The following is a 144,179-nucleotide window of genomic DNA, read 5'->3' on the forward strand; positions in this document are numbered from 1 at the left end:
GGATTCAGTGAGAGTAGTGGTGAAATGTATGTGGCATGACTGAGTGTGGGTAAGTAAGAGTCAAGTATTTTAACTGGACACTAGTTCTAGGTGGGATAAAGTGGTATAGCGGATGGATGAGTAGTTTGGTTCGTTTTAGAGGTTTGTAGAGAAAGTATATAGTGATCATGATTTTTAGCGATATCCAATATTTTTAAGGTGGTCTCAAACAAACATAAAATGCTATATAAAATTTGTGGGAATATCGAATAGTCATGTACAGTAAATCAGAGAGGGCTCAGAATATCGAACCATCGATCGGTAACCTGGATGAAGTAGGGGCTCTGCTTTATTAAATACGCGGTAATATGCTTTTAATGGGATAGGACGTTAGGAAAGGTGTGTGATTGGGATAAGTGGTTGTGGCTGTATTTACCTTATTCTGGGACCGACCTGGCTCCTAAGCTTGAGCCGCGCGTGGCTGGATCACTCCTGCCTCCACACAAGCTCGAGTCACGAGCTCGCTCTTAAAGGGGCAGTGGGAGCCAAAAGTTGATTCAGGCTCCCATTGGCCCACGTCATTCCAGCACCCCCACACACGAATGTTTTGCAAATGGGGAGTTTGCGGTTATGCAAATGGACTGTTTGCGGTTGTTTGCGGTGCGTTAAACGTTGGTCTGTCACTGTGAAGCGGGCGTAACCATTACACTACCTGATCGATACAACATCATACCTGATGTTTTAAAGCACGTTATTCTAAACAATTTAGGAATGTTTGGTGATTTATGCCCTTTATGGATTAAAACCAGACTCTGCATCAACTATGTAATTTTCCATGAGAGTTTTGCCATGGATCCCCCTCCGGCATGCCACAGTCCAGGTGTTAGTCCCCTTGAAACAACTTTTCCATCACTATTGTGGCCAGAAAGAGTCCCTGTGGGTTTTAAAATTCGCCTGCCTATTGAAGTCTATAGCAGTTCGCCCGGTTCGCCCGTTTGCGAACATTTGCGGAAGTTCGCATTCGCCGTTTGCGAACGGAAAATTTTATGTTCGCGACATCACTACTTACAATGTTTTTCAATTTTGCATTGTAGCAATATGTAAATATGTACAAAAAGGTTTCTGCACATTTTACACCACAGCAGCCTGTGTGAATAAAGCTATAGAATTCAGTTGTTTGCCCTTCCCATTGGGTCAATTTGTACGCAGTAAATTTCCTTGTGCTCGGCAGATGCAAGTGAACATGTAAAATAGTGGTCCTGCAGCATTTGGCGTCCCGTCTGATACAGAGTAGTTGCAATGAACTCCTGATGAGGATGTGATCTGGCTCGGTACAGTAAGATCAAACACCGTCTTTTTCTCAGTTTATTTGAAACTAAATTCCCAAATGGGTTTGGCTGTGCAATTGGCTTTCTCAGTGGTATTCAATTTCTTTGGTATTCTCCTGCGAATTTAAAGCTGCCAAAATTGTTTGGTGGGCGGTCTTTCAGAAAGTGTTAGTGCTTTTAATGATTATTATTTAAAATCCAGCAGTGACTAACTAATACACTTTATCACACAAAATCCCTAATGATTAGGTTTCTTTGGCAAACTATGTTCACATTAACAACACTTGTTTATCCAAGCTCCTAAAGTAATTATATGGGCAATATAAATAAACAGACAATATAAAAGGTTGTAAAAATCAATATGCCTATGCTTAGGTTAAAAAGGTTAAAACATATACGTATTTAAAACCGGATCTGCATGGCAAACCATGAATGCTACTGGTTAAGACACCAGCTCGGTTGTTTTTTCAAACCATTATAAAAACAATTTAAAAAAACCAAAGTATCTCTGGTGACATAGATCCTGGCATCTAAATAGACTTAGGAGAGTTGGAATATTAACGGGTCTTGGAACGGGTTTCCATGGCAACCCACTCCACTATTTCTTAAAGCATGGGCAGTACTAATCGCTCCACCTTTCTAAAATAATAAAATTAGTTAAAATTAAGTTATAGAAAATACTGACTTTCAATAATAATCTTCCCCTCCCGATTACATTAACTTGGGAGGATTAAGAAATGTCTCAGATTGGGTCTCCATGGCAACCCATGAGTCTATCCATTCAAATACCAGTGTTACTGAATTTGGAAAAAGATCATACAAGGTACAAGACTGGTTACTAGGTAAAAGAGAGATCTACTCAATATTATTTCAAAATATTAAAACAATTTAATCAAATGAAACAAAAACAAGTTCCAAATAATCAGTTTTCACAGCAACTGGTGTGACAAACGCTCCTTTCCACGTACGTTTGCCACAGACTCCTGGAGGAGTGTGGAAGCCGGCCTCCTGCCCGCCGACTATGGTCCAGGTCTGGGACACCGTTTGGGAGTTACCCTGTCCAGCCGCCATTAGCAGCTTTCCCTGGGGGAACGCTGGCTCTCTGGGGGCCTTTCACATGAACTAAACCCACGAATAGTCCCAGCAGTAATTAGCCGTAACTGCTATGGAACTAAATTCGTAACTAAATTCTAACTAAATGAGGACTTTTGGGGTTTCCTGGCCACCTCAGCGGGACTTAGCCGCAAATGTTATGGAACTGTTTTCTGCATGAGGTGACCGTGTGGTTCATGGACAACTTGGTTCGCGGTTTTGAACCACTTTGAAATCCACCAGGAGAATGCTTTTTGGAGAGAAGGTGTCTGAGACTAAGGTAAACAAACGCTACCTAAGAGCCAGGCAGAGCACCCTGTATTACGGCTGCAGGAGCTCCTGAAAGTTGACTGGCAAAAGCACAAAATGCCCTGGAATTATTTTGGGCATAGGACCACGTGTGCGGTCGGTCAGAATTTTAACACGGTGGCGTTTCCCGTACACTGCATGAATCTGAGAGCTATTTGGAGAACTTGGGCACTCAGATCAGGGCTCTTTAACAATGTATTATTTGTGGGGTTATTTTATGTTTTTATTATGTTTTGGGGTACTTTTAAGTTTTTATATTTTTGTGTTTGGCTCTCTGCTCCTCTGAGATAATTAGCTTACCGGTCTTTAACGGAATTATCTCCCATCCCCAGAGATTCCTGGGAGGGGCTTGTGCTGAATACAATGGAGACCCCCTCCTGGGGTCTGTGCATAAAAGGCAGAGTTTGGCTCATTAAAATAAATTGTACTCCAGAACTATGTGTTCTCTAGTTACTGGGAGGGAAAGGGCTTTAATCACTGTTTAGCACCTTGTTCCAGCTCATGGATGATTTGACGAGGAGAGTCCTTATTAGGACTAGAGCCCCCAGGACTGTGTGTTGTCCAGTCCCTGGGAGGGAATAAAGCTCGAGGACGAAGAGGCTCCAGAAGGAACACAGTCAAGCCGTGGGACTGTGGCAGAGGCGCTGAGGTTTTTCCCTGTTTCAGCTAGGAAGTGGTCCTTGGCGAAGGTACCCAGCCGGGGTACAGGAAGCTCCGCTACAACTGGTATTACAAGTTTCTTCATAATGCAGTTCAAGTCTGGTTATAGATGAAGAAAGTCATAACACCCAGTGATAGTTGGACATTGCTTAAAAAAGTTTAAAATGTTGTTAAAATGTCAAGATAGTTACTATGTAATAACTCAAGTGGGCAAACACAAAATTCTATTGGGACTTGAGACACATAAAAAGCATCTTATGGACTATATATATGGACTGTACATATACTATGGAATAAATAGATTGCATTAATTTAAAAAAAAACACTTTAAAAAAATAATGCTAAAAATGTTATACTTTGGATATATTACAGAACTATAAAATATAATTCTAAAAAGAATTTCCCACGTAAGTGTAATAATCTCCAGCTTTGACACTTAAAAGACTATTATGTTAAACTGTATAATTTGAACTTGACAGATGGCTGAAAACTGTATTAGGCTAGTATCTGCATTACGGATTGCTGCAAAATGGGCTAACACGATATGCTGTAAAAATCTGCTGGACATGTTTCACATGTGTTTTCTTACTCGGATGGATAGTTTTCCTTTTGTTCTTCCAACGTTTTGCAACCCACAAAGGCATTGTAATAAGTATATAGTATTAGTGCTATTGCAAGTTAGGAAATCACTTATCTTCAATGATTTATTTGAGTGGCTCGATATAATTTCGTGAACCCCTTTTGAAAGATTTATTTCTACAATTCCGACATGGAATTCACTGATTACAGGCAAAGAAGCCCTACATCTGATTTGTCTATAGGCAGGTGTTAGTTGTTGGGTCTCTGTGGCTTCTAAAAAATATTTTCTTAATGTTCGGGGACCCTCTTAAAACAACTCTATGCTTTTTAGGTAATAAATCATTGAGTACTTCATCTTTCTTCAGTAGGTGACATTTTTTTCTAATAGTTTATAAAAATGGGGTAGATTCTCTTTCCTGTAATCCAAGACCAAGGGGGATATATTGATCTTCCTGTCACTGGGTAGTCTTGCTTTTGTCTCTCAGTAACATGGACTTATTTAGTCTCTGCCTCTTGTTGAGCTGTAAGCAATTCATTTTCATTGTAATCTTTCTGCATGAATTTCCTTTGGAAGATTTCCACTTGTTCATTGTATGTGGTTATGTCAGAGCAATTACGTCTTATCCTTCTAAATTCATAAGTAGGGAAGTTGTTCAATAATGCAGAGTAGTGACAGCACCTCCTTAAAATAAAACTATTGATGTCAACTTCCTGTTATGCTATTGGTTAGATCTGTCTTCATTGGCAATCTGTAATTCTTGCACGCCCTGAGTAAGTACGTCCACTCTATGATTTAATGAAGACATCTGTGAATTGATTTCTGCTGGTTCCATTTTACATAGGGCTCGGTTATTCTGTTATGCTATTGGTTAGATCTGAAGTGGAACGCAACTGCAGAATGATTTAAACAATGAAGGAACAAAATATATATTTGGATAATTTTAGATTTAAAAGATGAAGGAACAAAATATATATTTGGATAATTTTAGAACAAGTCCTGTAGCTTTAACCCCTTAAGGACCAAACTTCTGGAATAAAAGGGAATCATGGCATGTCACACATGTCATGTGTTCTTAAGGGGTTAAAGGGAATTCCAGTCAGAGGAAAAATAGCTAGAAGAGTTTCAAGCAGAGTAATAGTTGCAGCAGATAATTAAAGTGGTTAAGGAAAAAGCAATTCAATATGTTAGTAAACTCCAAATAGTTATTAAGTTGCTGGAAGCAGAGTGAGTAGCAGAAATGTAGCAACAATGTATTGGAATTACAAAGAAGGTTGACACAATCCAATTAATAAATGCTGAATGAGAAGCAACTTAATAATTAAGGTTTCTGGGGAATGAGTTCCAATTCCGTTTGCAGCTTCTTTAAATACAAAATCACTGGGAAATCAATTCCTGATCGCTGTTTAGCAGAAAGAGAAGAACTTTAAACAATCGAGGGTCAGGGTAAGGAGAAAGGAGATCCGCGGTAAAATGGTCCAGGTTCGGTACACGTAGAAGGCAGTCAAATAGCAAGTGCTGTAGCCGGTCTGAAGTTCTATGTGGAAGCCTCAATAATTACCTAGCGATTTTAAACTGGCGCGGCTTCCCTATAAGGCGTGAGGGAGCCGCGTCATAGAAGGGGGCATGGTGTTTGTCCGTTTACCCTGAAGTGACAGAATCGGAATTGCGGAGGAGCCGACAAGTAAGTTCTGACAGTATCCCCCTCAAGGAGAAAACCCAGGGTGCTATTATCTCGATTTGGCAGGTTAACGTCTATGGAAACCATTACCAATCTGTCAGCATGAACAACAGAAGAGTTTTCCCAGGAATCAATCAATTCCATAGCCTTTCCACCTGATAAGATATTGCAAGGAGCCACAATGAATTCTTGAATCTAGAATCTTTTGGATCTCATATTCTTCCTCACCCTGTACGATTATAGGATCAGGATTTTTTACTACATCTCTATGGAATGGATCGGGGAGATGAGGTTTTAACAACGAAACATGAAAAACGGGATGAAGTTTGATAGTAGTTTCAATTTAACAACATTGTTGTTGATGATTGATTCAATTTGAAAGGGACCAAGGAAGAGAGAACTGAGTTTCTTTGAAGGCTGATTGATCGTGATATTCTTAGAGGAAAGCCATACAAGATCACTGATTGGGTAGAGGATGTCTTTTAGCATCGGATAATTCCTAGATTTTACTAGTAACATGACGTAAAGTCATGATTTTATTAATGACACGGAGGCGAGTATTATGCTTCTCTTTCTTTTATTTTCCCTCAGCAGCGAAGAGAGAAATGAGTAAAAAGAGAAAAAACATATCATTAACATATATACATATTCAACATATTCAACAGTGCTACATAAGGGAACCTCCCCCTTCCAGTATATAAGGTGTAGCACTCTCTTCCTCTTCCTCTTTCCGTAGCGATCCGAAGACCAGTCAACCGAACAATAACTTTGAACTTGAAACTGTAATCTTGGGAAATTGAACATCTCTTCCTATGGAAATGCTGAGTCAACCTTGAAGCTCTTGTCAGTCCAATTGGCTTGTGGAATCATGCTAAAAAGGAGAGAAGAAATATGGTAAAATCTCAACTGACAACTGGTTGCAACATGTTCCAGTATTTCTTGTAACCTTCACTTCCGAAGGAATATAAACGTCCTATTATACTGACATAATATTAGATATGTAACAGTTATAACCAAATTAAAACAATGTCAACTATGTCTTGAAAGAAAAAGGTGTCACAGTGTCTACAGAAAAACAACGTCAACTAGGTTAAGCGTAACGTAATAAACCTGGGCCAGGAAGACCCGTCCTGAAAGTATGGGGAAAGTCATGAGTCAGTTTAGACTAATAGGCTGTGAAAGAAAAACGAACCACCACTTCCAACCCAGGGAGGGAGGGAGGGAATAATACTCGCCTCCGTGTCATTAATAAAATCATGACTTTACGTCATGTTACTAGTAAAATCTAGGAATTTTATTAAAGACACGGAGGCTCCTATTATGCTTTTTTAAAGCTGAGCTATAATCTTATCCGAAAAATATTGTATCGGCCTAAAGTAAAAAATTTCGGAAGGTGGATTCCATAGACCAATCTGCAGCCTTCAGAATGTCTTCCAGGCGGCATCCGGCTGCTGGTGCTTTTGAGGCCATGGCGCCTCTAACAGAATGTGATGAGAAAACTGAGACATCTATCCCGGCCGTAGCTAGCAGCCATTTGATCCATCGTGCCAGTGTCGGTGTGGATACCGGTAGATGAGGTTTCTTCAGGGAGATGAACAGGGGGCCGTCATTGGACGGGCGTAGTGTAGAGGTGCGAGACTCGTACTCCTTTAGGCATGCTATAGGGCATAAGTTTGGCAAGCACGATATTCGTGGATAGAAAACCTGTTTGGTAGCCGACTTCGTTCTCCGTGAGATATCGAACGACACCCCCTCCGGGGTGAATGTGCGGGCTCGCCAGTCCAAGGCTCTTACGTCCGATACCCGCTTACAGGATAGTAGGCAGAGCAGCATAAGTAGTTTTGCCGATATTTGTTTAAGCGATAGATCCACGTTCGTGGGCCAGCCATCTAGGAGTCTGAACACACAGTTGACGTCCCAGAAGGATCCATATCTGGATGTGGGGGGACGTGAGAAACGGACTCCCTTGAGCAGGCGACAAATTAGAGGATTTTGCCCCAGTGGGAGGCCGTCCACCTGGTCATGTCCGGCCGATATGGCCGAGCGGAATACATTGACCGTGCGGAATGCTTTGCCCGACTCGAACAGGTGTGTAAGGAAGTCTAGTACCGACTTCACAGGGGCCGATACCGGATCCAACGACCGTTCCAGGCACCAAGTGGCCCACTGTCTCCATGCCGCAGTGTATGCTTGCCGTGTACCAGGTGCCCATGCGTTTGCCAGGAGTTGCATAGTTGTGCTCGAAACCTCTGCGATTTCCCAGGGTCCCCGGAAAGGAGCCATGCCATGAGGCGGAAAAGGCCCTGTTCCACTAGGGAGTGGTTCTCCCCGTCTGGGTTGGTCAGCAGAGATGGATGGTCCGGTAGTAGCCTTGGGTGGTCTATCGCCATCTCCAGTAGATGTGGGAACCAAGGTTGAGATCTCCAGCATGGGGTTATCAGGACCAACGAGCTCTTGAAGCGTCGGAGGTGTGCTAGACAACGAGCTATTAGATTGAAAGGTGGGAAGGCGTAAGCCCTGCCCTCGGACCAATCTTGGAGGAAAGCGTCTGTCGCTATGGCCTCCGGGTCCGGTTGCCAGCTGCAGAACCTCGGTAGTTGTGTGTTGAGCCTGGATGCGAACAGGTCCGTGCTCAAAGGTCCCCATAGGGATGAGATCCTGTGGAATACGCTCGGTAGCAGTCTCCAATCTCCTGAGTCCCTCAAGTAGCAGGAGCTCCAGTCCGCGGTGTAGTTGTCCAGGCCTGGGATGTGTTCCGCGGTAACGGACACGCTGTTCTGTAAGCAGTAATTCCAGAAGTCTCTGGCCAAAACCGCTAGGATGCGGGACCTGGTTCCCCCTAGATGGTTTATGTATCGCACTGCTGAGACATTGTCCAGTTTGAGCAGGATCGAGCATGAAATGCCTCTGGGTGAGAGACTGCGAATGGCGAACGAGGCCGCCAGCAGTTCCAGAGAGCTTATGTGTAAGAAGGACTCTTCCGTGGACCATCTGCCTCCTGTGGATATATTGCCGCAGCGTGCGCCCCAACCATGTAAGCTGGCGTCCGATTCTATCACCAGATCCGGAGTGGACCCGAAGATCACCCGGCCATTCCATGCTTCCATGTGGGTTAGCCACCAGGTCAGTTCCTCCCTCGATTCCATGTCTAGGGTAATGTGAGATTCGTACAAGTGGCCACTTCGCAGGCACGCCGCTTTCAGACGCTGTAGCGCTCTGTAGTGTAGCGGGCCTGGGAAAATCGCCTGGATAGAGGCTGCCAACAGGCCGATGACCCGTGCCAGTTGGCGAAGGGATATGTCTGGCCGTTGCATAAGTTTCCTTATTTCCTTTTTGATGTTGGACATCTTGTCCGCCGGGAGGCAGAGAACTTGTAGGACTGAGTCGATTCGGAATCCGAGGAATTCCATTTGTTGAGAGGGAATCAGAACCGATTTCTTCCAGTTTATAAGGAAGCCCAGGTTCTGTATGAGGTGTAGGGCCCACCCTAAGTGCTCTAGTAAGAGGGATCGAGTCCCGGAGAGTATGAGAATATCGTCCAGGTAGATGATGAGGCGGACCCCGTGTAGTCTGAGGAAGGCCACCACCGGTTTCAAAACTTTTGTGAAACACCATGGGGCGGAGGACAGGCCGAAGGGCAGGCACGTGAAGTGCCACTTCTTGCCTTCCCAGCAGAACTGGAGTAGGTTCCTGTGTATTGAGGCTACTGGGATCGTCAGGTAAGCATCTTGCAAATCTAATTTGACCATCCAGTCTCTGGGTAGGAGCAGGACTCTGAGGCAATGAATGCCTTCCATCTCGAAATGCCTGTATTGTAGGAAGAGGTTCCTTACGAAACCTGGTGTGTCTAGGGGGACCTCCTCTATGGCCCTCTTTGTCTGTAATTCTCTGATCTCTGCAGAGATGAGGTCTATGTGTGCGGTCGGCATGTGAATCGCCCGTGGGGGAGAGAACTGAATGGGGGAAGCAGTCAACTCTAGGTGGTAACCCCCTATCGTCTGTAACACCCAACTGTCTGACGTGATCAGAGTCCAGGCCTGAGCGAACAGGGCCAGTCTGCCCCCTACCCGTATATGGGAAGAAAGGGGAAACATGGTACTCACCATAAGGGCGTTTTCCCGTGGGTGTTCCTCGACTGCCGCGGGTATGCCAAGCCCGTCCTCGTGAGGGAAAGAACGGGGTTAAGGACCGTTCCTGGGTCGGTCTCTGCTGGTTGATGGAGCCTCTGCCCGGTCTGGAGAAACCCCGGGGGTTGCGGCCGGGTAGACGGCTCCTACCTCTACCGGCCCCGCCAAAAACCTTCGGGTTAAATACCCGCTTGATGGAGGATTGGGCTTTGTCCAAAGCCGTGAAGGTCTTGACGTAAGACCCTAAGTCCTTTACGAAGGACTCTCCAAATAGAAGGCCTTTTGCGGAGGCGCCGGGCTCATTGGAGGCCATGCTCGCGAGCTTGGGCTCAATTTTAAGCAGGATGGCCTTCCTGCGTTCAGTCGACATAGCCGTATTGGCGTTGCCTATCATGCATATTAGGCGTTGAAGCCATCCGAACGCTACATCAAAGTCTATTGGAGCCCCACTAGACTGAGCCGTTTCTAGCAGCTCATACAGCTTGGTGACTGGGCCCAGGGTGTCAAGGAATTTGTCCTGACAATTGCGCATGGAGTAGTCCAGGCCCTTTTTGGGTTTCCAACCCGTCTTGCCCAGGAACTGCACAATCTGGGGGTCTACCTCAGGGGTCTTAGCCACAGCATCGGGTATGATCGGGCGGGGGCATTCTGCCCTAGTTTGTTGCGACCCTCTTGTGAGAGGGGTTTACGGACTCTAAGGGCCAGGTATCTGGTTATGTGGTCCGAAGGCTCCCATTCAGCGGAGCGGGGGTGCCTGAGGTTGTCTGGGTCAAACGCCAGGGCATCTTTAGCGTCAGAGGTTAGCTCTGCATCATGGGCCCCTGAAGGGGCTATGGTCTGGGTCGGCTTGGAAGGGAATTGGGTTCCCGGGAGGTCATCGTCCCCTGAAATCTCGTCCCCGTAGGGATCTGAGAACTGGTCATCTGACCCATCATCCCCATCCTCGTCCGAATCGGACAATAAATCATGGGCACGCGCCCGTTTCCATTCTCTGGCCGCCGTAGCCCGGCCAGTAGCTCTACTGCGCGGTTGTTGCGCGCCATCATCGACAGCCTGAGGCGTGTCATTCAAACCAGGCTTCACCTGGGTATGGGGGTGGTCAGCAGTGTGTTTGCGCTTACCAGGTGCCTTGCGCCCTGGGGTAGCCCCTTCAGGGGAGATGGGAGAGAGTCCTAGCCCAGACTGGGCAGGGAGGGCCTGTCTAAGGGCCTGGGAGATGGACAGGGAGATGCTAGAGGACATAGCTCCCATGGCCGAGGAGATGGCCTTGTTAATGGAGGTGGACATAGTGGTGTCCAGGAGGCTTTGGAACTCCTCAGAGCCTATAAGATTAGAGTCAGCCTGGGAGTCAGAACCTGTGGTACCCCTAGGGGGGACAGGGTGAGGAATTAAATCACCGCAGGCAGACTGCATAATTAATAATAACAGATAATATAGTGCAAATAAGAGTGTAGAACAGGAATAGGTGCTGGATTGCTTAACCCACGCACAAAGGACAGAGCAGGAGAGATACCCGGTATAGGAGCAGGAGCAGAGAGCATGCAGCCTCCACGGAGCAAAACAGCAAAAACCGCCGAGAAAAAGGGGCTTAAAATGGCCGCCGGCACAACCGGCGACAAGAAACCAACAAAATGGCCGCCGCGCGTCTTCCGCGCATGCGCAGAACGTGCGCGCAGCGGAACCGGAGAAGAGAGAAAACCGCTGGGGTAAGCCCGGCGGGGGTCTAAGGGTGCCGAAAATGGTTATGGGGGGGTGGGGAGAATGTCAGGGGCACTCGAAGAGCCCAGGGGCCCGGGCGAAAACAGGCCGGGTCAAAACAGCCCAGAGAAAAAAGAGGGACCTGAGCCCACCCCAAAGAATAGAAGAAACACAGTAGTGAAAATATATAATAAGAATAAATAAATTAGAAACAAGCCCTGCAGAAAACAGGGACAGTCAATGAAGACACAAAAGACAATATTAATAAATAGTCAATGAAGGTACTTAGCTGGTCTGAGGGAGCAGCGAAGAAAGAGAGGAAGAGGAAGAGAGTGCTACACCTTATATACTGGAAGGGGGATGTTCCCTTATGTAGCACTGTTGAATATGTTGAATATGTATATATGTTAATGATATGTTTTTTCTCTTTTTACTCATTTCTCTCTTCGCTGCTGAGGGAAAATAAAAGAAAGAGAAGCATAATAGGAGCCTCCGTGTCTTTAATAAAATCTATTATGGTTATGTAGTAAAGTTTCAAGATTCTTCCGTAATTTTACAAATAAAGAAGACGTAGTAATGTTTTGATTGGAAACGGTAGGATTAGATGTAGGTCTGGTTTTGTTGGGGAATGATGAGGGGTGGAACCCATTATTGGAAAAGAAAGGAGTCATTTTGCTACTGGTGTGAATGGAATTATTGTAAGCAAATTCGCCCATAGGCCACCATGTAACCCAGTCATCCTGTAAATATGTACAATAACAACATAGATATTGTTCTAGACACTGATTGACCCTTTCCCTTTGACCATTAGTTTGGGGATGATATGCAGAGGAGAGTTTACATTGGATTTGAAGAGAAGAACACATCTCTTTCCAGAATTTGGAGGTGAATGTTGTCAATAAAGGCCTTTGAAAGCTCAGATGATGAGGGTAATTTCTTTAACGGAATAAAATGGGACATTTTAGTGAAGCGATCTACCACAACAAGAATGGTGGTATGATTCTGAGAGTAAGGGAGTTCCACCATGAAATCCATAGTGATGGATTGTCAAGGTCTTTCCGGAATAGGTAGGTTCATCAATAACCCGAATGGGTGATGTATTTCGGGTTTGGTTTTCTGACAAATCGAATAAGATTTAACATAAGATTCAATGGTTTTATCTTGACAAGGCTACCAGTATTGTCTGGTAGATAGTTCAAGAGTCTTCTTAATACCAGGGTGCCCTGCTAGAGGAGAGTCATGAATCAACTTCAGCAATTTGTTCCTAGGTAATGGGGGAATGTAAATCCTGTTTTTGAAAAAAAAGATACTATCTTAATGGGTAATTTAAGGGTGGAAGGTAGTTCGAGATCTTCTTTTTTAGATTTTTTATTTCATCATATAGGGATGATACAATTCCAATGAAATTATTGGTAGTGCATTTTAACATAGTATGGTCTCCTAGAGAAGGGTTGTGAGGGATCCTAGAAAGAGCATCAGCTTTCTTGTTTCTAGACCCAGGCCTGTAAACTATTTGAAAATTAAAGCGATTAAAACAAAGATTCAATCTTACTTGTCTAGCTGATAATGTCTTGTTAGTAAGGTATTCGAGGTTCTTATGATCAGTGTAAACTACTATGGGGTTTTTGTTTCCTTCAAGAAGATGACGCCAAGTCTCAAAAGCTGCTTTTATACCAAGTAATTATTTTTCTCCGATAGGATAAAAATTTTCAGCGGAGGTCAGTGATCGTGAAAAGCAAGCAACTGTATAGAGTGGATCTTGAGGTGTCTTCTGTTGGGAAAGGACTGCTCCAATGGCTGAGTCTGACGCGTCTACTTCTAAGACGTAAAGGAAGGCAGGGTGGGGTAGATGAAGAACAGGAGCAGTAGTAAATTTCCTTTTTAGATCATCGAAGGCTGATTGAGCTTTTTCGTTCCAACTAAAAGTGCATTTGTTGCTATTGAGAAGATTAAGAAGATGAGCTATGTCGGAGAAGTTCTTAATAAACTTCCTGTAAAAGTTGGCGAACCCAAGAAATCGTTGCACATCTTTGGTGGAATTAGGGATAGGCCAGTTAAGAATGCAATTTATTTTGGATTCATCCATCTTTACAGGGAGTGCAGAATTATTAGGCAAATGAGTATTTTGACCACATCATCCTCTTTATGCATGTTGTCTTACTCCAAGCTGTATAGGCTCGAAAGCCTACTACCAATTAAGCATATTAGGTGATGTGCATCTCTGTAATGAGAAGGGGTGTGGTCTAATGACATCAACACCCTATATCAGGTGTGCATAATTATTAGGCAACTTCCTTTCCTTTGGCAAAATGGGTCAAAAGAAGGACTTGACAGGCTCAGAAAAGTCAAAAATAGTGAGATATCTTGCAGAGGGATGCAGCACTCTTAAAATTGCAAAGCTTCTGAAGCATGATCATCGAACAATCAAGCGTTTCATTCAAAATAGTCAACAGGGTCGCAAGAAGCGTGTGGAGAAACCAAGGCGCAAAATAACTGCCCATGAACTGAGAAAAGTCAAGCGTGCAGCTGCCAAGATGCCACTTGCCACCAGTTTGGCCATATTTCAGAGCTGCAACATCACTGGAGTGCCCAAAAGCACAAGGTGTGCAATACTCAGAGACATGGCCAAGGTAAGAAAGGCTGAAAGACGACCACCACTGAACAAGACACACAAGCTGAAACGTCAAGACTGGGCCAAGAAATATCTCAAGACTGATTTTTCTAAGGTTTTATGGACTGATGAAATGAGAGTGAGTCTTGATGGGCCAGATGGATGGGCCCGTGGCTGGATTGGTAAAGGGCAGAGAGCTCCAGTCCGACTCAGACGCCAGCAAGGTGGAGGTGGAGTACTGGTTTGGGCTGGTATCATCAAAGATGAGCTTGTGGGGCCTTTTCGGGTTGAGGATGGAGTCAAGCTCAACTCCCAGTCCTACTGCCAGTTTCTGGAAGACACCTTCTTCAAGCAGTGGTACAGGAAGAAGTCTGCATCCTTCAAGAAAAACATGATTTTCATGCAGGACAATGCTCCATCACACGCGTCCAAGTGCTCCACAGCGTGGCTGGCAAGAAAGGGTATAAAAGAAGAAAATCTAATGACATGGCCTCCTTGTTCACCTGATCTGAACCCCATTGAGAACCTGTGGTCCATCATCAAATGTGAGATTTACAAGGAGGGAAAACAGTACACCTCTCTGAACAGTGTCTGGGAGGCTGTGGTTGCTGCTGCACGCAATGTTGATGGTGAACAGATCAAAACACTGACAGAATCCATGAATGGTAGGCTTTTGAGTGTCCTTGCAAAGAAAGGTGGCTATATTGGTCACTGATTTGTTTTTGTTATGTTTTTGAATGTCTATGTATATTTGTGAATGTTGAGATGTTATATTGGTTTCACTGGTAAAAATAAATAATTGAAATGGGTATATATTTGTTTTTTGTTAAGTTGCCTAATAATTATGCACAGTAATAGTCACCTGCACACACAGATATCCCCCTAAAATAGCTATAACTAAAAACAAACTAAAAACTACTCCCAAAAATATTCAGCTTTGATATTAATGAGTTTTTTGGGTTCATTGAGAACATGGTTGTTGTTCAATAATAAAATTAATCCTCAAAAATACAACTTGCCTAATAATTCTGCACTCCCTGTATAGAATGTGGTGAAATAACATATCCGAGAAAAGTTAGTTCACTAACATCAAAAAGACATTTTTCAGGTTTGGCATATAGTTTGTGAGTCCTCAATCTAGATAACACCCAGCGTACATGTTTTCTGTGATCGTTAATGTTGTAAGAGTAGATCGGAATGTCATCCAAGTAGATGATAACACATACATCCAAAAGATCCCTGAATATATCATTAATGAACTGCTGGAAGGTTGCAGGGGCGATACAGAGCTCAAAGGGCATGACTAGATATTCAAAGAAGCCGTATCGAGTACGGAACGCTGCTTTCCATTCATCGTCCTTTTTTTATTCCAATTAGGTTGTAGGCCCCATGGAGGTCAAGCTTAGTGAATACAGTAGCGGTTCTTAATCTTTCAATTAACTCAGGTATCAGTGGGAGAGGATAACGATTTTTAACAGTTATTTTGTTCAATGCTCTATAGTCGATAACGGGGCGTATAGTTTGATCTTTGTTCCTTACAAAGAACATGCCAGAAGCAGCTGGCGAAGTCAAGGTTCTAATGAAACCTTTACGTAGGTTTTCGTTGAGATATTCTTTCAGAGTTTTTAATTCTGTTTTTCGGAAAGAGGGTATACATGTCCGTATGGGATCGAAGCACCAGGTAGGAGGTCTATTGGACAGTCGTATATTCTGTGGGGTGGAAGAGTATCAGCCTCTGTTTTACTGAAAACATCAGAGAAGTCCAAATAGTAATCAGGTATAACCTTTTCTTTAGTGAGTTGAAGGATAGGGATATTTGGTAGACATATCTCATTACAATACTTAGAGGTAAAAGTGAGGGAAAAAGGAGACCACATAATTAGGGGATCATGCGTCTTTAACCAATTAATCCCTAGAATAACTGGATAGAGAGGAGATTTAACAACATCAAAAACAAGGAATTCGGTATGATGATGGTTGATAGTCATCCTTAAGGGAATGGTCTAATTTTTTATAGGACCAGAGGGTATGAAGGAACCATCAATAACTCTCACAGAGACAAAAGTGCTTTTTCTAACACAAGGAATTTTATTGTTTTCTACAAATGATGAATCAAGGAAAACCCCAGTAGTGCCTGAATCAATAAGGGCCTCCGTCTTGATTCTTTCTTTGTCCCACTGTAAAATGAGAGATATAGGAAAATGAGTGGTTAGAATCAGAGGGAGTATGTTTAATACAGAAGCGAGAGAAACATGCTTACCACCCTTGGAGCGTTTCAGTAGTGGGCACTCTTGTATAAGATGTTCCTGTGAGGCGCAAATAGATACAGAGTTTTTGATTCCTTCTTCTCATCCTTTCTTCTGGAGTAAGGGGACTTCTCATAACAACTATGTCCATAGGTTCTACTTGAGAAGAGGTTTTCTCAGGTACTCTTGCAAGAGCATTGGGTTTCTTTCCACAATGAACTGGAGAGGGCTTTTTCAGCCTCTGTTTCTCTGATTCTTCTATCGATACTTATAGAAAGTTGTATCAGGGTGTTGAGAGTAGGAGGAAGTTTGGTTCTGGAAAATTCATCCTTTACAGTTTCGGATAAACCCAGACGGAACTGATTACACAAAGTGATGTCGTTCCACTGGGTTTCAGTTGCACATCTCTTGAATTCTGCAATATAATCTTCAACGGGTCTATTTCTTTGTTGCAGTGTTCTGATAGTGAGATCAACTGTAGCTTGTTTATTAGGGTCCTCATATAGGAGGAACATGTCCCCAAAAAAGTCATCTAATGAATCTAGTATGGGATCATCATTTTTTAGGAAGGAGTGAACCCAGGACATAGGTTCACCCCGTAGGAATGAAATCACAGAACAGACTTTAGATCTTTCTGTGCTATAAGATCTGGGTTTAAGGGGGATTAGCAATTTGCAGAAGTTCAGGAATTCCCTGTATTAGAACGATCCCCATAGAATTTTTCAGGGTTGCAGATAGCAGGATCGCTAGCGGAATGAGGAAATGCTTGAGGAGCCTGATTTTGGATGTCTCTTACATAGGATAGGATTCTTTCATTGGCAATCTGTAATTCTTGCATGCCCTGAGTAAGTACGTCCACTCTATGATTTAATGAAGACATCTGTGAATTGATTTCTGCTGGTTCCATTTTACATAGGGCTCGGTTATTCTGTTATGCTATTGGTGAGATCTGAAGTGGAACGCAACTGTAGAATGATTTAAACAATGGATTACCTTAGATGAAGGAACAAAATATATATTTTGCAGAGTGAGTAGCAGAAATGTAGCAACAATGTATTGGAATTACAAAGAAGGTTGACACAATCCAATTAATAAATGCTGAATGAAAAGCAACTTAATAATTAAGGTTTCTGGGGAATGAGTTCCAATTCCGTTTGCAGCTTCTTTAAATACAAAATCACTGGGAAATCAATTCCTGATCGCTGTTCAGCAGAAAGAGAAGAACTTTAAACAATCGAGGGTCAGGGTAAGGAGAAAGGAGATCCGCGGTAAAACGGTCCAGGTTCGGTACACGTAGAAGGCAGTCAAATAATGTTTGTCCGTCTACCCGGAAGTGACTACCCGGAAGTCCTGACACTTCCTTAAAGAATGTTTTGTTTTTTGTTGCTCCACACTTCTATGTATATCTTCCTAAAATGTATACTAATTCTGTGCTGTACGTGGTGTTCAGGGACAACCCCGAGGGTTTTTTTTTAGGAATCCCCAAAAACCCTTTAAGTAATTTTGTTCTCCTTCCCATATAAAAAAGGTACCGTCGATGTAACGTCTGTATAGGCAATTTTCGTGCTTCATTCCATGCTTTCATCTTAATGAAGCAAGATGAATTGTTAGTGTAGGACTTACCTAAGAGGTTTTGCCTTGACGTAGCAAGTGATGGTCATACCCTTTAATGGTTAGTGGAGTGATACTAACCTAACCTAATAACCTCCCATTATTTAAATGTGCATAGGGATTTGGAATAGTGCGCAAGTAATAATTTTTTTTTTAAATACGTATATGTTTTAACCTTTTTATCCTAAGTATAGGCACGTTGATGTTTAGGATCTTTTATATTGTCTATTTATCTATATTTGTCACAACTTACCTCTACAACCTCCGCTCCCTCGCTGCTCCAACGGAGATACACAGATTGCGGCCACCTGCGCATGCGCCAAAGCAGAAGGCGGACCGCGACCCATGAACTCCGATTGCGTCCTCTTGTTGTGGTAGTTTCTCTTCTTTTAATTATAATCTCCTCCTTTACTGTGTTGATTCCCTTTATGTATTTAAATGTTTCTATCATATCCCCCCTGTCTCGTCTTTCCTCCAAGCTATACATGTTAAGATCCTTTAACCTTTCCTGGTAAGTTTTATCCTGCAATCCATGAACCAGTTTAGTAGCCCTTCTCTGAACTCTCTCTAAAGTATCAATATCCTTCTGAAGATACGGTCTCCAGTACTGCGTACAATCCTCCAATTGAGGTCTCACCAGTGTTCTGTACAATGGCATGAGCACTTCCCTCGTTCTACTGCTAATAACTCCCCCTATACAACCAAGCATTCTGCTAGCATTTCCTGCTGCTCTACATTGTCTGCCTACCTTTAAGTCATAAAAATAATTACCCCTAAATCCCTTTCCTCAGATGTTGAGGTTAGGACTCTATCAAATATTCTGTACTCTGCCCTTGGTTTTTAACATCCAAGATGCATTCTCTTGCACTTATCCAAATTAGATGTCAGTTGGGACAACTCTGACCATTTGTCTAGTTTACCTAAATCAGTTGCCATTTGGCTTATCCCTCCTGGAACATCAGCCCTGTTACATATCTTAGTATCATCAGCAAAAAGACATACCTTGCCATCAAGACCCTCTGCAATATCACTAATAAAATATTAAAGAGAATGGGTCCAACTACAGATCCCTGAGATACCCCACTGGTGACAAGCCCATGCTTTGAATATACTCCATTGACTACAACCCTCTGTTGCCTGTCACTGAGCCACTGCCTTACCCATTCTACAATATTGGAATCCAAACTTAAAGATTGCAGTTTATTGATAAGCCTTCTATGTGCAACAGTGTCAAAAATCTTGAAATCTGAAATCTGAAATCTAGGTAAGCAATGTCTACTGCACCACCCTGATCTATTATTTTAGTTACCCAATAAAAAAGATTAGTTTGGAATGATCTCCCTGAAGTAAACCCATGTTGTTTCTGATCTTGAAATCCATGTGATTTTAGATGTTCAACAATCCTATTCTTTAACATGGTGTCCATTACTTTCCCCACTACTGAATTAAGGCTTACTGGTCTATAGTTGCCTAACTCCTCCCAACTACCTTTGTTGTGAATAGGCACAACATTCGCTAACTTCCAATCTTCTGGGACTACTCCTGTTAACAATGATTGGTTAAATAAATCTGTTAATGGTGTTGCTAGTACACCACCAAACTCTTTTAATAACTTTGTGTGTGTTCCATCAGGTCCTATTGACTTATTTGTCTTTACTTTTGACAGTTGAAATAGAACCTCTTCCTCTGTAAACTCACATGTAACAATGACTAATTTGTCATTTTTCCTAACTGAGGCCCCTTTCCTTCATTTTCATCTGTAAATACTGAACAAAAAAAATCTTCTGGCAGTCAGCTAGACCTTTATCCTCGTGAACATACCTTCCTTATTTTGTTTTTAATCTAACTAATCCTTGTTTTACTTTCCTTTTCTCATTTATGTATCTAAACAATATTTTGTCCCCATTTTTTTTAACTGACTGTGCTATTTACTCTTCTGTGATTTGGAAGCTCTTATAACTTGCTTAGCCTCTTTCTGCCTAACCTTATAGATCATTCTGTTTTCCTCAATCTGTTTTTTTGTTTTGTTTTTTATAATTACTAAATGCTAACTTTTTTTTTTTACTATTTTGGCCACATCTGCGGAGTACCACAGTGGTTTCTTCCATTTTTTTTTTGCTTTTATTGACAAGCCTAATGCAATTTTCTGTTCCCTTCAGCAGTGCAACTTTTAAATAATCCCATTTCTTTTGGACTCCATTTAAATTGCTCCAGTCTGATAATGACTCCTTTACACATATTCTAATTTTAGAAAAGTCTGTTTTTCTAAAGTCTAAAACTTTAGTTTTTGTATGGTGTAACTGTTCTTATATTTACCCACACTGACTGATGATCACTGGATCCTAAACTTTTACCTACAGTAATATCTGATACCAAATCTTCATTTGTTAACACTAGATCTAGTATGGCCTCTTTACGAGTTGGCTCCTCAATGACTTGTTTTGGAGACAATACCAGTTGGGAGTTTAGAATATGTGTGCTCCTGGCGCAAGCAGCTATTTTGGTTTTCCAGTTCAAATAAGGAAGATTAAAGTCACCCATGATGATAACTTCCCCCTTCATTAGTGATGTCGCGAACATAAAATTTTCCGTTCACGAACGGTGAACGCAAACTTCCGCAAATGTTCGTGAACGGGCGAACCGCCATAGACTTCAATAGGCAGGCGAATTTTAAAACCCACAGGGACTCTTTCTGGCCACAATAGGGATGGAAAAGATGTTTCAAGGGGACTAACACCTGGTCTGTGGCATGCCGGAGGGGGATCCATGGCAAAACTCCCTTGGAAAATGACATAGTTGATGCAGAGTCTGGTTTTAATCCATAAAGGGCATAAATCACCTAACATTCCTAAATTGTTTGGAATAACGTGCTTTAAAACATCAGGTATGATGTTGTATCGATCAGGTAGTGTAAGGGTTACGCCCGCTTCACAGTGAGAGACCAAACTCCCCGTTTAACACACCGCAAACAACCGCAAACAACTGCAAACAGTCCATTTGCACAACTGCAAACTCCCCATTTGCACAAGGTTGCATACCAAGCTAGCCATGTCCCGTTCCTTGTCCTCACTGATGTCATTGAAGGTCTCTTCCTCCACCCAGCCACGTACAACACCAAGGGTCCCCGAAAGGTGACAACAAGCCCCCTGTATTTTTTTTAAATGTACATTAGTGTTACACCAGATATGAGTTGCACTGGTGTGACACTGTGCCCTAGCAGGCCCTGAAACGCACACGTGTGAAGGAAACTGACTGCTATTATTTCACAGTCAAATTTCTAGTTTTTTTTTTAATGTACACTACTGTTACACCAGATATGAGTTGCACTGGTGTGACACTGTGCCCTGGCAGGCCCTGAAATGCACACGTGTGAAGGAAACTGACTGCTATTATATTACAGTCAAAAAAGTTTTTTTTTTTTAAATGCAAGCTATTGTGACACCACATATGAGTGGTGGCACTGGGCAAGTGGGTACAGTATACGCTGTGAGCCTGACACACACTCTGGCAGGCAGGCAACTGCAATTAGATTACACAGAAAAAAAAAAAGCAGACTGATGTTCTAGCCCTAAAAAGGGCTTTTTGGGGTGCTGTCCTTACAGCAGAGATCAGATGAGTCCTTCAGGACTGTAGTGGACACTGAATACACTAGCCTAGCTATCGATTTCCCTATTAAATCAGCAGCAGCTATACTGTCCCTCCTCTCACTAAGAATGCAGCTTCCAGGGGGCGGGGCCTAGCTGTCATGGAGGAAAGACGCACTTTGTGTGAGCTCCCTCAATATCTCACTTTAAGCAGCTATCAACAAGCGAATTTCACCCCAGAAGGGGATGACCCAGCAATGTTGCTCCTACCTGACCGACCCGACATGCTTAATAGCGGTCAGCAACTCGACAGAGTCTTACTTACCTCCAAGTGTGGCCTGGTGCTCACCGGGCGGGAGAGGTGGGCGATCTCCCGATCCTGGGATGCCCAGGAGCAGCTACTTCCTGGCAGGAGCTCCCTTACCCCCCCTCGGACCGGTGGGGGTTATCCCGGTCCACCCCTGAGAGGCTGTCTGGAGCTAATGGAAGCATGGCAGGATATTGAGTCTAAGCTGGACAGACTTTAATCAATTTTGGAAGCAAATAACAAGCAGGAAGCCCCAACAAGCTCCACCACAGCCCCAACAAGCTCCACCACAGCTAAGCGAAGAAGTCCCCATTAAAATCCACCAACGCAAAAGGCGTCGAAGACGGGACCGGAGGCACAAACAGAAATGCAGAGCCTGCCCCACGTCAAGCACTCGCCTCCACCTTAAGCCACCACAATCCCGCACCGGACGTGAAGCACCACCGGGACAGATCCGACCACCCGACAAAACAAGCTTCCACCAACTCAAGCCGCGAACCCGGCACTCAGCCAGAGACTTGCCTTTGTTGTTCCAGGTATCAGGGACTCCCAGGGTCTGCACCTGGCGCCCAGAAGGGAACAGCAGCCTGCCAAGCATGTCCCACTATAGCCAATCCTCCACACCATGCCTTTGATCACATGAACTGCTCTCTGCACATTAACTAATCGTAAAGTAACAAGCATTTAAACATGTCATTATTTCACCTCCTAAAGAGTTTATGGTCGTAGTTCCTTACATGCCTTTACCTTAACCGTTCATGTATTATGTTATTCACTAGTCTTATCTCATGGGGCGACTCACACTTGATTTATAACTAGTGGTGAAGCTGCTGATATAAATACACAGTTGATAACGTGCAACAGAGGCGGCTCTAGACTTTATGAGGCCATAGGCGAAACTCAAACATGAGGCCCCACTAACAAAAAAGTGTCACATATACACATTGATGCACAGTTTACCTGTGTATGTGCCTGAGAGTGTGTCTGACAGAGAGTATCATTGTGTGTGAGAATGTATGTCTCTGTGAGCATGTTTGCGTTTTTGTCTGAGACTGAAGTGTGTTGTGTGTATGGCGGGTGATGGTGTGAGGGGTGATGGTGAGAGGGAAAGGGGGGTGATGGTGAGAGGGAGAGCGGGGTGATGGTGAGAGTGAGCGGGGGTGATGTGAGAAGGAGGGGGTGATGTGAGAAGGAGGGGGGTTGATGTGACAGTGAGGGGGAGTTGATGTGAGAGTGAGGGGGGTTGATGTGAGAGTGAGGGGGGTGATGTGAGAGTGAGGGGGGTGATGTGAGAGTGAGGGGGGGTGATGTGATGTGAGAAGGAGGTGGGTGATGTGAGAAGGAGGGGGTTGATGGTGAGGGTAGTGAGGGGGTGAGGCTGAGGGGGGTGAGGCTGAGGTGGGTGAGGCTGAGGGGGGTGGGGGGTGATGCTGAGGATGGTGAGGGGGTGATGCTGCAGGTGGTTGGTGTGGGGGGGTGATGCTGAGGGTGGTGAGGATGGTGAGGGGGGATATGCTGAGGGTGGTGAGGGTGGTGATGCTGAGGGTGGTGAGGGAGGGTGATGCTGAGGGTGGTGAGGGAGGGTGATGCTGAGGGTGGTGGGGGGTGGTGAGGCTGAGGGTGGTGGTGAGGCTGAGGGTGCTGAGGTTTAGGGTGGTGGGGGGTGCTGAGGCTGAGGGTGGTGGGGGGTGCTGAGGCTGGTGGGGTGGTGAGGCTGAGAGTGGTGGGGAGGGTGGTGAGGCTGAGGGTATTGGGGAGGGTGGGGAGGCTGAGGGTGGTGGGGGTGGTGAGGCTGAGGGTGGTGGGGGGTGTTGAGGCTGAGGGTGGTGGGGGGTGCTGAGGCTGAGGGTGGTGGGGGTGCTGAGGTTGAGGGTTGTGGGGTGCTGAGGGTGGTGGGGGTGGTGGGGAGGGTGGGGAGGCTGAGGGTGGTGGGGAGGGTGGTGGGGCTGAAGGTGGTAGGGAGGCTGATGGTGGTGAGGCTGAGGGTGGTGGGGAGGGTGGTGAGACTGAGGGTGGTAGGGAAGCTGAGGGTGGTGGGGAGGGTGGTGAGGCTGAGGGTGGTAGGGAGGGTGAGGAGGCTGAGGGTGGAAGAGAGGGTTATGAGGCTGAGGGTGGTGGGGAGGGTGGTGAGGCTGGCTGAGGGTGGTAGGGAGAGTGATGAGGCTGAGGGTGGTGGGGAGGGTGGTAGGGAGGCTGAGTGTGGTGGGGGGTGAGAGAGCCTACCTTTAGTCCCTGGTGGTCTAGTGGGCTCCCTGGTGGTCCGGTGGCCACTGCTCCCGGTCTGCAGCTCCGACCATGTCATCCTGCGAGACCATCAGAGCGTTGCCGTGGTAACCCACGGAAACGCTCTGATTGCCAGGTTTTCGCGAGACAAATGGTCTGCAGCTCTGCTCACTGCGGACCGGTGTCTGCCGTGGCTGGCCCGGGCAGACAGGAGGGGCCTCACACCCGGCGGCATACCGGGCAAGCCGCCGGGCCCCCTCCTGGTGTCAGGTGGTTTAGGCGGCCGCGAGGCCCCAGCCAGCGCGAGGCCTTAGGCGGCCGCCTAAACCGCCTAATTAGAGAGCCGCCTCTGACGTGTAAGCTACACCCTAAACATGACTGCCATCTTTCAAAACAATGTACTGCTATATACTCATACCCTCAATGCAACTAGCCATGATATACGCACGTTCAGCCTAGCATGCTCAAATATAACACACTTCTGTCTAAAAAAAAGAAAAAAAAAAAAGAATGCAGCTTCAGAATGAATCTAAATTGTATGCTGTCTAGGAGGTGAGAGGGTCTGGGAGGGAGGGTCTGCTGCTGATTGGCTGGAATGTGTCTGCTGACTGTGAGGTACAGGGTCAAAGTTTACTCAATGATGACGAATAGGGGGCGGACCGAACATCGCATATGTTCGCCGTCCGTGGTGAACGCGAACACGCTATGTTCGCCGGGAACTATTTGCCGGCGAACCATTCGGGACATCATTACCCTTCATTGTAATTTTAGCTATTTGCTTAATTAGTAGATTATCTAACTCTTCTAGTGGGGGCCTGGGGGCCTATAAATCACACCTACACAAGTTACTGTGTGATTACTAAATTCTAATGTAACCCAAACGGACTCTATGTTCGCCTCACTTTTATTAGGCTAGATTTTATGCTATCCTTCACATACAGGGCCACCCCTCACCCTTTTTTGCCTTCCCTGTCTTTTCTATATATAGAGTACCCTGGTATTGCTATGTCCCAGTCATTTTTCTCATTATACCCTGTCTCAGTAACAGCGACTAACTCTACATTATCAGTTGCCATTATTGCCACAAGTTCATGGATCTTATTCCCTAAAGTGCGAGCATTTGTAGACATGACTCTAAGCTTATCATTATTTTTTTTAACACACTTGCTACAGGCACCTTCTGTCCTTGTTTTGGGGGGCAATTGGATTGATGTTTTATCACCCTTTTGCCCCCCCCCCCTAGTTTAAATACATCCTAGCATAAAACTCTGAACTGCTCACTGAGAACATTTGTTCCCTTTTGAGAAAGAAGCAAATCATATTTTATGTACAATTTATTTCCATTCCAAACAGAACTACCATGAGAAAAAAAAGCCAAACCCTTGCTCCCGACACCATTCACCAAAGCGACAAGTTAAAGTCCCTAATACGCATCGTCCTGTCATTCTAAGTGTTATGCACAGGCAGAACTTCAGAGAATGACAGTGTGGAAGCAACCTCCGTATATCATAGGCAAAAACACTAAAAACTTCCTTTACCTTTGAAACCTCATTGCAAGCCAAGTCACTTGTCCCTAGATGGACAAGTACATCCAATTCCCCTTGATGCTTTGCTTGCTTAACAATATTACAAATACGCCTCCTGTCTCTGTGTGCAGTAGCTCCGGGAAAACATCTCACAAAACCACTATTGTCATGCTCCACACCTCTTATGATAGAATCCCCCAACAACAACTGCTTTCTCTTAGGCCTCACCATAGTCTCTAAGCCTGTCTCCATACTACCACTACACTCGGTGCCTGAGAATGTCTCCACAACACCACTACAATCGGTGCCTGAGCCTGTCTCCACAACACCACTACACATGGTGCTTGAGACACTCTCCACAACACCACTACCCTCAGTGCCTACATCTACCAGATCCTACAGTATCGAAGGGTCTTATGGAGGCTTGTTAAGTAGGCGTGCCTATTGTATGGCACCCTATTTAAACCTGGAACAGCTGAGCTTTCATTGCTCAGTTGTTCTGTGCTACCTCTTTGATATTACCTGCGTTCCTGAATAAGTGTTTTACCTGGCCTTGGACTGCCTATTTGTTATTGCACCTATGCTGCCTGGATTTTGACCTTTTGGATTGTCTGACCTTGTTTCTGCCTTGCCCCTATTGGATTATTCTCATCGGACTTTGTTTTATTAATTTTTCTGCAAGTACAAGTATTGCATTCTGAGTTTCATACAAGTTATACCTGACAATATTACCCATATAATTAATTTATGAGCATGGTGATACGAGTGTTCTTAATGTGAGCACAGATTGCCATAGAAACCCACACCTATTAATTAGGAATTTTGTGCAATAAAGCTTATTATGATATGAAAATATACATGACAATGCAATTCCACTATGGGGAACAGTTAGTCACTATTGGGTTTTAAATAATAATCATTAGAAGCACTAACACTTTCTGAATGACTGCCCACCGAACAAATTTGCCGGCTTTAAATTTGTAGGAGTATTTAAAATATCACTGAAAAAGCCAATTGCGTGGCGAAACGCGTTTGGGAATTTAGTTTCAAATAAAGTCAGGAAAAGACAGCGTACCGAGCCAGATCACATCCTCATCAGATGGAGTTTCTTGCAACTACTCTGTATCAGATGGGACACCAAATGCTGCAGGACCACTATAGATGTGTTGTGCTAGTAAAGTGTTCAACAAATGTGAGCACTACTTGCTAACTTTTCTTTTTTAGCATAATAATAAAATTCTATGTGATCGATTTTAGCTCATGAGCCTTTTTTATTTGTTTCTTCCCAACCTCTTCTTTTTACATGCTCACTTGCAGCTGGCTCAGCACGATGAAATTTACTGCACACAAATTGCCCCAATGTGAAGGGCAAAATACTGTTTAACTTTATTCGCACAAGCTGAACATAGGCTGTAAATTGTGCAGAAACCTTTTTGTATATCTTTAAGTAAGTTTCAATGCAAAATGTAAAAAAACTGGAAGCACACATCAGCCTCAATACATACATTAAAAACTAAAGAAAAAAAGTTACTTGCACACTATTCCAAATCTCTATGCATGTTTATATAAATGGATGTTTTTAGTTCCACTCTAATGGCCATTAGATGCAAGCCCACCTGCCATGTCAAGGCAAACCTCTAAGGTGGGTCCGGCACTAACATTTCACCTTGCTTGCTTCAGCTTAAGGCAAAATAAAATCTCTAATGAGACAGAGAGGGGTATTTTTTTAACCTCCTACATTCTTATTAATCCTTAATAGGGAACAAATTCTATAATTGCCAGTTACGATTTTAACAAACTAATTTATTGTGTGAGTGTCACATTTGAGACAAATTAGCAGCCATCAAATGCACTATACCTTCACCTCCATCATACCATTTACAAAAGAAGGCAACAAGACAATTTAGCATTTTGAGTATTTACACGATTCTGTTTAATCACCAAAAAAGAAATGTATATACTTGTTGAATCTTAATGATAAATTCCACACACCCCCTTGTGTTTTATTAGCTCAAAGATCCCATGTTTGTAAGTATTTTGCTTTATCTCCCAAGTACTGTAATGCCCCATATGTATATCTTGCGAGGATTTTGGGAACCTACAAGGTCAAATTTGACATCTATTTGTTCCCACAGATGCTATTTGGTGATATTATACTAGTTTTCTCATTATACTGACTGTTGTCACTAGAGTTGAGCGGACACCTGGATGTTCGGGTTCGCCGGGTTCGGCCGAACTTTGGCAAAAAGTTTGAGTTCGGGACCCGAACTTGATCCGAACTTGACCCCGAACCCAAACCTCATTGAAATCAATGGGGACCCGAACTTTTGGGCACTAAAATGGCTCTAAAAAAGTCCTGGAAAGGGCTAAGAGTAGGACAAGTGCCCTGCAAACAAATGTGGATAGGAAAATAACTTAAAATAACATAAATTACATACAAATTAAAAATACTAATCTTGAACTAGGAGGAGGAGGAGGTGGATGTGGAGTAGGAGGTTGAGGAGGCAGTGACCGTGGCGGTGTAGGTGGAAGCGGCGGTGGAGGAGGAGGAGGTAGCCAACAATGTTTTTTTTTTGTTTGTTTTTTAATTGGGGGATCCCCCAAAATATTGGGACATGTAAAAAAAGAAAACAAAGAATAAGTGCACTTGAGTATAACATTAGTAGGCATGGCTGTGATGGCTTCTAAGGGCACAAGAGCAGGGCCGTTTGAAGGAAATTGGGGTCCCCAAGCAAAATGGACATGGAGGCCCCCGGGCGGCCCCCACCCCTGAGCGGCGAGTGGGGGCCCTAAATAACAATGAAGGGGTTGGGACCTACTGTCCTCCCCCTTGACCCCCACCCCTGCGCGGTGGGTGGGGGCCCTACATAACAATGAGGGGGGGACCTACTGTCCTCCGTCCCTGGACCCACCCCTGAGCGGTGGATGGGGGCCCGAAATAAGAATGAGGGGGGCCTACTGTCCTCCCCCCCGGCCCCCACCCCTGCGTGGCAGGTGGGGGCCCTATATGAAAATCCTCCCCCCCTTCCAAGGTGACTAAGGGTCCCCTTATCATTTGATGTCTTCTTTCTACTAAAATCTTCATTTTTTTCAGCCCTAAAAAAGGGCAAATAAAAAAACATAATACCCGTCGAACGTAAAAACAAAAAAAAAAATCCAAGCGCAAAAAAAAAAAAACCCGACGAAAATGACACAGAGCACTCTGATTGGATGGATTTCAAGCCCACCAATCAGAGTGTTATGAGTCAAATTACACAGCGTGGGAACACTCCAAAGAACTTTCCTAATTCCTACCTGTGTAAAATGACACAGAGCACTCTGATTTGCTTAAACCAACCAATCAGAGTGTTCTTAGTCTAACTGCAGGGCGGGGCAAGGCTTTATAAGCCTTGCCCCGCCCTGCAGAGCTCAGTCTGCGCGGACTGAGGGCCCCCACCTGCCGCACAGGGGTGGAGGCCGGGGGGAGGACAGTAGGTTCCCTTGTCATTTTTATTTAGGGCCCCCACCCACCGCTCAGGGGAGGGGGCTGTTAGGGAGGACAGTAGGTCCCACCCCCTCATTGTTATTTAGGGCCCCCACCCGCCGCTCAGGCGCCCCCAACTTATTTTACTTTAGGGCCCCCACCTGCCGTTCAGGGGTGGGGACCAATAGGTTTTTATTTATTTAAAAAACATTTTTACAGAGAGCAGCTCACTGTTTACTAGACATGCCCCTACTCGCGGTATAGTGAGTAGGGGCTAAATTTACTAATACTAATTAATCTTTACTTAGTATTAGTAAATGTGTCTGAAAGACCAATTTAGGTCTTTAAGCCTTTTGGTAGATAGCTCCCTAATACCATGGGAATTAGGGAGTTATCTACTAAGTGGCTGCAAGATGCAGCCGCCGCAATTAATAGGATCAGAGTTTCATTCATTCGAATGAAATTGCGATACGAACAAAGTCCCAAATTACGTTCTAACATGAATGATTTAACTGTTCTCATTCTGTTAGGACGCAATTAGGCAGTTTTCCTGGCGTTCTGTCTAAGTGACAGGACATTCGGCAATACTGACAGCAGGCATCGTGGGAACAGGGAGGAAAGCTATTTGCACTTTGCTGCATTGACTATCGAAGGGGCGCTCACACAGTTTGTTGTTGCATTTTATTCTTAACCAGTCGTTGTCTTGGGGCCCTAGGCTAGCTCGGGGCCCCGAGCAATTGCTTGGTTCGCTTGCCCTGTCGCGACGGGCCTGCACACGAGTCAAACGCTTGTTGATTGGCTGCCCTGCAGCTTTTCAAAATGCGCCATTTAATCGTCAAACACCGAACTCGAACCCGAATTGTTACTGAAATGTCTGGGTTCGGGTTCGGGGTCAAAAAATCGTAATATTCGGTACGAACCTGAACTTTACAGTTAGGGTTCGCTCAACTCTAGTTATCACATTTTGTATCCATTTCTAACCATAGATGAACCTATTCCTAGCTAACTCTTGCTAACTCTAACCCTGTCACGTATTCATCCGCTTATAGAAATGTGGTTAATGACATTTACTGTCCACACAGGAAAAGTTGTGCCGAGCAGCAACCTAATCCACAGAAAGGGTTAATGCTGAGCAGCAATTATGCAAATGAAACCTGGTAACTGACTTTGGGGTCAAAGGCCGGTTATAGCCTATCAGAACTAAAGGAGGGGTATTTAGGCCCAGTTCTCATCCTGCTCAGTGCCCTGTGGTGGTTTCCCTTATAGTTTTCTACTTGGTTTTTGACTTTGGCTTTGTTTATTGACTTCTCTATATTCTGGTATCCTGACTCCTGGCTTTCCTCATCGCTGCGTCCCTTTCTGTGTTCCCTGACCTCGGCTAGTATTTTTGACTATTCTATGTACGTTAAATCCGGCCATTCTAAGGACCGGTAATACGTTACTTATTTGTCATCTGTGCTATACAGTTCTACGTGCTGGATCAAACAGTAATCCTGACAAACCCTATGTAATCCTAACCTTATTTAAGCCTCACACTTTTTAATTCTAACCCTAACTGTATACAAAAATGACTCTATGCAACCATTACCTTGTATAGTCCAACACTATCTAATCATAATACTAACCCTAACTCTATCTAACCATTTCGAAACATAGCCCTACCTATCCCTATCTAAAACTAATTCTGACTCTATGTAAGCCCATTTAACCGTAACCCTATCTAACCCTGAACTTTCTAAGTCTTACCTGTTACTGTTTATCAATGTGGCTTCTTTGTATCCATGTGTGGTTATTTTTATAGTGACAGTTCGCCGGTCTTTCTGTCCACTTTTCTCTTTTGTTTAGATCTTATCTGCGTGCACATGTTTTATTAACATGCGCACGCTTTATTAGAAGTGTAGACGTCTGTGCTTGGAACTTTCATCTACATCACAGACGCGTCAGCAACAACCTGTGACGCACAGGAAGTACGTCACAGCGTTCCAACGGTGGAACGCACACCACAGAATCCAATTAAGAAGAATCCCCTCCACTATAAGAAGCACCCCATATGATGAATTAATCCAGATCCCTGAAGAAGTCCTTTTTCTCTGGACGAAACGCATCGGATTGGATGGACTTTTGATTTATTTTATCTCTTTGTATTTCCATTGTTTTTATTTATTTATTTTTTTATGTTCTGCGGCAGGAGTTGACTTATACTCAGATCCACGACGCTGCGATCGTATTCCACTCTTAGTGGAGATATGCCTGTACCTTCCACTTGTTTGTAAGTGCAATCTAATAAAGTGTTTTTTTTTTTTAGTTTTCTACATACTTCACCATGTATGGCTTACTTCCTTTATTCCTCTGAAGATTCTTAATTCCCAAGATCTACTATCAATTCCAGCTACTATTTAACCCAGGGTGGGGTGAAAAGCCTGTTTTCTACTTACGTTTGTGAGTTTGCTACCAGCATCACATTCTCTATATATTTTTAACCCCTTAAGGACCAAACTTCTGGAATAAAAGGGAATCATGACATGTAACACATGGCATGTGTCCTTAAGGGGTTAAACTGTGTTACGCTATGTTTTGTTTATTATTATTTTAGATTTGCTATAGATCCTACACAGGATTCACTCCTACTGGATTTAATTTTCCAGGTTGTACTATTATCTAATTTGTACGTTTGTACATTTGTACCCAATGTGTTTTTCCCACTTTTTTGTTTGTTATTTACTATATTAGGTGTCAGTGAGGTACACCTGGGAACACTTTAATTATACGTATATCTATTTGTTTTTTTAGTGTGTATACTTTTCTCTTATCACTATCTAAGTCTTGCCTTAGTTGAGGCAATCCAGTAATATGTCAATAATGACTGATCCCAGCATACACTGGTACCCTATCAACAAAACAAAGTGGGGATATGTCTTAATTCTAAAATAAGAAATAATATAACAATAGTATTAGCGCTCCACGGCAAAATTTCTCACAGAAATATGCATTTAAACTACAATAAATGTGTTTAAAAATCAGTCTATATGACTAAGATACATTGTTCTTGTTCTAACTTACATTTTATTTGCATAAATTGTTATTAGTAAATCAATAAAAAATTCTCAGTTTAGCCCCAACCCTATCCCTACCCCCACGCACGCCCCTAAATTTAAAGTGTCCTCTTTTCTCATTTGAAATGTTGTGAAGTATATGATCTTATTAGATTTATAATGAATAATACAAACACAGAATATTTAACACAAATCATCACAAAATGAAACAGATTTTTTTTTTGCAGGTGAAAAATAAAGCCAAGTTAAACAAATAAAAACATATGATTCCCAACAGATTCCACAGGGCTCTAGGCAGGTTACTGCCCCCCTGCCGCCTTTCATAGAAATGGTGAATGGAGCAAACAAAATAATGGCCCTTATCCACCTTAGGTTTATGGTTAGTCCTGCTCTGATTTCCAATCATGCAACCAAGGAGAGAATTGATTTGATATAAGCCAGACTACTATGATAATTAGAATTCATAATGTTTATTTAGATCTCAGAAGGTTTAACATTGGAAATGTTATGGTTTGGATATATTAAGATTTCCTTTTGTAAATTTTGGTTTTATTAGCCAAGCATAACAAATATGATCATATTTCCTGTTTTGCTAGTAACCTCAGTTCCATGGTAAACATACATTTCCTATATATTCTGCAGAATGTTTCTCATTTCCTGTTAAGTCATAGCTCTATTTTAACTTACTAAGGTCATGCAAATATTATACCATGTATATCCGTTTATACATTAATCTCCATGATCTGGGCAAAACAATATCCCCGCTGTATTAAACCATGCATATATACTTAGGAGTTGCTACTGTGTAGAATGTGTAGAATATAATAACTATAATGGTATTTATAACTAAATACTAAACAGAACACCTTGTATATTTCTGCAAGTTAAATATGCTTATACATTATACACATGTAGCACAGGTGCACTTAAAATGCTTATACGGGAATGCATGCATGGGTGATTGGTGAGTTGTCAACAACAAACCCCCAGAAAGAGAAAAAAAGTGTGGTGAACCAGGATGAGTCATTATCGAAAGAAGTGACTCATTCTGCATTTCAATTACAAAAAATAAATCCAGAGATTAAACCCCTACTTAACATCCCAACCAGTCCTGCATCCGCTTGTTAGAACTCCAGTCTTAGCCAGTGAGTGATGGAAGGGTACATTGGAGCACACCACAAAATACGAGTAACAATGTCCCCATATTTCTCACATGATCTGTGGTGGAATCTCGGTAAAAATAAATTTAGTAGGCCGAGATTACCACGTGGCATGTGTACGTGCATATGCTGACGTATCGATCAGTTGGTTGCACGAGGCAAGATACGATCAGTAGTGTACGGAGCATGTGCAAGAATACAGGATGTAGTATTCCCCTCCTCCATTGTGCTGGACAAGCCATGCGGTCAAGCAGGAAGTTCATTCTTATTTGTATTGATTGGTCAAGAGAATGTGCGGGTGGAGCTTAATATGGGAGGAGTTATGTGCCTATATAAGGAGCCTGCACTATTGTCCGGGGCCCAGAACTTGCTGTATTTTGGTGACATTAGTCCCTCTGAGTCCCGATCGGTGATCCAATAAAGAATCTCTTCCTTCCTGAAGAAACCTGTGTCCATCTCTCTGTGCTTGGCTTCCGTCAGTTTCTCCGGTATCATTTGGTGCATTGGCCGGGAAGCTCATCATTCAACAGTAGCTGAGAGGCAGAGGCGTGAGACGGTCTATCTTTGCCCACGTTCTCTACGGCTGCACCCCTGAACTTCTGCGTGGACCTCCCTTCGTCTCGGCGCCACTGGTCTGTTGTCCAGGAGATCATCGGCCTCTACGTAAGAAGTGCTGGGGTGTCCCCGTCGATGAGTGTGAACTCAGGTTCAGGAACGAGGAGGTAAGACAACTGCTGTTTTAGACGGCAGACCCACTAGGGGTATACCGATTGTGCGGTAGGCCCATAAGGGGTTTGAATTGTGTATGGAATCTGCCCCCTCTGTCGGAGGGAAGGAGCGAAGGCGCACCGCTCAATCGAACGCTCTTTAGTAAGACCGTTTGATTTGGTTAGTCAGGCGGGGTTCTGGTGTAAATAGCCCTAGCCGGACACCGGTGTCTTGTCTAGACTAGCGTTCTAGGGTGTATATTTTGTTCGCTAGGTCGGAGGGACCGGGAGACTAAGCGGCGTCTGTGTAAATTCGGTTCGCTAGCTCTCAACCTATCTTGGCTAAGTGGGAAGGCGTGTAAATTTGGAACCCACTAGATTTTTGATAGTAATCGACTAAGAGGCGTCTGTGTAAATTCGGTCCTCTAGCTCGCTATATGTGGTGCTTGGGCAGTGTGGCTAACCAAAACGGATGTAGATAGTTTTAGGTAGTCCATTCAAGGTACTGGCCAATAGTTTAGTTGGGAATTGTAAATGTGTGAAAGATTGTTAGTAAAGTGTATATCTTGTTAGATAGCGCGAGCTCAGCCGTCTAGCGAGAGTGTTAATAGTGTGTTGCTGTATCATAGTGCACGGTACCATAACCCTGTATATTTACTGACACTGTATATAAGTACTAATCACTGTCGTCCATTGCATGTTTAACACCATAACCACTAATAATTGTATTGTGACCTTAAATTGTGCTTTGACCTATGCTTACCGTACTGTAACCGCTATTTGTAAAAGACGATGTTACTGGGGTGTGTTATAGACAGGTAATTCATATATAGAGAATTATAGCGTGGGTGACTGTATAGTTTCGCCAAAGGGCATAATATTGATTATCTAGTGACTGGTGTAACAGCTGTGTGTGTACGGGAATTCCCTGAGTGTTTATTGTGTTATTGTGTACGTTTCACTTGGTAACCGTACCACGTGGTGCTGTTGCCAGAGGAAACGGGTGTGACTGTTGAATAGTACGTGTGCATAGTATTCGTTGTCAACGACGTTCCATTGATAAGTATGGGCGCGTCGGAGTCAACGATTCCGGATCCATTAGGTTGTATGGTAAAGAATTTTAAAAAGGGATTCAAAACATGTGATTTTGGGGTTAAAATGTCTCCTGTACGTTTGGTTACTTTGTGCACTAGGGAGTGGCCTACTTTGGTTGCGGCATGGCCGCCACGTGGTAGTTTGGATCCAACCCTGATACAGCGTGTACACGTGGCTGTGTCAGGTAGGCCTGAACTTTACGGACAGTTTCCATATATTGATTGTTTGGAGACAGGCCGTAAACGACTCGCCAAAATGGATTCAGATATGCCACGAGGAGCAATGTCGCCTCATGGTGGCCAGGACTTGTTTGTCCACTAGGACTATGGTTAGGCCCATTTTGGACACGCCCCCTGAGTCCGAGATCCCTTTGCCGCCCCCTTACTTCCCTACAGGAAGAGGTAACGCGAATGCAGGAAGTTCTATACCCCTCCCCTCATTGCCCTCATCCACTTCCGCTTCCTCCTCTAGTACAGAATCCACGCCCCCTCGTATTAAACCTCCCCTTCCGGAACCAGAACCAACCCCCGTTAGATCTAAATATCCTGATTTGGCGCCACTTCAAACTTCCGGTCAAGCTTCTTCTAGCTCGGCTGGGAGTATTCTATTTACTAACTTTTCCCAAAATCAAGCTCCCACATCCTCATGCCCTATTTCTCCCCGACTGGAACCCATAACTGACGCCCCTCCACGTAGCCCCATACTAACCCGACAACTGACCGGTACCCAACAATTAAAACATTATCAGATGCCTCTTTGTCTGAATCCCGGGTCAGCCTATATCGATGCCGCAGGTCAAATGGCACATGCTGACCCAGTCTTCGTATATGTCCCGTTCACGACTACCGATCTCTTGAATTGGAAGACCCACAATTCCTCGTACACTGAGAAACCACAAGCTATGACCAATCTGTTCACCTCGATAGTTCAGACACATAACCTGACATGGGCTGATTGCCAGCAGTTATTAATGACTTTGTTTAATAATGAGGAAAGGACAAGGATTAATCAAGCGACGCACGATCTACTACACATTCTCTGGAAGGCAGGATACAAGGTGTCTAGAAAGAAGGCTCAGTTGTGTTTGCCAACTGTCAAATATCTGGGATTCCATATCTCTGAAGGTCAAAGAATTATGGGGCCAGAGAGAAAAGAAGCTGTGTGCCAAATACCGATACCCAAGAATAGAAGACAAGTGCGAGAATTCTTGGGGGCAGCAGGCTTCTGTAGGATATGGATTCCCAGCTACGCGATACTGGCAAAACCTCTGTATGCAGCTATCAAAGGTACAGAGCACGACCCCTTCTTATGGACTCAAGAACAGCAAACGGCATTTGAAGATGTGAAGAAGGCTTTGATGAGTGCCCCAGCATTAGGTCTACCTGATCACACATGACCATTCTACCTGTATGTACATGAGCAAAGAAGAATGGCTGTGGGAGTATTGACACAGTACTTGGGATCATGGCAAAGACCTGTCGCCTACATGTCTAAGCAACTGGACGCAGTGGCCAGCGGACTTCCACCTTGTCTAAGAGCCGTAGCTGCAGCCGCCCTGCTAGTAGCTGAAGCCGATAAACTCACTCTGGGTCAAGAACTTTATGTACGAGTCCCACATGCAGTACAGACGTTGTTGGATTACAAAGGAAATCATTGGTTTAGTAACAGCCGTATGACCAAGTATCAAGCAATGTTGTGTGAAAACCCAAGAGTGCATTTAGAGACTGTAAACACCTTAAATCCAGCTACCCTTTTGCCACAACCTACTGAAAGTCAACATGATTGTTTGGAAGTAATGGATGAAGTATTTTCAAGTAGACCAGATCTTCGTGATTTTCCCATCCAGAACCTCGATGTTCAATATTACACCGACGGCAGTAGTTATGTGAAAGAAGGGATCCGCTATGCAGGATATGCAGTAACAACAATAGACAAGGTGATAGAAGCTCGGCCACTGGCAAAAGGAACATCAGCACTAAAGGCAGAATTGATAGCACTGACACGAGCGTTACAATTGGCTGAAGGTTTAAGAGTGAACATCTACACGGACTCCAAGTATGCGTTTTTAACCACTCATGCCCACGGAGCTTTGTATAAAGAAAGAGGACTATTGAATTCAGAAGGCAAAGAAATCAAGTATGCAGCTGAAATCCTACAACTATTGGAAGCAGTGTGGGAGCCGAGAGAAGTCGGTATTATACATTGTCGAGCGCATCTGAGAGGAGATGGTGATGTAACCAAAGGAAATCGGATGGCAGACAGTACAGCTAAGCGTGCCGCTGAATCGGGAAGACAGGAGTATGTGGGGCATATAGCTGCTCTTATACCAACTCCACTGTCTCAATGGACTCCAGTTTATACAGCTCAAGAAGAGGAGTGGTTAAAGACTGAACCTGGAAAGTATTTGGAGAACAAATGGTATCAGTTAGAAGATGGAAGAATAGTCATTCCAGCATCACTATCGGTAGAAATTGTCCAAAACTATCACAACGGGACACATTCTGGGAGAGACAGCACAGAAGAATCTCTCAGAAAACATTTCTACATACCAAGATTGTCCAACTTGACTCAGGCCATTGTACGAAGATGTGTAACGTGTGCTAAAAATAATGCAAGGCAAGGACCAGTAAAGCCACCAGGAGTCCAGTTTATGGGGGGACTCCCCATGTCCGATTTACAAATTGACTATACAGTGATGCCTAAATCGGGTGGACATCGCTACCTGCTGGTGGTTGTGTGTACCTATTCAGGCTGGGTAGAAGCATGTCCTACTCGTACAGAGAAAGCAGGAGAAGTTGTGAGATTCCTGCTACGAGAAATAATACCCCGATATGGACTACCCTGCTCTATAGGATCGGACAATGGTCCAGCTTTTGTTCATCAGTGCCTACAACAACTGACTCATATGCTTGGTATAAAGTGGAGGCTTCATACGGCATATAGACCCCAGAGTTCTGGTAAGGTAGAGAGAATGAATAGAACTATTAAAAATCAGTTGGCTAAAATGTGTCAGGAAACCCAACTTAAGTGGAACGTTCTCTTGCCCATAGCTCTATTGCGAATCCGCAGTACACCTACCAGAAGGATGGGCCTCTCTCCTTTTGAAATCATGTATGGGCGACCACCTCCCGTACTTGGTAACTTAAGGGGGGATTTGAGTCAGTTGGGAGAAGGAATTACCCGGCAGCAGGTTGTAGAGTTGGGTAAGACTATGGAGGAGGTACAGAAATGGGTACAAGATAGATTACCTGTGAATATTTATCCCCCAGTTCATAGTTACCACCCAGGAGACCAAGTGTGGATTAAAGAGTGGAATAATGTACCGTTAGGGCCCAAGTGGAGAGGTCCTTATGTTGTTCTTTTGTCTACCCCTACAGCGATAAAAGTAGCCGAAGTGACTCCGTGGATACATCACTCCAGGGTTAAACCAGCAGCAGTCGATTCTTGGCAAGTTACAGCAGATCCAGAGAATCCCTGCAAGATCCGGTTAAAGCGCACGACTCAGTCGGAGTGACGAGGAACCTTGTGGATTACAAATTTTATTGTTTCAGAGATTTGGTAAGTGAGTGAGAAGGCCATATTAAAGCCTGTCCGCTCACCGACGTATAGTATATAAGCGAGGAAAAGTCTCGAAGGGACCCCTGTGAAGACGAGCAGAACTCCATTCCCTGCAGCCCTTACATCCTGGAAGCTGAGGTGCCTTTGCACGGACGAAGACTGAGGATGACGACGAAAGATGTGTTCTTAATAATGTTTTTATATGTGTATTTTTATATTCAGGAAGGTAGAGGTACCGACACTCCTAGCTGTGAGGTATGCATTAAGACTACAAGAACAGGTAACCATATTTCCCAAACCCTAATTTGGCATTCACAATACGAGTGTAAAGGAGATGTATCAAGATGTAGATACCTAAATATAGAATATAGTGTGTGCCATTTAGGAGTAGGAGAACCTAAGTGCTTCAGTCCGGAGTACCAACCTCGTACAATTTGGTTGACTCTCAGGAATGGAGATCCTCAGGGGACCCTAATTAATAAGACGGTATTAGAATCCGTACATTCTTCGGGTGTTCTGCTATTTGATGCGTGTAAGGCGATATCAAGTGGTAGAAAGCCGTGGAATGTATGTGGGGATCTTAGATGGGAGAGGACGTATGGGTCTAACGATAAATATATTTGTCCCAGTAGTAAAAATAAATATGTGAGTCCTAGATGCCCAAATAGAGATTATAACTTTTGCCCATATTGGTCTTGTGTGGGGTGGGCAACTTGGGGACAGACAGTAGACAAGGACATGATTGTGACTAAGTTGCCTACCAGCCCATATTGTAAGTCTATGGAATGCAATCCAGTCCATATACTTATAAATAACCCCGACAAGTTCTTAGATAAATATGGTAATTTATTTGGGTTTCAAATATATGGGACTGGTTTAGATCCTGGGACAGTATTGTTTATAGGGATAGAGACTGATACGGTATCCTCCCAGACTCATCAAGTATACCATTCCTTTTATGAAGAGATGAGCATAGATAATAAGATCCCCCATAATGCTAAAAACCTGTTTATTGATTTAGCCGAGAGTATTGCCGGTAGTCTTAATGTTACCAACTGCTATGTGTGTGGAGGTACTAACATGGGAGACCAATGGCCTTGGGAAGCAAAGGAGGTAATGTCCGGTTCTGAGGCAGTTGACCAATTAATATCTACACAAGCCGATTATCATATGAGTGTTAGAGGTAAATCTGAGTGGAGATTAAAGACCTCCATCATAGGTTATGTTTGCATAGCAAGGAAAGGAATAATGTATAATACTTCTGTAGGAGAATTAACTTGTCTAGGGCAAAAAGCTTATGATGATGATACAAAGAATACAACTTGGTGGTCGGCTTCAAATGTCTCAGAACCATCTAACCCGTTTGCTAGATACGCCAATTTAAAGGATGTGTGGTTTGACCTATCCATCACATCTACCTGGAGAGCCCCAGCAAATTTGTACTGGATCTGTGGTAAGAAAGCCTATTCGGAGTTGCCACAGGACTGGGAAGGGGCATGTGTGTTGGGTATGCTCAAACCATCCTTCTTCTTGTTACCTATTGAAACAGGTGAGACTTTAGGTGTTAAAGTGTATGATGTGAATCATAGGAAGAAAAGGGGACCCATAGAGATAGGCGCCTGGGAAGATAATGAATGGCCTCCCCAGCGTATTATAGATTATTATGGGCCAGCCACGTGGGCAGAGGACGGTACCTTTGGTTATAGAACCCCTATTTATATGCTCAACCGTATTATAAGATTACAGGCGGTGGTTGAGATCATTACTAACGAGACATCACAAGCGCTCAATCTTCTAGCGAAGCACAATACCAGGATGAGGACAGCAGTATACCAAAATAGATTAGCCTTGGATTACCTATTGGCAGTAGAGGGAGGTGTATGTGTGAAGTTTAACCTGAGCAATTGCTGTCTTCAAATAGATGATGAAGGGCAAGCAATAGCTGAGCTTACTAGCCATATGGTTAAACTAGCGCATGTGCCTACTCAGGTATGGAAAGGGTATAATCCAAGCAGTTGGTTTGGTAGCTGGTATGAGTGGTTTGGAGGGCAGTGGTAGGTGGAGTCCTACTGATTTTAATGTTGTGTCTACTCCTGCCGTGTCTTATACCCTTAGTAGTTAGGTCTGTGCAAAGCCTGATAGAAAATATAGCAGAGAGGAAGGCTGCTGCACAGATAATGGCAATTTATAAATATAAGGCTCTAGATCAGGGAGAACCAATGCAGGAAGATGAGTGTTGAAGATTCACATCATAAGATAAGTCTGGTCTGGTCCAAGGTAACTTGCGGTGTATGCAAACTAAGGTTAAGTGATGCCTCAAGTAATTGTGAAATATCAAGAGGCATCAAAGGGGGGAATGTGGTGGAATCTCGGTAAAAATAAATTTAGTAGGCCGAGATTACCACGTGGCATGTGTACGTGCATATGCTGACGTATCGATCAGTTGGTTGCACGAGGCAAGATACGATCAGTAGTGTACGGAGCATGTGCAAGAATACAGGATGTAGTATTCCCCTCCTCCATTGTGCTGGACAAGCCATGCGGTCAAGCAGGAAGTTAATTCTTATTTGTATTGATTGGTCAAGAGAATGTGCGGGTGGAGCTTAATATGGGAGGAGTTATGTGCCTATATAAGGAGCCTGCACTATTGTCCGGGGCTCAGAACTTGCTGTATTTTGGTGACATTAGTCCCTCTGAGTCCCGATCGGTGATCCAATAAAGAATCTCTTCCTTCCTGAAGAAACCTGTGTCCATCTCTCTGTGCTTGGCTTCCGTCAGTTTCTCTGGTATCAGATCCTTCAACAAAATCTGTGTAGCCCAATAGCCAGCTCTCTATGGAGCATGTTGATGTCTGATGGACCTGGTCCAATGCTCCTGATACTATCAACACTTTAAAATCTACTCGCCACCACACTCTGCGGAATCCAATGTTTTTCCCACTTGCCACGTCCCATGACACTCCGAAATTGAAGATGCACTGACTGATCAGAGCATTATCACAGAGGAAGGACCCAGCAACGTATAATTAATAGAATAAAAGTAATAAGTACTGATTCCAATGATGCCATTTACTCACAGTTCAATAATGGTCCTGCAAAGAAATATGTTCACTACAGATCCCTGTGGTACGTGCTATTGAAAGTCAGAGGGCTCATTTTTTCTGCTCCCTGTAAATTTTCTATTTTTGCATGTTTCCAGCTTTTATTTGACTCATAATAAAGCCTTAATATAAACTCTACACCATCATCTACTAAACCATATCTTACACTGGGGAAATCTGTGAATATTTTTTCATTATCCATTTTCTTATTACCCTCTCAACTTGTTTTAGCCTTTTTTCCATGCGATGCTCCATTTTCTTTACAATCCAGGTCAATCCAGGCACAGTCAGGCACACAAATTGCAAATAAGGAAACATAGAAATACTGTTTGATTACTCTTCTTCCCTGTATACTTTCTCTATGCTCATTCCTGGGTGCAAACTACAGAACTTGTAAATATGGTTGAAAGGAGCGAAGATGGAAGCAACCATTTGCAGGAAAAATATGTGTGGATTTACTTTTGTTTTTAACACGTCCAGAATACACATTTCAAATTTAGTGACTGTATAAACATCATATAAAAATTCTGGAAAGATGAAAAAAAGAGGGAACTCCCATTCAAAAATGTATTTCTCCTTACTGTGAGATGATGCAAGGGGACAACTGGCACCATAACCACTACAATGTGCTGTAGTATTTATGGTGCTTAGAACACCCCTTTAGGAGCGCTTAAAGGAGAAGATTACGGTAATTAATAGACACGTAATTTGATTACCACTTTCTTACAATCATTGTGTATATATTCTCATTTTATCCCTCTTAGAATTACCTTTTTTCATGACCTAACATAGGGTGCTGTAAAACACACAGTATGCTGCTGTCACTGGGATACTGTTAAAGCTAACCCTCCCCTCCCCTCACCCCAGCCCTACCTGCCTATAAATTTACCCCATTGATTCTGACCTGATAGAAGTCAGATTTGTCTTTATGTACTATTATATACATAGACTACAATAAGTGTTTCTCTTTATTAGCAAGTGTGCAAATACTGTACATGCTCAGCAATATGTTGGAATACAAATATGTGTACTATTCAAGACATTATTGTTTTACTGGATTTCCATTTGGAATCACAGACCTTCTGTCTGCCTGATAACACATAATTATAATACATAAAATAGTCAGCTGTGAACACGAAGTGTAAAAACAATGCATATTTCACAGCTGTCGGGAAATTATTGTGTATACTTCAAAGCATTCCATTCACTCCCAAAAGACAACCTGTTGACTCTCACATGGAGTGTTGTCTGATGAGTAGCTTCTCAGCTTGTTGTAACTCATGTAGAACAAACCAGTGGTAGTTAGTCGGGAGATGGTGTGAAGGGTTTGAGAACCATGTTATTTATATATCACAGATAAGTATGATATTGCTATTTCATATCTGGTCCCAAAAAGTCAGAGGTTAAACAAAATAGAGCAAAGGTGATAAAATAGCAGACACATTCAGAGCCAGAATAAGAACAAAATTTGACTACAGAGAGTAAACCTGTACTCAGAGATTTTTTTTCTCACCTGAACAAATAGTCTGTAGCCAGATTTATACACCACTGTATCATAGGATGAACAAAAGTGTTTACCTGAACATCACTTTAAAAATATTTAAATTTACCATTATTACCAAAAGAAAACATAGACAAAAGGCATTCATTAACATGGACATGGTATTTGATAAACATTAAAGATCCAAATTATTCCAAAAATGTTCCTGAAGAGAGGAACAAACCTTAACAGAAGTTTCAAAATTCATATCCCACTGTATTCCACATCTAAGACTCTTTAAACTATTTTAGGAAAAAGTAAATGTGGTAAAAGTTCCTCCAGCACAATAAATAAAAGGTAACAACTGTGGGGATCTAGAAGAGTCTTGTAAAGAGCTGATAACTTGATTGGTTATGTTTATAGATAGGAGCAAATAAAGTGTAATAATTGGTTAGCTCAGAATTTTTCACAAAAGAGAATGAGTAAAGTTATTCCACAATTAGCACTGTAGGCTTGGGGTCCAGTTCCATCTAGACACTTTGGGTATATAATGGAAATAAGATCCAGCATCATGTGCTGGTTTAGTCGAGAGTGGATTTGTGGGAGAGTTACATTTCCAGAAATGTTGAGCTTGTGAATAAGAAAGCAAAATATATATCCCCTACATCCTTTTCAAATAATTGTATTCATCTGAATTGCAATAAATCTAGTCCCTTTCAGGATCCATGAGAATGATGGGCCTAAACAAGTATAGACATTTAGGAATTATGGTCATCTTTACCAAATACATAGTAAGGAAACTCACTGTAAATGTCATGATATTATTCTGCTTTCAATGAAACCCACATTGTCTGTTAATCTTGCAATCCTGTCTGGGACAGAACAAGGATAAATGCCTAGTATTTCTCTTTTGTTCTATAGCGGCAAAGGGTCCGAGTATGGTAAGAAGATGGAGTGGTTAGGTAGAGGTGTATCGTGTATGTGGGGAGGTAAGAAATAAAACCGTGTTATCAACAAAGAAAAATAGGGTGTGTTTCCTCTGTCATTCTCCACTCACTGTGTGTTAGATGATTGTCAAATAGTAATGACTATAAGTGGCAAGGGAAAGAACGAAGGAAAAGACCCCTGCCTAGTAAAAATCAAAATAGGGTTTTGGAAAAGAGAATAGCCAGGGAGTCCTAAATTAAAAAGTTGAAGTGTTTGCCTTATAAATGTCATTATTGTAGAAATACATATTCATACCAACCTCAATGAATATCACGTGAAGAACGTAAGTGTGCTCGCATTTTGTTGGAAAAAAAGATAAGGATTGTTTGTAAGAGACACAGGGGTGGATCCAAGACACACAAGGGGAATTAAGAGACAAAAGGAGAGAAGAGCCACATGGGGGTTGCAAAAGACACTAAACGGGTGAGAAGATACACCAAAGGGGTAAAAGACACTAAAGGAGTTATAAGATACACTAAAGCAGGTAAAATACACTAAATGAATGATAAGATAAACTAAAAGGGGTAAGAGACACTAAAGGAGTGATAAGATACACTAAAGGGGTTAAAAGACACTAAAGGAGAGATAAGATACACTAAAGGGGGTAAAAGACACTAGAGGAGTGATAAGATAAACTAAAGGGGGTACAATACACTAAGGGAGTGATAAGATAAACTAAAGGGGGTACAATACACTAAATGAGGTACAATACACTAAAGGAGTGATAAGATACACTAAAAGGGGTAAGCGACACAAATGTTTATGATAAATTAAAAGTGGGTAAGAAACATTAAGGGGTAAGAGTTACTAATACGGTGTAATATACACTAAATGGGATAAAATATTCAACTGGCTGGTTTTTCTTTTCTTCTAAATTTCTATATAAAATATATGGGTGCGTCTTATATTCCGATGCGTTTTTTATTCTGAAAAACATGGTGGTTTATCAACCAGTATTTAATAACACAAAAATGAAATTAGTGTGTCTCCAAACGCCTGCACATACATTGCAGACTCATGGCTGAGAATAGATTGGATGTGGTTTAAGCAACTGTAAACAGTTGAAAAGTATTCTGGATAAACTCTGCTGTCAGACACACAATAAACTGAATGTGCTTCAACTTGTCAGGTGCCCTAACTTAACCTGTACATTATTAAAAACCTTAATCAAATCTTTACTGCGGAAATCTTACAGTGCATTATATACGTATTATAGATTATAAATATGAACTGTATATAAGTATAGTACAACTGTATATAAGCATAGTACAACTATAATCCACACAAACAATAGATATTAAATTGATGCCAGAGTCTTTTAAGACAAGATGTCACATTATAGGACGTATTTATATAAAAAAGCTAAATATAGCTTACAGCTTTAGATAGATAGATAGATAGATAGAGATATAGAATGACTTACAAAGGAATAAATAGATAGACCGATAGATAGAGACATAGAAAGACTTACAAATAGATAAATATAGATATATAGATAGATAGATAGATAGATAGAAAGTCTTACAAAGAGATAAATAGATATATAGAGATATAGAAAGACTTACAAAGTGATAGATAGATCTGGATATTAAGGGCTTGTTTCCAAATGTTGTTGGTGAGGCTTACTGTTCAGTTATTACTCCCACAAATTCCTTTCACTACTGTAAGTGAGTAGCTGCGGTATCCATGACAGAAGCCGTAACTGCTACTTAGCAGCTGGTCCCTAGACTAGACTAGTTTAGTCTAGTTAGTTTCCAACCTTTTACTACAGTTTACTGGCATCCATTGTTCCTCAAAATTCAAAACAAGTATAACCCCTTAAAGACCAAACTTCTGGAATAAAAGGGAATCATGACATGTCACACATGTCATGTGTCCTTAAGGGGTTAAAGACAAAACTCAAGGTAACTACTGCAAAGGCCCCATACATTTATTAGACATTGGCTAACATACACACATAACCAAATGGCTCACTCTATTCACACAGTATTGAAAATTAGAAAAGTGTGGCCCTCCAATAACACAAGGTAGAGGACCTAAGAGTGACCTTTATCAAATTATAGACCAAACAGGGCAGATAAAATACCAAGTCTCCTGGAATCTTTGTAAAGTCATGGCTTAACAGGAATCCAAAAATGCTCGATCTTCTACTTTTATAAAATTATGGGCCAATATTTGCTTTTCTTGATATTTGTTTTGTGTTTACCGTATATACTCGAGTATAAGCCGACCCGAATATAAGCCGAGGCCCCTAATTTTATCCCAAAAAACTGGGAAAACTTATTGACTCGAGTATAAGACTAGGGTGGGAAATGCAGCAGCTACTGGTAAATTTCTAAATAAAATTAGATCCTAAAAAAAATATATTAATTGAATATTTATTTACAGTGTGTGTATAATGAATGCAGTGTGTGCGTGTGTGTGTGTATGAGTGCAGTGTGTGTGTGCATGAATGCAGTGTGTGTGTGTATGAATGCAGTGTGTGAATGCAGTGTGTGCAGGGCCGGTGCAAGGATATTTGCCGCCGTAGGCAAAACATTTTTTGCCGCCCCCTCCCCCCCATATGTCCTGACTTCCCCTCCTCCTCCCTCAGTGGTCCTTACCTCCCCACCCCCGTGTTCCTTCACCCCCCCCCCCAGTGGTCCTGACTCACCCCTCCCCTAGTGGTCCTTACCCTCCCCTCCCCTAGTGGTCCTTACTTCCCCCTCCCCTCCCATAGTGGTCCTTATCCCACCCCCTCCCTCCCATAGTGGTCCTTATCCCCCTTCTCCCTCCCATAGTGTTCCTTATCCCCCCCCATGCCTCCCATAGTGGTCCATATACCCCCCCTCCCTCCCATAGTGGTCCTTATCCCACTCCCTCCCACCCATAGTGGTCCTTATCCCCCCCCTCCCTCCCATAGTGGTCCTTATCCCCCCCCTCCCTCCCATAGTGGTCCTTATCCCCCCCTCCCTCCCATAGTGGTCCTTATCCCCCCCTCCCTCCCATAGTGGTCCTTATCCCCCCCCCTCCCTCCCATAGTGGTCCTTATCCCCCCCCTCCCTCCCATAGTGGTCCTTATCCCCCCCCTCCCTCCCATAGTGGTCCTTATCCCCCCCTCCCTCCCATAGTGGTCCTTATCCCCCCCCCCTCCCTCCCATAGTGGTCCTTATCCCCCCCTCCCTCCCATAGTGGTCCTTATCCCCCCCCTCCCTCCCATAGTGGTCCTTATACCCCCCTCCCTCCCATAGTGGTCCTTAACCCACCCCCACCCTCCCATAGTGGTCCTTATACCCCCCCCTCCCATAATGGTCCTTATATCCCCCCCCCTCCCATAGTGGTCCTTATACCCCCCCCCCCTCCCATTATGGTCCTTATACCCCTTTTTTTTTTTTATTACTATTTTTTTTATTATTATTTATTTCTTCTTATTTTATTTATATTTTTTTTTTTCGTCCCCCCTCCCTGCTTGATACATGGCAGGGAGGGGGGCTCTCCTTCCCTGGTGGTCCAGTGGCAGTTCAGTGGGGGGGAGAGGGGGGCTGGCAGAGCTGTAACTTACCTGTTCTGCAGCTCCTGTCAGCTCTCTCCTCCTCCGCGCCGTCCGTTCTGCTCTTCTGTCAGCTCACATTGTAAGTCTCGCGAGAGCCGCGGCTCTCGCGAGACTTACACTGGGAGCTGACCGAGGTGCTGACCGGACGGCGCAGAGGAGGAGAGAGCTGACAGGAGCTGCAGGAGAGGTAAGTTACAGCTCTGCCAGCCCCCCTCTCCCCCCAGTCTGTATTATGGCAATGTAAATTGCCATAATACAGACTCTGACTCGAGTATAAGCCGAGTTGGGGTTTTTCAGCCCAAAAAATGGGCTGAAAAACTCGGCTTATACTCGAGTATATACGGTACATATCTATTATAAATATAAAACCAATATGAATATACATATGGGCACTCCAATACAAATATTTATTAATTGATATTGATACTCCAGTAGGAATAAAATGAATGAAAAGAATGAATAAATGTGAAATTGTTGCTCCAAAAGATATTTCTGAAACTTAAAAAACAGAAATTAGAACCAGAACCAAAAATACATAATTATAAACAGAATAGTATCTTGTATCTAAAAAGAGAAAAAGACAGAAAGAAAGTAGGAAAGAATTTAAATTAATCCTGTAAGATCTATATCCATATTTAGGCCTTGTTTAAGGGTGCCTAAATTATAGATCCACTGTGCTTCCTTTTTATTCAATAATATCGATCTGTTGCCTCCTCTCCAATTTTTTTCCGCTCTATCAATCCCAAAGGCCATAAAATTCTCCCATGAAAAAGACGGGCAAGTGTTGCAGTGTTTAGGAACACTATGTTCCATTTTATTGGTACGGATATTATAAAAATGTTCCGCCAGTCTAGTATGTAGTTTGCGTGTTGTTCGTCCTACATATTGTGCACCACAACCGCATTGTAAAAGGTAAATGACAAACGTGGTGGAACATTGAATAAATTTTTTTATCTCATACTTTTTATTAGTATACGTACCAGTAAAATCATGTGTGGATCTTTTTTGAAATTTACAGGTGGAGCATTTCCCACAACTAAAAAAACCTTTTAAATCAAATAAACGGGTGTTGACTTTTTTTGTGCGCAATAAACTAGGTGCCAAATGGTTTTTTAGATTTTCTGCCTTTTTATATATCACCATTGGTTTTTCTGGAATCACTTTTCCTAATATGTCATCCTTCCTTAGTATGTGCCAATGTCTTTTTAGAATTGTTTCCATTTTTTTGGCCTGGGAATTAAATCTGGTGAGCCATAATATAATATCCGTACCAATAAAACGGAACATAGTGTTCCTAAACACTGCAACACTTGCCCGTCTTTTTCATGGGAGAATTTTATGGCCTTTGGGATTGATAGAGCGGAAAAAAATTGGAGAGGAGGCAACAGATCGATATTATTGAATAAAAAGGAAGCACAGTGGATCTATAATTTAGGCACCCTTAAACAAGGTCTAAATATGGATATAGATCTTACAGGATTAATTTAAATTCTTTCCTACTTTCTTTCTGTCTTTTTCTCTTTTTAGATACAAGATACTATTCTGTTTATAATTATGTATTTTTGGTTCTGGTTCTAATTTCTGTTTTTTAAGTTTCAGAAATATCTTTTGGAGCAACAATTTCACATTTATTCATTCTTTTCATTCATTTTATTCCTACTGGAGTATCAATATCAATTAATAAATATTTGTATTGGAGTGCCCATATGTATATTCATATTGGTTTTATATTTATAATAGATATGTATGTTTTTTGGACAAACAGTATTGTGATATACATTTATTCGATATGGATGTCAAAAGGTGTCCCATGATTATTAGATACATAACAATTTTTTATTCATTCATTTTTTATTCATTCATTTTTTGAGCTATTCATTTTTTAGTTAGATATTTTTTCCATACAAGTTTCTTTATATTATCAATAGCCGGATATCTTTTCATTATGGGACATCTTACTGTAACTATGTAAATAGGTTTTTCTTTTATGTTCCGTTTTTTCGCCTATGCGTTCCAACATGGAACGCACAGAAGTGTTGCATCGCCAAACCGGAACCGGAAGTGACGCCGGGCGGATGTAGTGCGTTCCAAACTGAAACGCACACGACGGAGAATCCACACAGGTGAAGCACATTCCGGTATTTTGGCGGCATATTTAAACGGCGACCTGAGAACAGAGAAACAGAATCCCTGAGGAAGTCATCTAGACGAAACGCGTCGGATTATACTATTTGGGGGACTTACTTTGTATGCTGTCACTACCACTTTCGGAGTGGATTTTATGCGTTTTTATTTGGACCCTGTTGTAAGTGCATTGAATAATAAATTCTGTTAAGTTTTATCTACATCTGCACTATTATTTGGTCTCTTTTACCTTACAAGGAAAAATAGAAGATTGTGTTTCATATATTCTGAAGATATTTTCTGACTGAGGATGATGGGCTTGATTATCACTGCAATCTTGTGAGTTCCACATTATCATCCTGCGTGTCCTCTATGTTTATTCTGTAATACACTATGTGCGATTTATTTTTATAGATATCGCCTACTTCGTTATTGAAAGGTTGTATATATTTTTTATATCTGCACCTTAGAAGTGTATCTCTGGTTTTGCATCCCTACTTCTTTATTTGTTACATTTATGGTTTTTACTTTGAATCCTCAGAATTGTGGCTAATGCAGCTAAGCTGCTAAGTCATAGTTATAGAAAATGGCAGGGTAAATGCTTTCACTGGATGGCACCGATTGCAGAATATGGGCAATGAAGGGCAGAAAAAAAATATATATGTTCAGCTAGGAGTAGACATTATAAATGTGAGATGATTAACCTGTGCCATGTCAGAAGGTGAAATGTTCTTGCTCCAATGACACTGAATGGAGCTGCTCAGGGCGAGAATAGAACCTTCCATTTACTGTTCACTCGCCAGCAAAAGAGGCGCGGGAATGTCTGTACTCGCGAGGTACCTTTAAGTACACTTGCCAGTATGTCTTTACTCGCGAGTGTATGTTAAGTGAGTGTATGTAAAGCAGGGTATGCCTGTATATAGATATATTTATATATGTAACCGAGAGTGCTGTACTCACCTAAACATGCATACATAACAAGGGTGCTTCTGGGATCAATTAATACAATATCTAGTACGCTCACTCATTCACTAAACAACAACTTCAAAGTTCACAAAATTTTATAGGTTTTGCAAGATTAAATAGGGCCCAGGAATGAGACACCCGTGGCAGAGAAAAGTGAAAAACCAAAGGAGTTGGTGTAGACTCACAAATATAATCACATATAAAACCAAGATGGCTGCATTTACTTAAACATGCATACATTATAATGTAATACATGCTTAAGATTGTGCAAAAAAAACGAAAAAACAATGGCTATTACATTTTATACTTTGTGAGCTTTGAAGTTGGTGCTTAGCAAGTGAGTGTGCTGGGTCTTGTATGTACATATAGATATATAAAGTGCAGTTAAATTTTTAAGTAACTATGAAAATGTAACTATTTTACAATTTTTCTCCTCTTAATTAATATTGCTATCTATTCAATTATGCCGCATGCCATAAGAAGAAAATATAATACTAATTTTCACTTTTAAAAGTCCATTCAACTTTTTTTGTCGTTTGTTTTGTTTATTTGCAAGGAATAGTGACCTAAATTAAAAGTGAAGAGAGCAGGCAGCTGTCCGACCATCGTTGCTCTGTTAACAGTTAGGATGGAGACTCTATAATCCCCTTGGATTTTATATCTACCAAAACAGCTTGGGCCCATCAGCAAATTGCAGTGGCATATGGTCCAGGTTTATGAGTAATCTGGCACACGCTTAAGGCAAGGACGTCATATTTCAACAAATGCAAAATAAATATTTATATTCATGTGTGTCTTTTTAAAATTATTTCTCAAATTCTAAATCAGATGAGACAAACTGAAAATGATTGTAAATTATTTTTTTTTACATATTTTTTATTTTCCACAAAAACAAGATACATCAGTTGAGAATGAACCATGATTGACATTTCCTTGTCTTAAATAATCTGAATATTTATTAATTACAGATCAGGGTTAGCAGGCTACTTTTTATACAATTTACTAATGTAACCCATATTCTGTCTCTTTTTTTTTTTTGCTTCCCTTCTTATTCAGCTTACCCTTGTTTTCATTATTGTTTAACTATGTAATGCACATATCATGCTTACAGTTTGTTTTTAGATGTGGCTTTCATGTATTGTCAAAAATACTTTTTATGTTTATGAAAATTTAGTGTAAGGGCTCAGCTAGCTTTAGCAAAATAATCTGCAATAAAATATGTCCAATGCATTCCTGTTGTAGTGTGTATATATAAGCATTAAAGACACTACAAATCTAAGAAATAAAATAATAATAAATAATTCATTGTGTAAGTGTAATAAGTTGAATGAGAAAATTAAATCCTGAAATAATAAAGAATAATATACATCTAAAAACAAGCAATTGTTATGCGATGGCGTAATGCCAAAGAGAATATGAAATATGAAAAGATAATTAAAAATGTACAACCTTACCATAAAAAAATCCATATGTAAATAAAAGAAAAAAGTTAGTTCTAAACAGAGCACATAGTACAAATCATATTGTAACTGCTAGATATCCATTCTACTAGAGAATATTGCACCTGTGCTGTTATGCAAAGGACTCTCCCAAAGCCCAAAATAAGGTGTTGCACTAGACTTAATACTTAACGGTATTATATCATAGATCAGGAAAATATCTACAAAAAATAATACAGAAAGCACATAGTGCAGAACATCTGATTTATCTAAAAAAAGGTATACACATAAACACATATGCGGAATAGACTCACAGTCCCAAAGCCCTATCAACCCAGGCTCTGGGTAAGAGAGGCTTCTTGGAGAGGGAATAGATCCCACAGATAGATGTCTGGAGATGACAATATTATCTTATTAAATGTTTGCACTGTATAGGAGATACAAACAGGCACAGGAACCCCCAATTTCACAGTATAAAAGTGCTTTTATTAACACACAGAATTGAACATGCTAACTTGCAGTAATAGTGGATATGTACAGCAAAAAAAACCACGAGAACGCTAGTATTGATAAAAAAGAAAAAAAAATGCAGATATACAGCCACGTATTTCCTGTATTCAGCTTGCTCCGATCCCTGGCTCTGCCCCTCATGACATCACTCCGTTACATGTTTTGCTCACCTTTTCCAGTCCTTTGTCAAAGGACTCTCTCCCTTGAAGAACAGTTTGTAGTGATTACTAACTAACTTGCATAATTTAGAGCAATATAGCAATTTTAGAAGAAAATATATCTTAGCAGGACTGTATTTTTTTTTCCCAATGCTGTTAACTTCATCTATTTTTTTCTCATTGACTTTCAGTTTACCACAACTTATTATTTCACTATACATATGCTGTTCACATATACTTTTCTGAGCTGATTTATGGCAAAAAAAATAAAAAATACAAAAAAAAGGTGACATGGTAGGAAAACTCTTGCATATATATGTGTACTGATGGTAACGGAAATATATAACAGGAGGTGAAATAAAAGGTGTAACAGGTGTTTAGAAAAAACAACATTAATTCAAAGATCTTTTCCTTAAAAAAATTAAATAAATAACATGCGTGAAAAAAATGTGTGAAAAAAAATAGTTTTTAATGTTGCCAAGAATAAGTTTAACCAACACAACAGGCAGGTGCAATGGTGACATTTATTGTGAGGTAAAAAAGCCTTGTAAAATACTTTTTAGCATATAAACTAAAAATACAGGCTTACATTTTACAAGCTACTTAAAATCACCTATCTCAGCAAACAAATATAGGGATACAGTTCCACCATATGGCCATATTGTGTTAAAGCCCACCACTACTTTACAGTACCCCAATATCGGTGGGTCCTACACTAAGTCCAACGTTGGAGAAAAATTAAATAGTGCTAGTGCTAAATAAACTAAGGTGTATTTAATTAACCTGTTGTAATAGCATTGTAACTATATATAATGCAAAATTAATATGGTAAAAAACACAATTAATAAATGCAGATACAAAACTAAACAATTAAAGGGATAGCATTTTGATGTATAAACTCACAATGCATATTACATATCTGCTCCATATCAAATAAAACAATATTATTAAAGTGACATTGCTGTCCAAAGCCACCCAAAATAGTTTTTTAATGTTGCCAACAAATCTTTTAAATAGAACAGAGGATAGCGGGCTACTCAAGGCAGGTGCAATGGTGAAGTTTATTGAGAGGTAAAGAGCCTTATAAAATATGTTATGCTAATTAAGCCTTAATATATAATTAAAGCTTAATTACCAAAATGTTGAATATTAAGAGTCGCTTTACCGGTAAACTAGCTTCACTTTTGCACCTGCCTCGAGTAGCCTGTATTTTTGCTGTCATGTTAATGCAGCTTGGGTTTGCGGTTTACCCCTTAGTAGTGTATTGGCAGTGCAGAAGGGATCTCCAGACTTCACAGAGTTCATGGAGTATCTGCTTCTAAGAATAATTGTAAAGAAGTGATATTTAAATAGAGTTATACAACTATAGCAACATGTGAACAAAGTATTTTAATTCTAGGAAGCTACCAAGTTTGTTACATTGCATTTATATGCACATCCACAAGTTGACTGCTCACACATATATTTCAAGTTCTGCTATACAGTGGTTATAGATAGAGTTGAGCGCACACCTGGATGTTTGGGTCCGCCGGGTTCGGCCGAACTTTGAAAAAAATTCCGTATTCGGGCTCGAACTTGACCCCGAACTTGACCCCGAACCCAAACCCCATTGAAGTCATTGGGAACCCGAACTTTTGGGCTCAAAAATGACTCTAAAAAACTCCTGGAAAGGGCTAGAGGGCTGCCAAAGGAAGTAAAGGGGGTAAGAGTAGGACAAGTGCCCTGCAAACAAATGTGGATAGGGAAATCACTTAAAATAACATAAAATACATAAAATAAGCAGCCGCTTAGTAGATAACTCCCTAATTCCCACGGTATTAGGGAGCTATCTACCAAAAGGCTGAAAGACCTAAATTGGTCTTTCAGCCACATTTACTAATACTAAGTAAAGATTACCTAGTCTTAGTAATTTTAGCCCCTACTCGCAATACTGCGAGTAGGGTTGTGTCTAGTAAACAGTGAGCAGCCAGTGAGCAGCCAAAAAAACCTATTGCCCCCACCCCTGTGTGACGGGTGGGGGCCCTAAATAAGAATGTGGAGGGGGGACCTACTGTCCTACCCTCCGGCCCCCGGCCCCCACCCCTGCGCGGCGGGTGGGGGCCCTAAATAACAATAAGGGGGGGACCTAATGTCCTCCCTCCCGGCCCCCACCCCTGCGCGGTGGGTGGGGGCCCTAAATAACAATAAGGGGGGAACCTAATGTCCTCCCCCCAGCCCCCACCCCTGAGCAGCGGGTGGGGCCCCTAAATAAAAAATTACCCCCCCAGGTGACATGGGGACCCCAAACCCCTAGTAACCCCCCCCAAAAAAAAGTTACCCCTACCTACCCCCATCATCTTAAAAATAATGAGGGGGGGACCCTTATCTAAATACCTGTAAAAAAAATTTAAAACTTACCATTTGATGTCTTCTTTCTTCTAAACTCTTGTTTTTTCAACCCCCAAAAAAGGGCAAATAAAATCCATAATAACCGACACACTTAGAAAAAAAAACAAACAAAAAAAACGACCGCAAAAAAACTAATAAGCAATTTTCACCCATGGAGGGCTCCGCGCAGACTGAGCTCTGCAGGGCAGGGGAAGGCTTATAAAGCCTTTCCCCGCCCTGCAATTAGACTCAGAGCACTCTGGTGAGTTTAAGCCATCCAATCAGAGTGCTCTGACAGGTAAGTCTCTACATTTACCTGTCACAGCACCCTGATTGGTTGGCTTGAATCCACCAATCAGAGTGCTCTGTGTCATTTTACACAGCGTGGGAAAATTCTTTGGAATTTTCCCACGCTGTGTAATTTGACTCATAACACTCTGATTGGTTACTTAATCCACCAATCAGAGTGCTCTGTGTCATTTTACACAGCATGTTCAGGTCAGCCATACAGCTCACAGCAGTACCGATCACCTCAGATTTTAAAATGTCAACGTTGATAGAGGACTCCATTTCTTTGTCTGCCACAGATGTGGTGGATGTCTCTTCTAGAGACAGTCCCCTATCAGGGACCTATCCTCTTCATCTTCTTAAGATCATATAGACCCAGTCACCTGTAAAAGAAAAAAGAAGGGTTGCCTTTCATCTTCTTCAAGTTCTGATGATGAACATGATTTTGGTCCCCTCACTCTCATTTGAGCAGTCAATGATTTAAAGGGACTGTACCTCCAAAAGCTAAATGTGTGTTTCCCTCGTTTGAGGTTTCTAAGCAGTTTTCAGACAAAAGGGACAAGACTTGGAGCCAGGGTTATATTTAGTTAATTTATCAGTTCCAAGAAACGTTTTCGGCCAGCTAAGGATAACACAATCAGGGGTTGGATAATGTCTGCTATGTCTGCAGCGGGTATTGATGTGATGGTTTTTAAGAATCATTCTATCAGAGGGGCTTCAGCACGGCTTTCCTCTTCCTATTATTCTAAAAGCTACAAGATGATCTTCCAGTAAGACCATCTGAAGTTGAACGTTTACAATTCCTTAGGACCACCACCAGGTGCGTACTATTCTACCCAGTAGCTTTGCTAGGTGGTTATCCTCCCGGAGGAACAACATAAACTTTGCAGGAATCTATGACCTGCAAACTTTCTTTGTCCTATGGATGAGCATAACCACCTAGCAAAGCACCCATACCTCCCTCTCCAGGTTTATTTGTAGTGCCTGGGGGTGGGGGTTTTTCTCAGGTTTCGGAATATTTCTAATTAAAGTCATTTGTGTTTTCTTCACTTACACATATGTATTTTTTTTCTGTTTCTCTTTACAGATTACAACCAGCTACCCAGACAGGATCAACAAGCCAAGGACCCTCCTAGATAGTTGTTCTAGAGGTCATGAAAACTTTCAGAAGTTCTTTGTTTATGAGTTATCCCAATGTGAAAAACAGAGACTGTTTGCCTTTTCACCTTTATGATCAAGGATTGTTTTGTTACATTTTCACAAGTTACTAGAGATTTGCGAACATAAAATTTTCCGTTCGCGAACGGCGAACGCGAATTTCCGCAAATGTTCGCGAACGGGCGAACCGCCATAGACTTCAATAGGCAGGCAAATTTTAAATCCCACAGGGACTCTTTCTGGCCACAATAGTGATGGAAAAGTTGTTTCAAGGGGACTAACACCTGGACTGTGGCATGCCGGAGGGGGATCCATGGCAAAACTCCCATGGAAAATTACATAGTTGATGCAGAGTCTGGTTTTAATCCATAAAGGGCATAAATCACCTAACATTCCTAAATTGTTTGGAATAACGTGCTTTAAAACATCAGGTATGATGTTGTATCGATCAGGTAGTGTAAGGGTTACGCCCGCTTCACAGTGACAGACCAAACTCCCCATTTAATGCACCGCAAACAACCGCAAACAGTCAATTTGCAAAACCGCAAACTCCCCATTTGCACAAGGTTGGATACCAAGCTAGCCATGTCCCGTTCCTTGTCCTCACTGATGTCATTGAAGGCTTTGCAGACCAGGTATCAGTGGTCAGATGGACCCTTGCCCCAACACTGCGTGCCAGACATGCCATTACTTCCTTTTGCACAATCGAGTACAGGTTGGGGATTGCCTTTTGGGCAAAGATATTTCGTCCGGGTACCTTCCACTGCAGTGTCCCAATAGCTACAAATTTTTGGAACGCCTAAGACTCCACCAGCTTGTATGGTAAAAGCTGGCGGGCTAAGAGTTCAGACAAGCCAGCTGTCAGATGCCGGGCAAGGGGATGACTTTGTGACATTGGCTTCTTATGCTCAAACATGTCCTGACAGACACCTGACTGTGGGCAGATGAGCAGGAACTGCTCAAGGCGAGAGACGGAGTGGCGGATGGTTGAGAGGGGGCAAGGAGGACAGCAGTGGTTGACGTGGCTGAAGATGCTGGACCAGGAGGAGGATGGCGGCTTTGAGTTTGTGTGCTGCTTGTACTCATGTGTTGATCCCATAGGTGTTTGTGATGTGCGATCATGGGCCTTCGCAAAGCAGTTATACCTAGGTGGGTGTTTGACTTCCCACGACTCAGTTTCTTTTGGCACAGGTTGCAAATGGCATCGCTGTTGTCAGAGGCAGACACACACAAAAAATGCCGCACTGCTGAGCTCTGCAATGACGGCATTCTGGTGGTGGCAACAGCATGCGTTGATTGGCGTGCTGTCTGGCTGACCCCAGGTGCCGATGCATGCTGTCTGACTGTGCCACTAGCTCCTTGCGACGACCTCCCCCTGCTTCCAACTCGTCTCCTCCTCTTCTCTGTCTCCCCATCTGAACTTTCTCCCTGTTCTTCTTCTCTTCTAGCAGGCACCCACGTGACATCCACGGACACATCGTCATCATCAACCGCTTCACTTGGTGCACGAAGCTAAGCTGGAGGAGGATGGTGCGTCAAGGTTCCGAGCGGAAGCTGTAGAAGATTGGGTGTCCTGTGTTAGCCAGTCAACTATGTCCTCAGAACTTTTCGAGTTCAGGGTACGTGGCCTCTGAACACTGGGCATTATTCTAGGGCCAAAGGGAATCACAGCACAGCGACACGACGGCCCCTGCGGGGTGGCCTGCCTCTGCCTGTCATTTTTTTTTGATTAGTGGTACTATGCGTGCAAGCTACTGTGACAACAGATATGAGTGGCACTGTGCACTGGCAGAAGTTGGCAGAGTAGACGCTGTAGGCCTGACACACACGCTTGCAGACAACTAACTGCTATTCAATCTATTACAGTCAAAATTGTATTTTTTTTTTTAATGTCCACTACTGTTACACCAGATATGAGTTGCACTGGTGTGACACTGTGCCCTGGCAGGCCCTGAAACGCACATGTGTGAAGGAAACTGACTGCTATTATTTCACAGTCAAAAATGTGTGTGTTTTTTTTAAATGTACACTACTGTTACACCAGATATGAGTTGCACTGGTTTGACACTGTGCCCTGGCAGGCCCTGAAACGCACACGTGTGAAGGAAACTGACTGCTATTATTTCACAGTCAAATTTCTATTTTTTTTTTTAATTTACACTACTGTTACACCAGATATGAGTTGCACTGGTGTGACACTGTGCCCTGGCAAGCCCTAAAACGCACACGTGTGAAGGAAACTGACTGCTATTATATTACAGTCAAAAAAGTTTTTTTTTTTTAAATGCAAGCTATTGTGACACCAGATATGAGTGGTGGCACTGGGCAAGTGGGCACAGTATACGCTGTGAGCCTGACACACACGCTGGCAGGCAGGCAACTGCAATAAGATTACACAGGAAAAAAAAAAAAACAGACTGATGTTCTAGCCCTAAAAAGGGCTTTTTGGGGGGCTGTCCTTACAGCAGAGATCAGATAAGTCCTTCAGGACTGTAGTGGACACTGAATACACTAGCCTAGCTATCGATTTCCCTATTAAATCAGCAGCAGCTACACTGTCCCTCCTCTCACTAAGAATGCAGCTTCCGGGGGGCGGGGCCTAGCTGTCATGGAGGAAAGACGCACTTCGTGTGAGCTCCCTCAATATCTCACTTTAAGCAGCTATCAACAAGCGAATTTCACCCCAGAAGGGGATGACCCAGCAATGTTGCTCCTACCTGACCGACCCGACATGCTTAATAGCGGTCAGCAACTCGACAGAGTCTTACTTACCTCCGCGTGGCAAGTGTAGCCTGGTGCTCACCGGGCCGGAGAGGCGACCGATCTCCCGATCCTGGGATGCCCAGGAGCAGCTTCTTCCCGGCAGGAGCTCCATTACCCCCCCTCGGACCGGTGGGGGTTATCCCGGTCCACCCCTGAGAGGCTGTCTGGAGCTAATGGACGCACAGAGCACAGCCGCCCAGGCTGACATACTCATCTGCGACTCTCCCAATATGGCGGCAGCTGCGTGTCCTCCTGGTACCAGCAAAGCATGGCAGGATATTGAGTCTAAGCTGGACAGACTCTTTAATCAATTTTGGAAGCAAATAACAAGCAGGAAGCCCCAACAAGCTCCACCACAGCCCCAACAAGCTCCACCACAGTTAAGCGAAGCAGTCCCCATTAAAATCTACCAACGCAAAAGGCGTCGAAGACGGGACCAGAGGCACAAACAGAAATGCAGAGCCTGCCCCACGTCAAGCACTCGCCTCCACCTTAAGCCACCACAATCCCGCACCGGTTGTGAAGCACCACCGGGACAGATCCGACCACCCGACAAAACAAGCTTCCACCACCTCAAGCCGCAACTTGCCTTTGTTGTTCCAGGTATCAGGGACTCCCAGGGTCTGCACCTGGCGCCCAGAAGGGATCGGATAAGCACAAGCAGTAAACAGCAGCCTGCCAAGCATGTCCCACTATAGCCGATCCTCCACACCATGCCTTTGATCACATGAACTGCTCTCTGCACATTAACTAATCGTAAAGTAGCAAGCGTTTAAACATGTCGTTATTTCACCTCCTAAAGAGTTTATTGTCGTAGTTCCTTACATGCCTTTACCTTAACCATTCATGTTTTATATTATTCACTAGTCTCATCTCATGGGGCGACTCACACTTGATTTATAACTAGTGGTGGAGCTACTGATATAAATACACAGTTGATAACGTGCAAGCTACACCCTAAACATGACAGCCATCTTTCACAACAATGTACTGCTATATACTCATACCCTCAGTGCAAGTAGCCATGATATGCGAACGTTCAGCCTAGCATGCTCAAATATAACACACTTCTGTCTAAAGAAAAAAAAAAAGAATGCAGCTTCACAATGAATGTAAAATGGATGCTGCCCAGGAGGTGGGAGGGTCTGGGAGGGAGGGTCTGCTGCTGATTGGCTGGAATGTGTCTGCTGACTTTGAGGTACAGGGTCAAAGTTTACTCAATGATGACGAATAGGGGGCGGACCAAACATCGCATATGTTCGCTATCTGTGGCGAACGCGAACAAGCTATGTAGGCCAGGAACTATTCGCCAGCGAACTATTCGGGACATCTCTACATGTTACTATTAACTGTCAGTACTCGAAGAATGCTTGTTATTTATTGTTACTTTATTACAATGTCCTTTCACTGTGTTTCTATAACCTTTACATAATTTCATGTATGGTTGAGAAAATAAAACGTTGTTACCAACCTTTTTTTTTAATTATATAGAGTACTTTGTGTGTTTTTCGTACATTGATTTCTAGCCTGCATTATGGGGTTCTGTGTCTCTGGATGAGTTAACCATCCGCAGGGTCCTGAAATCTGAGGGGATATGGGCTGCCGCGATCTGCACAACAGTCGTGATCACCTGATTGGCTAAAAATGCTGATTGCACAAGCGTTTTTAGCACAGCAAAATATTTCTCCAGGAGGCTGCCACATACGTACTAGTTTGCTAGGTTATGCTCATCCCTAAGACAAAGAAAGTTTGCAGGTCATAGATTCTATTTTAATTCCAGTTTATAAAAAGTTACAATTTCAATGAAAAATATGTACTTTTGCAACTGCTTTCTCCTTTTGTTAGCTCCCCACAGCTAACCTTAGTGGCGGCACATTCTACATGAGCATGCCTGCCCCATTACTCCTCATAAACCTCATATCATACCAGTGTTCTTCCTGAATGTTGTTGTAGTGCGTGCATGCATGGAGGGACAGACTCAGAGACTTCTCAATGAGAAGAAGGGAGGAAGGAGAGGGCCTGCAAAGTATGCAGTTCTTTTAATATGTATCCCTAAACACAACATGCAGGTAAAATGCATGCATGTGTTTATTGGGGTATATCTAATAAAAAGTGCCCTCCAATTAGAGTGGTGTATTTCTTTAAGTATTCATATTTATTTTATTTTTATTTATTACTAGTATTTATAAAGCGACAAAAGATTCCGCAGCGTTGTACAATTAGTGGAGGACGCAAAATATACACATACAAATCCAAAAGGTAGAGAGGGCCCTGCCCGTAAGCTGAGATCTAGCCATTTAAGCTCTTTTATTCAAAGTGCTTAGATAGATAGCCCGTGAGCTTACAATCTAAGGGATACAGTGGGGATTTGAGACAAGAGGTAGCAGGGGGAATTTGGAAGTGATGGCTTAAAACAGAGAGTTGCAGCTATTGGTAAAATATAAAGGGAATGACGTGAGAATTTTAAAAAGCTGCAGGAGCATGTTATTAATTTAGGGGGAACCTGGGTGGGCAGGTGGGTGGGTTGAGCCGAATAGAATTTAATAGTGACCTCCCACCCCCTCCTTTGGAGTGGTGTGTTCCTTTAAGTATTCATATCATCAATGATACCAAAATTGAATATGATTGCATGGAGGGGCCAGGCTGTGGGTGCAAATGGGCCCTCATTCAGTCTTAAACTATGGAAAAACATTTATTGCTGAATGGAGGGATGGCACCTGGGGACTCCATGAACCATTTTTATTTAGATGAAATAGTTATAGTTCCTAGAGTGTCCCTTTAAAAGTGATGTTCAGATACAGTGTCATACCCCAACTGGCTGAGGATGCACTGTGCTTTCTGGAAACTGACACAGCTTTGAAATAAATTAAAAGCTACACTCAGACCAAACAAATTGTAGAAAAGTTGAGGTCTGCACGTCCAGATAAAGTGTGCACACCAGGGTGCTCCGGGTATTTTATTTGAAGAATAGGTTTATAAAAAAAAAAACTTTTCCGGCACAAAGCCCTTTCTCAATGCAAATGTCATTGGACATGCAGGGCGTTTGCATTGAGAAAGGACTTGTGTCCGAAACGTTTACTTTATTAACCTGTCCTTCAAATAAAATACTGGTAGCACCCTGGTGTGCACACTTTATCTGGATGCGCAGACCTCAACTTTTCTACAATTTGATTGATGATTATACACTGCTTGAACTATAGTGGGAGGTTTTGCAGCACAGTTCTGATTTTTGTACACATCATTTATCTTGCTAAGTATTGCAGTTACATGTGCCTCTTTTTTTTTCTATTTTATGGCCATTGGAACTGATGGTTTTACCAAGTTACAATACAATACTTTTACAGGGTTATTCACTAAAGTGACAATTCAAAGTTAATTCTAAACACCATAACCACTTCATCTTGCTGAATAAATCCTCTCAATAAAACCAGCCATCTCAATGATATGTTTTGGATTAGAGATTTGTTCGCAATGCATCTACATGAGAACCATTTGATTGGATAATATCCAGCATTATGCCAGACATATAACAAGATAGTAAGTGATTCGTTCTGCAGCCAATGAAAGGTGAGTTTGTAGTGTAGTGTTAATTTCAGTGTAATTTTTTAAATTTAAGTACAAGCATTTATAAAAAATATTGGCATTTTTTGACATATAGTTTCCCTTTATCTGCAGAGAGGATGCAATATAAATGCATTATGCAGGTGTGATGCTTTTTTCAGTGGATGAAGGAAAAGCTTTTGACCACATAGATTGATCCTATAATATGGCACACTATCTGTCTTTGGATTAAAAGGTTCCTTCCCATATGGACTGTAGGAATTGTACAAATCTCCATGTGCCACTGTGTATTGCTTTCAAGATCATCATGAATGAGTTGTATTTATAAAACAAGCATATCACAAAAATGACAGGCCTGCTAAAAATATACCATTCACTGTCACCGAAATAAAAGTTCTAAAGAAATTATGCTTGCATCTGGAAATAATAAAATGCGTATTTCTGGAAAGTACTTCCCAGTTGGTTTTCTATTTTAAGGGAAAAGAGACCAAATGACTAGTTTTACTGTTATTCTTTCTCCCTTTTAATTTTTCATTACAGCTATAATGCCTATGAGAGATGAACTTCTCAGCAAACATCTACTTAAATGACCACTATAGTGCCAGGAAAACAAACTCGTTTTTCTGGCTCTATAGGGTCCCCACCCACCCTCATGGCCCCCCTCCCGCTGGGCTGAAGGGGAAAGAAGGGAATAAACACTCGCCTTTCTCCAGCGCTGAGCTCCCTCGGCGCTGGGGACTCTCCTCCCTCTTCCGACGTCATCCGCTGAATGCTGAATGAAAATCACAGTGAGAAGCGCGGAAGCGCCTCTAGCAGCTGTCAAAGAGACAGCCACTAGAAGCTGGATTAACCCTAATGTAAACATACAAACTGCTATGTTTAAAGCTGCTGGGTTAACCCTAGATGGACCTGGCACCCAGACCACTTCATTGAGCTGAAGTGGTCTGGGTGCCTATAGCGGTCATTTAATACAATTTTGACTTAGCCCTGGAGTGCTGATACTCAGCAATAATTGTCAGTAACAGTTATGTTACAACTTCACTGGACCATCAAGAAATATGCAAACTCTGTTTCTACTGATTTTATCTCACAGCTGTAAATGGACAACAATGCAGCCCTTTCAAGTACACAGTACATCTTGTGAGCAAACACATTTTTTTTTCTTTTCTTGCCATAAATGTAAGAGAGCATATTGACATTTTCATTCTGTTCCAGAATGACAGAGCGATGAGCAGCAGAGCATTCAGTCAATCAGAAACACACCAACGAGTTTAGGATCTTGACCCCACACTGTCAGCATTTAAAAAAAAGGGTTGTCTTTTAATAATAATTGGGGGTGCTCCAACCTTTCCTCACCACTTCTTGGTAACCGGTTTAGATTGAGGTGGGTGACTGAGTGTGATATATATGTGTGGTGTTGGCTGTGTGATTTTGTGGGACTGGCTATATATAATTTAGTGTGAGCGCTGGCTGCGAATGTGATTGTGTGGCTGGCTGTATATGATTTTGTGTGAGGGCTGGCTGGGCATGTGGTTGTGGGGCTGGCTGTATATGATTGTGTGTGAGGGCTGGCTGTGCATGTGGTTGTGGGGCTGGCTGTATATAATTTAGTGTGAGCGCTGGCTGCGAATGTGATTGTGTGGCTGGCTGTATATGATTTTGTGTGAGGGCTGGCTGGGCATGTGGTTGTGGGGCTGGCTGTATATGATCGTGTGTGAGGGCTGGCTGTGCATGTGGTTGTGGGGCTGGCTGTATATGATTGTGTGTGGAGCTAGTGGGGAAATAGTTAAATAACCCTTGGCAATGCAAGGGTTAAATATGTGGCAGCTGGCTAGTACTTGCTAGCCAGCTGTCACATTCAAATAATAAATAAATAAACACAACCTTATCTTACATAACGTAATGCCATGAGGCAGGTAGGGCCATGTCTACTAAACTGTTAAAACCTACAAGTGGGGAGCCAGTGCTGCCCCCAAAAAATAAAAATGCAGCTTATGAAGAACCTGTGGGTCATAGCCCCCCATAAATGTATGGGCATCAAGGGTGGAAGTTTTAAATATTCAATGAGGGGAGGTGTTGGGGTGGACAGATTACTGTTTCTATAGTTTTAGTGAAGATGTAAACAGCAATAAGATAATTCCATTATCTAGATAGCATCCAGCAGCATCCACACCAAGGTATCAGAAATGCAGAAGTCAAAGACGCATTCAGACATTCATGACTGTATTCCTTGTGATGGATGCTGAATTTTGACAAAGTTTCAAGATTATGAGGCAAAGTTATTGGGACCCCAAGCAATAAACAATTAATCATAAGGTGACACTTGTGTTCACTCTGTAGCTTAGCAAATAACTCACATAAATATCAACCTAATACAGCAAAAAGATATATAGTAAAATGTATGCCACTATGGTAGGCACTATAACCGCTTCATCTCATTGAAGTTGTTATAGTGACTGTAGTCCCCAGGCGCTATCCTTCAGTCGAGTGTTAAACAATTTGTAATGGTTTGGCGTCCCTGGCAGTCTGTCCCCTCTTTGCTCTTCTGGCTAGTGAGAAAGCCTTTTCCCGACCAATAAGTGGAGGCAATTGATGTAAAGTTTTAGCTGACCACCCTATCACTGATCTAAACAAGGGGGGGTGTACTAGCGCTAATTTAGTGAATGTGATATAAGTGAATAAGCTGCTTCAACATAGAATTCTTATCTTTAAACAATAGTGGAACGGTGAGATGTAAAGTGAAGCGCTGTATATTTTAAACAATGTGAGGTATACAAATTAGGACAATACCTTAGTTTCATACATACAAGTCCATATGTGACATATAGTACCTTGAAATAAAACACAAATAAAAACAAAATAGTGTATCCTGTGATATACAAAGATAGGTATAAAACGAAATAAATTTCCCACTCACACTTTTAAGAGCTAATGGATATAGCTCAATAAAATCGCTTGTAGGATCCGTAAAGGCGATCCTAATCCCTTCTTTTGGTGGGAGTTCTTCCTCTTCCTTGGTCTCTAAAATCAGGAGAGGTATATGGTGCAGTACCTTAGATATAAAATCTTTAAAAGGGTAAAGTAAAAGGGTACTTACAAACCCAGAGCCATCCAAATCGGCTCTGATCAGGGGCGTATGTGGTTAAGGACCACAATCCTTCTTTGTGCAAATTAAAGTAGCAGGAACAATGCCAGTAGTGTTTAAAAATATATATAAATACTTTATTACATAAAAATATATAACATTATAAAAACACTTTACTATAATGAAGACTTTTCCATTTTTACATATCCAGTTGAGGAAGCTGATATAGCGAAACGCGTCCTGGGAATTTGGAGATCACCTGTCTTCATGGAATTGGACTTTTGTAATGCCTAGTAAAGTGTTTTTATAATGTTATATATTTTTATGTAATAAAGTATTTATATACATTTTTAAACACTACTGGCATTGTTCCTGCTACTTTAATTTGCACAAAGAAGGATTGTGGTCCTTAACCACATACGCCCCTGATCAGAGCCGATTTGGATGGCTCTGGGTTTGTAAGTACCCTTTTACTTTACCCTTTTAAAGATTTTATATCTAAGGTACTGCACCATATACCTCTCCTGATTTTAGAGACCAAGGAAGAGGAAGAACTCCCACCAAAAGAAGGGATTAGGATCGCCTTTACAGATCCTACAAGCGATTTTATTGAGCTATATCCATTAGCTCTTAAAAGTGTGAGTGGGAAATTTATTTCGTTTTATACCTATCTTTGTATATCACAGGATACACTATTTTGTTTTAATTTGTGTTTTATTTCAAGGTACTATATGTCACATATGGACTTGTATGTATGAAACTAAGGTATTGTCCTAATTTGTATACCTCACATTGTTTAAAACATACAGCGCTTCACTTTACATCTCACCGTTACCCTATCACTGATGCCTATTGCTGGTATAAATTGGTATGACTAGGCAAGAATTCATTTCTTTCTCAACCATACCTCCAGTGGAGGCCAGGCTGTGGGTTAGCAAAAACTCTCATTTAAGGTTTAAAATGCTTGCAAATCTTGAACCCTGCTAGGGAAATTGAGGCACTGAAACCACTTCAATGAGGTTACAAGGATAAAGGCCTGGTTACATATATTTAAAGAAACACTCAATGTCTGCTAAGCTTCGCTTCTTGCCTCCAATACTGACGATGGAGTACCAGGAAACTGTCTGTCTGAGCTACACCTTGCAGAGTAGGGCTTAGCTCATTGGCGATCAGAGACAATCAGCTAATGTCAGTTCCTAAGCACTCTGTCATTATTAGTAGGGATAGGGAGTAGCACCGGGGAGACCCCGGGTAAGTAGTAAAACTGTTTGGTTACTTTCATTGAAGGGCCAGGGCCCTCTTGGCACCATAACCATTATAGTAACCTGAAGTCATTGTAGCTTGGAGTTTTCCATTAAATAAAGCCATTTCTAAAAAGGTATCTAAAAATAAATAAATGCCATTGTTGCAGCAATAATGCCAATCTACCTTCAAATTCTAAAGCCAATGATTAGGTAGGTTTCTTATTTGAATGGCAATTTGATCAGGAAAAAGATGAATCATGACCTGCTTTACAAATTCAAAATAATATAAAATATATATTTTTGTTTTAAATTTTGTATAATTGACATTTGGACATTGCACAGAAGGTTGCTTTCAGTTCCTGTGCCAGAATTAAATTGTGTGAGTGTGATTTAGCTCTTAGAAGAGATTCATTTTAAAATTAATAATTAAAGTAAGCACATTACCACAACTGTAGATTTAATGTAATGAGGCAGGCAAACAAATAGAACAGCAGATTACATTTTAAGAAAGGAAAATAAATTGTCTGACACAATGAAAATGCTTATTGTGATAAAAGGTAAGCAAAAAAACAATGTCACGAGTAATGTACCATGTCAATGGAAAGTAGAAAGATGACTGTTTTCTCTTTTACCAAGTAGCATGCAGAATCATGAGCAAGAAGTTGAGAATGGACTCTTTGCTGGTAATGAGGAAGAGAACAAGAAGATCTGTCCCTAATATATATATATATATATATATATATATATATATATATATATATATATATATATATATATATATATATATATATAGGGAATAACTATTACACAATTATACTTTAATGAACAGAAACTCACATATACTTTGCAAAGCAAACCCTGACAGTAGCTACCTAACTCAATATAGCGAGTTAATAACAGTAGTCTACGTAAGGGACACAAAATAAAGGAAAAGGGAAGTGAGATGTGACACACAAAAGTGAACAATTTAATTAAATAAACTGAGCTGGCTTAAATGAATATGTACATCAATATCTAGCTAATAGCTTTAATCATAAGATCAGACGGAACTCAGTATATAATTATCAGGTATATAAAAAGAGAATAAATGGCACAGAGTATCGAAATAACACCTTAAAAGGTAACTACTTTGCAGAATACATATCAATGCAACAATGTATCAGAAATGTATCTGATACTCAGTAATGTACCTCTTTGTATATTTCACACAGCTATCAAATGATAATGAACACCGGTGTATCGAAAGTGCATGAAATATATGTAAAGATATAATAGGATCGTACGCTCAAACAGTTTACCTAAAGATAATCAGTCACAAAATCCATCTCTAGGAATCACCTACTAATTGCCAGGAAACTGTATATATCACACACTACTACTATCAGCACTCAAGCTCGAAACAGGAGCTAACCAGGCTGCCTGATAGTGATAGGATTAATAATACGTGCAGATAAAAGATCATTAAGCTGCAAGCTAGCTACTCATATTCACCTAAATAACGGGAACTGATGTTAGTCAATACCAGTAACCCATATATATAATAAATAGCAGTAAAGCTACTAAAACTGGAGAAAGATAATAAGGTAGATAGAATAGTGCCTTCATGGGCACCTGTTATAGCAAAGAAGTGTGGAAAGAAGGTTTAGATCACATAACTGTAGAATAAAGTTATAGTATCAGAGTCCTGCAAGTTTCAATTAGTTATGGAAAGGATACCCTGATCGGTATAAAATTTTCCTGTTCCACTCAGACGGCTGTCAACCGTCAAGATTATAAAGGTCCCAAAGGGCTGTATGATATAGCCAACGGTAGGTATATTAACCGGGAGAAAAAGGGAGAGGATGGTGTGACAAGACCAATCTCGCCACATTGCATTGGAGAAGCCTGGTTGCCCGCCTGTTGCCTCTGGACTATGGCCCCATGTTAAAAAGCTTGATTTTCCCCTGCAAAGACACAAAAGCCATGTAATTCGGTGCTTGCCCTGTTTGAGCGGTGATACCTCAGATAGCTATGCCATGGAGCCCATTCGTATAATGAAAGACTATGGGAAAGACTTTGGCTCCATGGCAATTGAACTGTATGTATGTGATCTGAGCACCATTCAGTAATACTGTGCACTCAGATCTGAGCTATCTGGGGATATGTTGAATGTACCTGTTTATGCAATGGCTGCACAGTTATATATTTGTATGTATTTTATTATCTTTTGCTGCCATGTGTTCAATGGAGTTTTTCCTCTGTCCTTGGAGATAATTGGATTACTTCCCAATTATCTCCAGGATAGAAGACTCTGTGGAACTGGTTTTGGGCAGAAAAGCCATGCTTCATTTGGTCACAAAGGACTACGATCTATCTTTTGAACCGATTTGGATGATTTTGACATATGTTCGTATTTGGAGTATGCTGATTCTGAAAATTTAAGTATGTGAATGTGATGCATACTTTTAAAGTTATGAATAATGTGGAAAAACTGTATATCTCTGCTTGTGATACTTACATTACCCATTGTGTAAGGTAATTGTATCACAGGCAGAGGGGAGGATTTTGTGTGGGCGTGTCTGAGTGTATTGTACGTGTTTATTGGTTGTTTTCCAAAACCCTGTGGGGGGTACTAATGTGTATATAAGAACAATAAACCCACAGCTCTGTCTGTTCCTGCTTGACCCTCAAAACTGAGCCTTGTCTCGTTCTTGGTAAAGTAACAGGAATGACAATAAATATCGGGTAAGTGTCAATCCCGACGCGCGTTTCACCTGAGTTAGAGGCTCATCAGGGGGAACTGACTCACCAGTTTGGTAGGGTTTACAAAGCCCGCTCCTGAACCTCATTGGTCATGTTGGGGATCAGGGGGAGGTACAAACATACGGTAGCCGAGAGGACTCTAAAAAGTATTCACGAACCTCTTAAATTGAAAATTATATGAATATACATAGAATCCAAAAAAAGAGTTGTTATATAATTGTCTATTTCACTGGAGATATCAAGTGATTTAGACTGCAATATATAACTATGATATGGAAAATAAATCTCACTAGGACACCATTTTTAGATACGGTTTCCTCTTTTTATAATAGTTATTCCCTTTATTTATATATATATATATATATATATATATATATATATATATATATATATATATATATATATATATATATATATATATATTTTAGGGACAGAGCTCCTTGTTCTCTTCCTTGCTACCAATTCTATTAGGGTTACCCCCTGTTCTGTTCCCTTGGACTTTTTGGCCAACTATTCTTTATTTATCTTTGCTGGTAATGATAACAATTGTAGATTATACTAGCTTTAGTGTAACTATAATCTTAATTTTATTAATGACAGGAGGAGAATATTTGCTCAAGTCTCTCTTTACTAGAACTCCACAGCAGCACAGTAACACAGAGAAACATCAACCTATCAGAAAAAAGTAAGAAACAATAAAGGTCCCCTCCCAACCAACTATTTCCTCTTTCAAGCTGCGACAAAACAAGGAACGGAAACAAACATATCCATGTAGTAGTAGTAGAAGAAGCCAAATGAAATCAAGTGATGACCTCCACCCAGAACCCGAAACTGAACGTGGATCCGTAGATGAACCATGAAACTTTATCCAGACGAAGGTCTTGAACGTGGATCTGTAAAGAAACCATTAAACTGAAACAAGATAAACAGAGTCGAAAGCTCTGGTTAGTGAACGAAATCTACTGTGAAAACATGAAGACCCATAATCAACTACAAACAGTACAATATCCATAAAGCCTCACCCCAACTTTCCTCAGGAAGGAAAAACCACTGACCTACTGTCAGGGTCTTACCTGAGTTGGGAGTCTGTAGCGCAGATATGTTGCTCACCCTTGCAGATAGCCACAGACCCAGCTGGTCAGGGAAGAATTCACCTGGCCTTGGGTCTGTGCACGGGGGCTGTGCAGGATGCAGTACCAAATACGCAGGACAGGCAAGGACTGAAGCAGCAGGATAGTTGAGGGATAGCCGAGGTCAAAGGATGCCAGAGGTCAGGAACAACGAGGAGTAGCCGAAGTCAAGGGATGCCAGAGGTCAGAATAAACGAGTCAGAAGCCGGGGTCAATAATACGAAGTAGATAAACAGGAACACTGGTACAAAACAGGAACACAAGATCAAAGACTTGACCCTGAGCACAGGGCGAGGCTGGGTTTAAATACCCTGCTGATGACCGATCAGAGTCAGGTGAGACACAGCCAAGTCAAGGTGCAGCCCCCGGTGTAGTAGCCATGCCAGGATGAACAGGACCGGAATCAGTAGTCTCTGTGTAAAGTGTAAGTTCCCCGGTTCAAGTTCCCTGTTGGGAACTCCAGGAGCGACCACGTCTGGCTGTCTGTCTAACAGGTGAGAACCCTGACAGTACCCCCCCCTTTAAAAACGACCTCCGGGCGTAAGTAGGCTCTCCATCGTAATAATACACCTCTCCAGGGTCACTATCAGAATCCAGTGAGTCGTCAAAGTCCTCAGTGTGGAATCCCTTAATTGCTTGGGATTTCCCAGTACCAGCTTCTGGTACGGCTGAAGAACTGTCCAGGTTTTTTAGGTTCCGGGTACAGGTGGCAAGCACTTCCACAACTTCGGCAGGAACAGTGTTCGTAGCTAACAATGCTTTTTCGAACACTTCAAGGTCTTCTTTACGGACCGTAGTACCATTAGAAGCAATGGCACAATCCACAGGTAAATCCTTTTCAGGTGGGCAGGAAGTAGTGGTGGTACCACAGGAAGTAACTTCGGCAGTAGATGCAGGCGGCTCTGGAGCAGGGGGTGTAGTTTTTCCCATGGAAGCCAAGCATGGGCAAGAATAACGGCTCCCTTGTAGCTCTTTAGGCTGATATGCGGTGTACACTGGACGAAGGAAATTATTACCCAGTCGGAGAGCTGGAGGTCTAGGAGGGCGAACAGGACAAAGCGTGATGAAATGCCCATTTTCTCCACAGTAATAACACAGACCATGGCTTCTCCTTCGGTCCCTTTCCCTGGGTGTGACTTTGCAGTGGACAAGTCCTATTTGCATAGGTTCCTCAGGGTCAAGTGGAAAACAGGATACCTCTGGAGTATTCCTGGGAACTGGATCATAAGAGGGCATCACTGGGGTGTGGTGATGGTACTCGGTTCCTTGGTTACGAAGACTCCGTGATTTTTTAGTACGTGGAGCTGGCTTGGGCATAGTGTTCTTGCATTGTGAGTCCATAGCAGTAATAAAGGATTCCCAGCTGACAAGGACAGAACTCTTCGTCTGCAACATTTGGTGAGCCCAAACTTTGATGCGTCCAGACAACAGGTTGATAGCCGCTCTGACCCTGATGAATTCTGTGGCATAAGTTCGAGGCTTTAAAGAAAACAACACCTCGCAATCCATCTTGAATGACTGAAAGGACGTGCAGCTACCATCAAATCTGTCGGGCATGATGACAAACGGTTCCGGATAAGCTGGTTCCGGGGCTGGATGTACTGCGCCTTTAAGAAATAAAATTTCTTGCTGCAGCTCCGAAACAGTCTGGGCCAGGCTGGACACTTGCTGGAGTGAGGGTGAGCACATCTCTGCGGACTCCATATAGGTCAAGTCTTTTGTCAGGGTCTTACCTGAGTTGGGAGTCTGTAGCGCAGATATGTTGCTCACCCTTGCAGATAGCCACAGACCCAGCTGGTCAGGGAAGAATTCACCTGGCCTTGGGTCTGTGCACGGGGGCTGTGCAGGATGCAGTACCAAATACGCAGGACAGGCAAGGACTGAAGCAGCAGGATAGTCGAGGGATAGCCGAGGTCAAAGGATGCCAGAGGTCAGGAACAACGAGGAGTAGCCGAAGTCAAGGGATGCCAGAGGTCAGAATAAACGAGTCAGAAGCCGGGGTCAATAATACGAAGTAGATAAACAGGAACACTGGTACAAAACAGGAACACAAGATCAAAGACTTGACCCTGAGCACAGGGCGAGGCTGGGTTTAAATACCCTGCTGATGACCGATCAGAGTCAGGTGAGACACAGCCAAGTCAAGGTGCAGCCCCCGGGGTAGTAGCCATGCCAGGATGAACAGGACCGGAATCAGTAGTCTCTGTGTAAAGTGTAAGTTCCCCGGTTCAAGTCCCCTGTTGGGAACTCCAGGAGCGACCACGTCTGGCTGTCTGTCTAACAGGTGAGAACCCTGAAGATTCGACTGAAAGAAATTAGTCACAGTAGGAAAACAAAATCAGTCGAAAACTGATGAAGGGAAAAAAAACCTAGAGTATCAGGTCGAACATGGAGAAATGACAAAACATTGTAGGTCCAAGAGGGAGGAACACCAGACGGCGGAGGCCGTGAAAGTCTCATGCCTCGGAAAGATCTGCAAACCCGCAGGGGCGAGAAGTAAGTTTAGAACACTGGTTACAAGGCCCGTAAAGGGATCGGTATCCCATTCCAGGGACCAACAACACCAGCAGTTCCACGCTAACAAGAAGCATCACTTAGTTCCAGGAGCCCCGGATAGGGTCCAGCAGACTGCGATAATGTCTCGACCTTCCAGGTTCCCCTAACAGAGTCCAGGCCACTAAGTGGAAGCGGCCATCCACCACAAGGGTTAAGGATCACCCTGTAAGTCTGAGAGGAGCATAAGTGGGGATGGTGGAAGGAGTGGATCCTGATGGGTTAGAACCCGAAGTCCCGGAAACCAGGCCTGACTCCTCCCTAGAGGAGTCAGCAATACCAAAGATACGCTTTGATTATGGACCTGCAGTAGGACCTTGGAGATCCTATCAGACGGAGGAAATGCATAAACTCCCCGTGACGGTCACATGTGAAGAAAAGCAACCACCGCTGCGCAAGCTGGATCCAGAAGCCAGCAGAACTAGGTCGGGACCTGATAGTTGTCTTGGAGGTGAAAAGGTCCACCGCGGACGGACCCCTCCGGGACGAGATCTTGAGGAACATGGGATGTAGGAGTCTCCAAATGCTGGCGTTCCTCCAAAGTCTGGAGGACCAGTCCGCCGACAGGGACGACTCCCCCGGAAGATATCCCGCCTGGATAATGATGTTGTTTTGGAAGCAGAAACTGTAAAATCTCCTACGTCACCTCAGAAAGCATCCGGGAGTAAGCTCCACCCAGGCGGTTGATGCATAGTACTGCCTAAATATTGTCCATCCTGAAGGGGTCGCCGTAATCGCAAAGGTGACTCACCAGGCTCCAAGCCGCAAATTACCCTGTAACCAATTCCAGGAAATGTATGTTGAATTCCGACCCATCTCTGAATTGATGAGAATAACTCGGTCGTAGAATGGTCTGCGCGGAGGAAGTGAGCCTTCAGACGTGGCATGGCCCTGTAGTCAAGAGAACCTGGGTAGGTCACCAGGATCGATACAGAGAGGAGGCCCACCATAAGTGCCCACTGTCCTCAGTGGAATCCGGTCTTGACATAAAATCCTCCATAATTCCTTACCAATGTTCGAGAACTCGGATAAGGGCAGGCGTAGGGGGCACTCCCATGCGTCTAATCCGAAACCCCCGAACTCAACTACCTGTGATGGAGAGAGGGCCGATTTCCCCTGGTGTACCACGAAACCCAGGAACTCGAATAAGGAGACTGCAGAGTGCATCTAACATTTCAGCTTGGAGGGCTCCTCGCAAAAAAACAGCAGATCGTCCAGGAAGATCATACGGCGGACGCCCTCTGATCGGTTCGGGTCCTCTGCGCCCGGGTCCAACCGCATGGTAAACTAAAAGGTATTTTCAAGAATGTCCTAATTTTACCTTAACCCAACATCCAGGGGTTGTTACTATTACCCATTTAAATGGTACTCATTGTATCTACCTCATAAGGAGGAAGGGCTGAGTCAACCTTGCCAGAGTTTGAACCTGTGACCCCAGGGATTCCATCGAGGACCGTGTGTTGCTCAAGGCAACGAACATGTTCACCTGCCTGTGCAGTCCTGTGATGAAAAACTCTCCAGAGCGTAGACCCTTGGCTAGGGTGGGCCCAGGTCCTTTTATCCCAAATCCAACAGCTTGGGATAAAAGCTGTTGGACTTGCGCTACCCATGCGTAAGAGGACTGTTGTCCTACGCACGGTGTAGAGCGCTGTGCAGTTTTACCCAGCCGGCAAATGGAGCGCCGATCCCAGTCTTGTATGGAAGCTGGGTCCAAGGCAGCACCCTGCTAATAAGCCTCGTCCTCCATCATGACACAGCACATCCAACGGTCAAACCTGTGCCAGGCTGAGGCAACGTGCAACCCCCTGACTTGGGGACACGTCCGGTGTACGTGACATGAATGTAGGCATGATGGGGTCAAATTCCAGGGACCATGAATTCTTCCATCACCCCTAGACCAGAAGCCAGCGGACCTAATAGTGCACGAACTGTGTCAGATGATCGAGGAAAGATCTATTCGGGGATCTGGGCATCCAATGGGTCGTGGGCCGAAGCAGGGTTTGCCCATAGCGTCCAGGAATAAATCATCCTCCAGCCTAGAGGTGGGCGTTCCTTGCGTAGAATGACCCCCGACTTCGTGTGGCCATGTAGTGACGTCCAGCTCGTCCTCGCCCCACCTGATTTCTACATCCGAGGGAGACTGGACTGTCCGCCATCGTCCAAGATGGCCAAGGGCGGTAAGGGGTGCTCCTCACCCTTGTCGGAGAGACCTCTCAGTTTTATAGGCGAGCCTGAGACCACAGGATCCTGTTGTTGTGCTGGAGCCTTGCCCTATTTCGGAGTGAGGTTCAGGGACTTCACCCTTGGGAGAGCCTGACTCTACTGAGTCGTCTGCCATAAGCGTGTTCCTTGTAGGGCCCCTAACTTGAGGGGTTCGCATGTGGGGGGCCCTAGCCAGGGCTGGGAAATGCTCGCAAGGTGACACACAGGGACACAGGCAGAATAATAGGGGCAGCACCCCAAATTTGTGGCCAAGGCATAATAGACAGCGCCTGCAATATATATGCATACAAAATGGGTAGCCAAACCGGGGTCATCCCGTGGCAATGGCACAGACAGTGCAGGCCAATCAAAGGGCCACAGACAAAGCAGGCCAATCTCGGGGCACAGACAAAGCAGGCCAATCATGGGGCACAGACAAAGCAGGCCTATCATGGGGCACAGCCACTGCAGGCTGATCGTGGAGAGTAGTTGAGGGCAGGCCAAATCCATGTGATGCATAGGAATGATGCAACATCCGCGGAATATGGCAGAATATATTGGCAGCTTCAGAGTAGAGCAATCCTAAAATGTAACTGCCAAGTAAGCAGGAGACTTACCACCACTAGCAAGTGAATACAATTGAATAGCTACAGACACACTGTACAGAGATATGCGTTAATGAAATGTGGGCACAATGCCTGTAAACAAAACAAGACAAACTGAATTTCATCTGCCCAGAACAATGGGTAAAACAAAACTGGAAGGTTAACCACACAGAGAACAAAGAGTTAACTGCACAATAGTATGGTGGCAACCTAGCATGCAATCCCCAGCTCCCTAACACCCTATAGATGTGTGCGCTCCAACTATGGTCTAATACCTCCCGCGTGTAAATGCACAGATACAGGAGGGGGAACGGGGTGAAGCCGGGAGCCGTCGCTTACACGTTATCGTGTAGTGCAAGTGTTAAATATATTGGCTAACATCCCTCTGTGCATACAACAGCACGGGATGTTAATATTAGGCAATTGTAATGTGTCATGGAACATATATGACTCTAAAATCTTCCTGTATACGCAGCAGCTGAGAAAACTCAGACTGCTCCCTTAGTCAGTGTATTCCAAAATTATACACCTAATCCCACTGGCATGGGAAAACCCTAACTCCTCCATGTGTTACACTCACACCCCTCAATGTGTCTCATTCATACACACACTGACATACATACAAATACACACCATATAACACATACAGATACATACACAGACACACATGCAGATACATACACACACACTAACACACAGATACACAGACACATATATACACACAGACACACATGCAGATAAACAGACACACATACTTACACACTTCGAGATACACAGAATGACACTCCTATAGAAACAAACACTGGCACAAATACAGATACACATACACACACTGACACACATGCGGATACATAGACACACATACAGACAGATACACAAACACTTAAGGACAAACATTCAAATACACGGAATGACACTCGTACAGATAGAAACAGTGACACACATACAGATACACAGGACATGTGCTGACATACAGATACACATGCAGACAAATAGATCCACACACATACATAAAGAGACAAACACATACCAACAAACACACACATAACTAGAGACACACACATACACACATACAGACACACACACACACACATTAAGACACACAAACATACACACAGAGACACACACACACACATTAAGACACACACACACATGCAAAATGTTTTAGTCACCCTGCTGTTTCCTACCTTTTAGATGCAGGAGGGTGGCTCAGGCTGATGGGAGTCAGAGTTCCCACTCCAACTCCCTCCTCTCCTTCCTCTCGCGTGGGCTCTGTATAAGCTGGGAGGAGTGACCGGGGCAGTCACTTCCTCCCAGCTCAGTCTGACATCATCACAGGGAGCCCAGTCGCACTGTTAAAGCGCCACAGCGCTGACTGGGCCCCCTGGTAACACTTTCCCATTGAGTGGCTGTAACAGCATGGGCCGCCCGATGGGCCCCTTCAATGCGGCCCCGGCGGTTCTACCACGTGGACCGGGGCCGCAACACATGGGGGCGGTCGCAGGGGTCGACAGGCTGGCCGGACCTCCTGCAGTTGTGGGTCTGGTCGCAGCTGCGACCCCTGTGACCACGGTAGTTCCGCCACTAGCTGAATACTACATGTAGGAGCTTAAATACCTTGGGTATTACTCCATTTGCAGTGTTAGGGCATTTAAACATGTGCGTATGGTGTACTTTACAACAGTCTTCCTTACACTAGACAAAAGAGCTGTTGTTTGTGTGTCAAACAATCAAATTGTGGGCTTTAATGAGTCTGCATACAAATTGATACAGGGAATATTCCATGGGGAGGCAACCTTTGTCACTCCAGATGTTGAGGACTACATCTCTCATAATGCTCTTATAGCCACAATGCTAGCAAAGCATCACGGGAAATGTAGTCCACAACATCTGTAGTGCCTCCCGTTGCCTTCCCGTTGACTATTCAATATTTTTCATGCTTACATCAAACAGAAGAGCCAAGTGATGCAATACACCATACAAGTTAAGGGGAAATGATAAGGCAAATGGCGGACACTGTAATGTCTTCTGGTCTAGTGAAGGGGTGTAAATAGATATATACCTTCTGTTGCAAATTGATAGGCTCATTCATGTGAATGTATATGTGCAACTTCAACCATTTCTCTTTGGTTTCTTTCACATGTGAGTGTATTAATGCAATTAAATATCTGCATACATGCTTTGCAAAAGTTTAAACTAGTGTGTTTTGTTTGTTTGGTGACTGATTTGCTTATTTATGTTTCATTGAAATAGATACAGGGACTATATCATATTTTCCCTTTACCTCTAAGTCATGATGCATGGCAGTATGAGTTAAGGGTAAAGAAGAAGGTATATGTTGGACACCATAATACATGATAATTGAGTGAGGATGTCTTCCAGTGCTCCCTGTTGATGTGTTTTAGCAATGATTGTTGTTTCCACATGTACAAAGTCTTATCCTCATTTTTGAGATTGCCACAAAGGCCATAGGAACATCTGTGCTCATTGAGATATATATTTTGCAATCCATCCTGCAGAGCACCAGTAGAAAGTACAGTTTTCAGGTTACTATGTTATACCAGAGAATTTCTAAGGAACTTTTAGTTTTCAACGTTCAAGTCGTGAACTGCTTACATTAACAAACATGTCTAGATTGCTAACAGTAGCAGTAGATTTAACAGTAATCTACAATGAAGCATGTCTAGACTATGGATATACAGACATTAATTATATTGTGTGTCAATACTGCCAGCAGCAATATTGAATAGATGTTCTTTTTGGTATTCTTTCACCAAAATGATTATATTGCTCTGTTACCATGTATATTAAAGGGACATTGTAAACACCAAAACACCTTTAGCTTCATAAAGTGGTTTTGATGTATAGTGCTTGACCCTGCAATCTCACTGCTCAATTTTCAATCATTTAGAAGTTAAATCACTTTGTTTATGCATCCCTAGCCATACCTCCCCTGACTGAGACTCACATAGCTTCCCTGTACACTTCCTAGAAAAAGAGGTCTAATATTTAAACTTCCCTTATTGCACAGTGGTGTTAATGTATAAATGTCTTATCTCATGGTCTGTTAATTGCCTGCTAGAATTTACAGTATTCAGTGCCATAAATTACTTGGAACTCCCCCTCTACAGACACATGATCCCCCTTCAAACATGTCAACATGCATGTTAATGTCTTCCAGGATCTCCTCCAAGGAGATCTACACTTCTCGTAGAGAAGCAAAAGATTGGAGATACACTTTTGCAACAGATTGTATACAACTGGAATGTTTTACATTGCATGGTTAAAATGACACGACCACTGCACCAAGAGCCCTGGTTACTTTAGCGGTTCTTTAAAGTTCAATCAGTAAAGTAGGACATAAGAACGTCTAAAATCATACCGAAGGAGGGAAAGGACCCCACCAACTTCGGGAGTTATAGACCGATCTCGCTCCTCAATGCGGACCTCAAGCTTTTTGCCAAGACCTTAGCCTTGAGACTCTCCCGCGCACTCCCCACACTTGTCCACCCGGATCAGGTTGGATTCATCCCGGGGCGGGAGGCGCGGGACAACACCATACGAGCCCTGAACATGATCCATTCTGCCCGGTCGATGAACAAGAACCTAGTCCTGGTCTCCACAGACGCAGAAAAGGCTTTCGACCGGGTAGACTGGCAGTATCTCGAGGCCACCCTCCACCATATGCAATTCGGACCCCACATTCGTTCATGGATACTTGCCCTATACACTACCCCGACTGCCCGCATTCGGATCAACGGCGCGCTCTCAGCACCCTTTTCCATCCGCAACGGGACCAGGCAAGGCTGCCCCCTGTCCCCCCTCCTGTTTGCCCTCTACTCTGGAACCCTTCCTAGAGGCGGTCAGACGGGACGGGGTATCACGGGGTACAGACTTCACCACACGGAACATAAGGTGGCCGCATACGTGGACGACATGCTATTTTTCCTTGACAACCCAGCGATCTCATTCCCCAACCCCCTCCGAGCCTTTAGGGACTTTGGCGACATCTCTAACCTTAAGCTGAAAATGAGCAAATCAGAAGCCCTAACGATCTCACTCACAGCAGAGAGAGTCACACATCTACAATCACAGTTCCATTTCTCGTGGTGCGACTCCAAAATAAAATATCTATTGTATGGCTACCCAGTGACCTGACTCTCCAATACCAGTTAAATTTCCTCACAAAACGATCTTACAGTCGGATCTACAGCGCTGGAGGGGTCTCTACATCTACCTGGTTCAGTCCGTATTAATGCCGTGAAAATTAATGTGCTCCCACGCCAAAATCCAGGAGACAAGCTTTAAGATTCTTACACACTGGTATAGAACCCCAGATGTTCTGCACCGTATAGATGCAGAGATACCAGGAGAATGCTGTAGATGCAGAGCCTCTGATGGTTCCTTTCTCCACATTTGGTGGAGCTGCCCCGATATAGCCTCCTTTTGGACAACAATTAGAGAGTCCATCCGACACATAACAGACATTGCCCTGCCATTCCAGCCCCTTACCATGCTACTACATCCCACAGACATGACCATCTCAGCATACAAAAAATCCCTCATAAATCACCTACTGACAGCAGCCATCACAATAATCACAACTAGGTGGAAACAAAAGGATGCGCCCACGCTCCGGCAGTGGATGGACAAGGTGGGAGAGATATACAACATGGAATTACTTACGGCAGCACTGCATAACAGACAAGAGAAATGTACCCGCACCTGGACGCCCTGGCTGTGGTACCTCACGATGGGCGGGGCGGGGAACCAAGGGCCTCCACCTCACCCCCTCTTGCCCTCCCTCCCTCCACCACCACCCCCTTCTCCACCCAATTGACCAGATGGACGGACATACCACCGCCCGAGAACTGACCTTCCTAACCCTTCTGACAACCACCTCTTAAAGGTTGACCCTGTGACAATGCTCACGAGTCAGCCCCCGACAAGGTAGATGTCGGACCCACTAAACCGAAGAGCTACACACACCATGACCGCCCGCTAAGACAACACACATTTCCTACTTGCACTGACCTCAGTAACTGCGAACACACATACAAGCACGACCCACTAGGTCCAGGAATATAGGCTGAAGACCATGCCACCACACTGGTCCGTACTTCGATGCTGGAGTACACCGACCCTATCGCCGAGACCCTACCCTGACACGACTTGTAGCACGGAAGACAAAGACTAACGCCCAGAGTATACGCAGACTAGTGACTTGACCCCACACTTGCTATCGTTGAACTGACAACACCTTATCAGCACAATTTACCCACGCATCCTGAAGTGCAGTGCTCGCACCAATTCTATCATATGTTACCAAGTCGACAAACTGTTTCCTACACCTACTACTGCTCGTTCACTGTTTGCTGTTTGATATTGTATCACATAAGGAATTACTAATATGTTCCCCTCTTGGTTCACTATACCCCGGCTCCTCCCAACATAGCAATGTATAAGTATTCATCTGCGGAAGCTGATAATTGTGTCTGAACTAGCATTCGTGATTACTTATTACTTATTATAGTTTCTAAGGGGTTCCCTGTGAATATTTGTCTACTGACATTCTTGATGTACAATCGCAATAACTTCTTTCGTTACTGATGTTATGTATCATTGCTCTCTAACATACATGTACAACGTAAAATAAAAATAAAGATTGTCAAAAAAAAAGAACGTCTAAAATAAATTGTACTGTATACTGTACACTGTGCTGTAAAAAAAATGTTTTATTTTCCATGAAGGCTCTGTGAGTCACAGACAGGGTAGGTGTGACCAGGGCTTCTTCTAATTATACACTCAATAAATTATATTAAACGGCTGCCAAATGTACACATGCACATATATAATTCTTATATATGTACACATTTCATTCTTCTTTCATTTCTATCTTTTACTATTCAGCCACCTACTCTAAAATTAGATGTCCCATGATACTCCAAATAGAATACTTTGCAATGACCAAATTAATAATGGAATAGAAAGCTAAGGGGTGCCAGATTAAAGGAAAGAGCGCACCCCAATTCTCGATTGCCGTCTGTAAATTTCTACATTTATTTTCAACGACACATTTGCATGTAGTTTTACCATTACAATTATTACAAAATAGGAAGATTAATACAGCACTAATATTTCTAAGAATGTGCATCTCGGTTTCCACTGGCACTGATGGTGTTAATGAATCTCCTTCTATTTTTTGAATACGGTGTGCTCACTCATCAGTTAAATTTTTTTACTCTTCACTTTAATGTGTTCGATCCTATTTCAAATATGAAAACCCTGATGCAGAATAATGTGCCTTTTTGCTGTTTTAGTCCCCGTTTATGTGGCCCATATTGATTTCAATATCAACTAGAGTGCTTCGGTGCTCCTTCCAGGCCACTTGCTTTTCATATCACCATCATACGGCAGATAAATCCAATGTGAGTAAACACATCTTATTTATCTTGACATATTGTAATACACAGAAAATCATTTGTAGTGTTGTTTGCTGTTCAGCTAGCACAAGTATGTAAACCTTTCAAACAAATGCATATTCCAATACAAGTCTCTCAGTATTCACTGTCAGCGAAGGGGTTAAATTATACCATTACCTTAACGTATAAAGTGAAATGGCTCTTAAAATATTGAAGATGTTGCTGTGGCCTGTAGAATGGATCATTGCGCGTTCACTCCATAATGCGAATTACGCACATTGTATATCAAAACAGCTTTCTTTGGAAGCATAGTATTTTAATCTTTTGCCATAAATGCAATACATGTCTATTTTTGATTTATGGTAAAACTGTTTCAGGCTATAGGGTACGATAGCACCTTTAGTGTTTATGTAATCCTAGAATTGCTTTGGAAAAATAAGGTTATAGGTTATATATGGCAAGGGAGGACTGGCTGTATTGTGGGAAAGGTGAGCAAATATCCAATTTGAGACCAAACCAACCATTCCCTCTCCCTTTGTTATATTAAACATATTATATTTATTTTTATTTATTATTGCCATTTATATAGCGCCAACAGATTCCGTAGCGCTTTACAATATTATGAGAGGGGGATTTAACTATAAATAGGACAATTACAAATAAACTTACAGGAACAATAGGTTGAAGAGGACCCTGCTCGATCGAGCTTACATTCTATAGGAGGTGGGGTGTAAAACACATTAGGACAGGAATTTACAATCAAATAAGGTGGGCTGCCCTTTAGGAGAGGGCAAGAGACAGGTATGTGAGGTAAGGGTTAGTCTTGGAGGCCATAAGCTTTCCTAAAGAGATGGGTTTTAAGGCACTTCTTAAAAGATGCAAGACTAGGGGAGAGTCTGATGGCGGTAGGCAGGCTATTCCATAGGAAGGGAGCCGCCCGCGAGAAGTCCTGCAAGCGCGAGTTGGCCGTACGAGTGCGGACAACGGACAGGAGGTGGTCACGGGCAGAACGGAGAGACCGAGAAGGGACATACCTATGGATCTGTGAGGAGATATAAGAGGGGCTAGAGTTGTTCAGTGCTTTATAGGTGTGAGTTAGTACCTTGAATTGACTCCTATAGCATACAGGAAGCCAATGTAAGGACTGGCAGAGGGGTGAGGTGTGAGAGAAACGACTAGAGAGGAAAATCAATCTAGCAGCAGCATTCATTACGGACTGTAAGGGTGCAGTACGGCTATTGGGGAGACCAATCAGGAGAGGGTTACAATAATCCATGCGGGAAATTACTAGAGCATGGACAAGCTCCTTGGTAGTATCTATACTAAAATTGGAAGCACTATAATTCAATAATAATAATTATAATAATAATTATAATAATAATAATAATTTAAAAAGGATAGAATTACATAATATAGTTTAGTATTGTGATGTAAGGCAGAAGGACACAATCCTCTCTATACAAGTATACCAGAGACAATTGCCCCTCTGCTTCCCTTTCCAGGTCTCACCTGTGTATGTCAATTTTCGGAAGTACAGAAAAGAGGCTGTTGCAAATTCCACTAAGCAGTGCTAATTGTGTCAAGAACAAAGTACTAAATATTTAGTTGTACCTATGAGTCTAATACAGCTAAGATCATTGGATAGAAAATAGATTTTCAACAGGGAAGAGCTAGCAATGTTTGTGGATAGTTAAAAAGTCATATGATCTCAAAAAGCATACAACTGTTTTTGTTTAAGGACCCGTAGAAATTCAAATCTGTTAGATGGTTAAATTGTTATTTACTAAGTATACATAATTAGGAATTCAGATTAAGTGTAAAGTTGATTTAAAATGTTAGGTCAAAGTAACTGACTTGAATAGCTCAAATATATTTTCATTCTTAGCTAGTATTTTTTCTTAAAATTCTAATTTCACTTTCAATCCACTTTGGATTCTCATTTAGAGAATAACCCTTACAATGAAAAATCGAGGAGGGCACGAGAGTTGTCAGAGGTAGACAGAAAAAAAGATACAGATGTGCATATTAAATCACACACACAGGTCAGTAAAAAAGTGCCGATATGAAAAATACAGGTTAACAACACAAATGGATCAATTTAATCTTGATAAACTTGATATTTTTTTTTTTATTTTTTTTTGCAAAACATGTCCTTTATATATTTTTTTTTTTTTACAGTTAATTCATGTCAGTAAACAAAATGTTTTGCTTAGCAAATGTCTGGTAAATAACCCAGCAGTGAATCATTACATTGAATTTTTATTGTGAAATATATCCTGGGGAGATAATAGTCTTTGTAAATATTGTCTAATTACTATACCTACAACCATAATCTATTCATTTTATTTAGACTGATTAACTTTGTTTTTGTTACTACTTAATATGCGAATGATAAGACAAAAAGTAAATATAAAATTCTCATAATATCTATGGTATGATCCGCCAAAGTATAAGAAGTACTTCTTGTAGGACAAAATGTAATTGAAAGGTACATATATTCACGTTATTTAATAGGCTTGGAGATTTTCTTTCGGTCTTAACTGCACTGTGTCCAAATTTGGATCGATTTGACGAAAGATTGAATTCCCGAACTCTGAGGTGAAACGTACGAAAAATGAAAAAGCACTGATTGTTAGGAAAAAAAAGATGATTGATGGCTAAGGGACAGTCACTAAGTTTGATTTAATTCACATATCAAGTGAGAAGTTCGCAATAGAGGGTAAAAAAGGAAGATGTGTAAAATGAATATATATAATTATATATTATATATTCAATAAATATATTATATGATAATCTATAAATAAAAATGTTTGCTTACTTTTTCTTACTTGTTCTGTAAACCACATGGCAGGAAATGCTCCTATCAGTGTACTGTAATATATCTACATCATATTATATTATGTTCCATTTTCGTCCTCATTTGGTTCATTTAATTTATTACCCAAATCAGTTTTTTGGTACCAAAATAACATATGGCCGACAATTGGCATCCCAAAACATTTTCTATTTTCAGGAAAAATGATTAATCGGAGCGAGATTTTCTCATAAATAACTATGCTTGACTTTGTCAAATGTCTTTAGGTAAATTTTCAGTAAGTTGTAATTATGACTGACGTTATTCACGAAAAGCTAGATTGTCAGTAAGCATTTAGTCTGCTTAGTGAATAGCAATTTTACCTGAGACTTCAATGTAGGAAACCCTTACTCTGCTAAGAAAATCCAACCCTAAATTATGAGAACCAGGAAATGGTATAATCTAGACTTAAATAAACAAATTGGAAAATTTGTTGTTTGGGATAATTATAACTATAACAATGATTTATTTGATAATTTTCAATTGACATGTATGTAATAACAACAACACACTGGTCAGTAACTTGCCAACTTGGGAGGGTGGGGGTGCAGTCCGCCTTAGGTGACAGGAAGGAAAGAGTAACAGCTGCATGCAGAGAAGAAGAAGTTCCTGTCTTCTCATCACTAGACACCAGGTTCCAGTCTCCTCTTCTCCTCCCAGTGCCCATGGTGGTAAGGAGCAAGGAGAGTGATTTAATGACTGTATGTGTGTGTGACTGAATGTGACTTTGGGTGACTGTGTGCGGTTGTGATTTTTGGTGACTGTATGTGTGTAGCTCTGTGCCTGTGACTATGGCTGACTGTGTGTGTCTAACTGTGGGTATGTGATTTTTGGTGACTGTGTATATGTGCATGTGACTTTGGCTGAGGACATGTATGTGACTAAATGTGGAACTGTGACTGTGTGACTGTATGTGACTGTGTGTATGTGGGTGACTGTGTATGTGACTTTGTGACATCATATGTGTGTCTTGGTCATCATGTGACTGTGTTTAATTGTGTGATTATGTTGTGACGGTACGTGATTGTGTGTTTTTGAGGGTGGGTGCCAACATACACACCTCCTCCAGGTGCCAGGTAACCTTGGTACAACATTTCTAAATCCTTATAATAACCTTTTTGCAGTATGTATACATTCCTGAAAAGATATGCCAAGGATTTTTGGTATATATTTGAACTTTTCTTACATTTTATAACTGACAAAAAAGAGCAGTATTGAGAATGTGTAAAATTACACAATGCACCAGCCAAATCACAGTATTCTGGGATAATGCATTTGCCTTGAATATATATCTGTCAGTTAGCTTATTAAATGGAAAGATGCTTTCCAAATATTTTGCTTAAATATGCATATTTTGTATATCGATCTTCTCAGCTGGTTCTTATCAAATGTGCTAGAAGTGGACAGCAAATGTGACTAGTGGACCACAATGCAGAAAGCTACCTGATCGCCACAAACTCTCACCACCACTTTCTTACCAGCCTGGGCAATATTCTTTATGAGTTACTGGCAGTAAAAGATGCATTGCTTTATGCACCAACTAGCAGAGAGTAATTCTTCTGATACGGCCTTGGTGTATGCCAGACACCATTTGCTACCACTGATGACTGTGCTTTAACTGTGCACCACCAGCAGGTGTTTATCAATGAACTTCAATTTCATGGACTCAGGGCAATTCTTAACCAAATACAGCATTACTGCAACCCCATAGTACCATGCTGCTCGCTGGAATTACAGTTTGAGTTTTGTGACAGCAACGGCATGCATTCTCCTTATTTCCTCATATTCTGTCCATTAAATCCAGACATCAGGTGGCTTCGATTTCAAGGCATTTTTTTCAATGCATGTTTGTGAGTGCATATAATCCTTTATATTTTCGTTGAGGTGCGTTTATTTTAGAACACTACTGTGTTTAGTTTTGGTTACATTTTAGGTTTGTCATTTCCCTTTCATTTTTTATGTTTTACATTCTTCTGGTCTCTAATACATTTGAATGTGGCCAGGGCGTATATAGATACTGTAGTTGGGTTTTGGAATGAATCTCAGCAGATATTTTATTAGGCAGTTACCTGGGACACAGGGGATTTATTTTGTCCATATAGTTACATAGTTACAAAGTTACATAGTTACATAGCTGAAAAGAGACTTGCGTCCATCAAGTTCAGCCTTCCTCACATTTGTTTTTTGCTGTTGATCCAAAAGAAGGAAAAAAATAACCCAGTTTGAAGCACAATTTTGCAACAAAATAGGAAAAAAATCCTTCTTGACCCCAGAATGACAGTCAGATTTATCCTTGGATCGAGCAGCTATTACCCTACTTAAAAATAAGGTCCAGGTATCCAGACCTGTGTAACGGTGTCCTTTTATTATACTGGCAGCATTTCTCAAGTGTTAAAATAACAAGCACACAATCTTGGCCTTAAAAACATCAGATATTAATTTTTTTGCTTATGTAAACATACTCTGTGTATCACACAAACTAATACAGCCCCATCCAAGTAGAAATTGTGCAGAGGCAGACATGCTGTGCAAATTCCAACCACCATGCAGTCAAATTATGTGCCAGGAAGTTCAGAGAAAGTGATGTATATTTTATGTTTTATTTCATAAAGGTTGCCAAAAAAAAAATGTGGTATTTTATATACATTGATTTAATATAAAAAGTTGTGAAACATTTTTGCCTCCATAATAAATCTTGTTACATAAATTATGATAGGTAGAGAATAATACAGTCAAAGGAAAGTTGGACGTGTTTGGCATTTTAACCAGAGTCTTCCTCAGCAGCGGGACACCTTCTATAAAATAAGGAAAAATGTTCCCGTACTTACCGTCATTTTCCTTCACTTTCATCCACCATCAGTGCATTACGTTTCTAGCCTTCTTCTATTTCTTCTTTATGCTGCAAGTAAAGGAGCTTACCCATTGGTTCATGCTGCAATTGTGAATGATCAGGAAAAGAAAAGTATTGTATGTATGGAAACAATTTTTCTTGAATAATGTGATATTTCAATGGTGGATTTTTTTTAGGTTTACTGTAAAACTTTCTGTAATTGAGAATTCTTAAAATATATGGTTAAACATTAGAAATAGATTCACAAACCCAGAGACGTCATGTATTTTTAAATATTGTTTGGACATAACAAGTCGGACAAAATATTAAAATACATATCCTCTCTTGGGTTCTGTATATAGGTGATTTAAGTCATTATTATGGAGAAACACATCATAAACATAATGCTGACATGTTTTTAAAACGGAATCAAATTTCTGACGTTTTTAAAACGGAATCAAATTTCTAGAAAATCCACCACGAACTGCCCTTGGAATTAGCACAGCCAGAACACATAGTCCTTAATAAAGATCTGCAAACAAGAACATTTTATCTTGTTGTTATCTGTATTTGACTTTTCTACGGAAAACATGATTTAGTTTGCTTCTATCAAATTTACTTAAAAAAAAACTACTCTCATGTGATATGTTAAAAAAGATCTACACCCAGTGTTTAAGTGGTTTGTTTTCATTGTCCTACATGAAACTGAGGACAGTGAACTTACCAGCAAAAGTGTTGTTCAGTGTACTTGACCGTACTAGAATTAAATGACAGTAAGAGGATGTTTAGCAATGTTGTTGTAATAACATTAAACTATCTGAACTTATTTTGGAATGTTACCCATTTAGATAGCTGAACATGTTTAGATTTTTTGACTCTGTACTCCTGCAAATGAAACAATTACTAAAGTCCACAATGTCATTTTTTAAGGGGAACTGTCACATCCCTGAATTTTTAATATTATGTTTGCTTTTCCGTATATTTAAAAAACCTTGTATTTGTGAGATGTTAAATATAAAATCAGACGTAGAAGTCCTACACCTGTTTTTCCTGCAACTGGGTACCTCTAAGAGTACAGAAAAGAGAAGCAACATCAAAATGTTTCTATTTCCTTCATTTGCTTGGCTTCATCTTATACCTTCCAACATTGGGGGTATGGGTGGCAGGGCCTGGGTTGGGGTTTCGCTGTAATGTGTGGGCCCATAAGACCGGCCTGCAAGATGCTGCTGATGCACACTCTCCAGGGTCCTAAGTAAAATACAGAGGTACATATACAATATGCAAAACTGAGTACAATACAGAGTTACACATTATCTACACAGAGCATGATACAATACAGCGATACCCACATACAATACACATAATTCAGTACAATACAGAGATACCAATACAATTAATGGAATTGAGCACACTACAGATACCACCAAAATATATAAAATGGAGTACAATACAGAGATACTGCCAAAATATATAAAACAGAGTACAATACAGAGATAACCCAAAAATATATAGAGCTGTGTACAATACAGATATATCCTTACAACAGACATAGTTAAGTACAATGCAAAGATACCATATACAGAGCTGGGTAAAATAAGGACATACCTATATCTACTGTCACACACATCAAGCGTTACTGTGATGGATACACAGAATTGCAATATAGAGATACCCACAACATACAATGCTATAGCTCTCTTTGTCTATCTCTAAATCTCTTACACTCCCTGAGGCTCTAGTTCTACCTTTTGTGATCTTCATTAGTGCTCATGCTATAACAACATTAGTATTCTAGTAAATATTGCTGCTGTAAAACATGTCAGCTACTCCAAACTCACTCGGCACACAGTGTGCACAGGCAGTGGCGTACACACAATCCATGGGGCCCAGGTGCGAAACAGATCCACGCCCTCCCCCCACACTCCCCTGACAGACACACACAAAGACACATACATACAGACACACATACATACAGAGGAATATACATACACACAGACACATACATACAGACAGAGACACACACATACATACACACACATACATACACACACTCTGACTCCCTCTCATTCCTCCCTCCCGGGCTCTCTCTGATAGCTGGGAGGAGTGACGGGCAGTCACTCCCTCCAAGCTGTGATGTCAAAATGCCGTAACGCTGACCGTGGCCCCCTGGAAACTCATCTCCATCGGGTGGCCCTAACAGCATGAGCCACCCAATGGGCCCCTTTGAACGCGCGACCCCGGCGGTTTGCCATGTGGCCCGGGACTGCAACACATGGCGGGGGCCCGGTTGCAGGGGTCCACAGGGCAACCGCGGTATGTACCCCACTGTGCACAGGGTTAAAGCAGCAGGATACTGATAGATATAACTTCAGCTGGCAATGTAATCAGTCTGCAGTGATAATACAGATCCAGATAGTAAATGACATGGTTAACAGAAGGAACACTCACTGTAGACTGAAACTATCAGACACAGCTCAGTCCTCTCCTCACAGCCCCACTAGCGACAGCATGAGTGACTTAGGTCTCAGCTAGAAAGTCACTGAGCATTTTAGAGGAGATGGTGGGCACTGGGCAGCTGAGGCTATAATGTGGAGCATGCAGTAGAAATTATTAAAACTATGAGAGATCGGCATCACAGTGTTGTCTGTCAAAAATCTCTGCTATTTTTTTCTTTCTTCCCTTGTCCTTCTATTTGGCAGGGGACAGGAACTGCTGCTGCTTTGCACCGTTCTAATTCCGATACTTCCAATATGGCATCCTGTGTCTTTCTCATGTTGACACTGTAACCCCATCCCTTGGTGGTAAGAGCCAATGATAGCCCCAAAACAGAGAGGCCTAAAGCATGCCTCCATTTATAGGCCACTTGTTCTGCTGCCCAAATGGCAACTTAGTGGGAAACCTAAAAAATTCCTTATAAAAAAAAAGACTAGGCATGTGCAAATCCTGCTGAAACAGTACAGATTTGAAATATGTCCCCTTCTTTTGACATGCCTAGTTGCTCTCAAATAAACTCAAGCCAACAATCATGAGGGTAGGGGCCCTGCATTACTGAAAACTATTACAGAATTAAAGAGACACAGATTTGTATTATTACTATTTTAACACATAGGCTATGGCTGCAGTATGTTAAAATACTTTTTTCCCCCTAATTTTTAACTTACCCCCTTTCCCCAGAAAATAAATCTTACTGCTAATATTCTTTTTGTTCACATAAAACTGCTAGGGCTCTGCCCAGTGACCCTATGGGCAAGCTTCCACCGATATCCCCCCTGTACTGTAATGCTAATGATATAATAATGTGAATGAGGCATCCTTTCCTCCTCTTGGGGAACTGGCGTTATTGTTTTTTCCTGCTGTATGCAGGATAAGCCCATGTTTATTGCTACTCAACTATGATGGACAGTCTCTAGATAGATAGTATTACCCTAAGTGAAATGTATATTTATTGTGAATTGGTTTGATCTCTGCTCACTTGTTCTTTTTGCACATAGACTGTATTAAGAATGACACAATGGACACCAATCATAAAAACAAGTGCAGTATTACTACTGTGTCTGGCATGAGAACTAATGCATGGTGGGACATCAGCGGTGTAATTAACATGGGTGGCAGGGAAGGAGCAATAATAATGGCAGTGACAGTTAATGAGACAGGCTAGTTTGGGATTAGTGGAAAAGAGATCTTCTTGCTTCTTAAAATAGGAATATGAAAGGGATTGCAAAAGAAGCAAAACTGCTATGGAAATGTCAGTTCATGTAAATATTAAATAGATTTGTAGTAATTGTTCTAACTTTGAAAATTTCTACTGAACAAGTGGATTAACACTCACATGGTTTGCATGACCATTTCCAGTTAATCTCTAGATCATGCCCTGCGGACTTGATAAAAGTAATTATAGACAAGTCTGTCACGCACAGCGTTATTTTTCTCCCTCGTTATTCTATCAGATTTTTTAAATAGCTTTTGATATTTTTTTTTCAAAATCAAAATTTTACATTATTTTTTTTAAAGCTAGCTTTGTAAATTCCAGAAGTCCTCAACTCAACACATGACTTCCACTTTATTCTTATATTTACAGAACAATCCAATCATCTGCATGCTTACCTTAGCTATTCCTCAAATACTTGGCAAAGCATTTAGATAACTTGGAACCCGCACAGATAACATTTGTATGAAATAGCCAATGTTATTGCAACCTAGACACAAATAAATATATCCAAGTAATGTCATTGCCTTCACGAGCGGTGAAAGATATCTTCCGTGACAGTAAGGTATCCAGGTAAAGATCTGCTTTATTACCTGTCCATGTCATTGCTTCCCAAAGAGCCTCCTTACCAATCACAGAGCCAGCGCAATCATTAGTTCTGTCTCATGGAGGCAATGAACGTGTCACTTAAAGTAAATCATTCAAGAGTTTTTATAATCTCAAATAAAACACTGTTGTATATTTTTAAAGTTTCCCCAACTTTTAAGATTTTAATCTTTTATTATTTATTGTCCAGACAGCTTTAATGCACATCATGTAAAACAACTCTGTGAATGTCTGCCAATGCACCTATGAGTCTTAGGTATATGGATTTAGATTGCAAATATTTATTCAAATAGCCAGGTTGCTTTTAATGATCAGATCATAATGATACTTATTAAAACATTTTTTTTAGAAAAAGTGATAAATACGTTCTACTATGCTACCTGTTAACTGTATGATAAATGTTCTTTCTAAAAATGTTCTATCAGTATCTAGAAAAAAAAATACTGGTCTAAAGTTTCTGTTTTAGGTTTTACTGCCTGCTGTGCATGATCATGAAAATCAAATTCATATATTTCAATATCAAACTGCAAAATGGGATACGTCAAATGTTTTCGTGTTATAGCCTTTAGAGGTTTTTACATGAACAAAAGTGAAATACATAAATGTAGCCCAAACTCTTGGACTAGTGATTATAAGTATCACTTACCATTACAATTAATATATTTTTAAAAAGTGTTTAAGACTCCAATTGCTAGTTCTGCAGATGTGTTAGATATAATCAATGATAGCTCTGTTTTTTTAACCCCTTAGTGACCAGACCATTTTTCAATTTTCTTACCGTTCGGGACCAGGGCTGTTTTTACATTTCTGCGGTGTTTGTGTTTAGCTGTAATTTTCCTCTTACTCATTTACTGTGCCCACACATATTATATACAGTTTTTCTCGTCAATAAATGGTCTTTTCTAAAGATACCATTATTTCTATCATATCATATAATTTACTATAAAAAAATCTTATAAAATATGATGAGAAAATTAATAATAAACACACTTTTTCTAACATTGACCCCCAAAATCTGTTACGCAGCTACAACCGGCACAAAGCACCCATGCTAAATAGTTTTGAAATTTTGTCCTGAGTTTAGAAATACCCAATGTTAACATGTTCTTGCAAGTTATAGGGCTATAAGTACAAGTAGGACATTGCTGTTTTCAAAATATATATTTTTAAAATGTATCAATAGTGACATTGTAACACTGTTATCTGTCATAAATCTCTGAATCACACCTCACATGTACATATTTTTTTAAAGTAGATAACCCAGGGTATTCAATATGGGGTATGTCTAGTCTTTTTAGTAGCCACTTAGTCACAAAGACCGGCCAAAGTTGGCATTTATATTTGTTTGTGTGTTAAAAATGCAAAAAACAAATATTAAACGCTAACTTTGGCAAGCCTTTGTGGCTTAGTGGCTCCTACAATAGACTAGACATTTGCAATACCTTGGATTGTATTCTTTTGCAAAATGTATGTCATGGTGGGGTTAATTTTCATTTCTGGGCTCTCATATGCTCTCAAAAGCAACATAACCAATCTGGCAAATTTCAATGTGAAGAAACGGAAAATCAATCCTTATCTTTGACCCTGTAACATGGGGGGTACTGTTATACTCAGGAGACTTCGCTGAACACAAATATTAGTGTTTCAAAACAGTAAAACGTATCACAACAATGACATAATCAGTGAAAGTGCTGTTTGTGTGTGAAAAACTTCGCTTTCACTGACAATATAGTCACTGTGATATGTTTTACTGCTTTGAAAAAGTAATAATTGTGTTCAGCAAAGTCCCCCGAGTAAAACAGTACCCCCATGTACATATTTTAGGGTGTCATGGAAAGTTACAGGGTTAAATACAGTGCTAGCAAATTACATTCTCTGGACTTTTGGCCTGGGTTGTCAGGCAGGTCCCTCAAATTGCAATCAATAAAATTACTTAATTATATAAAAATATTACATAAATATGCACCTAGAATTTAAATATATATACATATTTATATATTTGAAGTCTATGTGTATATTTATGAAATTAATATTTAATTCTTAATATATTTTAATATCAAAATACAGTTAGAATAAAATTACATATAAATATAATTATTTTTTTTAATTATTTTAAATTTTTTGTAAAAATGTTTTATTTACTTATTTATATTTTATTATATATATATATATATATATATACATGAGTAATTTAATTATACGTTTATTTTTATATTAATATACGTATATATTAATATAAAAATACACTTAGTGGGGCGGAGCTTGAACTCAAACCTGATCAGACGCCATATTTCCGAGCTCTCCTGGAGAAACCCGTAATCCACCCGATAACGAAAAAAATTCTGCCGATCCGACCCTAAAACCCACAGAACCTGAACCAGCTAGTGGGGCCGAACCGGCAGATGCCTTTCTTACAGCCGCAAAGACAACAAAAGCGGCGCCGCCGAGTTGAGGCCTACCGCCCACTGACACCCACAGACCTCGAGGCACTCCTGTGGAGAAATTTTGCAGGACACCCAGGAGCTGAGTTGCCGACACAAGATCCAGCTATGGGCCGTAGATCGCAAAAAACGGCTGCGGGGTCCGATACCAGAGATATCGGGACCATGCTCCAGCGGCCGGCTCAAAACAAATCCCCTACTTCATCGGAGGAGCCCCAGAATGTGGCCGATGCCGAGCCGTACAGGCAAGAGGCAGAGGCAGCATCCACCACCATAACAACATCCCCAACCGGGGACACCTCAGACGACTCCGCTCCGACCACAAAGGGAGATCTGAAACTCCTTCTAACCAACATCCATAAACTGCTGGAGGCCGATTCAGCCAAGCTCAAATCCGAGCTCAAAGAGGTCAGGGAGAAAGTGGGAGCGGTTGAAGATGGAGTAACTGAGGCACATACCAAAATCACCGTGATGCAGGACACGGTCCTCCAACTACAACAAAACCAAAGAATCTTGATGGGACGGCTAGCGGTCATGGAGGACCGGCACCGCCGGTTAAACATAACACTTAGGGGGATCCCAGCTTCAGTGTCCGCGGAGGAATTACCCCACTACGCCAGACGCCTCCTCGCAACTCTCCTACCCCCAGCGGCGGCCCGCTAACTGACTCCAGACAGTATATACCGCCTCCCCTTGACAACCCACACGAAACCGAACCTGAACCGAGATGTCATCCTGAGGTGCCACACAGTCCAGGAAAAAATACAGGTTATGCTAGCTATAAAAGGAAAAACGCCACTTACCTTCGAGGGCTCCACATTGTTATTTTTCCAGGATCTGTCAAAGGCCACCCTATTGTGGAGAAAATCCTACAGCCCCGTCACCACCCAATTACGTTTGGCAGGCCTGCCATACAGGTGGGGTGTGGATAACTCCATCCAAGTCACGCGGGATGGTACCACACATGTCCTGCAAACCATGCACGAAGCCACGTCGTTCCTTCACAAACTGGGACTACCTACCGCAACAACAACACCGGGACTGCCTACAGGTACCTGGGACCCGACCACAGTGACACCCTTTATCCCGCGTTCAAGAGCACCACCACCACTAGACCCGTAGAGGACCACGCGGAACACAGACATATGGCCTCACTGACGGGAGCCCATGACATATGGACACTATTGGGACTCTTGACAAAGAAGTCCTGAACTGGTTCGAGTCAATCTTTTTTATTTTAATATTTTTATTTTCATTTCAAATGTTATTATATTTTAAAGTTATTTTCCTGCTGCATCTATATGTACGATAACACCCTCACAACCCCTTCCTACGAAGGGACACATACCCTAACCTCCCAGAGGAGGATGACGGCAGTAGCACGCGCACACAAACACTAATGCCCGACAACCAAACAACCACCCCCAATAGGGCATTACCTGGACCCATACAACACACCGCAACAAGACTCCCCTTCCCCCGCAGCCCCACCTGCTTAGGGGCCTCGCACCTTCCCACATTAGTACATACTACACCACGGCCTAACGCCCAGTAAAGCACACTTGCCAAACATGGCCCACGAAGAGGGCTAACAATGACACCAACCCCAACTATACACGTTCGCACAGAATGATGAAGGCTGGAACCGAACCGACCGTAGGGATATACCCCTCATTAACTCACGACCAATACACGTCATAGAACCACCGACCCAACACCATAAACCTGACGACCATCACGGAACACTATGCTCCCGACTCAGGGGCAGACATATGGGAATGACACTGTTGAGAAACAAACATGATCATAAAAAATAAAAATAGTGTTCATGACACACAACGCATAACGGAACTTACCACCAGCAGTTCACTGTCTTCAACTTGTACATGTATGATATGCACTGCCTAACTTGTCCGCAAAATGTTATGTTATGTTATGTATGAAAAATGGCTGGCATCTGCCGTTGTGACGGAGCCGGCCCGAATGTTAAACCTAAACACTGAGAAAATAAATAATGAAAAAAAAAAAATACACTTAGTGTGATATTATATATATATATAAGATATATGCATATTATATATAGATATAATATATGTATGTATATATATATATGATATATATATATATATATATATATATATACATATTTTTGTATTTGCAAATTTTCAGAGGGGGGGGGGGACGACACACTGTCTGGGCTGTCAGGCAGTATGCCCAGACCGTGAGCAACACCGATCGTCGTCGGGGGAACTTCTGCAATCGGGTAAGTAATAAGGGCGGCTTGTTTTACATTATGATGGTTCAGGACCGTCATCAGTCCTCAAGGGGATGTTTCTGATGACATCCTGAACCGTCATCGGTCCTAAAGGGGGTCTTCACTGAGTGCCTCGACCCATCACCTGCCCGATGGCTTCCGATGCTCTGCTACACTGCCGGGTACCACATGGAGCAACCTGGAAGTGATCAACTCATGGCCAGGCAGTCAGGAGAGGTATTGCAGGATGCCTTGACATCGAGGCATCGCTGCAATACCCTTAGAGCAGCTTCCAGCGCTCACATTTGCTGAGGACATACTAGTTTGGACCTAGTACGTCCGAGGTCCTTAAAGGGTTAATATCTTCCAGACTAATGTACACAGGATACAGACACAGGTAATGAGTTAATTGAATAAACAGTGAGCTGTAGCAAATAGACATAGAAGTAACTATGACACAATACAATTCTACAACTCTTGTATTAATGTAAATATTTGCATATTGGGTATTAATACACCACAATTAAGCATACCTCGTTGTTTTATTAATACACCCCTTATCAGACATGAAACAGTAAAACATATGGACTTTTTAAATAAGCATTTTGGTTATTTTTGTTATTTAGTTGCAAATGTTTTATTAGTTTTATAAAAAACGATAACGTCACTTTCTGTTTCACCGACCGATCTAGCCCAATCTTAAAATAAATCCTCCTCAATATTTTAAGATTAGGACAGATCGGTCAGCGAAACCGGAAGTGACGCGCCGCAAGCGATGTCACGTCACTTCCGGTAGACGCGACGACTATCTGTAACATTGGTGGGCGCCGGATATGATGCCTTTTTCTGGCACCCGAGCTTTGAAATCACGACACTACAACAAGGAAGGGTAATTTGCCCTCACACCGCACCATTGGATAACGACCATCATGTAATCGCAATTCTGCATGGCGGCGATCATTTAAAAAGATTTCTGCGGTACAGTATGTTGGCTCGGGGGATACCTTAGGCGAAGCCGAGACCCTACAGGGGGGGAGCCGGGACAGTTTTGGGAGGGACTTGTGAATATCAGGCCTGGGCCTCCTTGGTTTTTAGTGCTAGCACTGGGGTCGGGGGGGAACCCGGTGATGTTGGAGAGGGGATCCTGGGAGCTCCGACGTTAGCATTCCGAAGAGTGGCGATGGGGTCTGGGACTGTCTCCCCATTTTTTGTTTGGCCTGTCACTGACTGTGGGTTGAACTTCAGCGCATCGCAGCGGGGAGCTGGACTTGAGGGACTTTGCTTACAGGTCCTGGAGGGGTTTTGGTTGCGGGTCTGTTACATTATCCACGGGCTCATAGGGCAACTTGCCGCTCGTATGGCCTCTCCACTGTTTTGATATGTGTACACAGGCTGGGGCACGGGTGTAATCTATTACTTCACCGGGGAGGGACACCTAATCACCCCGAGTGGAATGTTAGAAAGGGCCCGACGTAATAAAATAGAGCTATAATTTCTGCAAAAACCCATAAAAATCGAAAAATTTAAAACTAACATAAAAATCAATAGAGAGAGCGGTAAACATTAGCACACAAAAGGTATAAATAGAAAATCAAACACATAACACATGATAATGAGGCAAGGGGGGGGGGGGGATAAAACATAAACATCGTTACATCCCAACAACAAACCTTATATAAAAACTGAAACACTTCCAAAAAAAGGATAAATACTGAAAAAAAATAAAAAAAATATAATAAAAATAAATATCAAAAAGAGGGGATAGAAAATTTTTATTGTTACACGTACGATGTTAATAGGGATCCCAGACAAGCTACAACCCATAATACTATTGAGCATAGCTGGAGTGACCCAAACATGGGGATGGACACTGGGGGCCACATAACGGTACTCAGATTTAGGGGGGTTAGAGGAGATTGAGGCCCCCCCACAAGGGAATAGTGTGACGGAGGTTGGAGGGGACAGGCCGCCAGCCTCACCCTGCTCTGGGGATCGGAAATCCCAAACCATGGGAATGTATATTGAAATGTTATGTTGTCTCGTTGATGCATTCTTACTCACTGTTTTTCTCATTGCTGAACGACCCCGGGGTATGTGGGCATTTTACCCGGCACCCTGGGAGAAGGTATTCACTTTTAATGTTTTGGTGTAGTTTGTAACTGAAAAGTCTAGTTGCCACTTCTGTAGGCACAATTGTGCATAGTGGGAAGGGCTCGCGAACCTGCATCTCTTCCGAACGCTGGACGTGGCTGGGATGCGGGGTCTTGACCCTCACAAATGTCTGGCGGAAAGTAAGACCAGACAATGTTGGTGGAACACGGGAGGTGCACCACTCTTTCTCCTTTTTTTCTTCTTCTATTCATCTTCCTTCTTTACTATGCTTTTCCTTCTTACTTCCTATATTATCCCGAGGGGGTTGCGGTGGGACACGATGGAGGGGGCGCGGAGAGAGCAGAGGTGGGCGCGCACTGCAGCAGACCGAGCGGAATGGACTAATGGCAGTTAGAATCACTTCCCTGAATGTTAAGGGACTTAACTCCCCGACTAAACGGCGTCTATTATTTAGAGAACTCAAAAGGATGAGAACCGACATAGCATTTATCCAAGAGACGCATTTACCCAGGCAGGCTAAATTTAATTTAAAAGACCACACCTATAGCTCGACATATGAAGCTAGGACATTATGCAAAAGCAACGGAGTGGCGATACTTATACGGAATAGCTGCCCTATCCGAGTTATATCCACTGAATCTGACTCGGAGGGATGCTATGTCATAGTCTCAGGCACCATGCTTTCCCATCACATCCATTTAGTTAATGTTTACGCACCAAACTGCCCAGAGGCAGCCTTCTGGGAGTCGCTACAGACCAAACTTCAAACATTACACCATGGGATGATCATTGTGGGGGACGACTTGAATGCAACGCCAAGCCCGGCAGTAGACAGGAGGGCAGTCAGTGGTACTCAAAGGTCCCAGGGGAGGGGGAGCCAAGACAAACTGCTACAGAATTTCATGGCGGGATCAGGGTTGGTGGACGTGAGGCGAGCGCATCACCCGAGTACGAGGGATTACACGTTTTTTTCGGCCCCACGCGGATGCTACTCCAGGATCGACATGTTCCTGGTCAACAATAGGAGCTTACCAAGAATAACTAGCACTGACATTGGGTCCATCACTTGGTTGGATCATGCCGACATCTCACTGACTCTGGGGAGGCTATGCGAGGCGACCCCTTGGACGTGGCGTCTTAACGCCTCCCTACTGAAAGACCAGGATATAGGGACCCAGACTAGGACAGAGCTTGACATTTTTTTCGAGACAAACACCACCCCAGACGTGACATTAGCGACAGTGTGGGCAGCGCATAAAACAGTAATAAGAGGTACGCTCATAAAAGTTGCAACAGCCAAAAAGAAATTGAAATTCCAGAAACTGGAGGGCCTCCTAACCGACCTTAAGAGGGCAGAACAACACCAGGGCAAACCGGACGACCTAACTGCAGGTCGACTGCGGGAGGTAAGGTTGGCAATGTGCGAGCACAGGTGAAAATTTCAGGAGCTCCGCTAAACCCATTTAGACTATACAATGGCACCAGACAGGGTTGTCCATTGTCCCCGCTCCTATTTGTGCTCTCCTTGGAGCCGCTACTCCAAGCTCTTAGGAGACACCCGGACATACAGGGGGTTCGTGTGGGAGGCAAGGAATTCCTAGTGTCGGCGTATGCGGATGTTGTGCTCTTGGCGCTCACTGACCCTGATGGTAAGATTCTGGCAACAAATTAGAGATATGATAGCCCAGATTTTGACCAGCCCCCCCTCCCCTAGACCCGTGGCTATACCTGCTCAGTAGAACGATAGATGGGTGGACTAGACACAAACAAAAACTCATCCAGCCAGGAGAGCAGTGGCAGCGGAGTGGCTTAAACAGACCACACCACCTATAGCGGGAGTCATTAACAGAATACGGGAGGTATACGTGATGGATGACCTGACGTCAAGAGTTAGGGGAACCCAAAAGCAATTCCAGAAAATATGGGCGCCATGGGTTAAGACACGCAGCAGAATTGAGGCCCACAAGACAACTGAACAAAGGGATACGGGACCTCGGTGCTTCCCCCACCCCACCCCTACCCTGCATCCTTTCTCTATAGATTCCTTTTCTTTCTCTTTCCTACTTCTTTTTTCTCTTATGTGTAGCATATGTCTCCCAGAGGATGTTGGGAGAGGTATACCTGGAAACTGTTTAAACAACAGGTGTGTACTAGGAAACGCAACCCAAGACCTTTAGAGGGCCCTGCCTACTGCCGGCAGTATGTAGAGAGCGCAAAGATGCCCGTAACACAAGACCCTCCGGGTCTTGTTTTTTACAGAAAAGATCAGGGGGCAGGAAACGCGTAGCAAGTCATCTTACACTGTGGCACAAAGAAACCCATTACGCGACATGCTATTAGATCAGGGGGCCCCTGGCAGATAGAGGGCGCACACCAATGCAGCTTTATGTACATATACAACTAAGCTCCATATGTTACCACATATTTCATGTTTTCCTTTTCTATCTTCCACAAACCACAAAACTCAAGTTGACAAAATGTAACTTATACTCTCAGAAAGTTTTAAGGTAACCAATACAACAGTTTCGGGAGCAATGATGGGATGTTTTCGACCACCATCAAAGCGCATGGTTATGCGATAGATATGTTAATACAATCTGTATGCAATGTGTATGTCGCTCTTTGTTTGTACTACGGAGTGTATTCGATTTATACATGTTATTCCTGTCAAAATAAATAAAGAATAAATAAAAAAAATAAAAAAAGATTTCTGGAACCTAGAAGTTTTTTTTCAGCCAACTGAGGAAGCTTATACTGGTGAAACACGTTTTGGCACATAGAAACTGGACTTAAGAGACTGATAAGTGCTTGTCATTTGATTTAACTGCTTTTTAAATTGTTTTTTATATGTTAAATAAATACCAATTTTTTAGCACTCTATCTGCCTATTAGTCCAGATTCCAGGTTCCAGATAGGGGAGTGTCACCCCTTAAAATTGACACTCCCCTATGGTTCCTACCTTAGAGCCAAGGCATCAAAAGGCTCTTAAGAAAGAGAGTCCATTTATACTCTGTTCCAAATTATTATGCAAATTATATTTTTCTCATTTACCTAAATAATTGATGTAAATAACAGTCAGCATAATAATAACAAAGTATTTAACCAGGAAAGGTACATTCAGATTACTCTGGTTTCCAAGTACGTCAACTATTAAGAGTACAATTCAAATTTTATTGAACAAATCTCCTAATGACCACACACCTTCTTTAAAAGAGCAGGAACAATGCCAACAGTGTTATAAAAATATAAGTATAAGTTATATATAAAATATAAGTTATAACACTGTTGGCATTGTTCCTGCTCTTTTAAAGAAGGTGTGTGGTCCTTAACCACATATACCCTTGATCAGAGCCGATGTGGATGGCTCTGGGTCTGTAAGTACCAACCTGTTCTTTTTTATACGTATTTGGAACCATACGGTACTGCACCATATATATGTTTCAACATTTCAGAACCCCACCGGCGATCAAATTGAGCTATATACTATTAGCTCTCCAAAGTGTGAGTGGGAATTTTTCACTCTTAATTGAAATTTATTTTTATTTGTCACAGTTTACACTATGTTTGGTATATTCTGTTTATTTTTAAGGTATTGATTACCAACTTAGGACACCTTTGTGTATACCTAAAATGTACTGTTTATATATATTTACACTTTAAAGTCTATTCACAACTGTTATAATTACAATTAAAATTCACAACTGTTATAATTAAAAATTCTATAGCGCTTCACCAGCACACTACCACTAGACCTACTCTTAAAGATAAGATCTTGGTGTTACAGCTGCTCATTCGTTTTCTGCACTTTGCAAATTAGCGCTAGTACTACCCTGTTTTGTTTGCAAATCTCCTAATGATAACAGTATTTTTTTTAAACATAAAAAACTTACAATGCACTGTTCCAAATTATTACGCACAGTAAGTTTCAAAACACTTTATAGATTGTAAAGAACTGAAAATTGTCATTTGTTGTGTTTGCAGCATATTTACTGAAATCAAAAGCTATTTTAATCAAACTTATAACAACATTTTAACTTTTTAAACATTTTAACGGTCACGTTGCATTTTAACATAGGACCCCTTATTTGATAGCAGCTTCACAAGTCTTGCATCCATTGAACTTGTGAGTTTTCGGACAGTTTCTGTATGAATTTGTTTGCAAGATGTCAGAATAGCCTCCCAGAGCTGCTGTTTGGATGTAAACTGCCTCCCACCCTCATAGATCTTTTGCTTGAGGATGCTCCAAAGGTTTTCAATAGGATTGAGGTAAGGGGAGGATGGAGGCCACACCATGACTTTCTGTCCTTTTATCCCCATAGCAGCCATTGATGCAGAGGTATTCTTTGCAGCATGAGATGGTGCATTGTCATGCATGAAGATGATTTTATCACGGAAAGCATAGTTCTTCCTTCTGTACCAGGGAAGAAAGTGGTCAGTCAGAAACTCAACATACTTTGCAGAGGTCACCTTTACACCTTTGGGACCCTAAAGGGGCCGACCAGCTCTCTTCCCATGATTCCGGCCCAAAACATGACTTCACCACCGTTTTGCTGACGTCGCAGTCTTGTTGGAACAGGGTGGCCATCCACCAACGATCCACTACTCCATCCATCTGGGCCATCCAGGGTTGCACGGCACTCATCAGTGAACAAGACTGTTTGAAAATGAGTCTTCATGTATTTTTCTGCCCAATGCAGCCACTTCTGCTTGTGAGCATTGGTTAGTGGTGGCCGAAAAAGAAGGTTTATGCACAGTTGCAAGACTCTGGAGGACTCTACACCTTGATGTCTGTGGGACTCCAGAGGTACCAGCAGCTTCAAATATCTGTTTGCTGCTATGTAATAGTATTTTAGCAGCTGCTCTCTTGATCCGATGCATGGATCTGGCAGAAATCTTCCTCAATGTTCCTTTATCTGCACAAACCAGTCTGTGCTCTGAATCTGCCACAAATCTCTTAAGTTTTCATGAAATATCTAATGTTTTCATACCTCGTCCAAGGCATTGAACTATTTCACTCTTTTCGGCAGCAGAGAGATCCTTTTTCTTCCCCATATGGCATTAAAATGGTGCTCTGCCTAATAATGTGGAACACCCTCCTTTAGTAGTTTTTCCTTAAATTGGGCTCACCTGGCAATCTAATTATCACAGGTGTCAGAGATTGTTTTCAGTGATCAAAAGAGCCATCCATGAGTTAAACTGAAAAACAAAATATTTAATCTTTGTGACACTTAAATAGAATTTGCATAATAATTTGGAACAGGGTGTATTATATACCTTTGATATCAATTGTGTTTAAATATACTACTCTATAAGCTCTTTCTGTTTTGTCTGCTTTATCCTGAGAGAGGATTCCATGAGAAGAAGGTGGGGTGCCAGTGCCACCTATTTGAGCACCACTGCGCTTCTATAGAGCCTTAATTCTCTGAAGATTGTGAGTTTTCTCTCCTATTTACTTTTGTACTCCATCTATATATCAGTACAATCTGCACTAGTATTTTTTTCTGTGTTCTTATTCCCCTTTTTATGTATTCAAGTACATCAGATTCTCTACACTTAATTTAATAAGGGGTAAGCAATTATTGCATATTAATATTATCAAGTGCTCCACCCATTTATTGTTAAGATTTTATCTTGATATTTGTTGGTTTTGATTTTGTGTTCAGGTGAGGGGGAAATGTATTTCCTCACAGGTGTTAAGAGCTGATATTATTTTCTAGACACTCTTTAAGCGCTTTCTCACACACTTATTCCTTGTGAGTTTTTTTTCTCTGTTATCAAATAATTTGTCTACTAACAACAGGGTGCGCCAGGGCACTCCTGGCACCATAACCACTACAGTGTGCTTGGAATGTCCCTTTAGAAATGCGTTATTACACCTAATGTACTATCAAAATTGGCATTTAAATTAAGTCAGTTCATATTCACTTGATATAAAAACCCAATACAATATTTAGAAATAATTAGATATTTAAGTCACTATATGTGCATCTTAACCATGGTAATGACATGCCTGATAATGATCTCTTTATAAATACAAACATGATTCCTAAAACATGTTCTTTTAAAATCAAAATATCATACTAAAGAACGTACAAAATTAAAAACAAATTTACCAATCTAAATAAAAAATGGCTAGTATTATTATCACATGTCTCATGTTGATATACACCAAATAAAGATATTCTACATAATGTGAAAACGATCAAAATTTGTGCCTTTGAACAGCATTAGCATATATAGTATTTGTTGCAGGTATTTTTTCCACTTAAAGTTATGACCATTTTTATTTCATCTCTGAAAGCTAAATATCTGCATTGTAAATATTTATATATCCAGAATTCATCTTTTCTATGAAACTTGGAATGAAAATGATATAAAATGTACATCTGAGATCTGATATTACATTTGTGTATATAGGAATGCACGTTTTTATCACTCAGGATTAAAGGTTATAAAGATGCTGTATGAGGTACATATTTATAATATTTTCCTAAAGTATAGCGTAATTTGTTCGGGGATTATTAGCAATTTCCATTACAGATGGTAAAATGTATCTAATATGATGCAGTGCAAGACGTTCTTTTCTAAATAATCCAAAATAATACACAGAGATAATTCTATAACTAAAAATGTATCTATCTATCTATCTATCTATCTATCTAGTCTGGGGTGTTGCTCCTGGGGGGCAATTTCTCATTCCTGTGAACAGGCCTTCCATCAGAATTCCTGGGACCCCTTACAAACCGACAGGCTGGGCCCCACACGCAGGTCTCCAAAAAGCACATGCTCCCATGGGCGTAGGAACCGGGGGGGATGGGGGGGACGCTTCCCCCCCAGCAAATCATGTGGACAGGTTATGGTGAAATCCCCTCCAGCTCCGCCGGCCCCCCTCATGCTGCAGCCGCCCGAGCGCTCTGCAGAGAGCCTCAGGCGGCTGCAGCTTTGCCCGGGCTGGTGCGTCCATGAGGGCACACCGCCCGGGCGCAGCATGAGGAGATGGGCTGACAGGAGGGAAGCGCTCAGCGCTCCCTCCTGTCACTCCCTCACTGTAGTGTGACCCGGCCGAGCCCTGTATGGTCCGCGGGTACATGGAGCATCTGTCTCCTGTACCTGGCCGGACTACCAGGAAGTGCACACTGAGTGTGCACTTCCTGTTAGTCCGGCCGGATACAGGAAACAAAATCTCCCTGTACCCGCGGATCATAGAGGGCTCGGCCACGCTACAATAGAGGTAGGGGAGGGGGGAGGAAGAATGACAAGGGAGGGAGGGGGAGAAAAAAGAGAGTGACAAGGGAGGGAGGGGGAGAAAAAAGAGAGTGACAAGGGAGGGAGGGAGGGGGAGAAAGAGAGTGACAAGGGAGGGAGAGAGATTTACATCCATCACACACACACACACACACAATATCACACAATCATGCAACCCTTACACACACAGAAACACACAATGCATTCCTTACACACACTCAATGCACCCCGTACACACACACGCACACAGAATCACACAATCATGCAACCCTCACACACACAGAAACACACAATGCATTCCTTACACACACTCAGTGCACCCCGTACACACACTCAATGCACCCCTTACAGACACTGCATCCTGTACATACACAGAAACACACCTTGCAGCCCTTACACATACAAACACAGATTCACACAATGCATTCCTTACACACATATCAGGACATGCCCTACACACTCCACCCCCTGTGAACAAACTCATTGGTGGAACATGAAGGTGGACCCTGGGACCCAGACCTTGAGCTGTGTAAAGGGCCCCCAATAAATGGAGCTGCTTCCCGTTCTCCCAGAACATTGATTTTTGTGACCACAGTTACAAACAGCCTCCAGAGAGCCTGTTCTACACCAGACCAGTGGAGCCAGACTGCAGCTAGAGCCCATCATCATCCTCATCTGGTTGTAAGTAGGCAATCTAGCATATTATTCGTGGCACTAATCTCTAATTTACCTCACATTAAAGAAACACTATAGTCCCCAGAACCACTGCAGCTTAATGTAGTGTTTCTGGTGTCTATAGCCTGTCCCTGCAGGCCTTTTAATGTAAACAAGGCGGCACTCCAGCACTGGCGTTAGTTAACATGTCAGAAAAATAATTGGAAAGGGTTAGGGGGGCTACTAATAAGGATAGGGGAGAGGGGTAGGTAGAAAAATAATTGGAAGGGTTTAGGGGGGCTACTAATATGGATGGGAGGAGGGGGAGGTAGACAAATTATTGGAAGGGGTTGGGGGAGTACTACTATGAATGGAAGGTGTAGGGTGGGTTCTAATATGCATGGAAGGGGTTAGGGGGTACTAATATGCATGGAAGAGGTTAGGGGGGTACTAATATGCATGGAAGGGGTAGGGGGGTTAATATGCGTGGAAGGGGTAGGTGGGGTTATTTTGTACATGGAAGGGGTAGGGGTGGTCCTAATATTCATGGAAGGGGTAGGGGTGGTTCTAATCAGGAGGATCCCGGCGCTGTATCCGGGTAAGTAAAACCCCTTCCCTGTAGTGACCCTTTAATGTTATTATTTAATCATTTATATAGCGACTGCAAATTCCGTAGCGCTGTACAATGGGATAAACAACTCCTAGTTTACGGAATAAGAATATACCTGGCGAGTAAAAATGCTATCCCCCCCAGATTATTTTGGGTTCCTACGCCCATGCATGCTCCCAGATAGGGAAGCACACTCACAGGCACAAACACACACTCACACACAGAAAATATTCCAGACACTCTAAGGGAATACACAAACAGGGTTTGTGTGGGTTTGTCAGAGAGCCAACACAGGTTAGCATGGCAATGCTTCAACGCTGCACTCTGCAGTGGATCACAAGTACAGCACAGGCCCCTGGCCGGCAGGGCTGTCAACACATGGGCATGCCGGGCAGTTGCCCATGTTGAACTTACAGGCAGTCCCCCTTCTGGTGAAAAAAGTTTTAAAAAAGTTTTACAATGTTTTAAAATAAAAATATAAATGTTAATAAAAATAATAATAAAAAAATTAAAAAAATAATAATATATATATATATATACATGTATTATAGCTATATATAATATGTATAATAATATCTTATATATAATGTCATACTAAGTGTATTTTTATCAATGTATACATATATTAATATAAAATACACTTACAGTAAAATTACACATCTATCTATCAATATATATATATATATATATATATAATATATAATAACTATATATTGTGTATATATATATATATATATATATATATATATATATATATAATTATAAAAAATAAATGTAAAAAATGTAAAACTAATTTTAAAAAATCGAAAATTATATATATATATGTAATTTTATTCTAACTGTATTTTGATATAAATATATATTTATATCAAAATACAGTTAGAATGAAATTATTTACAAAAAATATGAAATATACATAATTACATAAAAAAAATCATAAATATAAATGTAGACTTCAAATATAAAAATATGTATATATTTAAATTCTTCTATGTGCATATTTATGTAATATTTTTACATAATTAAGTAATTTTATTGATTGCAATTTGGGGGACATGCCTGTCAACCCAGGCTGAAAGTCCAGAGAATTTAATTTGCTAGCATTATATTTAACCATGTAACTTTCCAAGAAACCCTAAAACCTGTACATGGGGAGTACTGTTTTACTCGGTAGACTTGGCTAAACACAAATATTAGTGTTTCAAAACAGTAAAACATATCACATGATGATATTGTCAGTGAAAGTGAAGTTTTTGCATTTTTCACACACACACACATCACTTTCACTTATGATATTATTGTTGTGATACGTTTTACTGTTTTGAAACACCGATACTTGTGTTCAGCGAAGTCTCACAAGTATAACAGTACCCCTTGTACATGTTTTATAGTATTTTTGAAAGTTACAGGGTCAAATATAAGGCTTTTTTTCACATTGAAATATGCCAGATTGGTTATGTTGCATTTGAGAGCGGATGGTAGCCTAGGAATGAGAATTACCCCCATGATGGCATGCCATTTGCAAAAGAAGATAACCTAAGGTATTGCAAATGGGTTATGTTCAGTCTTTTTTAGTAGCCACTTAGTCACAAACACTGGTCAAAGTTAGCATTCATAATTGTTTTTTGCATTTTTAACACACAAACATATTTTAGTGCTAACTTTGGCCAATGTTTGTGACTAAGTGGCTACTAAGAAAGACTGGACATACCGACATACCCCATATTGAATACCCTGAGTTGTCTACTTTTCAAAAAGATATGGTTTGATAGGGGTAAATTACATTGGCCGACTTCAAAAATTTCCCAAATAGGACATGGGTGCATGATGACCAGCTGTGAAAATTCCAAGTTTGAAAACTGGAAGGCGCACCCTCCAAATAAGGTATTTTAGCCCCCAGACAACCCGACACACCTATACATGGGTGGTATCACTGAACTCAGGAGATGTTTCTGAACACATTGGGGTGTTCTTTGGCAGTAACCCTTAAAGTTCTCTTATTTTTTTTTTTTTTTAATTGGGCAGAGGTTGGCGGTAAAATGGTTGCATGAAAAGAGTCAAAATAAGGGGTTAAACACACTTTATCCTTTAAACACACACACACTGTGTTCACTATAGACACACACTGCATCCACTACACTCACTAAATCCACTATAGCACGCTGCACCTACTATAGAAACCCATTGCATCTATATCAGTGCCCTGTGAAAATGGTCTTTATTATGTAACCTTTTGATCTTTTGTTAAAAAGAATAATACACAAAAATACTCTGCTCTTATGAATATCAAACAATTGCAAATACAACACAGGTTTATAATAAAAAATCTTTGTTAAATATATATGACACAACTATTGGAAACCTTTGAGTCATTACTTTGTGCTACTTTGCTAAGATAACAGCTCTGAGTCTTGTCCTATAATGCCTGATGAGGTTGAAAATACATGGCAAGGAATCTGAGAACTTACAGAATCCCTCCAGATCCTTCAAATTTGGACTCTTCTATTCAGTTCACCTAACAGGTTTTCTATGGGGTTTATGTCAGAGACATGGGATATCCATGGCAGGACCTTGATTTTGTGGTCAAATGAGAGAGGCAATCATGTGTTCACTTAATAACTGTTCATAGAAACATAGAATGTGACGGCAGATAAGAACCATTTGACCCATCTAGTCTTCCCAATTTTCTAAATACTCTCATTAGTTCCTGGTGTTATCTGTAAAGATGACTGCAAGAGCACAGCGCAGACTGCTCAATGAGGTGAAGAAGAATCCTAGAGTGTCAGCTAAAGACTTACAAAAGTCACTGGCAAATGCTAACATCCCTGTTAGCGAATCTACAATACGTAAAACACTAAACAAGAATGGATTTCATGGGAGGATACCACAGAGGAAGCCACTGCTGTCCAAACAAAACATTGCTGCACGTTTACAGTTTGCACAAGAGCACCTGGATGTTCCACAGCAGTACTGGCTAAATATTCTGTGGACAGATTAAACCAATTTAGAGTTGTTTGAAAGAAACACACAACACTATGTGTGGCGAAAAAGAGGCACAGCACCAGTGGCGTACACATGACCCATGGGGCCCCGGTGCAAATATGTATCTGTGGCCCCCCCCCCCCCAGTCGCTTTTTTATTAATCCCCCCAGCCTCCTTACCTTTTGGAGTGCTGAGGGGATTCCCTGGGGTCCAGTGGTGCTGCTGGGCTCCTGGGCGGCCGGTCAGGCTGGCGCGCGAGGGAGCACTCTCCCCTGAGTGCTTCCTCTTCAGCTCCCTCGCGCGCCACGTAGGGATGCCGGTGCCGGAAGATGACGTCATCTTCCGGCTCCGGTATCAGTGCGGTGCGCGAGGGAGCTGAAGAGGAAGCACTCAGGGGGAGTGCTCCCTCGCGCTCCAGCCTGACCGGCCGTGGGGTGACAGAAGGGCCAGCCTCGGGGGGCCCTGAGGTGGCCGGCTCCTGGGGCCTCCAGGAGAAGAGGCTGGCCCTGTGGGTACATACAGGGTCGCAGGGGCGGCCGGGCCCCCTGGTGGGCCGGGCCCGGTCGCAGCCGCGACCCCTGCGACCCTGGTATGTACGCCACTGCACAGCACACAAGCATCAAAACCTCATCCCAACTGTGAAGTATGGTGCTGGGGGCATCATGGTTTGGGGCTGCTTTTCTGTCTCAGGCCCTGGACGGATTGCTATCATCGAAGGAAAAATGAATTCCCAAGTTTATTAAGACATTTTGCAGGAGAACTTAAGGCCGTCTGTCTACCAGCTGAAGCTCAACAGAAGATGGGTGTTGCAACAGGATAATGACCCAAAGCATAGAAGTAAATCAACAACAGAATGGCTTAAACAGAAGAAAATATGCCTTCTGAAGTGGCCCAGTCAGAGTCCTGACCTCAACCCGATTGAGATGCTGTGGCATGACCTCAAGAAAGCGATTCACACCAGACATCCCAAGAATATTGCTGAACTGAAACAGTTCTGTAAAGAGGAATGGTCAAGAATTGCTCCTGACCGTTGTGCACGTCTGATCTGCAACTACAGGAAACGTTTGGTTGAAGTTGCTGCCAAAGGAGGTTCAACCAGTTATTAAATCCAAGGGTTCACATACTTTTTCCACCTGCACTGTGAATGTTTACATGGTGTGTTCAATAAAAACACGGCAACATTTCATTCTTTGTGTGTTATTAGTTTAAGCAGACTGTGATTGTCTATTGTTGTGACTTAGATAATGATCAGATCACATTTTATGACCAATTTGTTCAGAAATCCATATCATTCCAAAGGGTTCACATACTTTTTCTTGCAACTGTATAGCAGAGAATAGGCTTTATTCGCTTAGCTGGTTAGACTGATGCGCCCATTACTTAGGCATTGAATTGCTAGCCATCCAGCTAACCTGGTGGTTTGTGAGATAGGGAAGCTGATGTAGCATAAGGAGCATAACTATTCTACATTCCCCTCTCTGGTGCCAAGGTATCAGCAGTAGCTGCGATAGAGACTATAATGAGAGGCAAAACATTTCAGCAATTGAATATTCAGACATAAAAAATTAAAACATAAAATGAGGGGAGAGATTTAAAGAGGGCTGTGTGTCCGCAAAACAGTCTCTTTCAGCCCATGACGGTTTGTGGCATGCCGTCATCAGGGGCGGGAAGGCAAAAGGTATCGGAGCGGCAATCGTGGGGCAAGGACCCTCTCCAGCACCAGGACTTTGTAGAGGGTGGCATCTTCGGTCCACTGACTTGAGAGCTCGGTGAGTTTGAGGCATTCCCATGTTGGGTGCAGCGGAAGCTGCCGGTATTCTGTCGCCACCTGCGGCGGGCATTCTTCCTGCAGGGTGCTTCAGAGGCTTTCTCCTTACGACACTCAGCCTGGGCGGGCCGTGAGCTTGTGTGGCTTGTTTGGGGGTAGTCGCTTTGCCTGGAGTAGGACGCCTCTTCCCCCCCTTCCCAGCTCCAGTCTTGCGTTCTGGCTGCCCTTTTGGTAAAATCTTTCTCTGCTCCCCGTGGTCCCCGGTCAGCTTACCCTGATATGGTTTGGTTTGCAGGTTTGCCTTAGGTGCTTGCAGCCGTTTCCAGAGCTTGTGCCAGAATTGGGCAAAGGTAGCATCCAGATGCTGCTTTATGTCGCAGTAGCTCTCCAGCACAGGCAGGTAGTTTGGAGTCATTTTGGGCGTGCCATGTGCTAGGCTGTCTTGGTGTTGTGGTTCGTCGGACTGTAGGTTCTGCTCGTGTCTGCTTCTCCAGTTGCTTATTGTGGAACGAGATGACCCCCATCGGTCCGGAGGGGGGGGGGGGGGGGGGTAAGAGGTGAGAGCCCCGAGGGATCCCCGTTCAGGACCGTTAGAGTGTGGAGCGGCCGTCTCCCCATCGCTCGATCTCCGTTAGGCCTCAGGTTACAATCGGAACTTCTTCATTTTTGCTCTGATAATGGCAATGTGCATTTTTCAATATTTTTGGTAGTTACTTATAAACACTTCCCATTTTTTCCATTGTATGAAAACTTATACCGCACATCACAGCTATATCCCTTGATGTTACCCATTGTGATGAATGACTAAGGGAATTTGGCCTATATTTTATCTTATATTTATACCCCTGTGAAACAGGAAGTCATAGTTGAACAAATTCTTGTTCCTAGTTGCCAAGGTACGCCTTGAATAGAAAGAATCTAAAATATTTATAGGGATATACTTCACATAACATTTTCTGATATAAATTCATAGGGGTGCCAATAATTGTGCCACACATATATTTAACAAATATATATGTTGTTGTTCTTTGGAGGGGGGGCGGGGGGGACATAAACCTGTGTTGTGTTTGCAGTTGTTTAATATTCATGAGTGCAGAGTATTTTTGTGTATTTTTTGAACAAAAGACCAAAAGGTCAACAAAGACATTTTTTTTACTTATATTTACCAATTGTTCCAAGGTGAGTGGAGGGCACAGTATAAACACACTGCAACGCTTACACAAACACACACATAGCATTCCCTATACAAACATACTCATGTACACATACAGCTTCTCCTATACAAAAACACACTGCATCCAATATACACACACTGCGTCCACTGTACACATATACTACATTCCCTACACACTTGTTTCTCAGTGAGCACTTCCTATCAGTCCGGCCGGGTACAGTAAACTGAAGCTCCTATACCGCGGTCTGTGACGCCCGGCCACGCTACAAAGAAGTAGGAGGCACAAAAGGGAAGGGAAGGGAGACAGCATTAAGGGAAAGGAGGGGAGACAGCACTAAGAGACACTGGGTTGGGGACTCGAGGAGACAGCACTAAGGGACACTGGGGGGGGAACTCAGGGAGAAACTACTAAGGGACACTAGGGGGGACACAGCACTAAGGGACACTGGGGGGACTCGGGGAGACAGCACTAAGGGACACTGGGGGAGAAGACAGCACTAAGGGACACTGGGGGGCGCGGAGACACCACTAAGGGAAAGATGGGGGGGGGAGAGACCACTAAGGGAAAGATGGGGGGAAGAGGGGTGAGGAGAGACCACTAAGGGAAAGATGGGGGGTGAGGAGAGCCCACTAAGGGAAAGATGGGGGGGGGGCGTGAGGAGAGACCACTATGGGAAAGATGGGGGTAGAGACCACTAAGGGAAAAATGGTATGGTGAGCAGAGATCACTAAGGTAAAGAAGGTGGGGGGACGGGACGAGAGACCACTAAGGGAAAGATGGGGGGGAGAGACCACTAAGGAAAAGATGGGAGGGAGACCAATAAGGGAAAGATGGGGAGGGAGAACAGGGGCAGGGTGCAGGGGAGAGACCTAAGGGTCAGGGGAAGCATTAAGGGATAGGAGGGGGGCGGGGCCTGACCGCCGACGGGATCAGATGTGTTGTGTCTGAGCTCCCGCTTCAGGGCCCGACGGGCGGCACAAATTGGAGGCCACCCGGGACAAAGAACCCACACCGGGACCACACAGACCCCCAGTAACAGGGGCGAGCATGAATACCGCCTACACCTTGTCCGGCGCCGACAGTAACCCACCCGGGGTCCGGAGCTGGATGGTGCTTGAGCCGGGATGAGACGGCCGCTCTCCCGGGTCTCCGGCCGGAGGTTTGCTTCCTCCCCCCCTCTGGACCGGGGGGGTCATCCTGGTCTATAAGGGCATCAAGCAGAGTGGCAGCCTGGGCCTCAACACCCGCCCTGGCAAGGAATCTCCAGCGGGCGATAATGCGCAAAATGGCCGCCGTGCGCCAGCCATGTGCGCGAACAGACGAAATGAACAAGCTGACTGAAGGGGAAATCGCCAAGCACCATCAGACCACCATGTCAGCCTACCCCAGGCTTATACTGGCAGGCTATGCTGGCAAGATCAAGGTACAGGCTGTGGGCAAACAATAAGGGGAAAAGAGACATACACAAAACGGGACTCTACTGAACTGCCCTCATACAGCAGACCCTCAGGGGTCACCAGACCATACAACTGGCAACCCCAACAAAACAGGCCATAGGGACTGAACAGCAAGCCACCCACCCTGCATCCAGTTAGAAAGGGCCCACCCTGCCAGATCGGACCTACGACACCATAACCACCGCCATACGCCAACGCATAGCGCAGGACGACTAAACTGCAGCTCCAGGGCACAAGCGGCACCTACCAAGCAAACGCACAGTGGCGAGAGCCGCAGGAGAACCACCTGCTGACCAACCATGGAGCCGACGCAGACACGGTCGACTACACAAATCCTGCTCAACCTGGCGGACTAAAGTAACTAAGCCGAAACCCAGAGACAACGATCTAAGCTCATTCTTACCTGCCCTAGCATAAAATCCAACTGTGCTCAGCCAGACACACTGCCTCCAGCTTACACAGCATGATTCACGCATTATACCAAGCGAGGAACACAATCTAGAATGCCACACTAAAAAACTTAGGGCTCTGACACCCACTCTAACGAATAAAAAGCGTCACCAAACTTAACCTTGAAGTAAAGATGTATATAATGTTGAACTTGAGGCATTCCCATAACTTGCTAATACACTTTAAGCTAGACCATATATGTTTGATCACTCACTCAGTGCCTAGGGCACATAGTCAGTTACGACAACCAAAGAACTAAGCCTCAGTGAATCCCTAAATTACTGACAAATATCACTCTACTATTGCTATTCGTTTATCATAAAAAAAAAAAAATGTGCAATCCCTACTAATGCCATGTTACTGATAATCTATGTTTATTACACTATGCTTGATAATTCTGTTGTGGCGTATGAAGCTTGTCTGTACACACTTGCACGATAAAAATAAAGAATTAAAAAAAAGGGATAGGAGGGCAGAGGAGAGCAATAAGGGACAGGAGGGGAGAGGAGATCACTAAGGGACAGGATGGCAGTGGAGAACACTAAGGGACAGGGGGCAGGTGAGATCACTAAGGGACTGGGGAGATCACTAAGGGACAGGTTGGGAGGGGAGATTACTAAGGGATGGGAGAGCACTAAGGGATAGGAGAGCACAAAGGGACAGGAGGGGGTGGGAGAGCACGAAGGGACAGGAGGGAAGGGGACAACACTAAGGTACAGGAGGGGAAAACACTAAGGGGCAGAAGGGGAGGGGAGAACTCGAAGGGACAGGAGGGGTGACCTCTAAGGGACATGAGGAGAAGTGGAGATTAGACCGCTAAGGGACGGGGGAAGTGGTAGAGATCATTAAGGGATGGGGTTAGTGTAAGACACACAGAGAGGCTGAAAAAGGGGTGAAAGAGAAGCACAGAAGGGCTGGTAAAAGAGACAGAGACACACAGAGATGCCCAGGAGAGAGAAACACAGAGTTGCTTGTAAAGGAGACACACAGAGGGACCTGGGGGAAAAAGAGACACACCAAGGAGCTGGGAAGAGAAAGACACAAAGGGACTTGGGGGAGTAAGACACACAAAGGGGTTTAGTAGGAGACGTACAAAGAGGGGGAGTAAGAAACACACAAGGGGCTTATGAAAAAAAACATTAAATTAAATTGTAAGACACAAAAATATGCAAAAAAATTATATTAACAAAACAAATATAATAAAAAATAAAGAGCTGCTCCCCTCTCAGGCCCTGAGAGCCCCCACAAACACTCTCTTTCATACTACACACATACAGAATGCATCCTTACACACACATGCTGTGGCAGAACCAACCTCGCCTCTGGCTACTGGAGGAGCCTGGTCGCCCGCCTCCTGCCGCTGGACTATGGCCCCATGTTTAACACTGTTCTTTTTCCCTGCAGAAAGGCTGGTTCGTGCCTTTCTGCGGACTGTTAAAGTCACGAACACCGCTGAACAGCCGACCTCCCTTCTCCTACCTGCAGTCAATTATCCGAACACCTGTCCATTCGGTACTTTACTGTTTAAACCATGCTACCCCAGATAGCTATGCCATGGAGCACAGCCATATACTGAAAGACTGCATGAAAGACTTTGGCTCCATGGCGATTGAACTGTATGTATGTGATCTGAGCGCCATCCGGTAATAATGTGCGCTCAGATCTAAGCTATCTGGGGATAGGTAGGATGTGTATGTTCTATGTGATAAATGTAACAGTATGTAATTTTATGTCTTTTATTGTCCCTTGTCTGCCATGTGGTTAATGGAGTTTTGCCTCTGTCCTTGGAGATAATTGGATTACTTCCCAATTATCTCCAGGACAGAGAGGAGGGATTGTGATGGATTGTGGGATTGTAAGCTTGTGATTGGTCAATGTCCAATATGTTTCCCAGTCTTCCATCTGGTCCACTAGGGGAGTGTCCCCCAGGTGGGAGACATGTATAAAAGTCGGGCAGGTAGCCCCAGTAAATCAGATCTGCTTGACCCTCAAATGAAGTGTCGTCTTGTTCTTGGGGGGAATTGGATTGTATGCTGTTACAGTGCGACTGCCAGGAGTGTAAACTGTTCGTATGGTTTTTCCTGTTTGGCTGTTTACAGCATTCGTGTGTTTCCTGTTTGGGAGTTGGAGTTTTCATGTGTTTGCAGTTCGGGAGATTGGGGAATTCATGTGTTTGCAGTTCGGGAGATTGGTGAATTCGTGTGTTTGCAGTTCGGGAGATTGGTGATAGCAGTAGCTGCCTGTGCATCTGAAAAGGGGAATATCGCCTAAATGGTTTTTAACCTCTTGTGTGCAAAACGGTCCATTGCACATGCAAAGAAACGTACAATGCATCCTACACTCACACAGAAACACACCATGCTTCCCTTACATACACAGAAACACACAATGCATCCCTTACACAAACACAACATAATTCCCTTACACACACATACCTCACAAACACACACACAATGCAGCCCTTCCACACATACATAGAAGCACACAATGCATACCTCTCTCACATACACACACACACACACACTGCTTCTCTTAATGCATCTTTTACACACACTCAATGCACCCATTACAGACACACACATTGCATTACATTACATACACAGAAACACACCTTGCTTCCCTTACACATACATACAAAGATTCACACAATGCATCCCTTACACACACACACACATTACATTCCTTACACAAACTGGTATCCCTATACACTACATTCCATAAGAACGCACACACATTACATCCTCTACAATAACACATAACACATCCCCTACACACATACACTCCACACCCTGTGAGCGAACTCATGGGTGGGCCCTGTAGGCATAAGGCATATTGCCTTGTAGGCATACTCACGGTCAAGCCCTGGGGGCTTAGACCGTGATCTGTGTAACATTCCCCCAAAAATGGAGCTGCTTCCTGTTCGTTGATTTTTGTGAGCACTGCCTCCAGAGAGCCTGTTTTAACACCAGACCAGTGGAGCCAGAATTCAGCCTGAGCCCATCATCATCCTCTTGTCCTCATCTGGTGGTAAGTAGGCAATCCAGTATATTATTAGTGCCACTAATCTCACATTAGTGGCATTCCTGCTTTTGGTTTGAAAGTCACATGTGAGTTTCTTTTTCCAGATTGGTGTCTCTTACTCAATAATTAAAGTATTGTTCAGTTTTTATACTGTTTATGTGAATCTAATATAGGCAATGGGAACAGACTTTCTATCTCTCTATTTACTCTCAATTCTCTGTGGTTTACCCCCGCTCTTCACTCTGTTCTCATGAGACCCCAAGACTCTGACCTCACGGCCATCTCTCATTAAATTACTAAAAATAACACATTTATATGTAATATAAAAATTGGGGGGGTTTCAGCCTGCAAAGAAATCCTGCAAAATATATATAGAGCTATCCTTCACACTCCCTGAATTCTAGAATAGTCCAAAAATATACCATATTTAAATTAACATTTAAGTGCAGATTTGCAGAGATGCATAGTTAAAACATATATGTGTATACAATAACTAATTAACGATTTCATATATATACATTTATAGATTGTTGTAAACATACTCTATTATATTTTTTCATGCATTTATTCATCCCATAGGGAGATAACATTTGATATATTTTACCTTCAAACATTTTAGACAGAATCTGAAATATTGAACATTAGCATAGAAGGACACAAAAAATACTTTAGAATACTCAATATATTCAGAGCTATTCTGCATACTCCATGGCTTCTAGAATGCAGTAATGACGTTTGAACTGCACAGGCTAGTATGTGGGATGCAGATGGTTTCTGTGCAGAATGTAAGCCACTGCTGGAGCAAAATAAATGTTATATGTTGGGCTTTATGGGTTTAAGTTTCTTCTTGTTTTGCAATGCAAAGCAATGGTGAGCCTATTTATAAACACTGGAAAAAGAAGTTAAAGTTTAAGATTTTTTAAAATGTTACTTTGGTTTGTTTTGCTGTTTCTTCATGTAGTGGAGTTATGATGTACTGTTTACCCAATGGGCTTCTCTATGTTGAGTCTCAATACAAGCATAGTTTATGATTCAATTGCTAGATTGTCTCCTCAGTCAACCTGTCTCTTTAACGGCCCTGAAGCTAGAAACCAGACGAAACTAGTTAGTTTAACTAGTTTATTCCTAAAGAAGCAATCTCCTGACTGAGTGTAGCCAGAGTGTATGGAAAAAGTACTGGGGGGATTTCTAGTGAAGACTATAACTAACCAGTACCATGTTGCAATCAATTAGCTGGTTTTAGAGAGCAATATGCTTAAGTAACATTCTGGCAGTTAAGTTTGTATAATTACATTTGTGAGAAGAAGCATGATATAATGGATTATTAGTAAAAACAGAATATGTATAAATAAATGTAAATAAATAAAACTGAATCTGTAAATCAACAGCACTTTCTTAATATGAAATATTATATAAGCCAACATTGCAAGTAGATGTACATACAATTTATAGGTAATTCAAGAACATCTGTTGCCTGATGACTAGGACCCATCTTGCCAAATTTCACACCAGTAGCCATCCCCATTTTGACTCTGAAGCATGACATTACTGCGTCTATCACAGTAATTCGTTACAGCGAGACTTTAATAAAATTGCAGATGATAACACAAAGGATGCATCACTTGTCCCTAAAGCAGAAGGAAAGAGAGGTGGAGAAGCAGAATGTGTCACAGGAGTTTTATTCCCCAAACAATCTTAGAAAGACCACAAATCCCTTCCCAACTGTGTTTGATTCCCATAGATAATCCAGGTGAGGGAGTTTTAGTGCTAAGGGATTCATATGCTTTTCATTGTATGGAGCTCAGCAAAGGGACCTAGAGACAGTCTCATCTATGGTCTGCTAAGCTAAGGGAACAGATGTACCAGCAGGAGTTGGCATTACTGCATTTTATGAAGCATATTGTGTGATAATGCAAAAAAAGAAAAAAAAAACTCAATATCACTGTTAACTACTGTAGGATGATTTCCAGAACAAAATATATTTCGAGGGAGACAGATTTACAAACAGATGCTCCTTATAGTATTTCTCTGTGGAAAAATCCACATGTACATTTGTGACTCGTTTGCATTAGATACATTTGCTTACATATGATAGCTTAAATAATCATACTGAAACAGAAATTATTTTAGTAACAAGAAAAATGCCACTGATAATTATTGCAATGTACTGTTGAAATAATGTGAAGCAAATAAGATTATTTAGAGAAGCGCTTAAAGGGAAACTGTCACTTCTTTGGAATGTAAGCCATTCAATAAAAACACATGTAACTTGTTAATCTTTTGTTTCATGAGATGTTCTGTTTTCTTTAAAATTTATATTAAAGATTTAGCAAATTACAGGGTAATCATTGAAAACGAAGAGGAGAAATAGAAATATTGTTTAATTTCTAATTATCTGTGTGTTTTATATATGCTGACTGCTATGTGCAAAGGACAGAGCTTATAACAATGAATGATAGGGAGACAAGATGCAGACGGCCAGTTACAGGAGGGGCCTTGTGCTCCTCAGTCTCCTTCACCTTGTGTCTACCCTAAGACTCACCTCAAAGGCTTTCTGGTTGTTGTGAAGTTAATCAGATTACCCACACAGGGAACTTTTCTTCAACTTTACTTTACTCTTCCTTCTGGGGGGTATTTTTTTTTCCCAATTACCTGCTTACCCATTCCATATTCCTTGTTGATACTCATTAGATTGGTGGATTTACATTTTGTAAGTAGCTTGACGAATAACACACCAATTTTATTTTGTATATTTGTACCTGACCATAAGCTATAAAACGGTGTACTTGCTTTCGTAACATGACTGTGCCTTGATATCTTTGATATTGGCTGATTAGAACAGTGCTACTATCACTGCCATAGACCTGGGAAACTTAGGCTGGAATCCCAGTCAGACCATCTCACCAGTAAGTGTCCTTATGCAAAACACCTACAAATATATACACTAAAATCTAAATTATTAAACCCCCAGTGAAAATCAGGTTTATTTAAAGCCACTTCGATGGGGCAGAGAAAGGAATCAATGGCTGCAACCAGATTTCTGAGAAGGAAGTTTGTGAAAAACTTTCGAGTGACTGCAAAAGACATGCAGCAAGACTTGGTGGCATCAGGCACTGAGATTTCAGTGAGCACAGTAAGGAGGTATGGAGCGTACTACACGCAGATGGTTTTCATGCCAGAACTCTAATGCATACACCACTACTGACCCAAAAGCACAAGAAAAGTTGGCTGCACTATGCTCAATATCATAAAAATAAGCCACAGAAGTTTTGTGGAGCGATGAAACAAAACTGGAACTTTTTGGCCCAATGAATCAGCGCTATGTCTTAAGGAAGAAAAATATGCTGAAGAGAACACTCTGCCTACAGTTAGGCATGGTGATGGCTCGGTGATGCTTTGGGGCTGCTTTGCATCCTCTGGCACTGGAAACCTGCAGCATGAGGAAGGCAAGATGGATTAATTAAAGTATCAGGAAATCCTAGGAGAAAACATCATGCTGTCTATGAGGAAGTTGAAGCTTGGACCTTCTAACAACACAATGATCCCAAATATACCTCAAATTCCAACAAGGGTTGGTTGCTGAAAAAGTCCTGGGAAATTCTACAGTAGCCACAGTCACCTGACTTGAACCCCATAGAAAATCTCTGGTGGGTTTTGAAGAATCACGCAAGCCCCAAAGTATTACTAACTGAAGTCCCTTGCTCATGAGTAGAGATGTCCCGAACAGTTCGCCGGGAACTGTTCGCCGGTGAACATAGCTGGTTCGCGGTCGCCGCGGCGGGCGAGCATATGCGATGTTCGGTCCGCCCCCTATTCGTCATGGAGGTGGGAGGGTCTGCTGCTGATTGGCTGGAATGTGTCTGCTGACTGTGAGGTACAGGGTCAAAGTTTAGTCAATGATGACTAATAGGGGGCGGACCGAACTGTTCGGGACATCTCTACTCATGAGTAATGGGCCAAGATTCCTCAGGAAAGCTGCCAGACGCTGGTGTCTGGCTATGCATCTCATTTGCAGCAGGTCATAACAGCAAAAGGGTGCTCTACTAAAGTACTACGTATCTCCAGCTCCAACAGCATCATTGGGATTTCATCTGCCAGCCTGGAATGCCTGAAATCGTGTCAATGGACCACCAGGGTGCATCAAAACTGGTGGATACCCAGGTAAGGGGGCAAACTATTGCTGAATGGTTTGCACTATTACTGTGGTACTGAGCCAGGGTACTCTTGGCATCATAACCACCCTTTAACCCTGCAATCAATATGACTCAGAAATGTATTCTTGCATTTTGACTAAATAAAGTATTATCTAAATCAACCCTTAATGATCAATGACATGCCATAATATGAAGAAATATGCTTGGACCATACAAGGTTAAATTAATAATTCACACATAAAACACTTTATGGGCCTGCTCAGTTTATGCTTGCTTGGTGTAGTTATAAGTAGAACATGATAAAACACTATAAAATAATAACCGATGTACAGTAAAAATAGACATATCTTCATAGTTTTTTTCCAGATCATTTGGGCTTATGCTAGGTAACTGAAAAAGCTGAGTAGCATATTTCTTTCCATTTTTCCATATTTTGGCCTAAAATGTAGCATTGCTTTGTTAATTTTCTGCAATTCTCCACTTTTCCCAATTTGGTGAATAAACTTTTAGAGTAAAGTGCAATCTCAATATTGGTTTACTGTTTAAATTAATTATAAATTAGCAAGAAACAGAAAAGACTTCAGACCTAATGGGTGTTGCCACCCCTTAGGTCTTCTATCTTTAAGAGTGCAGCGCTATATAATCTGTGAGAGCACAGTGTATTACCTGTGATTCAAAGACAATTATCCTTTATATTCTCCAATGTAATGTACATACAAAAGAAAACAGAAATATATACAGATTATTGTGCAATATGTTAAATATAGTAAAGGGTAAAGTGAGTAACAGATGTGTCTACACTCACATTTTTTAGAGCCTTTTCAAGTTAATTAGACTCTAAACTTCCAAGCGTCTGTGTCTTTTAGGGTAGATCACACAACCCTTCTCTCCAAGGCAAAGTGTGTATGTTCCTCTCCACAGCGTATATAAAAGACACAGATTTTTCAAACTAAGTGTAGCATCTTTGATAATAAATTCATATAGATAAAATTAGGTTAAAGTGCTCACCTTGTTTAGAGCCTTTTGATAACTGGCTCTAGGTATATAGGCCTAGTGTCAATTTGTGGGGTGACACTGCCCCTTCCCTGGAATCACTTGTGCAGGATACAGTGGATTGAATAAAATAAGGGATTTTATTACAAAATAAATAAAATCATTATAAAAGTATTTCTAGAAAATAATAAACAATAAGAGCAAAATATTTCAAGTATTGGTGGTTTAAGAAAAATAATGAGTCCACTTTAAAAGGCTTTTAAACAAAGTTTTGCTGTATGGCCAAGGGCCAATGCTACTGCTAGTTATACTAGACAGCTGCCTAGGGTGCAAAGGATCATTCTCCTGGTGACCAGCATAAGGGGAGTGCACTGCACAGCTCTGCATGTAGTGTGGCTGAGAAGACTGCGGTAGAATATATCTAACTGGTTTGATAGGACTTTGCTCGCTGAGAGCAAATAGATTCCCATCAGACCTTGCAGAGAAAATAGGAGATTCTCTTCCACAGTCTGCTCGGCTACACTACAGGTTCAAAGAGAGACACATAGTGGCTGGGGGGGAGACAAAGAGAACACAGCAGGGCTGAGGGGGATAAAGATACACAGAAGGCTGAAAGGACAACAAGACACACAGAGGGGCATGGGATACAAAGATACACAATGATAGGCCAGAGGGACAAAGAAGCACACAGAAGGGCTGGGGAGACAAAGAGACACACAGAAGGGCTGGATGACAAAAAAGAAACAGAGGGGCTGAGGGGACAAAAATACTTTCAGAGGCATGGTTGGGCAAAGAGGCACACAGAATGGCTGGGGGACGAAGAGGCTAGGGAAGGAGACAATGACACACACAGACAGTGACACACACAGAGGGGCTAGGGAAGGGACAATGACAAACACAGAGGGGCTCTGGAAGGGAACAGTGACACACACAGATGGGCTGGGGAAGACAAGAATGACATATTTACAAAGGGTCTGGGGAAGGGGAAAAGGACACATGCAAAGGAGCTGGGAGAGAGATACACAAAACTGTTGGTGCGGGAGAGACACACAATGGGCTGGGGAAGAGACACACAAAGAGGATGAGTAAGAAATAGACACACAAAGGGACTGGGGGAGAGAGACACAAAGGAGCTGGGGGGAGAGATACAAAAAGGGCTTGGGAGAAAAAGACACACAAAAATGCTGGGGTAGAAAGAGACACACAAAGGGGCTGGGGGGACACTTAAAGGGGCTGAAGAAAGGGAAAAAGAGACACAATGTAATTGGGCTAGGGGGAGAAAGAAACACACACACTTGATCATTTTTGTTTTTGGTGGGATGCAAGTAGTTGGTTTTGCCTAGGGTGTAAAATAGTTTAGCACCGGCTCTGTGCATGCCTTTATGGTTAGACCGATAGAGACCATAAAATAGAAAGGCAGGGATATGTCATGACGTATGCCTACCTCTCTGTTATTGTAAGGTTCTTTGATTTTTCCCTTGGGTTTAAGTCCCAAGTATTTCTGACACCTAGCAACACCCCAAAATATATTACTTGCTCAGGCTAGCAAAACATTCCCTGCCTAGTGTAAAACATTGTTACATTTCTACATCTATAAAATGGAGTGAATGAGCGTGTAATCTTCATCATACAAATGATCTATGCATATCCCTTTATATTTTGAGAGTCCTGCTAGTAATAACTCACATTTGTATGTTGCTTTGTTATCTGAGATGGGACATTTAAAATTAGCAAACAGATTTTTCTTTGGTACTGCATTTATAGCATTTTTTAAAACAGGTTCTAGGCTGCTTGTGCTCAGCTGGCATCTCAAAATAAATTTACTCTCTATTATGTACAGACTGTAGGCTACATACTTCATGTTCCACTATGGTCTGTTACTCCAATATATTTTTCATCCTTTATCAACTTTGCCTATGTGGTTTTTTTTTTTGTTTGTTTGTTAGTTTTTTTACACGTAATACATTTGCTCTTTTCTCTTTTAATTCTTAGGGTACCGGTGTTTCCACTGTTCTATTGAAGTCTGATGTATCTAAGGTGTATATCATCTTCTTATGATGTCCCTAGCCATTTGGACCAGAAAGCACACTATAAAGAACTGTTCCACATAATGTTGAAGATGTTTTGCTGCTCCCTTTAGATATACAAGGGTTGTCCCTTGGGTGTCTCAATACCGTTCTACATGATTATCATGGTTATTCACTAGAGTGACAATTATCAGGCATGCAAAGTGCATTCAAAGTGAATTTCAGATCTACAGCTGAAATGGACATTTTTTTCCAAATCAGCATAAGTCCAGTTTAGCTATATTGGCCTTACATTTGAAACTCACTTTAAATGTACTTTGCATTCCCAACAATTCTCACTTTAATAAATAGCTCTGTATGTGTGCAATAACCATTTTTCTTCTGACTTGCAAGTGGGATGTTTTTTCCCCCCACATTTTCTTCATATTGTCCTTTGTTATTAGTGAGAAATTTGCACTCCCGGAATAAGGCTGAATTAAAATAGTTGCAGCTTCGTAAAGCACATTCCATATGGGATAATTGCTGCAACTTATTAGGGACCTTTTACCTCCTTTAGGATGTCGTCAAACTGTGAATTATGGGTAGTAATGCATGGATGGTGTCAGCCACTATGCAGTACGAGGTTGGAAAACATGGTTTTGCAGCTCGTTCCACTAGCAGGTAGAACCCGGGATGGACGGATGGCTACAGAAGAGCATTCATATAGAGCGAAGGAGAGAGATACTTAGAACAAATCACATTTTTATCTAATGTTTAAGTGATTTTCGCAACATATTCTAGAAATTGAGATTTACACCTCAAAATGTGGTGGTCATCACCAACTATATTGAGATAATAAAGCATTTGATCGGTTTTATAACATCGTCTACTATTTGGCAGCAAGGAGAAGGCGTTGATCCTTTTCACCTGGGCAACATGTTGGTAATCAAAATCCATTCAGGTGCAAATCACTAAATTCCAGGCCAGAATGAGTCTTACTGGGAAATAAATTTATGTTGAAATTCTTGTTGGAGTACAGCATATGCATAAAGAGTTATTATCAGAGCTATAAATGGAGAGACAGGTCACTTGCCAAGCCACTCATTCCCACATCAGACATTTGGCAGATGTTAGTGATGCAAAAAGACCACGCTTTTCTAGTACATTTTTTTCCTCTGGTTTAATGATTTAAGATGTTGAGCAATTTTTTATTCAAATTATTCACTGGGCTGTAAAGAACATACTAAAACTAGAAGGGAAAGCTTATGTGCACAGATTTTAGATCTAGCAATAACTTTAATGTATAAACTCTAGTAAAAAAAAAAAAATTAAAACCAAACTATGGAGCTGAGCTGCTCGATCACTTTACAGCCCAAAAATGAGAACAAAATCTGCTATAAAACTATAAAAATTCAGCACTTCAGAGGTTCACAGATTCACAGATACCGCAACAGTTACAGATGCGACTTCTGTTATTAACCACAGTATCTAGTTCATTTTTACTTACCTCTGCTGCATAAATTATTCAAGTAACCCGTTCAACAGCATTTACTGGAGTTCATAAAAAAAGGATTGGTAAAAGAAAATGGAGTAGCCTGTAGGGGACATCTCTATGGTAAATCCTGTTCCTATAACAACTGGAAGAATAATGAGTCAATGCAGGTTTACATAGCTTTATACAAGCATAGTTACAGTCAGTCTCCTAAGGATTCCTTCAAAAATAGACCTTATTTTTCCTATTGTTGGTAAATTTAATTGAACCTGTTAAACATAATTGATATTTTTTTTTGTAAATTCTTTATTTTCAAGATTTTATAATCGTTAGGGTTAGGATACAGAAGGTAAAAAAGGGATTAAGAGTCTTGTGATCGAGTTCATAAAGATTACGTGACAACATTTGGTTATGACAATCACATGCTCGAAGCCTGTTTGGTGTGTTGCATTGTGTCTTCTATGTGTGGTTTCTTTGGTGGTGCTCTATGCATAACCATTGCTAGGACTCAAGATCTAGTGGTTGGGGATAGGGTACAGAATAGAAAGGTTGGGGTCAGGAGGTCCTAGTGGGGTCTTCTCCGCCCCCCGCTCGTTTGGTTCTCTTTCTCACCTTTCCCCTCGACTCACCCACCCAGCTCCGTGTTCGTTTTGTCCCCTTGTGGGGTTTCTGCTGACAGTCGTACGGGAGACTGGTGTGTGGGAGGAGGGGAGTGGAGGGTCGGCCTGCCTGCCTGTTTGGATCCCATCTCCTATTAGTACTGGTGGATGGGTCCCACCTATGCGTGGGTGCTTGTGGTTTTGCTCATTTGTGCAGGCGTGCGGCAGTCTGCCGGCCTGTGAGAGGTGAGTGTTCTTGTAGTGCTTTTGTGATTGTGAGGGCTGTTTCCCCTGGTTGCCCCTGTTCGTGGCGGTTGTGTGTGCGTTTGTCCTGTTTGGGGCTAGTGTCCGTGGGGTAGTCCTCGTGTGCTTTTGGGCGGGGCGGTAAGGGGGGGATGAGGGGAGGGGACGTGGGTATTTAGTTGTTGATTTCTTATGTGGGGTGGTTCGGTGGGGGGGTTGCTCCCCTTCCGCGCTGGCGGGGTCCCAGGTAGGGAGGTGAGGGTGGGTGGGGGGGTGGCGGTGGAAAGGGAGTAAGATGAGGAAGGGATGTCTGCTCGCCGAGTCCTTCAGGCTGGTTCGCATCCGTTGCTTCAGCGGCGGTTTTGACGTGTTTGAGTTGGTTGTCTTGGGGTGAGATCTGTGTTGGTTACTTGCTTCAGCTTGCTGGGTCAGCGTGTAGGTTTGCCTGGTTCATGTCCCAAGGGTCCCAGGTGCGGTGGAACACTCTGTATGTGTCATTTACCTGTGCTGTTAGTTCGTCCAGGTTTCTTGTTTCTTGATTTTGTTTATGATGGTTGAGATTGTGGGATTTTAGGGTCGGCCCATAGTTCCGCTATTGCGCGTCGCGTCGCCAGGTTGATTCGGGCTGTTAGTTTATTCTCGTTCCTGGTGAGTGAGTCTAGCGGTTTGTTAAGGAGCATGTTCCATGGTTGTGCAGTGATTGGCTTTTCTATTATCGTTTCTATTAGGTGACTGACTTTGCTCCATAATGGTGTAAGTTTCGGGCATGTCCACCAGCAGTGTAGGTAGGAGCCTGTGTCTCCGCACCCTTTCCAGCACCCGTCATCAGGTTTTTGGCCCATTTTGTAGAGTCTGTATGGTGTCAGGTACCACCGGTGTAGTGTCTTGTATGGTTGTTCTTTGTGCATGACGCATACTGTTAAGGAATTTGTGACTCTTCCCAGTCACGATATCCCCAGTTTGTCCCAACGTTGCAGGTCTGAGTAGGCTGTCTTGAGGAGTGGCGGGTAATTGAGATCATATATGTCCTCTAGTGTTGGAGCTAATTTAGTGCCTAGGTATGTGAGGGTTGTCGTGGAGATGCTGAAGGGGAATGATTGGCGGAGCAGATGTAGTTGTTGTGGGGTTGCTGCTATTGGCATCAGTGTCGACTTATTTAGGTTAATTTTGTATCCCGATATGGTTGAATATTCTGTGATGAGGGAAAGTGTTGCGTGCAATGAGGGGATGGGATCCGACAACGTCAGGAGAACATCGTCTGCGTAGGCCGCCACGGTGTATGTTTCTCGCCTGATGTGTATCCCTTGTATGGCAGGATAAGTGCGGATGGCCTGTAGTAATGGCTCCAGGGAGAGTGCGAAGAGTAGCGGGGAGAGGGGGCACCCCTGTCTGGTCCCGTTGGTGATGTTGAACGTTTGGGTTTCTACGTGGGGGAGTAGGAGTTTTCCCGTTGGTCGGTTGTAGATTGCCCGTATGATGTTCAGGAATCCCGGTGGGAAGTTCAAGTGGGCCAGTACTTCGTACATGACTGGCCAGAGAAGGCGGTCGAATGCCTTCTCGGCATCTAGGGATAACACTACTGACGGGATGTTTCTGTGTGTGGCGTACCAGATCGTGTCGTATGTTCTCCTGGTGTTGTCCGCCGCCTGTCTTTTGGGGATAAAGCCGACCTGATCTGGGTGGATCAGTGATGGGAGGTATGGGTTGAGAAGGTTGGCCAGGGCCTTTGTTAGTATCTTCAGGTCGGTGTTGAGGAGTGAAATAGGGCGGTAGTGTCCTGGGTCGAGGTGTTCTTTCCCGGGTTTGGGCAGGAGGCATATGTTGGCCGTTAGCATGTCTGGGGGTAGTTCGTGCCCTTGTAACAGTGAGTTGAAAGCTTTGCATAAGTGTGGTATCAGTATGGCCTGGAACGTCTTATAGTAGATAGCTGTGAAGCAGTCTGGTCCCGGGCTTTTCCTTGGTTTCAGCGTCTTGAGGGCTGAGGCGATTTCCTCGGCCTCCATAGTTGTTTCCAATTTGGTTTGCGCTGTGTTGGGCAGGGAGGGTAGGTTCAGGGGTCTCAGGAATGAGGAGATAGTCTCCTTTGGTATTCTGTCTCCTGTGGTGGCATGGTTGTATAGGTTGGTGTAGTATTGGAGGAATTTGCGGGCTATCACTTCCGGTTGTGTTGTCGTTTCTCCGGACCTGGTGCGGATTTTCGAGATTTTTTTATTGTCTTGCCTTTTTTTGAGGCAGTTTGCTAGCAAGGAGTCCACTTTGTTCCCTTTTTCATAGAATCGTTGTTTGGACCACATGAGGTTCCGTGCTACGTCCGCTGTTGACAGTTGTTTGAGGAGTTCCCGTGTCGCCTTTAGTTGCTCTAGGACCGGGGCTGACGGGTTTAGTTTATGGAGAGTTTCGAGTCTTGTTAATTCTTTCAGGGTGGTTGTTAGTTTTCATAGTCTTTGCTTTTTGATGGCTGTGGCTATTGCTATGAGGTTGCCTCTGATCGTCGCCTTATGAGCTGCCCAGACCGTTGTTGGTGCTATGTCGTCCGTGGCATTGAGATCAAAGTATGTTTTAAGGTGTTCAGTCACTGTGTGGACTGTGGCCTTGTCTTTAAGTATCCATGGGTTGAGTTTCCATCTCCAGGGTTGCGCTATTAGGGGGATTTGTATCGTTATTGCCACTTCAGCGTGGTCTGACCACGCAATGTTTCCTATTTGCGTGTGGGTAGTCCATGGTTGGACTGCTTGGGATATGAGGATGCTGTCGATGCGGGAATAGGACCTGTGTGTGTGGGAGTAGAAGGTGACCGACCGACCGACGACGGGTGCTGGAGTCTCCAGGCGTCTAGTAGGGGTGTGTCGGTTAGGAAGTCCGCATATAGTTTGTCGTTTCTGGTTGGGGCTGGTGCTTTGCCCTCATGTGATCTTCGGTCCGTGGCGGGCGTTAGGGTCGCGTTGAGATCGCCGCCGATGATTAAGTGTTTGGCGGAGAGGCTCCTGAGATGGGATTTGAATGTGTTTCAGAATGATGCGCTTGGAGTGGTAGGGGCGTATAAGGAGCATATGGTTAGCGTGGTCGTTCCCACCCTTCCGGTCAAGAAGAGGAATCTCCCTGCTGGATCCTTGCAGATTTGTATGTCGTCCAGTGGGTTTCTGAGCAGTATTGCTACCCCTTTCGTTTTGGCTTCCGGTGAGTTAGCCAGATAGTATCTTCGGAAGTGTCGGTTGACTAGTGGGAATTGTTTGTCGTCGGTGAAATGGGTCTCCTGTAATAGGATGATGTCCGCTCCTGTGCGGTTGGCCCATCTCAGGATCCCGTGCTTTTCCCTGGCGAGTTGAGTCCCTTGATGTTGAGGGAGGTGAGGCGGATTTGGAGGTTCCGTGGTGGCATGTTGTTGCTGCGAGCGGGTCCTTGCCTGGTGGGGAGGGTGCTGGTTGGTGGTTAGTTTAGAGTGTCTTCTGAGCGTGGCGGCGTCTGGAGGGCGGTTTGGTTTGGGGTAGGCGGGTGTGAGGAAGGAGGAGTGGGGGGGGTTGATCGGGCCCCGCCTGCGCGGATTCTCGGGTTACAACCGTCCCACAAGGGTCAGTTTTCGGCTGACTGGGCTTATCAAACTGGCCAGTCGGTGGTTAGGCGGGGGTCTCGGTCTACCAATCCAAGGTCTGGGTGTCGATCCTCGGGAGGGCCCTGTTTTCTCAAGTGATGGCAGGTTCCGCCTGAGGCCTGCCCGTGGACATATTTGCTTGACTGAGCCGGGTGATGGGTGTGGGTTGGGGGGAGGTGGGAATGGGTCGGGGGGAGTTGTGTGTGCAGTCCGATATGCAACGTGAGGGTGCGCCACGTGTTGCATGGTAAGTATGTCTGGGGTGTCGTTTTGAGGGTCAGTGATGTGTTGGGCGCCGGTTCGGGCTTATGTTGTATGTTGGTGTGTGTGCTTGCTAGGTGTGCGTGTTCCGGCATGGTGGGGTGCTTTCATGTGCCAGCGACGCGAGTTCTGCCCCACCGCCGCCTGCCCCGCCAGCGGGTTGTGGCGCACGGGGACGGCGGGGGGGCAGTCCCGCGCCACTAGGGATGTGTGTAGTGGTCCTATGTGTAGTGTGACTGCTACGTTGTAGCCGTGGTGACGTGTGGGCGTGGTTTATGTGGCCTGTTGAGGTCAAGTGTAGTGTGGGTTTGTGCCTCTTTCAAGTGGTTGTGATGATGCATTTTCCCCGCCCTCTAGGGAGGAGGGTTGTGGTCTAAGATGGCGTGGTGTCTCTCATATGGGGTGCTGTGTATGTGCTGTGGCCTCTGGCTGAGGTCGTGTGTAGTGACCGTTATATGGCATAATGACGTTAACTTTTCAACATTTTAACACTTGAACACTTGAAAATTTTTCAGCGGTAATAATAAAACAGTAAAACATTAAATCATTCAATGATCGGCAGAGAGTGGTGTACAATATGTTTAGCTGGCATCGCTAGGTTTCTTGTAAGTGGTGCCCGGCATCTCTGCCCCCGGTCAGTCTATGGAGTCTCCCCTGGCTCGGTCGTGGTGTCTGTGTCCCGTTCGTGGTCAATCGTCCAGTCTGTCCGTGGGGGGGTAGTGGGTCTGAGGCAGCGGATGGGAGTTCCTTGGGTCCCCTGGGCCTCGTCACCTATTATTTCCGTTGTCTTGGGAGCCCCTCTCGTATGAACGGCCTCATTCTCTAGTTGTGGGTGCGGCTCTCTCGTGGGTCCATGTGTCCCCTTGTATGTTCCCCTCTTCGGGTGTCGTCTGGGTTTTGGGGTGGTCGTCTGGTTTGGTCAGGGTTGGGCCTTCTTTGCCTCTTTGTGGGATGTGGGAGCCTCCCCGGGGTTTGTGTCGGCTGTCTGCTCCGTATTGGGGGAGCCTCTTGGGTCCCGGGTGTCTCGTCTTTCACGTTAGTCCTCCCGATGTTTCCCCTCCCCCCCTCTCTTCCCTGTCCACCCCTCCTCCCCCCTCTGTCTGCCGCCCCCCCTGCCCCACCACCCCCCGCCCCCCTTCACCCCTCTCTTGTTCTGTCGTCTGGGCCTGGGTTATGTAGTGGTAGCCACCGCATGGGGTGTGTATGGGGGTGGCATGTGTGTTGACCCAGTGTTAGTATACTTGCTGCGTGTATATCAGAGTCCAATTTGCAGTGTCTCTTTTCCAGCTCTGTCGTCAGGGTCTCATGGTAGGTAGTAGCCTGGAGGGGGGTTCCGGGGCAGGGTGTGTTGTGTTGCAATCCCCCCGGTGGTTAGGGTAAGTGAGGAAGTCGTTCATGTCGCACCACGATATCTCTTGGGGTAGCGGTGTTGGAGCTCGGAGCTCTTAACGCTCTGTGGGCCCGGTCCATCAGTAGGTCGGCTGCTGTGGCCTCTGGTAAGAGGTTTTGAAAGACCCCGGTGAGGGTGTCGGTGAGGAGGTCGGTGGAGACCGATTCTGGTATACCCCGTACCCTGATGTTGTTCCTCAGTGTCCTGTTGTTCAGGTCCTCGTTGGCTTCTTCAAGGGATCTTAGTTGTGCGCGTAGGTGTTGTAGTTCTTTGCTGTTTTCCTGTACCTTTCCGTCCATGTCCACCATATTGGCCTCTGTGGCTTGTGCACGCGCTGAGAGGTCTGCCATGCCTTCCAGTATGGGGCATAGCCGTTTGTCCAATTCGTCTGCCACTGATTTTTTAAAATCTGCCAGGAATCCCTGCATGTCCCTCCTGGTCAGCGGGGCCTCCGCTCTCTCGGAGTGTGCTTGGCTACTCATTTCGGAGTCTGAGTCCGACGGTGTTGGGTCTAAAGATGGCGCCCGTTGTTGTTCAGGCGACAGAAGAGTTTCGGGTTTTCTTCCCACCGCCCATGGAGAGGGTGGATGTGGGTGTCAGGGAGCGTGGTAAGGAGGATTTTCGGGGGGTTGGGGGGCTCAGTTGCTGAGGATGGCTTAGGATTTAGGCTAGGCCGCGGCGGAGCTCAGGGTTTATGCGGCCATTCACTTGCGAGGTTAGGCTCCGCCTCAAACATAATTGATATTACTTTAACAAAAATGAGAATACCAATTGCTAAGGCCAGTAAGGTATTGTTCTGATTAAAAAAGGGCATTAATTGTCGTGATGAAAATATAATTTTGCCTCAATGGAAAGACCACAGCCTGAATATGCTATGCAAATGTGTGCACCAGTTCTAAAGAAGGATATTATGGCACTATAAAAAATGCAGAGGTGGGCTACAAAATTAACAAAAGGAATGGAAGATTTTAGTTATGAAGACATTTTTAATCTGTTTAATTTAGAAAAAATGGTGCCTCAGAAGGGGATATATAGCATTATACAAATATATTTGGGGCCGATATAAACCGTTTATTTATAAACAGGACTATACATAGGGCATGAGGTCACACATTTAAACTGAAAGAAAGATGGTTTAGTCTAAGGCAAAGGAAAGGTTTATTTACAAGTGATTATATCAGAGTTGTATAGATGTTTAAATATCAACTGGATGAATACATGCAAAAACATAATATTTAAGAATATATCTCACTTCCAGTCAGACTTGCTTTTGTTGACCTGTAGTCAAGCTCACCCCCCTATATTTCTCCACTTAGAGATTTTTTTTTCTCCTTCTTACCTCATATAGTATAACTTCTTATTATATTCATTGAATTAATATTTTCATGCTATACCTTCTATAGGTGTATTCGGACAGCAACCAGGGCACATAAGACATATAAGGCACGCAGGACCACTGCAGAAAATGAAAAAACACATGATCAATAGTGATGTCACGAACATAAAATGTTCGGTTCGCGAACGGCGAACGCGAACTTCCACAAATGTTCGCGAACGGGCGAACCGGGCGAACCGCCATAGACTTCAATGGGCAGGCGAATTTTAAAACCAACAGGGACTCTTTCTGGCCACAATAGTGATGGAAAAGTTGTTTCAAGGGGACTAACACCAGGACTGTGGCATGCCGGAGGGGGATCCATGGCAAAACTCCCATGGAAAATTACATAGTTGATGCAGAGTCTGGTTTTAATCCATAAAGGGCATAAATCACCTAACATTCCTAAATTGTTTGGAATAACGTACTTTAAAACATCGAGTATGATGTTGTATCGATCAGGTAGTGTTAGGGTTACGCCCGCTTCACAGTGACAGACCAAACTCCCCGTTTAACGCACCGCAAACAACCGAAAACAGTCCATTTGCACAACCGCAAACTCCCCATTTGCACATGTTTTAGTGCAAACTAGTCTAACTACTAATATAGTTGAAACATGCTACAGTTTTATTCATGCCAGACAACCATGCAGGCCAGACTAACAAACATGCCAGGGCCAATCATAGTTAACCACCTCAGATAGTAACATGGCTCCCTCTATATACAGAGTAAACATGGCACCCTCTATATACAGAGTAACATGGCTCCCTCTATATACAGTGTAACATGGCTCCCCTCTATATACAGAGTAACATGGGTCCCCTCTATATACAGTGTAAACATGGCTCCTCTCTATATACAGAGTAACATGGCTCCCACTATATACAGTGTAAACATGGCTCCTCTCTATATACAGAATAACATGTCTCCCTAAATATACAGAGTAACATGGCTCCCTCTATATACAGAGTAACATGGCTTCCCTCTATATACCGTGTAAACATGGCTCCCTCTATATACAGTGTAAACATGGCTCCTCTCTATATACAGAGTAACATGGCTTCCTTTATATACCGTGTAAACATGACTCCCTCTATATACAGAATAACATGGCTCCCCCTATATACAGAGTAACATGGCTTCCCTCTATATACCGTGTAAACATGGCTCCCTCTATATACAGAATAACATGGCTCCCTCTATATGCAGAGTAACATGGCTCCCCTCTATATACAGTGCAAACATTGCTCCTCTCTATATACAGAGTAACATGGCTCCCTCTATATACAGTGTAAACATGGCTCCTCTCTATATACAGAGTAACATGGCTCCCCTCTATATACAGAGTAACATGGCTCCCTCTATATACAGAGTAACATGGCTTCCCTCTATATACCGTGTAAACATGGCTCCTCTCTATATACAGAATAACATGGCTCCCTCTATATACAGAGTAACATGGCTCCCCTCTATATACAGTGTAAACATGGCTCCTCTCTACATACAGAGTGACATGGCTCCCTCTATATACAGTGTAAACATGGCTCCTCTCTATATACAGTGTAAACATGGCTCCTCTCTATATACAGAGTAACATGGCTCCCCTCTATATACAGAGTAATATGGCTCCCTCTATATACAGAGTAACATGGCTTCCCTCTATATACCGTGTAAACATGGCTCCCTCTATATACAGAATAACATGGCTCCCTCTATATACAGAGTAACATGGCTCCTCTCTATATACAGTGTAAACATGTCTCCTCTCTATATACAGAGTAACATGGCTCCCCGCTATACAGGGGCGTACCTGGAGCATTTGGCACCCAGGGCGGATCCTTTATTTGGCACCCCCCTCCCCAACTTTGAAATGTAAAAAACAACTGCAATTTTTTTTAAATGTATGTGTATGCAGTGTGTGTATAGTGTGTGCAGTGTGTGTATAGTGTGTGCAGTGTGTGCATAGTGTATGCAGTGTGTGTATAGTGTGTGTGCAGTGTGTGTAGTGTGTATGCAGTGTGTGTATAGTGTGTGTAGTGTGTATGCAGTGTGTGTATAGTGTGTGTGTGCAGTGTGTGTTGAGTGTATGCAGTGTGTAGAGTGTGTGCAGTGTGTGTAGAGTGTATGCAGTGTGTGCAGTGTGTATGCAGTGTGTGTAGAGTGTATGCAGTGTGTATGCAGTGTATGTAGAGTGTGTGTAGAGTGTATGCAGTGTGTGTAGAGTGTATGCAGTGTATGCAGTGTGTGTAGATTGTATGCAGATGCAGTGTGTATGTTGTGTGGAATAAGTGCTGAAACTTACCTGTCCCTCCCGTCCTCCTCGACTGGTGGTCCGGTGGCACAGCATCACTGGGCAGTTTAGAGGGGCCCAGTATTCTCCATGCTCGTTAATAAGACTATCTATCCGAGTTTCCCATCCAGCAGCAGCAGGGTCATCTGTTCTCGCGATCCGCAAGAGCGTTGCTATGGCAACGTTCTCGCGATCCGCGAGAGCGTTGCTATGGCAACCCACGGCAACGCTCTCACGGATCGCGAGAACAGAGGACCTTGCTGCTGCTGGATGGGAAACTCGGGTAGATAGTCTTATTAGCGGCCGGTCCCTTTACACAAGACACAGGGCGGCATTTCGCCGCCCCTGCGAAAGTTTGCCCTGGGCACTCCCCTAGTGAGTGGTACCCGGGGCAGGCCGCCCCCGCCGCCCCCCCTTAGTACGCCACTGCCTCTATATACAGAGTAACATGGCTCCCTGTATATACAGAGTAACATGGCTTCCCTCTATATACCGTGTAAACATGGCTCCCTCTATATACAGAATAACATGGCTCCCTCTATATACAGTGTAACATGGCTCCCCTCTATATACAATGTAACATGGCTCCCTCTATATACAGAGTAACATGGCTTCCCTCTATATACAGAGTAACATGGCTTCCCTCTATATACCGTGTAAATATGGCTCCCTCTATATACAGAATAACATGGCTCCCTCTATATACAGAGTAACATGGCTCCCCTCTATATACAGTGTAAACATGGCTCCTCTCTATATACAGAGTAACATGGCTCCCTCTATATACAGTGTAAACATGGCTCTTCTCTATATACAGAGTAACATGGCTCCCCTCTATATACAGAGTAACATGGCTCCCTCTATATACAGTGTAAACATGGCTCCCTCTATATACAGAGTAACATGGCTCCTGAGCTGCGGGTGGGGGCCCTATAAAAGAATAATGGGGGGGGACCTACTGTCCTCCCCCCCGCCCCCACCCCTGAGCGGCGGGTGGGGGTCCTAAGTTACAATAAGAGGTGGGGACCTACTGTCCTCCCCCCGGCTCCCACCCCTGAGCTGCGGGTTGGGGCCCTATAAAAGAATAATGGGGGGGGACATACTGTCCTCCCCCCCGGCCCCCACCCCTGCGCGGCGGGTGGGGGCCCTAAGTTACAATAAGGGGGGGGACCTAATGTCCTCCCCCCCGGCCCCCACCCCTGCGCGGTGGGTGGGGGCCCTAAAAAACAATAAGGGGGGGACCTACTGTCCCCCCCGGCCCCCAACCCTGAGCGGCGGGTGGGGGCCCTAAATGAAAATTCCCCCTCCCCCATCAAAGGTGACTAGGGGTCCCCAAGCCCCTAGTCACACACCCAAATAAAAAAAGCCCCTACCTACCCCCCTCACCCTAAAAAATAGTGAGGGGGGAATAAAATTACTACCCTGTAAAGTAAAATTCAACTTACTATTCAACGTCTTCTTTTTTCTAAAATCTTCATTTTTCAGCCCAAAAAAAGGCCAAATAAAAAGCCATCATACCCGTCGAACTTAAAAATAAAATAAAAAACCCGAGCGCAAAAAAACATTAATCCATCTTCACTCAAAACAAATAATAAATAAATAAAATAAAAAAATGTATGCAGCTTCCAAATGAATCTAAAATGGATGCTGTCCAGGAGGTGGGAGGGTCTGCTAGGGAGGGTGTGCTGCTGATTGGCTGGAATGTGTCTGCTGACTGTGAGGTACAGGGTCAAAGTTTACTCAATGATGACGAATAGATGGCGGATCGAACCGCGCATGTGTTCGCCCGCCGCGGTGAACACGAACACGCAATGTTCGCCAGGAACTATTCGCCAGTGAACCATTCGGTACATCACTAATGATCAAATGTAATGCCCAGTGCTTACAGCAGTACATAATATTAAATGAACACTATAGGGTCAGGAACACAAACATATATTCCTGACGCTATAGTGTTAAAACCACCATCTAGCCCCCCTGAGCCCCTCATGCCTCCATAAATATATAAAAATCTTACTGGTATTCAAGCCTGAAGCTGTAGCTCTGCATGCTGTTTGCCTCAGAAAAACAAGCTGTCTGCAGACATCATCAGAAGTGGTGGCCTGATCCAATCACAATGCTTCTCCATAGGATTGGCTGAGACTGAAAAGGAGGCAGATCAGGGGCAGAGCCAGCACAATTTAAACACAACCCTAGCCAATCAGCATCTCCTCACTGAATCAATGAATCTCTATGAGGAAAGGCAGCCATGACCCAGGAAGGATCTCTAACAGCTATCTAATGAGTTGTCAGTGAAGTTATCACTAGTTTGTAATGTAAACACTGCATTTTCTCTGAAAAGACAGTGCTTACAGCAAAAAGCCTGAAGGTAATGATTCTACTCACCAGAACAAATTCAATAAGCTGTAGTTGTTCTGGTGACTATAGTGTCCCTTTAAACATAAACAAGCATAAGATTATCCAATTGTCATGTCATAAAGAAACAGTAAACATAAAGGAAAATTAATAAAATTAAAAACATGAAGGTAAATCATTTTGCAAATAATACATACAGAGATGCGAAATATGCGGGTACTTTATAAATGCCAGTAATAAATAAAAATAAATATATAAATAACATAAAAAAACCTGAGAGGAAGGTAGACTAGTAAGCAGACAAGCACACCCCTTGCTGGTTCATTGTTTGTCTAATTGTAAACTGGTACTTCTCAGGGCAATGCCAGACCATGGTGAAAGGCTCCATATGTATGTATGGGCATCAGAAAATGGCAGAAAAAAAGGGGGGTGTACTAGCGCTGATTTAGTGATTGTGATATGAGTGAATGAGCTGCTTCAACATAAAATTCTTATCTTAAACAATAGTGGAACAGTGAGATGTAAAGTGAAGCGCTATATATTTAAACAATGTGAGGTATATAAATTGAGATAATACCTTAGTTTCATACATACAAGTCCATATGTGACATATAGTACCTTAAAATAAAACACAAATAAAAACAAAATAGTGTATCCTGTGATATACAGAAATAGGTATAAAACGAAATAATTTCCCACTCACACTTTTAAGAGCTAATAGATATAGCTCAATAAAATCGCTTGTAGGATCCGTAAAGGCGATCCTAATCCCTTCTTTTTTGGTGGGAGTTCTTCCTCTTCCTTGGTTTCTAAAATCAGGAGAGGTATATTCCCAGTGGGAATTTGGAAATCACCGGAATTGGACTTTTTAATGCCTAGTCAAGTGTTTTTATAATGTTATATAGTTTTATGTAATAAAGTATTTATATATATTTTTAAACACCACTGGCATTGTTCCTGCTGCTTTTATTTGCACAAAGAAGGATTGTGGTCCTTAACCACATACGCCCTTGATCAGAGCCGATTTGGATGGCTCTGGGTTTGTAAGTACCCTTTTACTTTACCCTTTTAAGATTCACTATCTAAGGTACTGCACCATATACCTCTCCTGATTTTAGAAACCAAGGAAGAGGAAGAACTCCCACCAAAAAAGAAGGGATTAGGATCGCCTTTACGGATCCTACAAGCGATTTTATTGAGCTATATCCATTAGCTCTTAAAAGTGTGAGTGGGAAATTATTTCGTTTTATACCTATTTCTGTATATCACAGGATACACTATTTTGTTTTTATTTGTGTTTTATTTTAAGGTACTATATGTCACATATGGACTTGTATGTATGAAACTAAGGTATTATCTCAATTTATATACCTCACATTGTTTAAATATATAGCGCTTCACTTTACATCTCACTGTTCCATCAGAAAATGGCAGCCTATATCTGTCTCCCGCCACCTCTGCATATCTGGTTTTGAACTGTTCGGAGTACTAGTGGGGAGAGTAGAGTAAGAAATGGATAGAGAAGATTGGTTTTATAAGATTGGTGTTATAAAGGGAAAATATATATGGTTCAGCAACAGAGAGGAAAAAAAATGTCTCAGGAGTTTTAGGCCCACAAAGAGGTAGAACATAGTAAGTTGTAATCCTCACTATTCACAAATACAAAAGTATATATTATATATTTACTAGCATAGGATATGGGATAATTGTATCCTCCTCGATTAGATTGATAATGTGAGTAATTCCCAGAGTTCCAATAATTGAATGCATGTTAGGAGGGAAGAAGGTTAACATTTCAATAGTTGTTAACTTATGCAGCCAGTCAACATTGACCATACTTATGGCACCTCATTACTTGTTACTGTATCATTACACTGCTTAATTTCTTGCCTAATCAAGATGAATGTATTATTTATACTTTATCTTCAATGATATATTAGTTTGAGTAGCATATGATGTGAAAATATTTAGGGTTACCGGTATAATCTTTTTTACATTTTTAAAAAATCATTACTCATATTTTGCACTGTTAAAGCACATCTTCTCATCCAGAGTGGAGTCCATACTGGATCTCCCTCACCAGCCCTGAAACCACCTGATACTTTTACTGTTTCAGAATGTTGCACCCCCTCCACAGTGGGTGCAGACAGCAACATCTTCCACCGGACCTCCAGGGATCAGAATTCCTCCCAGTAATCAGAATTCCTTCCTCCCCTGGCTCAAGGTAAGCCTCAGGGAAAGAAGAAGATCAGTTTATTTTATTTTTTATTGAAAAGTTGTTTTTTTCCCTATACATACAGTATTCACCCCCACTATGGCCACTACCCCCCACTATCACCACTATACCCCACCACTGCCCCTTTCCCCCATTACAGCCAATATCCCACCTACTATACCTACTAGCCTCACACTATAGGCCCAAACCCCACACACCAAAGCCGCTATTCCCCTACTACAGCCACCATTTCCCCACTATAGCCACTATCCCACACACTATAGCCCTTAACTCTAACTGCAGCCACTGCCCCCTTACTACAGCCACTATCAATCCTTAGACCTTATCTCCCACTACAGCCCCTATTCCCCACTACAGCTCACTCCCTCCACTACAGTCCTTATACACTTAATACAGCCCCTACCCTCCACTACAGACATAACTATGAAAAAAATAATATACTACACCGTAGAAAAAGCTGAAAAGTAAAGTGCCACAATCAATAAATAGGCGGGCAGGGAGGGGGGTGAGGGGGGTGTAGATGACAAACATAACTATGAAAAAAACAATATACTACATTGAAGAAAAAGCTGGAAAGTAAAGTGCCACAATCAATAAAGGAAAATCAATAAATACATCATATTAATGCTCCTCAAAATCTCAGGTTAAGGGGGTACCATTAGAAAAAATATATATATATATCAAATAGAACCCATGTGGTTTCTGGCTTGAGGTATTTAGTACAAAAATATTTGAGGGCCAGAAAAGGGGACGAATGATCTAGAAAATAATGTATATTTAGTTTGAAAGACTTGGCTGCGTAACCAGTCTCAGTCATAAAACTCAATTATATCATATACAAATTATCCTTATCTGTGCATATGGATTAAGCAGGTTGGCTGTAGTAAAAAAAAAAAATATATAGATTTATGGGCATACATTTTAGCTGGACATATACTAGGATAATGTGCCAATTAGGGCACAACTGTCCAAAAGTCCTTGTTTCTCCTTCTAGAACTCATTCACTATGGATGCAGATTGGAACTAAAGTGTTAAGCACTATAAGCCACACTGACAAGGGAATATATACTGTTAAATCTGGAAGTTATTTAAAATGCCAGCTAGTATAATAGCAGTGCTCTGAAATAACCATTTCATCTGCCTACATTACTCTAAAATTAATGAATAATGAAGCGATGTCCTTCACATTTTCTTCCCTTTCTATTCCAAGATATATTGATCAGATGACATTTATTTAAGTTTGGGATAATGTATTAATTTCGAGATAATTATTCAATATACTTTTGTCACTGTTGATATGCTTCAATGTCATCCAGGGGCCAGGGGATGAATAAACTGTTATCTGACATTGGTGGACAAGGTGCTGAAAATTAATGCAATTTTTCTCCTTGAAGAGAAGTGTCTGTTGCGAGCTCGCACTACTGGATAGAGGTGTTAGAAGAAGTGGTGGAATAGAAAATATAAAGAATATTAGCAGTGGAGTGGATTGGCTAGTGTTTCTTTGTAATAAGGGGCCAGTATGATGTTTAGCAAAGCTGACAGAGCCCCTCTTTCGTAGATGCCACTGTAATATTAACACTCATTTGGAGCAGATGTGGCTAAAAGCATGAAACATTAAACAAACAGCTGCCGCAGATCCAGTGCCATTGCAAGAGCTTTTATGTTCTATTTATGCCACCAGAGTGGTCTCTATTCCCTGCACTTCTGCAACAATTTGGTCAAGTGATTCAGGGATGCACAATCTCCTTTACGAGATGCTTTGCCAGACCACAAAAAAAAAAAGGACATCATCACTTGTCAAAGAGACAGTATGTGCAGTAATGCAACTGATTCAAAAAGAAAAAAAAAAAACATAGGCTTAAAAATCAACGTTTCTGTAACGTATAAATGGGCAAAAATAAATATTTCAAATATATTTTGCATTCATGTTTTATTTTTTGTTTTCAATGCAAAGATTATTAGAAGGTTCTGCAGAGCATATACACAACATAGCCATTGACATTCGAAGGTCAATCAAACC

This window comes from Pelobates fuscus, chromosome 6 (genome assembly GCF_036172605.1).
Source record: "Pelobates fuscus isolate aPelFus1 chromosome 6, aPelFus1.pri, whole genome shotgun sequence".
Classification (NCBI taxonomy): domain Eukaryota; kingdom Metazoa; phylum Chordata; class Amphibia; order Anura; family Pelobatidae; genus Pelobates; species Pelobates fuscus.